General features: G+C 43.3%; 6 protein-coding genes and 1 gene segment (V, D, J or C); 5 read left to right on the top strand and 2 right to left on the bottom strand.

The window, feature by feature from the left end:
- The first annotated feature begins 28,143 nt into the window (after positions 1 to 28,143).
- On the top strand, positions 28,144 to 33,561 carry LOC139421555 (immunoglobulin heavy constant mu-like). The segment is given in 7 exon segments: positions 28,144 to 28,555; positions 29,890 to 30,192; positions 30,378 to 30,662; positions 30,791 to 31,108; positions 31,431 to 31,748; positions 32,622 to 32,776; positions 33,083 to 33,561. Coding segments are annotated over 7 exon segments (1,458 nt in total).
- A 20,086-nt stretch (positions 33,562 to 53,647) lies between these two features.
- Positions 53,648 to 60,252, top strand: LOC139421551 (aldehyde dehydrogenase 3 family, member B1). 2 transcript variants are annotated; one of them, XM_071172568.1, is made up of 10 exons: positions 53,648 to 53,786; positions 54,707 to 54,870; positions 55,279 to 55,392; positions 55,545 to 55,665; positions 55,888 to 55,973; positions 56,132 to 56,213; positions 56,411 to 56,803; positions 57,011 to 57,177; positions 57,353 to 57,452; positions 57,556 to 60,252. In XM_071172568.1, exons 2-10 carry the CDS (start codon positions 54,709 to 54,711, stop codon positions 57,753 to 57,755), a joined length of 1,425 nt encoding a protein of 474 aa, XP_071028669.1. In that variant the 5' UTR covers positions 53,648 to 53,786; positions 54,707 to 54,708; the 3' UTR covers positions 57,756 to 60,252. The 2 variants fall into 2 exon arrangements, with proteins under 2 accessions (XP_071028669.1, XP_071028670.1); XM_071172569.1 differs by having other exon boundaries at positions 53,760 to 53,887; positions 57,556 to 57,947.
- A 1,743-nt stretch (positions 60,253 to 61,995) lies between these two features.
- On the bottom strand, positions 61,996 to 66,810 carry LOC139421557 (ATP-dependent Clp protease proteolytic subunit, mitochondrial-like). Its single transcript, XM_071172574.1, has 7 exons — positions 66,632 to 66,810; positions 66,007 to 66,108; positions 65,732 to 65,803; positions 65,191 to 65,287; positions 64,443 to 64,630; positions 64,086 to 64,191; positions 61,996 to 62,941 (listed from the first exon to the last, which is right to left on the bottom strand). The coding sequence occupies exons 1-7, from the start codon at positions 66,641 to 66,643 to the stop codon at positions 62,667 to 62,669; spliced, it is 852 nt and encodes a 283-aa protein (XP_071028675.1). The 5' UTR covers positions 66,644 to 66,810; the 3' UTR covers positions 61,996 to 62,666.
- A 251-nt stretch (positions 66,811 to 67,061) lies between these two features.
- Positions 67,062 to 71,979, top strand: LOC139421558 (guanine nucleotide-binding protein G(I)/G(S)/G(O) subunit gamma-5-like). Its single transcript, XM_071172575.1, has 3 exons — positions 67,062 to 67,626; positions 69,709 to 69,835; positions 70,170 to 71,979. The coding sequence occupies exons 1-2, from the start codon at positions 67,534 to 67,536 to the stop codon at positions 69,832 to 69,834; spliced, it is 219 nt and encodes a 72-aa protein (XP_071028676.1). The 5' UTR covers positions 67,062 to 67,533; the 3' UTR covers position 69,835; positions 70,170 to 71,979.
- A 594-nt stretch (positions 71,980 to 72,573) lies between these two features.
- LOC139421550 (histone-arginine methyltransferase CARM1-like) lies at positions 72,574 to 90,102 on the top strand. 2 transcript variants are annotated; one of them, XM_071172565.1, is made up of 16 exons: positions 72,574 to 72,797; positions 75,191 to 75,316; positions 75,664 to 75,770; positions 75,928 to 76,032; positions 76,197 to 76,307; positions 77,296 to 77,473; positions 77,685 to 77,775; positions 79,638 to 79,719; positions 80,548 to 80,633; positions 81,216 to 81,305; positions 81,654 to 81,791; positions 86,180 to 86,269; positions 86,382 to 86,494; positions 86,944 to 87,021; positions 87,143 to 87,211; positions 87,452 to 90,102. In XM_071172565.1, exons 1-16 carry the CDS (start codon positions 72,656 to 72,658, stop codon positions 87,610 to 87,612), a joined length of 1,767 nt encoding a protein of 588 aa, XP_071028666.1. In that variant the 5' UTR covers positions 72,574 to 72,655; the 3' UTR covers positions 87,613 to 90,102. The 2 variants fall into 2 exon arrangements, with proteins under 2 accessions (XP_071028666.1, XP_071028668.1); XM_071172567.1 differs by having other exon boundaries at positions 72,601 to 72,797; positions 75,194 to 75,316.
- Positions 90,103 to 94,189: 4,087 nt separating this feature from the next.
- On the bottom strand, positions 94,190 to 97,227 carry LOC139421549 (protein YIPF1-like). Its single transcript, XM_071172564.1, has 9 exons — positions 96,942 to 97,227; positions 96,537 to 96,602; positions 96,236 to 96,384; positions 96,024 to 96,104; positions 95,783 to 95,870; positions 95,478 to 95,594; positions 95,131 to 95,297; positions 94,712 to 94,894; positions 94,190 to 94,429 (listed from the first exon to the last, which is right to left on the bottom strand). The coding sequence occupies exons 2-9, from the start codon at positions 96,565 to 96,567 to the stop codon at positions 94,340 to 94,342; spliced, it is 906 nt and encodes a 301-aa protein (XP_071028665.1). The 5' UTR covers positions 96,568 to 96,602; positions 96,942 to 97,227; the 3' UTR covers positions 94,190 to 94,339.
- A 19-nt stretch (positions 97,228 to 97,246) lies between these two features.
- On the top strand, positions 97,247 to 99,847 carry LOC139421548 (mitochondrial import inner membrane translocase subunit Tim29-like). Its single transcript, XM_071172563.1, has 3 exons — positions 97,247 to 97,316; positions 97,590 to 97,743; positions 98,237 to 99,847. The coding sequence occupies exons 2-3, from the start codon at positions 97,635 to 97,637 to the stop codon at positions 99,037 to 99,039; spliced, it is 912 nt and encodes a 303-aa protein (XP_071028664.1). The 5' UTR covers positions 97,247 to 97,316; positions 97,590 to 97,634; the 3' UTR covers positions 99,040 to 99,847.
- The last annotated feature ends 44,332 nt before the right edge of the window (positions 99,848 to 144,179 follow it).

The raw sequence follows: 144,179 nt of genomic DNA, 5'->3' as shown, positions 1-144,179 counted from the left end.
AGCGTCAAGAAGTCTGGACCATTTTTCAAAATTCTTTCGATTTTTGTGTCAATTACACATGTATAAGAACTGTATCAACATACTTTTGTCATATTTTATTAACATTTTTTTTTACTTGTCCAGAGGGCATATTTTTTGTCCATTTGCAACATGATTTCATAGGAAGTCAAAAGTCGAAGTCGATAGTCACTTTTTTTTGTTGCAAAATGTCATAATAAATGCCCAAATGCAATATGAAAGATTTTAAAGTGCCAAATCCGGATTTTATGTCCATTTACCATGTACAATCAATGGAAGTCGATTTACAAACCCAAAAGTCAGTGAACCATGTCCAAAAGGCATTTATACTGACAAAATTATATATAGCACTATGTTAAGCCATGAATCAACCTAGATGGTCTATTTGCCATATATGATGAGGTGAGAAGTGGGACTGTTGTTTTTTAACAATAAAAAAAAACGTCCAAAATGACAAGGGGCGCCCCTTATTATTGGATGGGCACTGGTGGGGGGTGCTCCCTACCCAACCGTGGACCCCTTGTTACCCCGTAATGGCATTAAAAACCATTTAAAAAATGTGCTCCTGGTAACCTGTTCCAATCACCAGGTGCACGGCTGTGCATTTGCAATTTGTTTCAATGGGCATTACCATCACGAATTTGACATGCTCAAAAATTCTGCAGAAATGCAAAATTGACTGGCCTGATGAACTCGGGATGGCCGGGCAGTGACAGTGGTTCCTTTCCATCGCTCGTTGTGATGATTTCATCATGTCCATTTGGTGATGTTTTTTCACTGTTGAATCATATTGCAAATGCACTGTGCATTTGCAACATGTTTCAATCGGCATTTACCATCACGAATTTGACATGCTCAAAAATCCTGCAGGAATGAGAAATTGACTGGCCCGATGAACTCGGGATGGCCGGACAGTGATTCTGGTTCCTCTCCATCGCTCATTGGGGATGATTTCAGACTGTCACTTTGGTGATGGTACCTCACTATTTAAACATATTGCAAATGGACAAAAGTCAGCCAGCAAGTCACTGTCCATCAGTCAATTAGATATCATTATGACACCAAACTGATACAAACTGGCACCACACCCACTTTTGCTAACTTGTTTAGAAGCCAACTATCACATATTTCAGAGCTGGGTCCGTCTCTATGGGCCGAGGAGGTTACAATGCACCTGGTTTTGCGACTCTGGGACATTTCTAAATGTCGTCATTTTCGTGATGTCAAAATGAAGTTATTGCAAATGTACGAGGCTGTTTCTCGGTCCGAGAACCTTCTATAGCCACATAACTCACCACGCACTATCAACTTGAGCTCTAGAACAGGTTTCTAAAGTTTCAGAACTCTAGGTCTGACGGTTCTTTAATAGTTTGAACAAAGGTAACTATTGCAGGCTCTGTCTGTCTCTACGCACCACAGTGTGTCCCTCCATCCAAGCTGTGTGTGTGTGAGTTTTTCTTGGAAATTTTATGGGAGACATGACTGATTTACAGTTCATGAGGGTTGCCTAATTGCACAAATTAAGTTTTGGAAAGATCTGACTTTTTTAACCCTTCGAAACAGCCCCTATGACACCAATTATGGCACTTCCCGTTGGTACAGGAAGCTAAAAGTAAACACATATCCTCAGTGGGGTATGCTTTTACAGAATCCTGAGTTTTAAGTCTATACGTTAAGAACTGACTGATTAACACAGGGTTGAATGCACTATTTCTATCAAACTGCAGGTTGGGTATGGCAAAACACTTTTAGGGTGATTTTAACCACTTCCGGTTGCTACTGAAAGCTTAGAATCAACACAGGTAGACCTCATAGTGGCTTGATGGATTGTCATCAAAGACAGGTTCATAAGACATTCATAACCCACATAGGCTTCAGGTTGAATTTAGGGGTGCAGGCAATGTATTCCTATGGGGAGAGAAGTCATTGAAAACTGTTTGATGTAAACACCTTCTTTTAACTGTTAAGGGTTAATGCCACATGGTCAATGTTAGGCTTGTACAGCTAGGGAGGACCTAAGGAATGTTCCTGAGGTTGAATTGTGCTTCTAACCCTAACTGTTCTCCCTCTTTCACCCAAAAGCACCTGCAATTTAGGGCCAGGCTTCATTATGAGCTCAGACCGGGCAAGCTACGGTCTAGCGGGGCATCTCTTTGAAGTCGGCACAGCCTAGAGATTATGGTAATGCCATTGCAGGCTCTGAGTGTCTTTAAGCACTGCACTTTGTCACTCCATCCTTGCGGTGTGTGTGTGTGTGTGTGTGTGTGTGTGTGTGTGTGTGTGTGTGTGTGTGTGTGTGTGTGTGTGTGTGTGTGTGTGTGTGTGTGTGTGTGTGTGTGTGTGTGTGTGTGTGTGTGTGTGTGTGCTTTTCTTTGACATCTGTTGGGAGAAATTACTGACTTACAGTTCATGAGTGTTGCCTAATCACACATGAAGTTTAGAAAATATCAGACCTTTTTAACCCTTTGAAACAGCACCTATGACACCATTTTAAGGCACTTCCGGTTGACACAGGAAGCTGAAAGTGAACATATATCCATCCTCCTTGGGGTAGGCACTTATAGAATTTTGAGTTTTAAGTCTTTATGTTAAGAACTGACTTACAGAGGGTTGAATGAGTGTGTGTTATTTCAGAAAAATCACAGAAATCTCGTAGAGCTCCAAAACACACTTCAAAAATGTTCGTCTGAATACACTACAACTGGATCTGTAACATGTACATTGTACGATTTCTCTTAAATTACGATAGATAAATGGCTGGTTCTTTTTTTCCTGACACCGTAGGTTCATTTACTTTGATGTGAAGCGGTCAAATTAGCGCTCTATTTTCATCTTTGACCTTTAAAACTTCTTGAATCTACTTGAGACGCATATGTCCCAAGTAGGCACCTGGAAATGCAAATGCGCTACGCTAAATGCTAAATGTACTCGTTAAAACTCAAACCTTGATCAAAATTCACAAGCAGGGTATTGAATTAAAGCTACACTCGTTGTGAACCTAGCCAGCAAGTCAGATTTTTAAAATGCTTTTCGGCGAAAGCATCAGAAGCTATTATCTGATAGCATGCACCCCCCAAAATGCCAGCTCGACACGTAAACAACAGATTTTGCGATAGCCGGCGCTACCCAAAACGCAGAAATAAAATATAAAACATTCATTACCTTAGACGAGCTTCTTTCTTGGCACTCCTATATGCCCCATAAACATCACTATTGGGTCTTTTTTTCGTTTAAATCGGTCCATATATACCCAAAATAGCTTTGTATAGAAGTAGTGTCATTCAGAAAAATTCATCGTTTTTAAACGCTGCGTAATTTTTTTATAATTAAAAAAGTCGACGATAAACTTTCACAAAACACTTCGAAATCCTTTTGTAATCCAACTTTAGGTATTAGTAAACGTTTATAATCTATCAAAACGATTACAGGGCGATGTCTCTTCAATAGGTCCTCACTTCAACAACAATGCAATCTGATCTCTCCCTAAACTGCATCCGGGTGAAGACTGGAGAACTTGGGGTCAGACAGATGGATTTTCCAACAATTAATTCGATTGAAAATTAGTACAATGGCGCCATCGTGCGGAATTTGTAGACGGTGCAGGCAAATTCCCATTAAATTCTGTTCTCCTTTAACAACTGGTGGAAGTGACTTATGGAAATTATTTTTTGCTTTCAGAGAGCAGTTTTTCTTGCGTTTTTCAATGAAACACACGCTCTGTTATAGTCACAGCCGTGATTTAACCAGTTTTATAAACTTCAGAGTGTTTTCTATCCACACATACTAATCATATGCATATACTATATTCCTGGCATGAGTAGCAGGACGCTGAAAAGTTGCGCGATTTTTAACAGAATTTTCAAAAAAGGTGGGGGTAGAAGTAAGAGGTTAATCCCAGAAAAATGGCCATAACTCAAAAACCGTTGAGGCCTCAGCGTCATCTTGTTCGGGGCCAACTGCCCATTATGCCAAACCTATGCTCACCAGGTTTAGTCTTCGAAGTCTTTTCCGTTTAGGAGAAAAGGCCACGTTGTGATTGGTGATGTTTTGTACATTTGCAATATGATTCCATTTGCCCTTTGGTGGGATTTACCGGGACAGCTGAAAAATGACCAAAATTGGAACATTTTATTAAACGGAAACCGAATATCCGAGAGACTTCGTTCGATGACTTCCCGGAAGATCTGGCCCCCGTGCACGGCCCGCCGCTGTCCGCGATTTTTAGAAATGTTCGCGGACGTCTAGTAAGGGACCTTACATTTGCAATATGGACTTTCTCACTAACCATATGGCAAATGTCAAAATGTTCCCTTCAGGTATGTAAGGGATCTGGGTATACCTTTAGTAGCTACAACACACATTGGGTAAGACAACCTGCAGGGAAAGCATTGGAGTGGATAGTTTACTCTGGATTAGGTCTAGGTAACCATGCTAAAAGCTTTGATGGACGTATGGAAACGACTAAAGACTCTGAAGCTGTCTGATCTGAGAGCAGAGGACTCTGCTGTGTATTACTGTACACGACAGACACAGTGGTGTGAGTGAGTGGAGGATCTGTACAAAAACCCCTCAGAGAATCTAACTGGCAGCAGAGTCAACAGAGGGCAGAAGAGCATCAGTACAACAGGGTCAACAGAGGGCAGTAGAGCATCAGTACAACAGGGTCAACAGAGGGCAGTAGAGCATCAGTACAACAGGGTCAACAGAGGGCAGTAGAGCATCAGTACAACAGAGTCAACAGAGGGCAGTAGAGCATCAGTACAACAGGGTCAACAGGGGGCAGTAGAGCATCAGTACAACAGAGTCAACAGAGGGCAGTAGAGCATCAGTACAACAGAGTCAACAGAGGGCAGTAGAGCATCAGTACAACAGAGTCAACAGAGGGCAGTAGAGCATCAGTACAACAGAGTCAACAGAGGGCAGTAGAGCATCAGTACAACAGAGTCAACAGAGGGCAGTAGAGCATCAGTACAACAGAGTCAACAGAGGGCAGTAGAGCATCAGTACAACAGAGTCAACAGAGGGCAGTAGAGCATCAGTACAACAGGGTCAACAGAGGGCAGTAGAGCATCATTACAACAGAGTAACATCTACTGAAGTATTATATTCCCCTGAGAGCCGAAACAGACAGTGTATTGTCAACAGAACTACTTGTACATCAATACAAAGTACACATTTCCCTGAGGAGAGGTGTAGTAAGGAGAGGGGAATCACATTAAGCTGTGTTTTAGATGTCTAAAATCTGCCATTTAAATCATGATTAATCATCCAAGATTTCCCACAGTTCCTCCAAATGTTGAGTGAGTCCATATGTTTGATGAATAGAACCTGTCCACCCCATGACAGACTCAGGACCCAGGTTTTAGAACAGTTTTTTGTATCGTGCTTTGTATTTCTATTTTGCATTTCATATTCATATTTTTGTATTTATTGGGCTCATTTGAAAATAAACCTTTATATCAACATGATTCCCTGTCAAAACTAAATGTTAAATAAAATCTTGGACCTACTGATGACTCATATATTTACCTCTGACCTCATTCAACAGCCCCTCCCCATGACATCATGATGTAAATCCAGGTCCCTCAGAGTTCATATATACTTATGTTCTGCTGATGTCTTGTTGTCTTGTGTGGAGCAGCTGAGTTCATATCTCCACCCTCAGTATGACTGACAAACTCTACCTTCTGCTGCTCTCTCTCTGTCTGCCATGTGAGTTATCCAGTACTTCATCAACTGTTCTTTGTTGAATGGCTGAACATGGACAATGTTTTTTGTAAACTCTTGCTTTCTTAAATTTTTCTGCTGCTTTTCTAACACATTCTCCATATTTCTTTCTCTCTCTCTATCAGGTTTAAATGGACAGAGTCTGGAATCCAGTCCCTCCAGTCCAGTCCTGAAAAATCTTGGAGAGACTATAAGTCTCTCCTGTAAGATATCTGGATTCATCTTTAACAGCCACAAAACACACTGGATACGACAGCCAGCAGGAAAATCCCTGGAGTGGATGGGTTATTCTGGATTAGGCCTAGGTAACCATGCTAAAACTTTTGAAGGACGCATGGAAACGACTAAAGATAATTCCAACAGCATGATGACTCTGAAGCTGTCGGGTCTGAAAGCAGAGGACTCTGCTGTGTATTACTGTGCAAGAGAGACACAGTGGTGTGAGTGAGTGGAGGATATGTACAAAAACCCCTCAGAGAATCTAACTGGCAGTAGAGCCAACAGAGGGCAGTAGAGCATCAGTACAACAGAGTAACATCTACTGAAGTATAATATTCCCTTTAGAGTCAAAACTACAGAAATACTTGTATGACAACACAAGATACATAACCAAAAGTATGTGGACACCTGCTTGTCAAATATCTCATTCCAAAATCATGGGCATTAATGTGGAGTTGGTCCCATGTTATAACAGCATGGCCAGAGTATTAACCCCAATGGAGAAGGATTACCATAAATATTTTGAAAATCATCCTCCAAGATTCCCTACAGTTTCACCAACCTCCTTGACCTGAGCAGGAAAAACTATTTGCCCTGGTTATGGCATGGGGACAAAATTTCCTGGCCCTACCAATGAGTCGTAGCTTGACCGCTAACCTCAGTGTCATCATCCCCTCTCCCATGACATCATGATATAAATACAGATCCCCCAGAGTTCATATGTTCTGCTGATGACTTGTCTTGTTTTCTTCTGTGAAGTAGCTGAGTTCATATCTCCACCCTCAGTATGACAGGAAAACTCTCCCTTCTGCTGCACTCTCTCTGTCTGCGCTGTGAGTTCTGCTTGGTTTTACACCTCATTACTGTTCATATGCTGAGCAAAGACTGAAGACAATTTTCTCCTTTGCTCCTTCATGCTTTCCCTCAATATTCCACCCTCTCTCCTTTCCCTCTGTGTATTCGCTCTCTCTTTCTCTCCATCAGGTTTAAATAGTCAGAGTATGGAGTCCATTCCCTCCAGATAATTAAACATTTTAAACTTTTATTTAACCATGCAAGTCAGTAAAGAAAAAAATATTAATTACAAAGACAGCCTACCCCAGCCAATTGTGCACCACCTGATGGGACTCCCAATCACAGCCAGATGTGAAACATTCTGGATTCAAACGAGGGACTGCAGTGACGCTTGTTTCACTGAGACACGGTGCCTTAGACCACTGCGCCACATGGGAGCCTTAGAGAAGTCCGGAGAAACTCTCAACCTCTCTTGCAGAGGAACTGGGTATCCCTTCATAACCTATGGTATGAACTGTATTCACCAACCTACAGGGAAACCACTAGAATGGATGGGCTGGATCAACACCAATACTGGAGCAGCAGACTATGCCAAATCCCTGGAGTGACAGATTGAACTGACCAAAGACAGCTCAGTGAGCATGACACATCTGAAACTGTCTGGTCTGAAGGCAGAGGACTCTGCTGTGTATTACTGGGCACGTTGGGTACAGTGAAGTGACACTGCTTAAGGGCCTTGACTGTGTTGTCAGATGTGTTTGTGTAAGGCTAGAGCAAAAGCCTGCACACCCAGCATATTACATGTTGAACTTGTTCACAATGCTTAAACAACAGCCTGTGAATTGTGAAAATGCATTTTATTTAATAACAAAGCAACATTTGGCCAACATACACAAAGTAGGTCGTTCTTGTTTTGGGTGATTGAAGAGAGGCGGCGAGGAGAAGGAACGTGGGCGAAAATGTGCTTGTATGAAATGAGACTCTCTCCACTTGTGCATCATCAGGCAAATTACTTTTACAGGGGTAGAATCCCAAAATAAATGTGTAAAGTGGTTTAGCTAGTTGTGCAAGATAATTTATAGATAAAGGAAAAAGTTGCATATAATTAAAAAAATGTTTGCATGCTTTTCTCCTTCTAGAAAACAGTAACTACTTCAAAGGGGTTGTGGCAGATAACAAAACTCTTCCGCAAAGGCCTCAGGTAGGATACACATTTTTGAAACCTTTATTTAACTAGGCAAGTCAGTTAAAAACAACTTCTTATTTTCAAGGTACAAAACGAGAGATTTGTACCTTGTCGGCTCAGGGATTTGATCTTGCAACCTTTCGGTTACTAGTCCAACACCCTAACCACTAGGCTATGCTGCCGCCCCAATGACTATCCTCGATTGAAGGTGGCTATCAAGGGGGGGAGAACACACTTCTGTTCGCCTTCTAACAAATTGACACTCTCCTCAACCACACATTTTGTATCTATCTGATTTCAATGTCACTAAAATTACAGCTTTAATGGTCATGTTTTACACATGGAAAACCAATGATATTTGCAGAAAGCATATGGTACGACACTTTGCAGTGTTGTATTACACAATGGCTATTGAATGCCCTAGAGTCTCATCCCTGATAGGACTAAAACTCTTCAACCTATAACAACGTGCCTAGGTGGATTGGGGCGTCATTGTACATACACAGTTCACCATGAAACCATCCTTCTGAGTGTCTTGTTATGTCATGATCAAATGTTGGTCATCTTACCTGACAAGAGCAGAGCATGACCATGCTATCTAGCCCAAGGAAGTTTCAGAACATGGTGTTGAACGGAGAGCAACAGAAGTAGTCTTTAATCTGGACTTTAATTTGGACTCCCATGTGTCGTAGTTTCTGCTGCTGTTGTGGATATCGGGGTCGTCTGAGCCGGCCTGAGCATCCACGATCTCCCTCCTCTTCCCCTTCTTCTCCCTCCTCTTCAACATCACCATACTGATCCATCTCTATGTCAGCTTCACCTAAATCTATTGGCACTTCAGTCATGTAAAATCTTCCCTCCATGATTGTCAAAATGGCATTAATGTTGAGCTGAACTAAAGGTCTCACCAGGTATCTCTCCTGTTACCTCTTCCTCTCATACACTGTATATTTTCCACAGCAGCAAATTGATGCATTATGAAGTAGAGAATGTATACCCCTCCTTCAACCACAGCACCCTCCTCTCTCCTTTAACACTACCTCTTGCTAACCTAGATTTGCAGAATGGTTAATGTTCCAAATATCTGTGGTGAATGACACACCGAGCTAACTACTATCTGACCCATAAAATCTGACAATGAACTCTATGGTAGTGCTGCTGTGGGGTAGGTGGTATTTTGATCTGCTATCTCCTGACGTACTAGATAGCTACTTTATAAATACTCTCTGTCTGTGGACCCCCTGGGGAAAATACTTCTAAACCCTCCATGATCACTGTAGAACAGGTTGTATCTGATGTTGATCACTTAGTTTCCGACTGTAAGCATTGTAAAGTTAGTGATGCTTGTATGGAAAACTGTACAGCATATGTATATTTTCTGGATCCTTGACCCTCAATATTGACTCTTCTCTAATATGGAAATAAGCTCCTCTGCTATGAACTGTGTCATGATGTTGGCCTGGGGATAAGTTTATGACAGTCATAAATACCTCTTCCCCCTTTTTTCCTCTCTCTACCCTACTGATGTTACATTTGCAAACTCCTTGGTTAACATAGAGATTCTGGGAGCATCAGAAGGTGGGGGGAAATGAATTATATTCTGGTAACCCGACCAATTGAACATATGTGGTGGTACTTAATGAATATGATGTCAGTTCGGTTGTCATCTGAGACATTCTCATCAATGATAAGATGACATAAACTCTACAGTGGGAAGTATACACATCAGAGTTATCGGATTCACATGGAATTGTTGTTCAATTTAAATGTTTAAATATGAAATTATTTGTGATGGGATGAAATGTGAGAATTGGGTTTTCATAAGGTTAGGGCTCTGCTCAATCAGTGGCCCACCCCTGTGAAGAGTCATGGGTTATAAAACTTTTCAGACACACCCTTCTCGCTCCACTATATAAAGCCTGGACAAAAATGTAACCTCCTGTTCCGAGGATGTGAGGGCGACGGTCTGATGTCAGAATGGTTCAGATAATAACTACAGAACAAAGCCAACATCAGCGTGAGCCTTGGTTGCGAATGGTATGAACTTTGAACTCTTATTCACTACAGAAGTGATACCTCCTAGCCGTTGAGTTAGCAACAGCAGCTGCAAACGAGGATTAGGAATGAACAGACAGAGCAGCCCATCTATCACACAACGACGTTACTACAACGTATCCAATTGACCACCAGAGACATTCTTCAAAGGACAAAGGACTCGGTTTGGCAACACGGCCTTCCATCTACCACCAACCGACTGAAGCGCAGCTCATGGTAAATATTTATTGCATTTTCCTTTTCCAAATGGGCGGTTATTTAGAATGCTTAAGATACTGTATTTACGATAGCACCACTTCTTCCTTTGTTACTCAGTCTTCCCACTCTTTCACTCAAACCCAGCCCCTTTTATTTTGTGTAACAAGCTGTCATATCTGTTCTGCCCGCTAGGGACGTTTTCCTTTATGACGTAATTTGTAATCAAGTTATGATGAATTATGTGTATGTGTAATTCTGTGTGATTAGGTAGGTATTTAGTAAATAAATAATTAAACCCAATTTTGTATTGCTGATTCAACTTGTTAGCCAGGGTTCGTGAAGATAACCAAGAATGTCCAACTTTCAGATGAGACTGAATTAAGGTGACAATTAATATTGACTGCTATTGATGTAAAATATTACTAGGTCTTTAAGAGTTTATTCGGAAGATACCAGCTCTATAAATATTATTTTGTGGTGCCCCGACTCTTTAGTTAATTACATTTACATGATTAGCTCAATTATTTTATAGAATAGCATGTCATATCACTTATTCCGGCATAGCCAAAGACCCGACATAATTGGTGCCCCCTGATAGGAATCTAAAATAGAATGACACTTTCATTTTGATTCAGCCTGTATAAAATTGAATAGTAGATTACATAATACACCAAGTTTATTGTACAAATTTTTGGAGTGATAGAGACAAGCATCATTGGGTGTGTGTGTGCTGAGGCTTCCCCGCCTCCGTGTTGTTCTCTGACTTAGTCAGTGGGTAACGTAAGCGAATACATTTCTGTATGAGAGCTGATAAAGCTACTTATAGAAATATGAGAAATAGAGCGTTTGGCCAAACGCAGGGCTATTTCTTCCTGGCACGTTTCAGACGCGGGTAGGCTCGGTCATTATGAATTTCTCGAGCGAGGACAAAGAGCCAGCCGATTGAAATTCAGGAGATATAAGCTTGACCAGCGATATATATCTCTGTCTTCCTCGCGAGTAGACCACGGTGAAGTTCGTTGTTTGCCGCGTGTTCCGGTTAAAACATCGTCAAAAAACGCCAAAAAGGTTTTGAACATAATACGTTATAAGTAAAACCTTTCCCTTGCCAAGGGAATCCTATGTGCTGCATTTTCAGGCACAAATTAGGGTTTAGCTTGCATGAGAGGCCTAAGCTAACAAGGGAAATAGCCATTTTCCTTTCCTTGTGCCACATTGAAATTCCTCCGCCTTGCGTAACGGAAGTCCCCCCGGGTAGTTCGGTTTGATTTCATTGTGTGAAATCATTGACCGCTGACGTATGCCCTACTATATTCGTTCATGAAGAATTATTCAGGTCACACTCAAGTCATTACTTATGATATCCAGACAGATAACAATGTCTTATCCATTTGAACTAATAAGTGTAAATCTGGCAATTTACATTCTGAAATAGATATTTTCAATAATATCCAAATTGATGAGTTTTCTAAATAAGACATTGTAAACTTTTTCCAAACTAACCTAGATGAAGCAACTTCTCAGGTTAATTCAAGTTTAATTCCCAAATAGCCTATACAGGTCTGATTTATCATTAAATTGATCAATCAGTAAAATTAGTTTTTTTGCAAAACCATTCAGTAATCCAGTACTTACAGAAGCCCCGCCCCAGCGGGAATCTCATGTGGCTTTAGGGAGAAGTGTACCACAGTGTTGAATGTTCCCAACATTTGATCTACTGTTTACACTTTTGATATCCAATCAATGGAGATTGTATGGATTATCGTCTCATTCAATTTAATACGTTTAATTGTTGAACATAACTTAATGTTCTTCCAATCAAATATGACACTTTTAAACTTCTCATATTACCCTAGATGAAGCAACTTCTCAGGTTAATTAAAGTTTAATACCCAGATAGCCTACCCAGGTAGGATTAATCATTGGCATTGATTCATTAATTCAATTTGCTTTTGCAAATTAATTCACGTCCAACTTCCACATTACTGGTACAGTACTGATAGTTCGTCAACATCTATAAATATATTAAACTTGTCTTTGCAGCTTACAATGAATTCCAAACACAAACTTTGAAAGAAATAGGAAAATATTTCCTCTAAATTTGTCTAATAATTAGCAAGCTATCAAAGGAGCTGGTCACCACTCCTCCATGAATGAATGAACCTCCACCCATAAAAGGATTGATCTCTGACCTCAGCAGCGATACCAACCCTAATTATGCCATTAGCGAAAAAACTGCAGAAATTGCGAATGCTCTCCAAAATCAACCATCAAACACAGGCTTTGTGAAGGTTCTCCCCACTTTTGCACTGATGTATCGCCATAAAAATTTGGGCATCGTCCAATACCACAGTGCACAGCTGAAGCACGTGCAAGACGTGGCTAACATGAGGGGACAGGTGGAGAGAACTGAGCAACTATTGACAAAAGCAGGAAATGCTAGTCGAGGAACTGCATTTTAAATCTGAACAATTAAAAGTAATTGCAAATACTTATGACGATGAACGAGCACAAACTCTTCAACTGTCACGTTCTGACCTCTATTTCCTTTGTTTTTGTATTTATTTAGTATGGTCAGGGCGTGAATTGGGTGGGCAGTCTATGTTTGTTTTTTCTATGTTTTGGGGCAGTTCTATGTTTTCGGCCTAGTATGGTTCTCAATCAGAGGCAGGTGTCATTAGTTGTCTCTGATTGAGAATCATACTTAGGTAGCCTGGGTTTCACTGTGTGTTTGTGGGTGATTGTTCCTGTCTTTGTGTTTGCACCAGATAGGGCTGTTTTGAGTTCTCACGTTTCTTGTTTTCGTTAGTTTGTTCATGTATAGTGTCTTCATTAAAATACAATGAACAACCACCACGCTGCGTTTTGGTCCGCCTCTACTTCACAACAAGAGAACCGTTACAGAATCACCCACCACAACAGGACCAAGCGGTGTGGTAATGGGCAACGGAAAAAGCAGCAGCAGGAGCAGCGCGAGGAGGTATGGACATGGGAGGAGGAATTAGACGGAAGAGGACCCTGGGCTCAGCCAGGAGAATATCGCCGTCCCAAAGAAGAACTGGAGGCGGCGAAAGCGGAGAGGCGCTGGTATGAGGAGGCAGCGCGGCGTCGTGGATGGAAGCCCGGGAGTCAGCCCCAAAAATTTCTTGGGGGGGGGCTAACAGGGAGTATGGCTACGCCAGGTAGGAGACCTGAGCCAACTTCCTGTGGTTACCGGGGGGCTAGAGAGACCGGGCAGGCACCGTGTTATGCTGTGGAGCGCACGGTGTCCCCAGTGCGGGTGCACAGCCCGGTGCGGTACATTCCAGCTCCGCGTATCGGCCGGGCTAGAGTGGGCATCGAGCCAAGTGCCATGAAGCCGGCTCTACGCATCTGGTCTCCAGTGCGTCTCCTTGGGCCGGCTTACATGGCACCAGCCTTGCGCACGGTGTCCCCGGTTCGCCTGCATAGCCCAGTGCGGTCTATTCCACCTCGCCGCACTGGCAGGGCGACCGGGACCATTCAACCGGGTAAGGTTGGGCAGGCTCGGTGCTCAAGAGCTCCAGTGCGCCTGCACGGCCCGGTCTATCCGTCACCACCTCCACGCACCAGTCCTCCGGTGGCAGCTCCCCATACCAGGCTGTCTCTCCGGCCCATCCTTGCAGGGGCTCCCTCCTCTCCAGCGCTGCCGGAGTCTCCCGCCTCTCCGGCGCTACCAGAGCCTTCCTCCTCTCCAGCGCTGCCGGAGTCTCCCGCCTCTCCGGCGCTACCAGAGCCTTCCTCCTCTCCAGCGCTGCCGGAGTCTCCCGCCTGTTCGGCGCTAGGAGAGCTACTCAGCCCAGCGTTGCCGGAGCTTCCCGTCTGCCCAGCGCCATCTGAGCTTCCCGTCTGCCCAACGCCGCCAGCGCCGCCCGTCTGCCCAGCGCCGCCAGCGCCGCCCGTCTGCCAAGCGTCGCCAGTGCCGCCCGTCTGCCCAGCGCCGCCAGTGCCGCCCGTCTGCCAGGAGCCGCCAGTGCCGCCCGTCTGCCAGGAGCCGCCAATGCCGCCCGTCAGCCAGGAGCCGCCAGTGCCGCCCGTCAGCCAGGGGCCGCCAGTGCCGCCAAACAGCCAGGGGCCGCCAGTGCCGCCAGTCAGCCAGGGGCCGCTAGAGCCCCTCCGCCCGGAGCAGCTGCCCCTCTGTCCCGAGCAGCTGTCCCTCTGTCCCGAGCAGCTGTCCCTCTGTCCCGAGCAGCTGTCCCTCTGTCCCGAGCAGCTGTCCCTCTGTCCCGAGCAGCTGCTTCACCTCTGTCCCGAGCTGCCCCTCTGTCCCAAGCAGCCCCTCTGTCCAGTGGGGTCATTGAGAGGGGTGGGCATGGTGAGTAAGCCACGGAGGCGGACAATAAGGCGGACTAAGACAATGGCGAAGTGGGGTCCGCGTCCCGCGCCAGAGCCGCCACCGCGGACAGACGCCCACCCAGACCCTCCCCTATAGGTCAAGGTTTTGCGGCCGGAGTCCGCACCTTTGGGGGGGGGGGTACTGTCACGTTCTGACCTCTATTTCCTTTGTTTTTGTATTTATTTAGTATGGTCAGGGCGTGAATTGGGTGGGCAGTCTATGTTTGTTTTTCTATGTTTTGGGGCAGTTCTATGTTTTCGGCCTAGTATGGTTCTCAATCAGAGGCAGGTGTCATTAGTTGTCTCTGATTGAGAATCATACTTAGGTAGCCTGGGTTTCACTGTGTGTTTGTGGGTGATTGTTCCTGTCTTTGTGTTTGCACCAGATAGGGCTGTTTTGAGTTCTCACGTTTCTTGTTTTCGTTAGTTTGTTCATGTATAGTGTCTTCATTAAAATACAATGAACAACCACCACGCTGCGTTTTGGTCCGCCTCTACTTCACAACAAGAGAACCGTTACATCAACCAAATCGTTGTTTCTGGGAACAACTCGATTTAGCCAAAACTAAATACGATGTAGTCCACTTCAAACTAGATAAATCTGTTGAGTTATCTACAAACAGGAGCGCGCAACTTGATAACATGCATGCAATTTTGTTGAACGTTACTCAGAGTAACCCGGTTCTACTCAAAATTCTGCACACCAAAGACAATCAATTAGTGAACACAATGACTAAGTTGGATGACAAATCAGCAGAACTCATTGAAGTCCAGATGAATGATGAGAGAACTCGGGTGATGAAGATGGGAATTCTGATTTCTAAGCAAGCGGAAGAAATCTCATCACTGAATCTCTCGCTCTGTACTCAAGACCCCTATCTGCAAACCATGACAGATAAGTTTGAGACCGAAAGGAGCAAGTGAGACACTCACGTGTCCAAAATCAGTACTCTAAGCGCTCAAGTGGACTCTGCAATACATCAGAATACCACAGAGAAAGAGAGAATTAGAGAGCGCATACTTAAATTCACACAGGACACCGGATAAGACAGGAGAAGTACTCCAGATATAACAAACTGACCCTAGCCCCCCGACACATAAACTACTGCAGCATAAATACTGGAGGCTGAGACAGGAGGGGTCAGGAGACACTGTGGCCCCATCCGATGATACTCCCGGACAGGGCCAAACTGGAAGGATATAACCACACCCACTTTGCCAAAGCACAGCCCCCACAGCACTAGAGGGATATCTTCAACCACCAACTTACCATCCTGAGACAAGGCAGAGTATAGCCCACAAAGATCTCCGCCACTGCAGAACCCAAAGGGGGGGGCGCCAACCCAGACAGGAAGATCACATCAGTGACTCAACCCACTCAAGTGATGCACCCCTCCTAGGGACGGCATGAAAGAGCACCAGTAAGCCAGTGACTCAGCCCCTGTAATAGGGTTAGAGGCAGAGAATCCCAGTGGAAAGAGAGGAACCGGTCAGGCCGAGACAGCAAGGGCGGTCCGTTGCTCCAGAGCCTTTCCGTTCACCTTCAAACTCCTGGGCCAGACTACACTCAATCATATGACCCACTGAAGAGATGAGTCTTCAGTAAAGACTTAAGTGATGACTATAACAATGGAAGTGATCATAATAATGATAATAATAACAACAATACTAATATACTGTAAAGAAATTAAGGATTTATTCAAACAATCTGAATGTTTCCACCTGTCAGGCCTATTATCATCAGTTGAAACACAGTAGTGAATGTCATGATGAACTCTTAGTAAGATGTGTCTCTGTTCCTCAGTCAAGTCAGTGTGTCTTTCATCCAGCCAAGTGTAATGGTTGTAAAGCCTGGAGAGTCTCTGAGCATCACCTGTAAGGTCTCTGGGTATTCTGTTAGTGATAGCAGCATAAGCTTTGCCACAGGTTGGGTTCAAAAGCCTGCAGGGAAAGCAATGGATTGGATTCCCATATATGGGATGATGGAGATATCTACAAAAATGATGCACTGAAAAACAAGTTCAGCATTTCAAGAGATGCCTCCAGCAACTCTGTGTCTTTACAAGGGCAGAGCCTGCAACCTGAAGACACAGCTGTGTATTACTGTGCTCGCTACCCTCCACAGTGATACAAACCAGCACCAGACCTGAACAAATACCCAGATACACATGTGAGAATGATGCAAGCACAACATAATATAAATGTATCTCCACACCAAGATATCAACATATTAAGACTAATGCCCAGTCTCAAAAATGTTCAAATTATAATTAAATAACTTAACCTTACCAAAAGCGTTAAAACCATACATCATTAAAAGCATTTCAGACACTTAAACTTCAAGTAAAAACGCAGAACTTTTGTCCCCGTGTTGCTGATCTTCAACACACAATACTTAAGCCATTATATATAGTCAACACATCATACTAAAGCCATTATATATAGTCAACACATCATACTAAAGCCATTATATATAGTCAACACATCATACTAAAGCCATTATATATAGTCAACACATCATACTAAAGCCATTATATATAGTCAACACATCATACTAAAGCCATTATATATAGTCAACACATCATACTAAAGCCATTATATATAGTCAACACATCATACTAAAGCCATTATATATAGTCAACACATCATACTAAAGCCATTATATGTAGTCAACACAAAGCCATTATATGTAGTCAACACAACATACTAAAGCCATTATAGTCAACACATCATACTAAAACCATTATAGTCAACACAACATACTAAAGCCATTATAGTCAACACATCATACTAAAGCCATTATATGTAGTCAACACATCACACTAAAACCATTATAGTCAACACATCATACTAAAGCCATTATAGTCAACACATCACACTAAAACCATTATAGTCAACACATCATACTAAAGCCATTATAGTCAACACGTCTCATAAGTAGAATCTGAACTACAGAGAGAAGAACAAAGGACAGAGAGGAGAGAGAATAAAGGAATAGAGCAGATCTCTCCCTGTCAGCATATTTATTTCTCTAGAGGGTGGTCTATGCAAAGTCTCCCTCCCGTTTATCCCTTTATAATCAGACACTCAGCCCTGGCTTTCTCATTATAGGCAGTGTGGATTGATTCGGTAGCAAGCACTGCATATAACCTGACTATCACTGAACAACGAGGACTGTCTGGAGTTTAGTACATGGTGGTGTTTGTAAAAAGTAAGTTACAATATTCTGTGTTCACTAGAATGAATGTTCCATCATTTTCAGTAATTTTTCAGAAGTAATTTGCTACAAATAGGTATATAGACATGTTTAAGACATCACTGTACAGGTGTATGAATGTTTGCATTCTAACATTTTAGAACATTTGAGGTATTTCCACAGGTGTTCATGGTCAGACACTGACTGAGTCTGGACCAATGGTTAGAAAGCCTGGAGAATCCCACAAACTGACCTGTACAGCCTCTGGGTTTACTTTCAGTGGCTAGGGGATGGGTTGGATCAGACAGTCTCCTGGGAAAGGACTGGAGTGGGTGTCCTATATTAGCAGTAGTGGTGACAGCATGTAATACTCCCAGTCTGTTCAGGGTCGGTTCACCATCTCTGTCACGTAGAGTAGGCCAGATGGCTAAACTGGATAACCTAACCTCTATAAAAATAAAAAGATGGCGGAACCGCAAAAGTTCTTCTGTGCAAAGGTGTTTATTTACAAGTGATTCCGGAACAAAAACAACAGTACTGCCATCAACGTCATCTTATGGGACAGCTTAAAAACAATGCTGCCCCATCCACAGCTCAATCCAAAAAATGCCCGCGGCCAGTGACGGACTTCTACGTCACATTACCTTCCTCCTCTCCTGAAGCGACCATGTTCGGGAGCCTTGATAGGTAGTCCGCAGTAACGTTCTCTTTTCCTGCCTTGTGACGGACACAGAACCTGAAGGGCTGGAGCTCCAGATACCACCTGGTCACACGAGAATTCCGGTCCTTCATGGTCTGGATCCAGGTCAGTGCTCTGTGGTCCGTGTGCAGGTCAAATTCCCTCCCAAGAAGGTAGTAACGGAGGCTATCTAGGGCCCACTTTATAGCCAGGCACTTCTTTTCGATTGTAGAATACCTGGTTTCCCTGGGCAACAGCTTCCGACTCAGGTACAGCACAGGAAGCTCTTCTCTTGGCTCCCCTTGGGCCAGTACAGCTCCAATTCCTACAGCCGAAGCGTCCACCTGCACGAGAAATCTCTTCTTAAAATCAGGGGTCTGGAGAACAGGGAATGAGCACAGTCGTTTTTTCAGTGTCATGAAGGCTTCTTCACACTCCTCAGTCCACTTCACAGGGTTGCTGGCCCCCTTCGAAGTGAGGTTGGTCAGAGGGACAGCGATGGTCGAAAACTGTGGAATGAATCTCCGGTACCACCCTGCCAGACCTAGGAAGGACTTCACCTGTGTCTTGGTTCTGGGTTGAGGGCTATTCCTGATGGACTCCACTTTCTCCACCTGAGGCCGAACTTCACCCTTACCCAGCTGGTAACCCAGGTACTTTGTCTCCTGTTTCGCCCACTCACACTTCAGGAGGTTAAGCGTGAGGCCTGCTTCATGGATCTTCCCCAGGACGCTGCTAAGATGCTGTATGTGCTCCTCCCAGGAGTGGCTGTAGATCACCACGTCGTCCAAGTAAGCAGCACAGTAATCGTCACAGTCCTGGAGGACCTTGTCCATCAGCCTCTGGAAAGTCGCAGGGGCCCCATGAAGGCCAAACGGCATGACCTTGAACTGGAACAGGCCCATTGGCGTCCGGAATGCAGTGTAGGCCTTGGATTGTTCATCCAGGGGCACCTGCCAGTACCCTTTGCAGAGATCCAATGTGGTGATGTAATGAGCTCTACCTATTCTCTCCAGTAAGTCGTCAATGCGGGGCATGGGATAGGCATCAAACTGGGAGATGGCATTCACCTTACGGAAGTCCATGCAGACGCGCAAAGAGCCATCCTTCTTTGGGACAATGACAATAGGGCTGCTCCATTCACTTGAAGATGGCTCGACAACATCCATCTCTATCATGGTGTGGACCTCTTCCTTGAGGGCTACCACCAGCCTCTCAGGCACACGGTAAGGATGCTGGCGGACAGGGTTCTGGCCAGGTTTCAAACGAATGACGTGTTCCAGGACTTTGGTTCTTCCTGGTCTCTGACTGAAGAGGGCCGGATACTTGCCAAACAGCTGCTTCAGCTCATCTTGCTTGTCTTCTTCCAGGTGAGCCAGTATGACTTCTGCTCGTTCTTTCCATGCCTCTGTGACCCCATCCGACTCATCCTCTTCTACTCTGCGGACCAGAAAGGACTTTCCTTTGGAGAGTTCCTCTTTCTCCTCCCAGGCCTTGAGAAGGTTCACATGGTAGGTTTGCTTCTTCTTACCCTTGTCCGGGTGCAGCACCTCGTAGGTCACTGGGCCCATCTTCCTCCCGATTAGGTACGGTCCTTGCCATTGCGCAAGGAGCTTGCTGGTAGACGAGGGAAGGAGGAGCAGGACTTTCTGTCCTGGCTCAAACTCTCTGTGGCGAGCGTGCTGGTCATAGCCTCTCTTCTGGGCCTTCTGGGCTTGCTGAAGGTTTGCTCTAGCTTCCTCTCGGTACCGTTCCAACCTGTCTCGCATCTGGAGGACATACTGGACAATCCCCTGTCCTGAGGTAGCTACTGGGGAACCTTCCCAGCACTTCTTCAGCAGGTCCAGTGGTCCTTGCACTGGCCATCCATAGAGGAGTTCGAATGGCGAGAAACCTGTCGATGCCTGAGGCACCTCCCTGTAAGCAAAAAGCAGAAAGGGTAACCACTTATCCCAGTCTTTACCGCGGTCGGGCTCCTAGTTTCTCATACTTGACCTCTTCTTCTCCAGACGATTCCATGGTATTCAACCACGGTTCAACTTCAGGTACCTTTTCTGACAGTTGCTGCTGTTGCTAAGAACGCAATCCTGTACGCATTCCTTTACCTCTCTTGTTGGAATTCACTGATTTGCGGTACGCCATCCCACCACTGCCACCATATGTCACGTAGAGTAGGCCAGATGGCTAAACTGGATAACCTAACCTCTATAAAAATAAAAAGATGGCGGAACCGCAAAAGTTCTTCTGTGCAAAGGTGTTTATTTACAAGTGATTCCGGAACAAAAACAACAGTACTGCCATCAACGTCATCTTATGGGACAGCTTAAAAACAATGCTGCCCCATCCACAGCTCAATCCAAAAAATGCCCGCGGCCAGTGACGGACTTCTACGTCACAATCTCCAGAGACAACAGCAAGCAGCAGGTGTATCTCCAGATGAACAGACTGAAGACTATGCTGTTTATTATTGTGCCAGAGACACAGTGACACAGGAGGCTGCAGGGCTTTACAACAACTGATCAAGCACTTCTCTCACTGTGAGTCTGAGATCATTCTGATCTCCATTAACTTATGCCCTCTGTTAATCAATCGTATGGCCCCTTAAACACTATAGGAAAGAATAGACACATCATACTCTAAAGTATAAAAAAAAATACTCGAAAAGCACAAAATATACCTGTCATCTTTTGTAAGATAACTAACTGTATGAATATCTTTACAGCCATTCAAAGGCAGATGACAACAGCAAATAACCCCAAAATATGCAGTCATTCAGTGAAATGTATAAAGTTTAAATAAATAAATAAGTACCAATCCATTATGTGGTCATTTACTGCAATGTGGTAGAACAGAAGGTAACAATGTGGATACAGTACAATAAATGTAATTCATGTAAAATAATCATGTAAAGTATAGATCCCTGTGGGGCTCAATAGATTTTCTCACTCTGTGCTGTTCCAAGAACCAATGCTGATAATACCAACTCTCAAAGATCTCAACCTCTCAGTCTGTATTTAAACCTCTAGAGGGCTGTCTATGCAAAGTCCCCCCCCCCCCCCCCTTCATCCATTTATAATCAGACACTCAGCTCTGGCCTTCTCATTATACGCAGCTTCGACTGACATTACAACATTACAAGTCCTGTACTAACTAATACTGAACAATGGAGCTTATGACTGTCTGGAGTTTAGTTGTCATGGTGATTTCCATACACAGTAAGTAAAGCATTACATGGTGACTGAAGAATGTCTGAGTATCATGGTTAACCTCAAAATGTATGTAAATACCAGATCATCAACTGAGTGTCAACATTTTTGTTTTGCAGGAGTTTTCTGTGATGAGATGGATCAGTCACCTTCTCAGGTGTTAAATTGTCATGTATTGGTGGTATTGGATTGGGGGTATTGACTCTGGTTCAACAGATGCTCCAGACTACTCATATCCCGTGAAAGGCCTGTTCACCCTGACTAAGGACGTCTCCACAAGCACACAGTTCTTAGAGGCCAAGAGTCTGTGATCAGAGGACTCTGCTGTTTATTATAGTGAGAGAGAGAGAGAGAGAGAGAGAGAGAGAGAGAGAGAGAGAGAGAGAGACAGAGAGAGAGAGAGACTGATTGAAGCTGTTGAAGATGCTGTACAAAAACCACCCTAAGAATAAGGCTGGCTGGTGTACTACTTCCTCTCTTTGTGTCACAGTAGAAAAATACTGAGTATCATTACTGTAAATAATACAACATCACAAAGCACTACACAATAAAATACTCTAACATTCAAACTACATAAAAATATGATATATTTTCCAGCCTGGTTGATCTTTCTTGTTGTGCCACATAAACAAGTATTTAACAAAGTATTCAGAAAATATGAACCTGTTCCCCATCTCTGAATTCTCTATTTAATCTCTGTGTGATCTTCCCAGCCTGTGAGGAGGAGTCAATGCAGTGAGTTCTTCCATCACTTCTTATCTCACTGCAGATTGGTGAAGAGGGACTGAAGCTCTGACTATTAGACTGAGTGATAGACACTGACCATAGTCTAACATGTTGAACAAAGATTACATAGTAGGGCTACTGCTACTGATCATATGACTGTCAGGTATCACTTTTTTATTTACTTTCAACATATGGTTGTGTCTACTTAAAAGCTTTTCTTCAAGTTTGAAATGCTCTCTTTATCAACAGTTGTTCAGGGTCAGAGGCTGATTGAGTCTGGACCAGTATTTAAAAAGCCTGAAGAACCAATCAAACTGACCTGTACAGCCTCTGGTTTAGATATAAATGGCTACAGGATGGCTTGGACCAGACAGGCTCCTGGGAAAGGACTGGAATGGATTGCAACTATTACCGATGACAGCAGAAGCACTTTCTACTCCCCGTCTGTTCAAGGCCAGTTCACCATCTCCGGAGACAATAGCATGAAACAGGTGTATCTCCAGATGAACAGTCTGAGTCCTGCTGTTTATTATTGTGCCAGAGACACAGTGACACAGGAGGCTACAGCGCTGTACAAAAACCGATCAAGTACTGTACTTTGCTCACTGGCAGTCAATGGGATGTAAGACAGACAATAAACTGAGGATCCAGCGTAAATTTTGTATTTATTTATTTTTATTTCACCTTTATTTAACCAGGTAGGCTAGTTGTGAACAAGTTCTCATTTACAACCGATAGACTATCCAGGGTGGTGATGCTAGTCGGGCGTGCGGGTGCAGGCAGCGTACGGTTGAAAAGCATGCATTTGGTTTTACTAGCGTTTAAGAGCAGTTGGAGGCCACGGAAGGAGTGTTGTATGGCGTTGAAGCTCGTTTGGAGGTTAGATAGCACAGTGTCCAAGGAAGGGCCGGAAGTATACAGAATGGTGTCGTCTGCGTAGAGGTGGATCAGGGAATCGCCCGCAGCAAGAGCAACATCATTCATATACAGTGCCTTGCGAAAGTATTCGGCCCCCTTGAACTTTGCGACCTTTTGCCACATTTCAGGCTTCAAACATAAAGATATAAAACTGTATTTTTTTGTGAAGAATCAACAACAAGTGGGACACAATCATGAAGTGGAACGACATTTATTGGATATTTCAAACTTTTTTAACAAATCAAAAACTGAAAAATTGGGCGTGCAAAATTATTCAGCCCCCTTAAGTTAATACTTTGTAGCGCCACCTTTTGCTGCGATTACAGCTGTAAGTCGCTTGAGGTATGTCTCTATCAGTTTTGCACATCGAGAGACTGACATTTTTTCCCATTCCTCCTTGCAAAACAGCTCAAGCTCAGTGAGGTTGGATGGAGAGCATTTGTGAACAGCAGTTTTCAGTTCTTTCCACAGATTCTCGATTGGATTCAGGTCTGGACTTTGACTTGGCCATTCTAACACCTGGATATGTTTATTTTTGAACCATTCCATTGTAAATTTTGCTTTATGTTTTGGATCATTGTCTTGTTGGAAGACAAATCTCCGTCCCAGTCTCAGGTCTTTTGCAGACTCCATCAGGTTTTCTTCCAGAATGGTCCTGTATTTGGCTCCATCCATCTTCCCACCAATTTTAACCATCTTCCCTGTCCCTGCTGAAGAAAAGCAGGCCCAAACCATGATGCTGCCACCACCATGTTTGACAGTGGGGATGGTGTGTTCAGGGTGATGAGCTGTGTTGCTTTTACGCCAAACATAACGTTTTGCATTGTTGCCAAAAAGTTCAATTTTGGTTTCATCTGACCAGAGCACCTTCTTCCACATGTTTGGTGTGTCTCCCAGGTGGCTTGTGGCAAACTTTAAACGACACTTTTTATGGATATCTTTAAGAAATGGCTTTCTTCTTGCCACTCTTCCATAAATGCCAGATTTGTGCAATATACGACTGATTGTTGTCCTATGGACAGTCTCCCACCTCAACTGTAGATCTCTGCAGTTCATCCAGAGTGATCATGGGCCTCTTGGCTGCATCTCTGATCAGTCTTCTCCTTGTATGAGCTGAAAGTTTAGAGGGACGGCCAGGTCTTGGTAGATTTGCAGTGGTCTGATACTCCTTCCATTTCAATATTATCGCTTGCACAGTGCTCCTTGGGATGTTTAAAGCTTGGGAAATCTTTTTGTATCCAAATCCGGCTTTAAACTTCTTCACAACAGTATCTCGGACCTGCCTGGTGTGTTCCTTGTTCTTCATGATGCTCTCTGCGCTTTTGACGGACCTCTGAGACTATCACAGTGCAGGTGCATTTATACGGAGACTTGATTACACACAGGTGGATTGCATTTATCATCATTAGTCATTTAGGTCAACATTGGATCATTCAGAGATCCTCACTGAACTTCTGGAGAGAGTTTGCTGCACTTTCAGTAAAGGGGCTGAATAATTTTGCACGCCCAATTTTTCAGTTTTTGATTTGTTAAAAAAGTTTGAAATATCCAATAAATGTTGTTCCACTTCATGATTGTGTCCCACTTGTTGTTGATTCTTCACAAAAAAATACAGTTTTATATCTTTATGTTTGAAGCCTGAAATGTGGCAAAAGGTCGCAAAGTTCAAGGGGGCCGAATACTTTCGCAAGGCACTGTATACAGAGAAAAGAGTCGGCCCGAGAATTGAACCCTGTGGCACCCCCATAGAGACTGCCAGAGGACCGGACAACATGCCCTCCGATTTGACACACTGAACTCTGTCTGCAAAGTAGTTGGTGAACCAGGCAAGGCAGTCATTAGAAAAACCGAGGCTACTGAGTCTGCCGATAAGAATATGGTGATTGACAGAGTCGAAAGCCTTGGCCAGGTCGATGAAGACGGCTGCACAGTACTGTCTTTTATCGATGGCGGTTATGATATCGTTTAGTACCTTGAGCGTGGCTGAGGTGCACCCGTGACCGGCTCGGAAACCAGATTGCACAGCGGAGAAGGTACGGTGGGATTCGAGATGGTCAGTGACCTGTTTGTTGACTTGGCTTTCGAAGACCCTAGATAGGCAGGGCAGGATGGATATAGGTATGTAACAGTTTGGGTCCAGGGTGTCTCCCCCTTTGAAGAGGGGGATGACTGCGGCAGTTTTCCAATCCTTGGGGATCTCAGACGATATGAAAGAGAGGTTGAACAGGCTGGTAATAGGGGTTGTGCTAATGGCGACGGATAGGTTCAGAAGTAGAGGGTCCAGATTGTCAAGCCCGGCTGATTTGTACGAGTCCAGGTTTTGCAGCTCTTTCAGAACATCTGCTATCTGGATTTGGGTAAAGGAGAACCTGGAGAGGCTTGGGCGAGTAGCTGCGGGGGGGGGGGGGGGGCTGTTGGCCGAGGTTGGAGTAGCCAGGAGGAAGGCATGGCCAGCCGTTGAGAAATGCTTGTTGAAGTTTTCGATAATCATGGATTTATAAGTGGTGACCGTGTTACCTAGCCTCAGTGCAGTGGGCAGCTGGGAGGAGGTGCTCTTGTTCTCCATGGACTTTACAGTGTCCCAATTCCTAGTCTATTCAAAGCATCCCATTCCTCATCAAGCTCAATGCAGCTTAAACCACTCCTCTGGCCTATCATATTGATCTTATTTACATTCACCTGTATATCAGCCTAATCCAATTAAGATGTTGAATAACTGGTAGGTATAAATGTATGTCCTTATTGAATTTAACAACATTTTAAAGAAACATTTTGATAGCAGACTTTTACTGTTAAATGAAAAGAGTAATAGGCCATGTATATTCTGTATCTTTGGGGGACACTAATAGTTAGATTTTCACCATCTGTGCCTTTTGTGTAGTTCTCCAAAGCATCAATGAACATGATTATAATAACATACAGTAAACAATGAACAGAACAGAACCATTCATAATGCGGAACAATGCATCCCATAACAGATAATCGTATTGTTATGATAAATAATATGTTCTACTCAACATGTCACTGTGGTACTAGAAATGTACTAACTATACTTCTGAATTTTTCCTAAATCTCAAACTGATGCAAATTAATTCTCCTCTTTGTATAATATGTAACAAGAGTCTCTCTTTCACTCAGTTGGAGTGAGTAAGTATTGTTCCCATCAGTTCAGCTTCCTCACAAACCACGTTCCCTACATCTCTGCTGCTGCTGGCAGCTGCCTCCTCTATATTTTTTTTATAAATACAGTATTACTTTACATAATCAAACTGTATCAATTTATCATGTGCCTAATGTTAAACCTTTTCAAATATCTAGATTTGCCCCCCATAGGTGTGCACGGTATTGTGGACCCAGAACTCAGCAGCCCAGCTCAATGGTTGTAAAGCCCAGAGAGTCTTGGAGCATCACCTGTATATTCACTGGGTATTCTATCTGTGATGAGAGCAATACCACAGACTGGATTAGACATCCTGTAGATAAAGCTATATAATGGTTCGGATGGAGACTCCAAGGATTCTTTGAAAAGCAGCATCTCCAAAGATTGTTCCAACAACATAGTCACTTCAGAAGGTCAAACTGAAGACACAGCTGTGTATTACTGTGTCAGATATAATGACACACAGTGGTGTGAAGCAAAGCATGACCTCTACAAAAACAACAAAGATGTCTGTCACATGAAACCATCGTTCCCTAAGGATTACCCAGTTCACATTGTCACAGTCAAAATAGACACTTCCTGGGAATGAGAGCGCTCTACGTAATTATAATCATGTATCTCTAATGATATTTTAACCATGAATAACAGACATGTGCATGGAAGTTCAACATTGTTTAATGTTTATAAACAGGTTATAAGCAGATACTACGTTTTTTCTTTGTTATTTTAGTGAATAAGACTATGAACGTCCAAAGGCAAAAAAAGGTTCTGGAGCACCTAACATTAAACAGAAAGGTTAAACCATTAATAATGATGCTGACTAAATAACAACTATTAAAGGTTAAACCATTAATGATGATGCTGACTAAATAACAACTATTAAAGGTCATTCAGATGGTTGTGGATAGGGATCATACACATATCTATTATTTCTTAGACTAGTTATGTTACCTAAATCCTGCAGGTACAATTCTTTATAACTGCTGTAAACATGTTTAGTTATAGTAGCAGTTATAAAGAATTGTACCTGCAGGATTTAGGTAACATGTTCTAATTCTAAATAATAAATACATTTTGTTATAACATATAATACTTTGTAAAACAGCTAACTGAAGGTAAAAAATAGTCTAATAAATAATAGATATGTGTATGATCACCTATCCACAACCATCTGAATGTGTTGCTGTCCTCATAGAGCATGTGTGTGGTGCTGGTGGGAGTTTTTTGTTATGGTGTGTATCACTGTGACTTTACAGGGGCCACAGTGATATTACATCGTACAAAACCCTTTGCTCCTGTATGGACACATCAAAACTGAACAGGTCAAATCATCACACCCCAGGACCATGGTATAAATGTAACCCAAATGAAACCTCTCCATCAACCTGATTTTGGCCATAGACATGATACTGGGTTTTGCACTGCAACTTAAATCCATAAATTTGCAAACAACTGTTACGAACTGACAATGGATACACCTTTAGTCAGAAACAGTAATACCAAACAATGAAGATTAATCCACCAAATCATAGATGAATATGATACTATAAGAGTCTTCAGTATTGTTGTATTATATTGTTTAATGCATGGTTTTATGTTTCTTATACCTCACTGAGAGCAGACAGTGTCATATGGAATCCCTATGGAGATGTGAAGGAGGTGTTTTTGTGCTGGGGTATATCACTGTGATATGGACTGGAGGGTCACAGTGAAATGAGGCTGTACAAAAACCTCAGAGACAAAACCTGCATTATATCTGCATGAGGATTGGGACAATGGGGAGAAACCATACAATATTCTTCAAATGATCGTCTCGTATTGATGTAACCTCATTATAAATTGCTTTACATTTTAAAAATTATGTTTTGATGGAGTGATGTCATGACATGGACCTGAGCATTAGTTTTTAAAAGGTATTCAAAACTGAATTCACAACAGAAATCAAGTGTATGATCATACTATGATATTGCATTATATTTCCATGCCTGTTGGATTCAGTATTATGACTTTAAAGCTGCCTATTTAGGTGCAGGGTTTTTGTACAGGCAGTGAATGGAGACAGAGCACTGTGACGCTTTTGACTACTGGGGTAAAGGGACACAAGTCACCGTCGCAACAGGTAAGCAAACTTACCTTTATTTTATCCATTAAATGTTGCATTTTTCTATTTTTTGTGTAGATAGAACATATTTTGTCTTTTGCATTTTTTCAGATGCAAAATGTAATTGAAAAGACCTGTTCGTAGCCTCAATTTGCTTATTTCCTTGAAAGTCAAATAGTTCCTCAATTTCTAGGTTCTGCTGTTGTATAACAATGCAGATGTTTGTTTCCTAAAGAAAACCATTTGTTCCTCAGATAAAAATTAAAGTCTAAGAGAAAAGGATCCATATTGTGGAAATATATTGTTGACCAAGTGTGACTATGCTAGAATGTAGTATCTATTTAGATGTCTGTTTTTTACAAACCAAATTACTTTGGTTTAGTGATGAAGTTATCAAGATCAGTTGAAACTGATTGTTGTAAAGAGGGTGGTTTTTTAATTGCTTGGCATATGCCCTTGTCACACTGTGTATGGATACTTTGACTATTGGGGGAAAGGAACAATGTTGTTTATGTATTCTGTATATATATTTTTTCATGCAATCGAATTGTTGTAGTTTGTAGATAAATCTTTTTTTTATGGAGAAAAGCAGTCATTATTACTTGGATAATGTTGTTAGTGTAGCACACCTAGAAAAAAACAGTATATGTTTGTTCATCTGTCCACATACGTCTTTCACTTTTTGTGATAGATGATTAATTATTTGATTATTTAGGCTTTGCTTTAGGTCAAAAATGACCATGTGAAAATGAAAATGGAGTCTAACACATAAACCGATTATAGGGTATAATAATAAGAGTTAATCTTAGTCTATATTGATTTGAGTATTAATTGTCATCACCTTAATCCATATAAATAATTAAATTAAAATGTTTATCAGTGGAACAGTATGTTTTATTTTACAGTTCTGTTTTCACTGGTAAATCTGTCTGCAATTTAATGTGTTAATATGTACTTAATTGTGCCTTCATCTATTATACATTTGCTAAAAATGTTTATTCTATTCTACTGAGCCAGTTACTTTATGTTCATATTCTTATATTGTATTATTTATTATTGTTGTTGCATTGTTGAGAAGGAACCTGTAAGTAAGCATTACGTTAGATGGTGTAAACCATGTGTATCCTGTACATATGACTAATATACTAGAAACATAGTGGTAGTTATACCTCAAAGAATACAAGACAGCCAACTACATGTAATTAAATGGTGCCATATAGTGTCAGATTAAATGGACAAGTAGTTCTCAGGTTATAACTGTGTAATGACCATTTTACCATGGTAATTCCTAGTAGTTACCTGGTCATTTCTGTACATTCAAATAAAATGTCACCTTTCTTTCTTTCTTGCAGCAACCACAGCCCCCTCTTCCCTATTCCCTCTTATGAACTGTGGAACCCCTACTAACGACATCTACAGCATTGGTTGTGTCGCTACCGGCTTTTCGCCTTCCTCAATCCCCTTCAAATGGACAGACGCCAGTGGGAGTGCGCTGACGGACTTTGTCCAGTACCCGTTGGTTCAGAGTGGGGGAGCCTACATCGGAGTCAGTCAGCTCCGCGTGTCTAAGAATGTCTGGGGAAAATCTCAGTCTTTCAGGTGTTCTGTGGAACATCCTGGAGGTAAAAAGACAACAGTCATCAATAAACAACCAGGTAAGATCTGGTCATTATATTGTTTTTTTCTATAGATTGCATTTTAATGTTTGTGGTGTAAACTATTTCTGTTTAGAAAAACTGAATATAAGGTTTTTACCATGGATGTCTTTGAAAATATCAGCATTATTTCAATAAGCGGTTAAACTAACATACAGACATTTTTTTAACCTCCCGCTACTCAGTCCCAAAGTCTCCAACAGTGTCTTTGCTGTCTGCGCCCATTGGCACCACCCAGTACCTGATGTGTATGATTGAAGATTTCACCTCCGAGACAGTCAAGGTCACCTGGAAGAAGAATGACATGGAGGTGGAGGGTCAGACCCCTACTGTAGGCAAACAGCCGTCAGGCCTCTACTCAGCCAGCAGTCTGCTGAAGGTCACCAACACTGACTGGAACAACAAGGTCAAGTACAGCTGTATGGTGGAGCACCAGGATCAAACCATCAGCAAGACGACCTCCAAAACAGGTCTGTATATAGGAGTAGACTGTACTACAATTGATGACATGCTCACATACAGGATCTCTATTATTTAGTGTAGTTCCTCATTAGTAACATGGCATGCTTTCTTTCCCATTGCTTCTCTCCCTTTTCAGAACCACTGACGGTGACTCTGAACCCACCGCGTGTGAGAGAGGTGTTCTTGGACAACCAAGCAGTGCTGGAATGTGTCATCACTGCTACAGACCAGGACACGGTGTCTGGTACCACTATCACCTGGCAGGTCAATGGACTGGATGAGGTGGATGGCATCGATCTGAAAGATATTGAATCAAAGGGCAACCTGAACAGCAGGGTCAGTACTCTGACCATAGACCAGACGGAGTGGACCAATGTCAACAAAGTCCAGTGTTCTGCCATGAAGAGTGGCGAAGACACACCGGTCATTCAGGACCTCAGCTTCACCAAAGGAAGTAGGTCACTGAAACATCTCAATGTGGTTGTGATAAGTGGTCACATACTCCAGGTTCTGGAGAGGGAGACACAGGATGTGCAGACTTTTGCTCCAGCCCAGCGCTAACACACCTGAGTCAGCAAATCAACTAATCACTAACTAATCATCACCTTTGCTTAGTTGAATCAGGTATGTTAGTGCTGGACTGGAACAGAAACCTGCACAGAACCAGGGTTAAGGACCACTAGGTTGATTTTAAACTGATATTCACATACTGGTTTTCATACGTACCTACACATACATGAGTTTAACATTTCTCCTTAAAATCAATCCTCTAGTAGGTCGAGCCCCTTCAGTGTCCGTTCACCTTCTCCCGGAGGAAGACACCAAGAAGGATGGGGATGTGACTCTGGTGTGCCTGGTGGTCAGCCCGTCTCTCTGTGACGTCTACATCATGTGGAAGGAGGACAGTGGCGAGTACCAGGAGGGGGTCACCAGCCCTCCTCAGAAAACCCAGAAAGGCAACTACTTCATCACCAGCGTCTTCACCACCACCAAGGATAAGTGGGACACAAATGTGCTTTTCACATGCGCCATCAAGCATGCTGGCTCGGACAACAGCACCTCACCTAAGGAGATGAGTGTGTCGAAGTCCATGGGTAAATCATGTGAAGACAAGTAATTTTAACCTGTGTGTGTTGTGTCGTTGTGTTTTCTTATTGACTCATCTGTAGGTGAGAATAGCCAATTACTAGGTTTGTGCTCTGCTGTCCTCAAAGATGTCATTCATTGTTGTCCTTGTTGAGTTAAAGTTAACATGTTAGTGTTGTCATTGTTTTGTTGACAGTAAACATATTGTCTAATGTGATATTGTCCAGTCTACTGTTTTGTAAAATGTCAGTGCTATTGCACAGTCTTATGTTGCCGTTGTTGTTCTTTGTCATTGTTCAATGTGTCTTCTTAATGTGGAGGCTGGCTAATAAACAATACAGCATATGAGATCACATGGTTTGGTGTTCGTATATCAATTACTTAAAGTATTAGAAAATATACTGGTCTACTGTACATCAAACATAATGAAGACAATTGTCATGAAAAGACAACAGTACTAAATAGCCTACATAGTAGTATTATGCTTCCAGTAAGGTGGTCATGGATGTACTATTTAGTGTATTGGTGTAGTTTGACATAATGTGAGTGGGTGTGCATGATAATATTAGGCCAAGATATGAGTCTGCACAGATCAGTTTTATGTGTTCTCTGTGGGTTGATGTGTGTGTCTGTGTGTGTACATATCATTTGAACTCAATTAGCTGTATTTGTTAGAATACGATAAAGACTAATACAATACAGGTTTACAATACACAGACACACATGAACACGCATGAACACATACAAACACACATGAACACACAGACACACACAGATACACACGCAAACACACACACGCAGACACAAGTATACGTCTGTTTCTCACCACCTGTCTCTCTCCCTGTCCGTTTCTCACCACCTGTCTCTCTCCCTGTTCTCAGAGAACATCCTACTAACTGAGCCTGAGGCGGGCTTTGCTCTGAGCTGCACGGACAACGTTGAGGATGAGTTCGGCAGCTTGTGGTCCACCACCTCCTCCTTCATCATCCTCTTCCTTCTCTCCCTCACCTACAGCACAGTACTCAGCCTGGTCAAGGTACTGACACCACTTATTTTACGTGATTGTAGACTTCTGATGAAGGTCATTGGCAGCTGAAACGTCACAATTTTAAATAAAATTATTATTTATGAAGTGTTTAATTGAATGTGAGCATTTCCCTACACTAGCAATAACATCTGCTAAATATGTGTATGTGACCAATAACATCTGATTTGATTTGATTGAGAGCGAGAGTTGCTCCTTACTGAGGAGAAACTCTTTGTGGGCCAAAGGTAACCCACGTTGTTCCACTTTGCTGTCTGTTTATTGTAATAACCTGTATCTGTCTCTGCCTCTTTGCAGATGAAGCAGTGAAGAACACACGATAGACTGCAGAGATAGATGTGTCTAAATTAGAAAGATGGTTATGGCACAGTGTTCTTCAGTAATAATATTATGTATATATCCAATACATTATTGATTATGATTGATTCGTTTTGTTGATCTCAATATTATGCAAGCATTGTGGTGATGTGTTATTTTTCCTTCTTTGACTTCTATTGTACACTATCTTTAAATCTAAGTGTATCCTCTGATGTCTCTGTGATCTTTTTCACTTTAATAAAGTCTAAGATTTAGCTAGTCATTGTCTTTTTACTGAGACATTCACTGGATACTAATCCTGGAAGATATCCAAAAACATTACTGATTTCTGCTGGGAGTGTTTCTGCTTGGCAGAGTTTTCTATGGAGACAATTTACAGCTGTATTCCCTCCCAGGACAGATTTAAACAACGTTGGGCTATATCTGTAATACTCAACTAAGACTTAAACATTCTGTTATCAGTTGATCTGAGGGGGTTTCTTGGTTCTCTAACTTGTCTAACAATAGTGTCATGCAAAAGCAGCTTCCTCTCTCTCTATCCCCTTGATACCACACCGGTGGCAATGAAAATGTCCAGCAACTGCCAGGGCTACAAATACACTTCCTTGAAAGAAGAGAAACACTGCATGTACGATAGCAACACACACACACACACACACACACACACACACACACACACACACACACACACACACACACACACACACACACACACACACACACACACACAACTTGGGCGTGCCGCTTTGTATATCAATTATTGGGCTACTACGCACACAATATATTTTTCCACTTCTTCCAATAGGTTGGAATTATCTTCTATGTTAAAAAAGTCATTCAATTCCTTCAAACGTAGCTTTATTTTCTAAGGTGTTGATTATTTGGTAACTTAGATCAGTGGTTCCCAATCGATGTGCCGCTGGTCTAGGAACTCTCAGGTATGCTTTGAAACTTTTCCTGATCTTGATTTTTAAAAATGGAACACTCAAAATATTTATGCACATGTAATTTTGACTTGGGACCACTCGTGGCAGTCAGATGATACATTAAATTAAATGGCACATGGTTACATGTGTAACATTGTTTCAAGTCCAGTGCCCTCAGGCTGTTGAGCAATCAACAAGGGCAAAGTCATTTGCATCATTATACTTTGTCTGTGAAAACTATAAAACCAATCATATAATCACATTTTATTTGTCACATACATGTGCATAGCAGATGTTATTGAGGGTGTAGCGAAATGCTTGTGTATCTAGCTCTAACAGTGCAGTAATATATAACAAGTAATATCTAACAATTTCACAACAACACAAACACATCTAAAGTAAAGGAATGGAATTAAGAATACATAAATATATTTTAAAAAATGTAAACATTTACAGGAAAGTACGATTAGGTTTAGCCAGATTCATTTATTTCTATATGGCTACAGCACAGCCTATGCCATACAAACAAATGGAGCATGGCTTTGTGTCAGCGGTTGTGCAGAAAACCGCTTGTCTCTAGCTCAAATCATTCAAAACTAAAGACCTATTTTACCGTGGATAAACCATTTAGGGGTGTGGGGTCATAACATAACATTTATCTATCTGATTTTGAATTTTTAGGACCCCTTTAGGTATCAACAAAAATATATCAACAAATTACAGTATTTGTTGTGCATATTACCTCAATTACCTCGACTAACCGGTGCCCACGCACATTGACACTGCGCCGCTACCATCTGTATATAGTCTCGCTAGTGTTATTTTTACTGCTGCTCTTTAATTACTTGTTACTTTTATTTCTATTCTTATTCACATTCATATGAATTTGATATGATAAAAAAACATAATTTGGCCTTCACTATTATAGAAATGCATTGAATAACACATGTAAAAATGGCAAAACAGACAAATATATCTAAAATAATGGTTTTGAAGTGTTTGCCCTATATCTAGGAGATAGGAGAAAGCTCGGGATTTTCATCCTTTTTTAAACCATTGCCGGTTTACGTTCATGACTCTTGTGGGGTTGGAGGACAAAACGGAGAACACCATTGTGTTTGTGAGAGTCTCATCTCGTTGGCCAGTACACTTAGACACCACAGATTTTCATGAGAAGACAGATTTTCATGAGAAGGCAGATTTTAGGGATGTCTCCTGGTCTGACAAACAGCACTGTGGCTCTGTCACTTTCCACTGCAGATGCCAAACCAAAAGGTAGCCCATAAAAAAATATTTATCTCTATCTTAAACTGAAAGAGTTAGATTTTGACAATTATTTTAGTTATGTTAACTCCGGACCAATCGACTCTTAAAGACAAATTAACGCTCATGAGTATGAAACAAAAAAAACTCTGAACATATTTCAAATAAACCCTATATCATTTATTGATTAATTATATTATTTAATATTTTCAGTCATTCACTGCTACTCACACATACTTTTATTGACAGACCATATTCATGGTTTGTGTTTGTAATAAATTTAACACACTTTTCAAGAATTGCATTGAACAATGAGCCCTTATCTAAAGTAATAAATTGCTCTATATGGTTTCTCCTATATGTCCCGGGCACCTCCCCCTAAGTACTTTAGTATGTATTGATTCTAATTATTTGTAGGGAAGAGAGTTTAATAATGTGTTTTATCAGGTGTATCTATCAAAATGAGTGTTGGGCGTAGTAGTTCAAACCTACTCAAGCATGACTTCTAACCCAGGATGCACCTGCACTCTGATAAAGCCATTTCCCTGATATAGCATCTTGATTAACCCTAAAAAATGACCAACATATAATTGTAAAAATGCAGTAAATTTTTATCACTGCACCTCCATAAGAATATCATATTCATGTTGCTGTCCAAATCAATTTTGTATTTATCTCAACTCGCACATTATTTCCCCTTGATTCCAGCATAACATTTAGTTTGGTATAACAAGGGTTAATTTAAGCTGTCTACCTATCAGCCATCGGATGACCCCCCCTGCAGAGTGAATGGTTGTGTTCCCCTGCTCAGACGTTGCATGCATCAACCAATGGTTTTGAGCCACGTCATTGACTGTGTCATAGAGATCCTATTAAATGACTAATTCCTAATTCTATGCAGATTGCTATAACATACAATGTGGTTAGCTGATAGGTAAAATACCTATCCAGGCGTGGTAAGATTTGGCAGGCTTCACCAAAGCACAGGCTATTGCGTCAGACCAAACAACGGCATTTATCTCCGACTGTGTTCAGGACATAACACGGCTTCTTGTGCCGTATAGCTTAATTACATAATATACACTGAGTGTACAAAACATTAAGAACACCACCCTAATTTTGAGTTGCACCCCTCCAATTGACCTCAGAACAGCCTCAATCCATTGGGGCATGGACTCTACAAGGTGTCTAAAGCTTTCCACAGAGATGCTGGCCCATGTTGACTCCAACGCTTCCCACAGTTGTGTCAAGTTGTCTGGATGTCCTTTGGGTGGTGGAACATTCTAGATAAACATGGAAAACTGTTGAGTGTGGAAAATCCCTACAGTGTTGCAGTTCTTGACACAAACCGGTGCTCCTGGCACCTACTACCATACCCCGTTCAAAGGAACAAATATTTGTCTTGCACATTCACACGCTGAATGGCACACATACAAAACCCATGTCTCAATTTTCTTAAGGCTTAAAAATCCTTCTCTAAGGTGGCTCCTCCCCTTCATCTATACTGATTGAAGTGGATTTAACAGGTGATATCAATAAGGGATAATATTTTTTCCTGGATTCACCTGCTTAGTCTATGTCATGGAAAGAGCAGTACAGGCATAGTGAGGTGTTGAATCTCATTAAGCTGTGTTCATTCATGATGAACAAGGATTCTCCTTGGCAAAATTATGTCCATTATCTACCATCTAATTGAACCCACAATTAAATGAAATCATGAAGGTTATCAATATTTAGAAAATCCTCATGTTCCCCACAGTTCCTCCAGTCCTTGAGTCAGTTATGTGTGTGGTGAGTAGGTCCTGGAGGTTTTTCTGACTGTGACTAGACCAGGAGAAACTCTGTTTTTTCCTGGTCAGGTCATGTGATCAAGGACAACACCTGACCCAACTGATGAGCCATAACTTGACCTCTGATCTTAGAGTCATCAGCTCCTCCTCCATGACATAATGTAAATCCAGATCCCTCAGAGTTCATATATACTTATGTTCTGCTGATGTCTTGTTGTCTTGTGTGGAGCAGCTGAGTTCATATCTCTACTCTCAGTATGACTGCAAAACTCTACCTTCTGCTGCTCTCTCTCTGTCTGCCATGTGAGTTCTGCTTGGATATACTCCTTATCAACTGTTGTTAGTGGAATGACTGAAAATTGAAAATATTTTTTGTAAACTCTGTTCTGATTTCCTTAAATGTTCTGCGTTCTTCCTTTTTCTCCAACACATTTTTCCTATGTCTTTCTCTCTCTCCATCAGGTTTAAATGGTCAGAGTCTGGAGTCCATTCCCTCCAGTCCAGTCCTGAAAAAGCCTGGAGAAACTCTCAGTCTGTCCTGTAAGATATCTGGATTCAACTTTAACAGCCACCACACACACTGGATACGACAGCCAGCTGGGAAATCTCTGGAGTGGATGGGTTATTCTGGATTAGGCCTAGGTAACCATGCTAAAACTTTTGAAGGACGTATGGAAACCACTAAAGATAACTCCAACAGCATGTTGACTCTGAAGCTGTCTGGTCTGAGAGCAGAGGACTCTGCAGCGTATTACTGTGCAAGAGAGACACAGTGATGTGAGTGAGTGGAGGATCTGTACAAAAACACCTCAGAGAATCTAACTGGCTACAGAGTCAACAGAGGGCATTAGAGCATCAGTACAGCAGAGTAACATCCAATGAAAGTCTCAGCCACAACATGCCCCTGAGAGCCTTAACAACCAGCATATTGTCAACACAACTACATGTACATGAACACAATGTACACCAGAGGAGGCTGGTGGGGTGAGCTATTGGAAGACAGGCTCATTGTAATGGATGGAATGGAATTTATTTAAATGGAACGATGTCAAGCACATCAATCAAACATCAGTTTTAAGGTCTCTGTACTGGCTGCCTGTGAGTTTTAGAATGAATTGTACAATTATTCTATTGGTTTTTAAATCAATCCACAATTGTACACCACAATACATTACAGATATGCTTTTAAGTTATGTACCCAATAGGTCCCTCAGGGTCTTCTGGAACTGGCTTTTTAACTATCCAAAGCCTAGGACCAAGAGGCATGGAGAGGTAGCCTTTAGTTACTATGCCCAAAGCCTGGAATAGCCTGCCAGAGAAGCTGAGGGGGTCCAAAACTGTGGACATATTTTAAAGGGATCTTAAAACACACCTTTTTAGCATTGCTTTTCCTTAGGGTTATTTTTAGTCATTCAGTTTTATTATTAGTATTTATTTTTTTCCTGTGAGGCAAATTGCATTGCATTCCATGTCTAAAATGTGCTGTATAAATAAAGCTTGATTTGATTTGATCATGTGGAAACCACATGTTTTACTCTGTTCCATTTACTCCATTCCATGAGATTTTCCTGACCTTGTGACCTTAGCAGGAAAACATTTATAGACTCAAACAAGGGGCTCAGAGTTATTTCTGCCCAGATCATGTTATCAGAGAACACTAACCCTGTATCATAGAGATGTATAGAGATCTCTACTTGGAAATAACCTGTTTTAGCATTGACATTTCCATTAAGGGATTCCACCATTTGAACTTCTTCAGGATCAGTGGGTCCCCTGCGGGACGTTTGAGCTAATGTAGGATAATTTGATTAGCATGAGGTTGTAAGTAACAAGAAAATTCTTTTTAATCTAACTGTACTGTCCAATTTACAGTGACTATTAAAGTGAAAGAATACCATGCTATTGTTTGAGGAGAGTGCACAGTTTTGAACATGAAAAGTTATTAATAAACAAATTAGGCACATTTGGGCAATCGATACAACATTTTGAGTGGAAATGCAATGATTCATTGATCAGTCTAAAACTTTGCACATGCACTGTTGCCATCTAGTGGCCAAAATCTAAATTGCACCTTGGCTGGAACAATACATTATGGCCTTTCTCTTGCATTTCAAAGATGATGGTACAAAAAAGTGCAAAAACACAGTTGGTTTTTTCTTTGTATTATCTTCTACCAGATCTAATGTGTTATATTCTCCTACATTCCTTTCACATTTCCACAAACTTCAAAGTGTTTCCTTTCAAATGGTACCAATGATATGCACATCTTTGCTTCAGGGCCTAAGCTACAGGCAGTTAGATGTGGGTACGTCATTTTAGGCGAACATTTTAAAAGGGGCGGATCCTTAAATGTAGTAAACTGGTTGAGGTTGGGAGCAATCAGCCAATGATCAGAGCATTGACTTCTTCTTCAAATTGGGCTGTATGGTTTGTAAATGGCTTTAAGCTATATCATTTCCATCTAGTGGCTACAGTAAATGAATGAAACGTAGGACTTGATTCAAGATTTCAGCACTGCAGATGGTGGTTAGTAACCAATATCCACTTAACACTTTTTTCAAACACAAAAGAAGAAGAAAATGGACTACTTTAATAGTTGTTATTTAGTCAGCATCATTATGAATGGTTTAAGCTTTAATAGTTGTTATTTAGTCAGCATTAGTATGAATGGTTTAACCTTTAATAGTTGTTATTTAGTCAGCATTAGTATGAATGGTTTAAGCTTTAATAGTTGTTATTTAGCATCATTATGAATGGTTTAACCTTTAATAGTTGTTATTTAGTCAGCATTAGTATGAATGGTTTAACCTTTAATAGTTGTTATTTAGTCAGCATCATTATGAATGGTTTAACCTTTAATAGTTGTTATTGCGTCAGAATTTATATGAATGGCTTAACTCTTGGCCTCTAAGAACTGTGTGCTTGTAGAGACGTCCTCAGTCAGGGAGAACTGGCCTTTCAGGGAGTCTGAGTAGTCTGGAGCATCTGTTGAATCAGAGTCAATAATCCCAATCCAATACCACCAATACATGACAATTTAACACCTGAGAAGGTGACTGATCCATCTCATCACAGCAAACTCCTGCAAAACAAAAATGTTGACACTCAGTTGATGATCTGGTATTTACATACATTTTGAGGTTAACCATGATACTCAGACATTCTTCAGTCACCATGTAATGCTTAACTTACTGTGTATGGAAATCACCATGACAACTAAACTCCAGACAGTCATAAGCTCCATTGTTCAGTGTTAGTTAGTACAAGACTTGTAATGTTGTAATGTCAGTCCAAGCTGTGTATAATGAGAAGGCCAGAGCTGAGTGTCTGATTATAAATGGATGAAGGGGGGGGGGATTTTGCATAGACCGCCCTCTAGAGGTTTAAATACAGACTGAGAGGTTGAGATTTTTGAGAGTTGGTATTATCAGCATTGGTTCTTGGAACAGCACAGAGTGAGAAAATCTATTGAGCCCCACAGGGATCTATACTTTACATTATTATTTTACATGAATTACATTTATTGTACTGTATCCACATTGTTACCTTCTGTTCTTAATTACATACATTTGAAATCTGATTTCAAGCAAATAAGACTCCCACATTGCAGTAAATGACTGCATAATGGATTGGTACTTATTTTTTTTATTTATTTAAACTTTAAACATTTCACTGAATGACTACATATGTTTGGGGTTATTTGCTGTTGTCATCTGCCTTTGAATGGCTGTAAAGATATTCATACAGTTAGTTAGTCTTACAAAAGATGACAGGTATATGTTGTTCTTTTCAAGTAATTATGTTTATACTTTAGAGTATGACGTGTCTATTCTTTCCTATAGTGTTTAAGGGGCCATAGGATTAACAGAGGCACCATAGGTTAATGGAGATCAGAATGATCTCACAGTGAGAGAAGTGCTTGATCAGTTTTTGTACAGTGCTGCAGCCTCCTGTGTCACTGTGTCTCTGGCACAATAATAAACAGCAGAGTCTTCAGTCTTCAGGCTGTTCATCTGGAGATACACCTGCTGCTTGCTGTTGTCTCTGGATATGGTGAAACGACTCTGAACAGACTGGGAGTAGTAAGTGCTGCCACCACTACTGCTAATATCGGACACCCACTCCAGTCCTTTCCCAGGAGACTGTCTGATCCAACCCATCCCATAGTTACGGAATGTGAAGCCAGGGGCTGTACAGGTCAGTTTGTGTAATTCTCTAGGCTTTTTAACTACTGGTCCAGACTCAGTCAGTGTCTGACCATGAACACCTGTGGAAATGAAGTACTCAAAACTTTAGAATACAAACATTCATACACATGAACAGTGATGTCTTAAAACATGTCTATATACCTATTTGTAGCAAATGCTTTCTGACAAATTACTGGAAATGATGGAACATTCATTCTAGTGAACACAGAATATTGTAACTTACTTTTTACAAACACCACCATGAGTACTAAACTCCAGACAGTCCTCATTGTTCAGTGATAGTCAGGTTATATGCAGTGCTTGCTATCAAATCAATCCACACTGCCTATAATGAGAAAGTCAGGGCTGAGTGTCTGATTATAAAGGGATAAACGGGAGGGAGACTTTGCATAGACCGCCCTCTAATTAAGGGTCAGAGCCGGCGTTCGGCAATCAAAGCTGTATCGGAGGCGGCAGAAGGCAGCAGTCAGTGGCTCTGGATGAAGAGGAAAGACCCCAGCTGGGCCCCGAAGTGAGAGGGCCAGGAGGTATGCGGTCAACAATGCTTGACTCAGGGAGGAGGATGCCCCTGCCATGCATAGTCCCATGGGATGTTGGCTATCAACAACAAGGCAACTCCTATGACTAATTGGGAATGTGACACAAGCGTAGGATTGATCACCCTGTCGCTGGCCGCCTTTGGGGAGGGTGTATAGAGTGAAAGGCCGAAACACCCTAGGAACCAAAGATACACTACTGACGATCCGCTCCCCAAATTTCACCAGGCTCACTGTTCATGAACTCTTGGAAGTGCTTGCACAAAGGATAGTAACATCTCATCCTGTGTTCTTGGAATCTAGAGGATTAAATATCCTGACAGGGAGAGATCTGCTCTATTCCTTTATTCTCTCTCCTCCCTGTCCTTTGTTCTTCTCTCTGTAGTTCAGATTCTACTTATGAGACGTGTTGACTATAATGGCTTTAGTATGATGTGTTGACTATAATGGCTTTAGTATGATGTGTTGACTATAATGGCTTTAGTATTGTGTGTTGAAGATCAGCAACACGGGGACAAAAGTTCACCATTTTTACTTGGAGTTTAAATGTCTGAAAATCGTTTAATGATGTATGGTTTTGACGCTTTTGGTAAGGTTAACTTATTAAATTATAATTTGACAGTTTTTGAGACTGAGCATTAGTCTTAATATCTTGTTATCTTGGTGTGGAGATACATTTATATTATGTTGTGTTTTCATCATTCTCACATGTGTATCCGGGTATTTGTTCAGGTCTGGTGCTGGTTTGTATCACAGTGGAGAGTATCGAACAGTAATACACAGCTGTGTCTTCAGGTTGCAGGCTCTGCCCTTGTAAAGACACAGAGTTGCTGGAGGCATCTCTTGAAATGCTGAACTTGTTTTTCAGTGCATAATTTTTGTATATATCTCCATTATCCCATATATGGGAATCCACTCCATTGCTTTCCCTGCAGGCTTTTGAACCCAACCTGTGGCAAAGCTTATGCTGCTATCACTAACAGAATACCCAGAGATCTTACAGGTGATGCTCAGAGACTCTCCAGGCTTTACAACCATTACACTTGGCTGGCTGAGTTCAAGACCACCACAGTACACATCTATGGGGAAAAACATAATTAGTCATATGCTATACAGGAAAGTATGACTGCTATTGTTAAAATAATATTACCTCAATATATTTTATTGAGCCTCAACCCATTCCTTCCCAACATCTTGAGAGACTCACAAGAGGCAGCTGCCAGAAGGAGAAGCAGCAGAGATGCAGAGAACATGGTTTGTGCTGAAGCTGAACTGGTGGGAGCTGCTCTTCTCTACTCTAACTGACTATGAGACAGACAGTCCATGTTTTATACAGAGAGGGGTGGTGTGTTAGGCTCCTTTGCATGTAGAGCTGGTATAAAACGATATACTGTTTTAAACTGGGTTGACCTGCATTATGAACAGTAAAAATTAAATACAAAATGTCAACTTTGGATTGTCATTTTCTTTACAGTACAGGGTATTATCACTAATATTGTTATAGTCGTCACTGAACAGCTCTGAATCTGAACATAATAATTACATTTGGGGGTTTCTCAAGGATCTATCTTTGGTCCATCACTGATTTTAGTTTACATTAAGGACTTTCATGTGACATCTAAAAGTACATTTGATGAGTTTCATTCCAAACTCTATATCCATTTTTCAGAAATGTTGGTCAATTAGACATCTCGACAGTTGGCATTTTCACAAAGACGTCTGTAGTGTCTGAATGGTTATGTCCACTCTATGGAAAGGGGAGACTCTCACAAACACGATGGTGTTCGTTTTGCTCTATGACCCCCACAAGTGTCATGGAACTCATCTGAAGGTAACCGCTACCGTTTTTTTAAATGTATGGAATTATGAAGGTAGTTTTGTAACTACCCCAAAAATATATATAGTGCATTCGGAAAGTATTCAGACCCCTACACCTTTTCCACATTTTGTTTATGTTACAGCCTTAATGTCTTCTGGCCTGGTCTGAAAAATGATGTTGTGTCTTACAGTAAATCCTTTGCCAGCGGATGGGTAAACCGAACGAAGCTGTGCTGATTAAACCTTTGCAACCTATTCCGGCTTTTGACGTACCTTTCAGCAGGGTTCTGATACACTGACATATGGACATGGTTTAAAATGGTCATGCTATAGATTATTTAGCTATTTGATTTAGAATTGTAGGACCCCTTTAGGTATAAAATAATATATAAAAAAATACGGTTTTGATAAAATATTTAATTTGGCCTTTACTACTATAGCCCAGAGAAACGCATTGAATAACACGTTATAAATTGATTTGCATTTTAATGAGGGAAATAAGTATTTGACCCCTCTGCAAAACATGACTTAGTACTTGGTGGCAAAACCCTTGTTGGCAATCACAGAGGTCAGACATTTCTTGTAGTTGGCCACCAGGTTTGCACACTAAATTGCAAAAATAGACAGTCAAACAATAAATCAAAATAAACAAGTTTTTAAATTTATAACATTTTTGACATGCGTTTTTCTGGATATTTTTGTTGTTATTCTGTTCAAATAAACCTACCATTAAAATGATAGACTGATAATTTCTTTGTCAGTGGGCAAACGTACAAAATCAGCAGGGGATCAAATACTTTTTCCCCTCAGTGTAGCACGTATAATGGCACACGCTGCGAACACTCTGGGGTACTTTTCTCAAAACCCATCAGGTTACTCTACTCTAGGTTCCTTACAAACGACAGGATTTTTCCTCCAGCCAAATCGTTTCCCAGAATGAATGAGACTCCCTTAACCAGTAGGCTAGGAGTCACTCCTGTAGTGTCTTAACTCTTATTACTTATTTGTATAATAAGAAAGACTCTGAATACAAGGAAATAAACTGGAGCTTCACATTTACTAAAACGAGTTAGTACCAGAACAACATAGAACAACACTACGCATGACCAAGGGTGCTCCATTCTTAAAGGGGACATCAGTAATTAACAGAACATAACATTCCTTCTCTTATACAATTAGAGTTACTTTTACCAAACCCCAACTGAAACATTTCCCAGAACGTGTTGTAGTTATTTTGCATCTTTTGATTTGTACTTGAACAGTTAGTTTTTGTGGGGTTTTTTTGTCCAGTCTGTCTGGTGGACGGTGCCTTTGTTCTGGGTAACGCCTTGGATTGTCTGTAGGCTCCTGAACATCCTCAGTGTGTTTGCTTTCTCCATTATAGCAGCACCTTCAACAACACGTCCCCTTCTTTCAGCCTGGGGTCTCTTTACTGCCCCCCCCGTCCTCTACAGTTCCCTGTGTGTCACTCTCAGGATCTCTCTGTGCCTGTTCTCTCTCGATTGTTGTGCTGTTTTCCGTGGAATGCATTTGGTTAATGTGACGCGGCCATATTATGTCTGGGCTCACTTGAACCTGGTAAGTTCTGGGTCACGTTTGTCCTTTTCCCTCCCCTTTTGTAGTCTCGCACCATTACTTCCTGTACTGTTTGGAGATGGCGCTCCCGCCTACCGGAAGGCATCTTGGCTTGTTTGTTCAGCACTTCATTACCCCTGTTTGGCTTCATGATGTCCAGCTGTGTGCGGAGAGGCTGCCCGAACATCAGTGCGGCTAGTTTTGCTGCACGGAGTCCTTGCTTTAGGGTTTGCAAAAAGCGTTCTGCCAGCCCATTGGTGGCAGGGGGGTACGGAGCTGAGGTTGAGTGTTTGATTCCATTTACTGGCATGAATCTTGTAAACTAGTCACTTACAAAAGCTTGCGCATTGTCACTTACCAGCTGCAGCGGCAATCAGAAGCTTGCAAACACTCTATCGTCTGAGCTGAGGTGGAGGAGTCAGTGCAAAACACCTCTGGCCATTTGGAATGGGCATCAACTATAACCAGAAACATGTGCTTTTCAAAAGTACCAGCGTAGTCCACATGAATTCTCTGCCATGGCTCTGTGGGCCATTCCCATGGGTGGACTGGGACAGGAGCAGGCATGTGAAGGGTTTCCAAACATCTGCTACAGTTATTCGCTGTAACGATTCTCGTTGGTGGAAGGAGAGGAGGACCTAGATGCAGCATGGTAAGTGTTCGTCAGTTTTAATTGAAAAACTGAACACTACACAAAATAACAACGAAGAGAAAACAAAACAGTTCTGCCAGGTGAACAGACACTAAACAGAAATTAAACACCCACAACAAAAATGGGAGAAACAGGCTACCTAAGTATGATTCTCAATCAGAGACAACGAACGACACCTGCCTCTGATTGAGAACCATACTAGGCCAAACACATAGAGATATAACAACATAGAAAAAAGAACATAGACTACCCACCCCAACTCACGCCCTGACCAACCTAACACAAAGCCAGAAAAAAGGAACTAAGGTCAGAACGTGACAGTACCCCCCCCCCCCCCCCCCCCCCCGCAAAACCTGAACCTATAGGGGAGGGTCTGGGTGGGCGTTTGTCCATGGTGGCGGCTCTGGGACGTGGACCCCACTCCACCATAGTCTTTGCCCGATTAAGTGGCGCCTTTGGAGCGGCTACCCTCGCAGCCGACCTCGGACTGGGGACCCTTGCAGCGGGCCCCAAATAGTTGGGAGACTCCGGTAGCGGCGGACAGGCGGGAGACTGCAGCAGCGCCGTAGTGAAGGGCGACTCCGGCAGCGCCGGAGTGACGGGCGGTTCCGGCAGCTCCTGACTGACGGGCGGCTCTGGCAGCTCCTGACTGACGGGCAGCTCTGGCAGCTCCTGACAGACGGACGGCTCTAGCAGCTCCTGACTGACGGCCGGCTCTGGCAGCTCCTGACTGACGGGCGGCTCTAGCAGCTCAGGACAGACGGGCGGCCTGCGCACCGGGGACACCGTGCGCCTCACGGCATAACACGGTGCCTGTCCGGTCCCTCTCTCTCCACGGTAAGCACGGGGAGTTGGCGCAGGTCTCCTACCTGACTTCGCCACACTCCCCGTGTGCCCGCCCCAATAAATTTTTGGGCCTGCCTCTCGGGCTTCCAACCGCACCTCCGTGCTGCCTCCTCATACCACCGCCTCTCGGCTTTCGCTGCCTCCAGCTTTGCCTTGGGGCGGCAATACTCTCCCGGCTGTACCCAGGGTCCCTTGCCATCCAGGATCTCCTCCCATGTCCAGGAGTCTGGAGATCGCTGCTGCTGCCCGTTACCACGCTGCTTGGTCCTTTGGTGGTGGGTGATTCTGTAACGTTCGTCGTTGGGAGAAAGAGAGGAGGACCAAGGTGCAGCGTGGTAAGTATTCATTATGCCTTTTAATGAAAACGAATACTCGAACAAAACAACAAACACGATAAACTAAACATTTCTGTAGGGTGAACATACACTACAGAAAATTATCACCCACAACTCAAAAGTGATACCAGGCTACCTAAGTATGGTTCTCAATCAGGGACAACGATTGACAGCTGCCTCTGATTGAGAACCATACCAGGCCAAACACAGAAATCCCAAATTATAGAAAAAGGAACATAGACTGCCCACCCCAACTCACGCCCTGACCATACTACGTGACAACCTCTACAATGCTTGCAGAGGAAACAGGGGGAGAGGAGAAAGGAGAGAGGGTGGAATATTGAGTGAAAACAATGAAAAATTGTCTTCAGTCTTTGTTCAGCATAAGAACAGTTGATAAGGAGTAAAACCAAGCAGAACTCACAGGGCAGACAGAGAGAGAGAAGCAGAAGGTAGAGTTTTCCCATCATCCTGAAGGTTGAAATATGAACTCAGCTGCTCCACAAGACAACAAGTCAGCAGCAGATCTGAGGGATCTGGATTTACATCATTATGTCATGGGGGAGGGACTGATAACTCTGAGGTCAGGGGTCAAGCTATGACTCATTGGTAGGGCCAGGAGTTTTCGTTGATAACATGACATGTCAAATGACACGAATAAATTCTGTCCCCATGCCATAATCAGGGCCTAGAGTTTTTCCTGATCTGGTCAAGGTGTTTGGTAAAACTGCAGGGAATCTTGGAGGATGGTTTCTGAGTATTTATAGAAATAATTCCCCATTGTGGTTAATTTACCATAAATGTCAGATTAGGGATCAATCTATCAAGGACAGTCACCTTTTTTTAACAGGAATAAACACAACTACAGTATGTAGGCCTGTATGTGATTCCTCTTTATGTTCTATCTCTCTCCTCAGGGAAATATGTACCTTGTGTTGATGTACAAGTAGTTCTGTTGTTTTGGCTCTTAGGGGAATATTATGCTTCAGTAGATGTTACTCTGTTGTTCTGATGCTCTACTGCCCTCTGTTGTTCTGATGCTCTACTGCCCTCTGTTGTACTGATGCTCTACTGCCCTCTGTTGACTCTGTTGTACTGATGCTCTACTGCCCTCTGTTGACTCTGTTGTACTGATGCTCTACTGCCCTCTGTTGACTCTGCTGCCAGTTAGATGGTCTGAGACATGTTGTACAGATACACCACACACTCACACCACTGTCTCTCTTACACAGTAATACACAGCAGAGTCCTCTGTTCTCAGACCAAACAGCTTCAGAATCATAATGCTGTTGGAATTATCGTTAGGCGTTTCCAGGCCTTATCCACACGTTGGATAAGACAACCTGCAGGGAAAGCATTGGAATGGATAGGTTACTCTGGATTAGGCCTAGGTAACCATTAACTTTTACCATTGTTACCTAGGCCTAATCCAGAGTAACCTATCCATTCCAATGCTTTCCCTGCAGGTTGTCTTATCCAACGTGTGTTGTAGCTACTAAAGGTATACCCAGATCCCTTACAGGAGAGACTGAGTTTCTCCAGGCTTTTTCTGGACTGAACTGGAAGGAAGCCTCCCGACTCTGGCCATTGAAAGAAACCAGATGGAGAGAGAGAGAAAGAAAATGAAGTGCTAGAGAAAAAAAGAAGGAAAACAGAAAATTGAAGGAAGGCAAGATAAGAGTGTTTAAAAAATCCATTGTCCATGTTCACGAATTTCACTAAGAGCAGCTGATTAAGTACAGTAGAACTCACAGGTCAGACAGAGAGAGAGAGCAGTAGAAGGGAGAGTTTTCTTGTCATACTGAGAGTAGAAATATGAACTCAGCTTCTCCACACAAGACATCAAGTCAGCAGCAGAACATAAGTATGACCTCTGAGGGATCTGGATTTACATCCTGATGTCATGGAGGAGGGACTGATGAATGAGGTCAGTGGTCAATTTAGGGCTCATAGGTAGGGCCAGGAGTTGTCCTTTATCACATGACCTCACCAGGAACAGAGATTTTCCTCATCAGGTCACTTAGTCAGAAGAACCTCCAGGGCCTACTCACCACACACATAACTGACTGAAGGAAAATGATGATTTTCTAAATATTGATAACCTTCATGATTTCATTTAATTGTGGGTTCATTTAAATGGTATATACTGTAGAGACATCCATTTGTCAAGGAAATAATGTATTATTAAGGTCATGGGTGACAAAAACATTATAGTAGTTTTCAAAGGACATGTTTCCAATGAGGCAGTTAAGAAAAATCAATAAACTAAACGAGGCCCTTTTACATGTCTACTTTCTGTCATGAATGAACACAGTTTAATGAGATTCAACACCTCACATAGCCTGTGTCAGGACTACGAACTAGGGTCTCCGGTGTGAGAAACAGTCACTTAGCAAACTGAGCCACTAATAGTCGGCAGAACCCAGAAGATGAGGCAGACCCCAGAAGATGAGGCAGACACAGCAGTACTTGAGACAGTGTTTTAATAAAGTAAAAAGGAAGGATTTTCAGGGAAAGATAAATCCACAACGTCAAAAGTAATTCCAAGAGAAAAAGGTAATCCTCTAAGTCAAAAGATAAATCCACAAGGTGGTAGGTACAGCAAGGAAAAAGCCTCAAAAGATAATCAAAAATAAATAAACGAGAACAAAAACAGAGTACCACGAGAGCCGAACTGGAGTAACAACTGTTCACAGCATCGCTGGGGCTGTGTGCTAACATTCAAACACAGAGCAAAGAACTGAGGGAAAACTAAGGGTTTAAATACATTCAAGGGAAACGAGGCACAGGTGCAAATAATAACTGGAAACAAGGGAAAACAAAGGGGTCAAAAAAGCACTATGGGGGCATCTAGTGGCCAAAACCGGAACAATCCTGGCCAAATCCTGACAGCCTGTCCTTGGTTTTGTTTTTGCATACATGTGTATAGATGATGTAATTAAGCAGTAAGGTACAAGAGGCCGTGTTATGTGCTGAATACAGTCACAGGTTACTGACGTTGTTCAGCACGAAGTGATGGCCCAGGCGTTGCTGACGCCTGTAGAATATTACAGAACCAGGATAGGTATTTTACCTATCAGCTAACCACATTGTATGTTATAGAAATCTATATAGAATTAGGAACTAGTCATTTAATAGGATCGCTAAGGAAATCTGTCTTCTGTACTGATGCTCTACTGCCCTCTGTTGACTGTGCTGTACTGACGCTCTACTGCCCTCTGTTGACTCTGCTGCCAGTTAGATTCTCTGAGGGCTTTTTGTACAGATCCTCCACTCACACCACTGTGTCTCTTGTGCACAGTAATACACAGCAGAGTCCTCTGTTCTCAGAACAGACAGCTTCAGATACACCATGCTGTTAGAATTCTCTCTGGTGACTTCTATCTGTCCTTCAACTCTTTTTGCATACGTAGTTCCACTAGCATCACTCCATATAATGCCTATCCATTCAAGTGCTCTTCCTACAGGTTGATGTATCCAGGCCATGTTGTAGCTACTAAAGGTAAAGCCAGATCCCTTACAGGAGAGACAGAGTTTCTGCAGGCTTTTTCAGGACTGGACCGGAGGGAATGGCCTCCAGACTCTGACCATATATCCCTAATAGAGAAAAGAGAATGAAGACAATAGATCACTAATATGTTAACTCAATGGATGTTATAATTCTCTATATGTAAAATACCTTGTTCCAATGAATTGCTAGATTATTGAGTACATACTGCAGAGGCCCAGCAAGACCAGGAGGAGGTGTAGTTTGCCTGTCATCTTTTCAGGATGGAAGACAATTCACACATGGTAGGAAACATCACAGAAGGACTTGGGAGACAGAACTAACATGACAACCATGGTTGGCCTGTCACATGCATTTAAAAGGGGTTTCAAGGAAATCAATTCTAAGACAAAGCCAGACATCAACGATCACTGTCAATCAGCAAACATTTTCTGTAATGTTTATACAGTAAAGTAAGTTGCTGCTCCAGCCACAACTGTTTTTTCACGTCTCTCATTCAAACGTTTCTTGATGTATTAAGAAGGGTAATTAAATCATTAATATTAAATCATATTACATTTTGATATTTCTCACAACAATAAGAAATTGTGGTATGCTGTCTCATACGTTTTAGGCATAGTTTTGAATCTGGCCTACTGCCCTTTGGCACAACCTCTATCTTTCATAACTGTCATCCTCTCTCTCTCTGTTCAATAAAGTCAGAAAACACCATACAAATTTATTTTTTTAAACACCACATAAAACAAGTTAATATAAAAAAATGAAGCATTCACATCCTGAAGTAATGTACCCTGAAATGTGTTCCCGTTGTTTCAATGTCCAATGATCAGCAACTGTCACCAAACCAATACATGGCTAAACGTCACTCAATGACTTTTTCAAATCATAATTTGACATTTTCTCCCACATCTGCAGTACATCACTGTTGTGTGTTGTTTTTAAACGTGTTACTGCACTTTCACAATGATATATTGGTCCTTTTTAGGATTAATCAAGATGCTATATCAGGGAAATGCCTTTACCAGAGTGCAGGTGCATCCTGGGTTAGAAGTCATGCTTGGGTAGCTTTGAATTACTGTGCCCAATGCTCAGTTGGATACGCCTGATAAAAACACATTCTTAAACTCTCTCCCCTATAAACAAGTTCAGTAAGCAAGACATACCAAAGTATTTAGGGGGAGGTGCCCGGAACAGCTATAAGAAACCACAAAGAGCAATTTGTTATTTTGGTTAAGAACTCATTGTTTTATGCAATTCTTGAAAAGTTTGTTATATATATTACCAACACAAACCATGATAATATGTGATGAGTGGCAGTGAATGACTGACAATATTAAATAATTGAAGTACTACTGCTGTGAACAAGGTCTATAATATAAATTAAATTGTGATTAAATTGTCTCATTATTTGATCATTCTCACCATTTAGTCAAATCAAATTAAAATTGTGTTCATGTGGTTGAAACATTGTATGGTTGGTTACCAGCCACCAGCTGGCTTATGCAAAAAAAGCAGTTTCTCCTCAGCTGAAACAAAGTAGTGAGAATTAGATCATGAAAGTGTATAGGGACAGTCCCTACAGTCCCTGGGCTACTTAACTGCTTTAACTGTCTATCTGAATCATCAGAGATGCTAAACTGGGACCCTGAAACACCCAGGTGACAGACTGGAGTTCACCAAGCGTGGTGCCACACAGCTGTGAGGGTCACAGAGGGGAAGAGAGATGGATGGGGTGTGAGAGAGAAACAGACACCTGAGAAAAGGAGAGCAGGACCGGTGTGTGTGTTTACTTCAAGATATTTACTACTGAACAAAAATATAAACTCAACATGTAAAGTGTTGGTCCCGTGTTTCATGAGCTGAAATAAAAGATCCCAAAAATGTTTGATACACACAACAAGCTTATTTCTCAAAATGTTTTGTTTCCATCCCTGTTAGTGAGCATTTCTCCATTGCCAAGATAATCCATCCAACTGACAGGTGTGGCATATCAAGAAGCTGATTGAACAGCATCATCATTACACAGGTGGACCTTGTGCTGGGGGCAATAAAAGACCACTCTAAAATGTACAGTTTTGTCACACAACACAATGTCACAGATCTCAAGTTGAGGGAGTGTGCAATTGGCATGCAGTGCAGGAATGTCCAACATAACTGTTGCCAGAGAATTGGACGTTAATTTCTCTACCATACAACACCTACAACGTCATTTTTGATAACTTATCAGAACATCCAACCGGCCTGACAACCGCAAACTTTGTGTAACCACGCCAGCCCATGAGCTCCACATCCGGCTTCTTCGCCTGCGGGATCATCTGAGGGGTAGAGGGGGTGCTGAGGAGTATAACTGTTTGCAATAATGCCCTTTTGTGGGGAAAAACTCATTCTGATTGGCTGGGCCTGGCTCCCCAGTGGGTCGGCCTGGCTCCCAAGTGGGTGGGCTTATGCCCTCCCAGGCCCACCCATGGCTGCACCCCTGCCCAGTCGTGTGAAATCCATAGATTAGGGTCTAATGAATTCATTTCGATTAAATTATTTCCTTCTATGAACTGTAACTCAGTAAAATCTTTGAAATTGTTGCATGTTACATTTATATATTTTCTTGAGTATACATCTACTATTCATGCAATTAAATAATGCTGCTTGCAAGATAATGGTCTAAACATAAATATTTGCAATGCATTATATTCAGTAGGCTAGTCTATGGCAACTAAAACAGTCTGCCCACTTGAACCTGAATTTGATTCCAGGGATTTGATTTGATACCAGGGATATTCAAATATTACCCAATGAGGTCTGGATTAGTTTACTGCTGTTTTTTGTTCTACCTGATAATTAATTTATCCCGCCTGGTGTCCCAGATCTTAATCATTCCCTGATTAGATGGGATATAATGAAAAACAAAGCAGCGGAACTGGCTTTTGGTCCAGAGTTTAATTTGAAGGGCCTTTAGTCTATGGATACCCATGTTTCTCGTCAGCCCCCAGACAGGTTTACAGGCTTGTTTTTCAAGTTCTACCAAAAGTCTATTCTGCTTTCCAGATTAACTAGCCGCGTTGGTAGGAAAACCACTAGCACCCGGAAATGCGCCACTTTCTTCGGGTTCCCATAAGAAGTCAAAGCCACCGGCAAATTGGAATGTGATTTATCTGAGTTCAGAGACAGGTCTAAGAGTGGCTCGACAGGGCAACATACGACCATTTAGGCTACCTTCGGGCAGAATCAGGTGCGTTTTAACTTTTTAATTTCCTCAAATTCCGACTAACTTTTTGTTAGGTTTCAGTTAATTTTTATTCATCAGCAGCATCTATTTACGGGAAAATTCAGGTAGGACTTCACAACTTCATCCATCCTGAAAAGAGTGCAGCTTGTACAGTATCCTAACAAAGAGGGTTTCCGACGTAAACTGTTTTAATGTGTAACAATTTGATACTCTAGTTTAAAATGTTAAAGTTGCATCATCCATGCCTGTCACTATTGACATCCCGCCCACGCGTTCACATAATTATTGAAGGTTTTACCGCGTTCATTCAAATGACCCGTAACACAGCTGTGCGCAACCAACCGTGAATAACTTGCAGCGAGGCCTAATTTCCACCTTTTTATAGCCCATATAACGGACCGTATATTTGGTCATCTTACCTTCTTAGCTTGCCTTTTTGCATTTTCGACACTTGGCCTGAGCCAGGTGGTTCTAGCGATGAAGCCGTGCCCTGGGTGTAGGCCTATTCATTGCACCTATTTTGCAACGAAAACGAGCATTTCAATTGGACACATTTTTCTAGGTCCGTTCCGTTCTTAAATGGTAAAAGGTTTCTGTTAAAATATAATGAATACACCCCTGGATTCATCATGGGTTCTCAATGCTCAACAAATGTATCTTGACTGAAAATATAAAACAGTACTCAAGGCTACTTCATGTGGGCGTTTTTAAAAGACCACTGAAGTTTAGTCCGACAATGGCCAAGACCAGCAGCCATTGATTTTCTGGAATTTACAACTCTATATTGCTATTGGCAAGGTGAATGTCCAATAGCCAGGCTCTTCTCTCATCACTGGTTATTTTGGTTGTGTGGTGTCTCAATCCTATTTTACCAGGTGACATTATCCGCTAACTCACTTTGTGTCTGTCTGTTGGGTGGACAGAGATGGCCAGCCAGAGCGAGGTGATTGACAGGTTGAGGGCTACGTTCCGGTCAGGTGTGACCTTTCCAGAGCAGTTCCGTATGACCCAGCTCCAGAACCTTCTCTCCCTGGTTGAAGAAAACGAGCAGCTGATACAAGATGCTCTACACAAGGACCTCCATAAGGTACTAGCATACACTCAGACACGCGCAGACTGCTGTACACTCAGACACGCGCAGACTGCTGTACACTCAGACACGCGCAGACTGCTGTACACTCAGACACGCGCAGACTGCTGTACACTCAGACACGCGCAGACTGCTGTACACTCAGACACGCGCAGACTGCTGTACACTCAGACACGCGCAGACTGCTGTACACTCAGACACGCGCAGACTGCTGTACACTCAGACACGCGCAGACTGCTGTACACTCAGACACGCGCAGACTGCTGTACACACTCTGCATGTCCTCTGCCTCTCTCTCCACCTCATCCTCTTTCCCTGTCCCTTTTTCTTACCTTAGATCTTTCGTTGTCCTGTTCCCTCTCTCCATCGATCATTTCACCTTCTCCCCTCTCTCTCCCCCTTCAGCCCAAGTTTGAGTCGGTCCTGTCAGAGATTCAGATAACCCTGAATGACCTGTACTTCGCCATGGAAAACCTCAGGACCTGGATGCAGCCGGAATACAACATTGGCAAGAATCTGGTACAGATTCCATCAACATTCACTGTCAACTGTTTGACTCTACCACCTTTTACTATGGCTCAACATGTAAACACACACAATTGGAATATTATTTTACTGACTTATGTAATAATTGTCCAACCATCTACTTTCCTCTCTCCATCTTGTTTTAGGCCACTAGGATGGATGACTGTTTCATACGCAGGGAACCCTTGGGGGTAGTTTTAATCATCGGGGCGTGGAACTACCCTCTACATCTTATTCTCTTACCTTTGGTTGCTGCAATTGCTGCAGGTACACATCTATCATGCCTTTGTATACCTAGAGGCTTTGTTAATAGTAAGGGATTGGATTTATAGCGTTTTAACAGTAGCTCAAAGCATTTTACATCCACCACCAATGTTGCCTTATCAGTAATGTATGTGTAAAGTGAATGCTGACTCTGTTGGCATTTCATTATTGATTAGGTTTGATTTTGTGACGATGACATATGTATTCCATGATGTCGTGAACCAGGAAACTGTGCCATTCTGAAGCCGTCAGAGATCTGTCAGGCCACCGAGCAACTCCTGGCAGAACTCATCCCCAAATACCTGTCTCAGGTAGTACACACACACACACCTATATGTGCTTTAATTTGCTTCTGTTACCTGTTGTGGATCATCAATGGAATGAAGGCCAACAGTGCCATATTTGCTCTATACCTGCCCACTTATTGTTTGTTTTTAATGTTTTGAGTTTTGCCATCTGACTATTGTAGGACTGCTATGCAGTACTATGTGGTGGAGCAGAGGACACCAAGTCATTGCTGAAGAATAAATTTGATCACATCTTCTACACAGGTAAACGCCTAACAGAGAGGACTCCTTAGACCAATAATATGTATTAGCTCAATCCCTCTTTTTTTTAGTATGTTTTTGTGTTTAAAAATGTTGGCCTTATGCCCCTTTTAACTCACCTTTGCCATATCACCTCTATCGCACACTCTTGCATACCCTTTCCTTCTCCTCTTCCTTTCTCTTCCCCATCTCCTCCCCAGGTTCCCAGGTGGTGGCCCGTTCCATCCTGCTAGCGGCGGCGCCTCACCTGACCCCCGTCACCCTGGAGCTGGGTGGCAAGAGCCCCTGCTTCATCTACGGCCATATCGACATCCAGAAGGCCGCCAAGCGCCTGTGCTGGTCCAAGTTCTTCAACACTGGCCAGAGCTGTGTGGCACCCGACTACGTCCTCTGCACAGCCCAGACCCGGGACGCCCTACTGCCCGCTCTCCGGGAGACCCTGCGGACCTTCTATGGGCCGGACCCCGGAGCGAGCCTGGACATGGGGCGCATAGTCACCCCACGCCACTGGAGACGCCTGATGGACATGCTAGAGAAGTCCAAGGGGAAGGTGGTGATCGGAGGGGAGAGCCGCGAGGAGGACAGGTATATTGGTGAGTTTTGGAGGTACAGGAAAGGACGATGAGATGCAGGCAGTGGTGTTGAGTTTGGTTTGTATACTGCTGCCACCTTGTGGGTGTGAATGCAAGTTGAAATATGTTGAGGTGGTAGCCTTGCTGTTAAAGTGGCTTTAATTTCAAGTATGAGTAACTAATCAGGCATATAGAAGCAAGTTCTTGCTGATCAAGTGGTGTTTCTAGCTCCCACAGTGTTGGTGGACGTGCAGGAGTCTGATGCTCTAATGCAGGAGGAGATCTTTGGCCCCATCCTGCCCATCCTAACCATAGAGTCTCTGGAGGAGGGCATAGACTACATCAACCGGCAAGAGAAACCCCTGGCCCTCTACGTCTTCTCTGACGAGACCTCGGTAAGACCATGACCTACATTACAGCACATAGATGTTTCTTCACATATCTATTTTCTTATGTTATAGTCATGGTGGTGTCCTCCACAGAGCTATAGTTTAAAATTATGTAGTTCTATGGCTGCCTGTGGCTCCACTCTTATGGAATAAATGCACATTCCTCCCCTCTCGCTGTCAGGTAGTGACCACAGTGTTAAACAACACCAGTAGTGGTGGTTTCTGCGGCAATGATGGTATAGTACACATGGCCTTGCCAGGCCTGCCCTTTGGAGGAGTAGGTAAGTGTGTGTCTGACAATGTAAATAAAGTAGTCATTATCAGAAGAAAAGCACTAGACATGGATCTGATCATGGTGCCCTGTCATCTTCCTCTACCCTCCAGGTGCCAGTGGGATGGGTAGCTACCACGGCCGCTGGGGCTTTGAGACATTCAGCCACAGGCGGGGCTGTATGAACCGGAGCTGGTTACTGGAGAGGGTCAACGTCCTGCGCTACCCGCCCTACAGCGACTACAACCTGGGCTGGTTGCGCTGGGCCACCACCTTCAAGAAGAACAGCTGGGGAGGCTGCTCAGTCATGTGAGAGTGGCACCCGGTGCGTGCCTGACTACTTCCAAAGCCGATGGGCTTTTCTTAAAGGTCCAATGCAGCCGTTTTTATCTCAATGTCAAATCAGTTTTGGGTAACAATTAAGTACCTTACTGTGATTGTTTTCAATTAAAATGGCCAACAAGGTACATCTTCTTAGCAAAGAGCAATTTCTCAGGCAAGAATTTGCTATGAGTGGTCTGAGCGGGGAGGGGAAAACTAGCTGTTGTTGGCAGAGAGGTTTGGATCTCTTATTGGTCTATTAACTCATTTACCGCCTGGAGTTGTCACCAGGCATTCCAAGAGTCCCTTCCCACCTAAATGGGCTGAAATTTCAGGCAGTCTTTATAAACTGCTCTTACACTAAAAGGGTATTATCATTTTTCACAGTATTATTCCAACATCATAGTGTGGAATGTATAAAACACAAAAATCTATTTTTTTTGACTGCACTGGGCCTTTAAAGTATATGTTCAGTGTTCCAGATTTCTATTAAATAATTTACCTAAAATTCAAAAAATATATAATTAAGGATGTTAAAAACCAGGTTTTCTCTGTTCCCTGCTTTGCCTGATTGGAAACAGTGGTTGGGTGTATACTGGTAGAAAAAAAAAAAAAGCTGACATGCCAGATCAGCCAATGAAATGCACAAACACTTGGATATTCAAATTAGCTACCAACTCCATGTGGGGCAGTTCTTTTTTGGGTGACCTTGGCTGTGTATAGGTTGCCTGCCCTGTCCACTAAGAATCCGGATCACGTTCTGCACATGTTATTTTACGCACACTACATAACTGCTGCTCACACTCCCCTTCCTTTACGTTTCTCTCTTTACTCACCCCTTCTGAACTATGATACTATGATGCCTATCTCTGCCTTGTTTCTGAACAGCTGAAATAAAAATAACTGCTGCAATTTGATTGAACATTCCCCAAAATATTGTTAATGCAACTCCCCACTTAGAGTTTTGCATAGGAACTCTCTGTGTCTTCCACACACAGGCCCTACTAACTGCTATTTCGCTTTTCAATGATCATGCAAGTACAGCATGAGTAGGGGTTCCACCTCTAGGCAGCCGAGCTTGTGAATCCGGACCGGTAACCTCAGTCTGACAATAGGCGAGTTAGTTCTGTGGCGCCCGTGCGCTATTGCCTCTTATATCGTTTGTCAACTACTGCCTACTATACTGAACAAAAATATAAATGCAACAATTTAAACGATTTTACTGATTTACAGTTTATATAAGGAAATCGGTCAACTGAAATAAATTCCTTAAACCTTAATCTAAGGATTTCACATGACTGGAGGGCATATGCCCACCCACTTGGGAGCCAGGCCCAGCCCATCAGAATGAGTATTTCCCCACAAAAGGCCTTTATTATTGACAAATACTCTGCAGTTTATCGGCTGTCCGGTCCTGGTTACACTGCGGTTGTGAGGCCGGTTGAATGTATTACCAAATTCTCTAAAATGACATTGGAGGCGGCTTATGGTAAATAGATTAACATTACATTTTCTGGCAACCGCTCTGGTGGACATCTTCCTTGTGTTTGATGCACTGTTACAACAGACCACAAGTTTGTACAAACATGTCGATCATGTTTCCTGTGTACAACATGATAGCTGCTGCATGTTAGCCTAACACCCTTCCTGAAAAAAAGAACATTCTAAACAGCCTGCAGGCCAACAAGATTTTGAAATGGAAGTGACTGAGTTGTTGTATAGGCTTACTCCTTTTTGCTAACACAACCTGTGGATTGCTTGTGTGCTGCAGTGTGCCCTCTCCATTAACTGTTTGTCACAAGTCAGTTTCAGTGGGCCTGTTTGGTTTGAGTACTTGAAAAGAAGGCTGTACTTGTATAGGGCCATTGAGTCAGCAGAAAAGAGCTGTGAGAAAAGGGGAAAGAGGTGCTACCTGTGGTTCTGGTTTAACCAGGTTATTCAAGGGAGGGACACCGGCTGCATCTCAAGTCTTGATTGGCTTCCTTCCCTTGTCTCCTCTCCTTTACCATGAAATGGAAAACTGAAGAAAGGTGAAAGTAATGTGGTAGATACCAATGGCTTTCACCTGTCCTGTTCTTTCAATCTTTGCAGCTGAAGGGAAGGAGAGCTGCTGCTATTGCAATCCACCCAGGGTGTGGTTTCAGTTCTGTGTGTTCACTGCTACATCACAATGGTCTAAACCTGCTTCTTCCACTCGTCTTGCTTTGACCCATCAGATCAGAATAGATGAGTGGAAGCCACTATATTGAAATGTTTCCCCAGATTTTGAAATGCACTGGCTACCAGGGTCTGCAGAGGTAAAGGGTTTTTAGCACTGTTGCACAAGACCCCCATTGTTCACCATGGGGTTAGTATAGTTCACAGAACGGTCTTATGTAACAATTTTACTGGGTTTTGTTAGACGCTGTGTGTCATATTAGGTGGTGGATGTTTTTTGATTTTAAAAGTTTTGTTCAGAAGACATTAACTAATAAAACCTTACTTTACATGAATATATTTGTTGGCTTATACTTTAAGTGTTAATTGTACTGTTATTGCCCCATTCTCCCTCATCCCAGCATGTTGCTTCTCTTTGCAAGTCATTGCATCAGTGCTTTACTCAATTACTTTTTGAATGTAAGGTGACAAACTTTTCAATATCATTGAGACAAAATCCCACTCTTTAAACATTTTCAATTTCCAACATGACTTGATTAAAACTCACTCTTAGACGGGCTTAATCTCCAAAATCCCCCATATCATAGAATCTGAACTGACAGAGTGAAGCACTCTAGGTTTACACAAGTCACATGTACAGTTGAAGTTGGAAGTTTACATAACTTGTTTTAATGACTCCAACCTAAGTCTTTCAGCCACTCCACAAATTTCTTGTTAACAAACTATAGTTTTGGCAAGTCTGTTAGGACATCTACTTTGCATGACAAGTCATTTTTCCAAAAAGTTGTTTATAGACAGATTATTTCACTTAATTCACTGTACCACAATTCCAGTGGGTCAGAAGTTTACATACACACTAAATTGACTGTGCCTTTAAACAGCTTGGATAATTCCAGAAAATCTCATGGATTTAGAAGCTTCTGATAGGCTAATTGACTTCATTTGAGTCAATGGGAGGTGGACCTGTGGATGTATTTCAAGGCCTACCTCCAAACTCAGTGCCTCTTTGACAGCATGGGAAAATCAAAAGAAATCAGCCAAAACCTCAAACAATTGTAGACTTCCACAAGTCTGGTTCATCCTTGGGGTCAATTTCCAAATGGCTGAAGGTACCACATTCATCTGTACAAACACCATGGGACCACGCAGCCGTCATACCGCTCAGGAAGGAGACGCGTTCTGTCTCCTAGAGATGAACGTACTTTGGTGCGAAAAGTGCAAATCAATCCCAGAACAGCAAAGGACCTTGTGAAGATGCTGGAGGAAACAGGTACAAATGTATATTCACATAACCTGAAAGACCACTCAGCAAGGAAGAAGCCACTGCTCCAAAACCGCCATAAAAAATGCCAGACTAAGGTTCACAACTGCACATGGGGACAGAGATTGTACTTTTTGGAGAAATGTCCTCTGGCCTGATATACAAAAATAGAACTGCAAAATTGATGGCGTCATGAGGAAGGAAAATGATGTGGATATATTGAAGCAACGTCAAGACATCAGTCAGGAAGTTAAAGCGTAGTCGCAAATTTGTCTTCCAAATGGACAATGACTCCAAGCATCTAAAGTTGTGGCAAAATGGCTTAAGGACAACAAAGTCAAGGTATTGGAGTGGCCATCACAAATCCCTGATGTCAATCCCATAGATTTGTGGGCAGCACTGAAAAACGTGTGTGAGCAAGGAGGCCTACAAACCTGACTCAGTTATACCAGCTCTGTCAGGAGGAATGGGCCAAAATTCACCCAACTTATTGTGGGAAGCTTGTGGAAGGCTACCCAAAACATTTAACCCAAGTTAAACAATTTAAAAGGCAATGCTACCAAATACTAATTGAGTATGTTCACTTCTGACCCACTGGGAATGTGATGAAAGAAATAAAAGCTGAAATAAATCACTATTCTGACATTTCACATTCTTAAAATAAAGTGATCCTAACAGACCTAAAACAGGGAATTTTTACTAGGATTTAATGCCAGGAATTGTGAAAAACTGAGTTTAAATGTATTGAGCTAAGGCCTATGTAAACTTCCGACTTCTGTATATTGCAAAAGAAAACGGCTCAGTTGATTTCATCCCCGAGGCAATCAAAACACTTTACTTGTTAGACTCGAAACACGCGTTGATACAATTATAATTTGTTTTTACATCACAGCCTGTATTCACAAAGCGTTAAGAGTAGGAGTGCTGATCTAGAATCCGTTTTGCCTTGTCTGTCACAATGAATAAGATTGCATGGACAGGAGGAACTGATCCTAGATCAACACTCCTACTCTTAGATGCTTTATGAGTACAGGCCCAGGTTGGGTGTGTGACTCAAAGAAAATGTATTTTATTCCAGTTCGTAAAAATCAACATCACAATTGTGTCATGGCTTGTACAAATGGGGGCTATATTGTTTCCTTCACTGTAGAGATCTGCAGTCTTTGTTTGTGGTAAATACAGTGTGTATATTATGGGGGACAGTACAAATCTGAGATTGCTCAAAAATGATAATTCTTAAATGTAAATATTCTAATACTGCTGCATTTTGCCTCTCCCAGAGGTTTCTCCAGCATAGAGGTATACAATGCATGTCCTCTGTTCCAAACCGGCCCCTATCCACCCAGAGCACATCTGTAAATTAAAGGATTGGACAGTTATAAGCAATATAGTAATAGCTCCACTTTGCCCTCTGGTAGGCTACGCTGTAACTTCTTGCATATTAGTATCCACTCCAATACATTTGCATATGCTTGTGCCTATAGGTCAGTAGAAGATAGAGGATGGCTTGTGATTGGGTGTGGGACTGCTTCCATGGTAGTCTGAGGTCAGGGTTCGGGTTTGTGTGAGGGGGGGGGGGTTGGTCCCGGGGGGGCTCTGCTCGGTGGCTGGCGAGGGGCAGATGGCGGTAGGGGGCTCCATCTGGACCAGCTCTGGGTCATCCTGGCCCGCCTGGGGAGGATGCACCAACACTCGGTCGATGATCCCAAAGTCCTGTGCCTCAATGGGGCTCATGTAACGATCTCTCTCCATCACACTCTCTGGGAGAAAGAAAACAGAAGAGAATAATTGTATGGTTACGAGTTTTGGTGAAAATGTGCGACACATTGGTGGTGGCTGAGGTGAGTTCACTCTTACAAAGTGCTTTGAGTGAGGAAGGACTCAATCATCAAATCACTTAACCTTGAAATAGTGCTTGGATTTAGTTAGGAGTCACTAATTCATATGTGACTCAGAGGCTATGGTACATTTTCCATCAGACAATATTAAGACATTTTGAAGTATTTTTTATTGGAATATTACTGTTGCATGTTGGGATGTGCTTGGAAATACACTTAAGTACTAGCACGTATTAGAAAACACAAAACAAGTATAATTTCATGCATTTGAACCCAGGTCTGTGTGGTCCTAGGGGTATTTGAAATAAGACTAAAAGATGTAATCAAACCGTCCCGTCCCTCTGGATGCCTTTTCCCCAGAGCTAAACAACCAAATCAAATTCTGTGCATATTGTGTTAGTCTCTGCCTCATCTTTATGAGCAGCTGATATAAAAACCCTGCAGCGACTTAAACTTGTTTTTTTATCTAATGTACTTAACTTCTTAAAGCATTTTTGGTTAAGAAAAAAAAGTGTTAGGCGTATGTGACAAACAAAAATAGATTTTGAGGCAGGATGCAGTCTACACATTGCATTGTGGGGCAAAACAACATTAGCTTCTCAATGATCATGCAACGCCACACGATTTGATACAGCACATGATTGAAATTAGCCAGAATTTCCTGTTCCACCTCTGTGCAGCTGAAAATTCTGCACATGCAGACAGTAACCAGAGTTTGACAATGGGCTTGTTTGTGAAGTAGAGAATCCCACACATTCCCAGAAGGTTCGGTTGTTTAGCTATCGAAAAGAGGCGTCCAGAGAATTCGGCTGCGCAGCCACTCCATTGATATAAGTATTTGACATTTGTTTTGGCTATTTATAGGAAGTCATAAGAAAATACTTTCAAATAGAAGTAGCTGACTTGGCCACATTATTTGAAAATACACAAAAGTATATTAATAACGAATAAATAATGACGCATGTATTTGAACCCAGGTCTGTCTTCATTGTTTGAACTTTTGTATGCTTACTCAAGGCTTTTCCCTCTGAGCCAGACTACTGAACTGGATGCCTTAGCTACTTACCTATATGTGCCAACAGCTGGCCAGTGTGTTTAGCGTAGAGTTGATTGATCTGTTTCTTTAGCTTCATGATCTCCTCAGCCTGAATGGCGATGTCTGTAGCCTGACCCTAATAACACACAGGAGAGAGAGAAGACAGATGTTATGTAAAGCAACTGACAACTGAGGTGTCAAAATACTGAACTCATATTTACATGCCCAATCACAGGTCTGGCTTTTGATGGCAACACAAGCTCAACCAACATCTGTACCAGGTTCTTTAACCCCCCCCCCCCTTATCCCCTTACCTGCCAGACTTCAACCTGTCCCCTCAGCTATTCCTGCTGCCTCCCTAGTCCCATTACCCCTTTCCATCCTTACCCTGGCTCCTCCGGAGGGCTGGTGCACCATGATGCGGGCGTTGGGCAGGGAGTGCCTCATGCCGGCCGTGCCCGAAGCCAGGAGAAGACTGCCCATGCTGGCCGCCTGGCCCACACACCACGTGGAGATTGGGTTGAGGATGTACTGCATGGTGTCGTAGATGGCTAGGCCTGCCGTCACAACACCGCCTGGGGTGGGGGAAATAGGAGAGGAACATCATAGTGAACCAGGATTAATGGTTTGTTGGATTTAGTTCATCGATGTTCCTCTTCTCCCAGACTTTTCTATCTCTCCTTAAAGCTGGAATCCATAGCGGTGAAACTGCCATGTCCATTTGCGATATTACAACAAAGACGTTACTTCAAACAAACACTTTTTTCCATCTGACATCATTGCACAATAGAACCAAGTATGTACGATTTTGTTTTTTACCACAATGCTGGATGCTCATTTCCTCAAAACAATAATAAATGCGCCTGGGGCTGTTGCGCCTATCTTGGATCTCAGCTTTAACGTTAACCTAATGAAGTTAATTTGAAGTCAAGGTAAAAAAGAGTTTCTGACTGCACCCTTTATCTCCCATTACTGTCATCTGATCCACCTGTCACTTGTGTTCTCTCGGTCTCTTTCCCCTCCAAGAAACATGCTTTTTAAAGTAACCATCCCTATTCCACCAACCATCCCCTGCACCACCATCTGTTCCTCTTTGTGGGAGGTCCCCCTCTATTCTCCTCCCCTATTCTCTTACCAGGACTGTTGATGTACATGTGGATGGGTTTGTTGTTGCTCTCTGACTGCAGAAAGAGTAGTTGAGCAATAACCAGACTGGCCACAGAGTCATCAATCTGAAAAAAAGGCAGGGGGAGAGGAGAGAGATTAACAAATGAATCTTAGCTGCAACAGCAGACTCAGAAATCCAGATGTTTTAATCGGTGTGGGCTTACTTCGAATATGACCTTGCGCCGATAAGCAGAGTAAGTTGTATATTTATTTATTTTCTTACCTTTTATTTAACTAGGCAAGTCTTAAGAACAAATTATTATTTACAATGACGGCCTAGGAACAGTGGGATAACTGCCTTGTTCAGGGGCAGAACAACAGATGTTTACCTTGTCAGCTCGGGGATTCCATCTAGCAACCTTTACTGCCATAATCAGTTTCATATCGAATTATTAGTGTGCATGTAAACATACCCAATGTCTCCTGGTGTAGGTTATGAATCCCAAACTACTACACACACAGACTTACTGGCCCTATTACACCGACAGTGACACCACAGCTAGACTTACTGGCCCCATTACACAGATTATCCTCTCCCTCAGAAGACGAGAGTAGATGTCATACGCACGCTCTCCTCGACCCTAGGAAAGAAGAGAAAGACAAGGAAAAGGAATGAGGGGAAGGAAGAGGAAGATCTTTGAACATTGGAAAGCAGCTAGAATAGCAAGGACCAGGAACTGACAGGTGAAAACCACTAACTAAACCGTTCCAAACTAAGAGTGAATCAAGTTGCATAGAAATGTTGCAGTCCTACATAGAACTCTGTTGGGGTTCCAATTCTTACCGTCTGCTCCACAACGATAGGTACGAGAGGACTCCTCCATTGAGCACTGTGGTGAATGGTCCTGCATGACTTTAAAGCTGTCACTCCACATTGTAACACCCTCTAAGAGAGGGGGATAGAGAGAAAGAGTTAACATTTGTCTGTAAGATCTCAACCTAAGTGTTGGGCAGGTTATTTCAATAATGATATGTTAAAGTTACATTCAGAGATAGCATGGTTATTTTTTTTTTCAACTCTGGCCCCTTTAAGTGTGTTCAAAACAAAGCTATCAAATGTATTATGATCTTACATCAACTCTGAACATTACACACACTTTAGAAAATGCTACAGTTACTCATGATTTCACATTAACAGTTATATAAATGTTGACAGTGGTTTCCTAAAAAATAGTACTTAAATTTAGCTAACTGGAGATGGGAATGAGTTAGGTTAGCTACACAATTTTGGTCAAGTTACACAAGTGTTGCTAGCCAGCTAGCTTTAATCGTTAATCATACAATTCATCTGAATCGAGAATGCACCGCTGAGACAGCTAATAAACATTTGCACATTGTAATCTATATAGTTTACAACACAAACGATGCATTTCCAAAATATGTTTTCACTCTTTAGCTCCAATACTTACTCGTATAAGCATTGTGATGTCTTGTAATGTGCAATCCCCTCTGTTTGACCCCAATTTAACCGGAAACAATTCTAATTTGAGCGTCGAACTGTTCCTAAAGTCGCTGAGCAATATTCCTCTGTCATGTGACGAGTTTGTGTTTACAGCCTCGAATATGTGGGCGCTAGATGGCAATGGTGCACAAGAAAAATCCACTAACATAATACTACAGTATTGCTTATCGTTCGTTGCCTTGATAGTTTTCAGATACCGACTATTTTTTAAATACAAAAGCACATTTGTTATATAAATAATTATACTATTGAATAATAACGTGACGATTAAAGCTTAAAAGTAAATGTTATTAAAATACAGAAATGTGTGTTGAAGAGACAAAACTCGTGACATTGTAGATGGGGGTCTCTATAAATAAACATTTTAAAAAAGGAGCACATGACAAGACTGTATTTCGCTAATGATATCCTCGTGGTTCTGGGGTTGTTTAGAAAACAGTATCTTTATACAAAGGAGCGCCAAGACCATTCTAATAAAATACGTTTCCTTTGATTTACTTCACCATAGCCTACTGTAGGCCTAGAAACCAGTGTATTATTGGCGACACAATATAAAACCCAAATGAACATTTAATTTTAAGAAAATAGCCCATTCATTTGTTTAACTGACAGGTCTATTATTATTATGTTGTTTTTTTTTTTTACATGTACACATAAGTGCCTCTACTGATAACCATCTTTAATTAGGGGCCATTCTGAAAGCAGTGGGGAGAACATTGCGCAAAAAAAGCGGTGCGTTTTTTCAGAGAGAGGGGGAGCACTTGAGTCGCAGCGGCCTCATCAGAAAATCTCGTTCTTTCAAGTGATAGTCGGACACTTTCACTTGGCCGTTGGACAGACCTCGCAGACATGTCGAATAACAGCGCAAACAGCAGCAACTTGGTTATCGCTCAGAAGGTGGTAAAACAACTTCGGCTAGAGGCGAGTGTTCGCAGGATCAAGGTAAAGACATTACATTCAGAAAGACTGATCAAAAACTGTTCTGCATTGGGTGTGACTGGCTGACTTGTCAACATGGCCCTTTGGTAACTATTGAAAAGCTATATATTATGTCAAGTTTGACTATTTTATGGGAAGCATCGCGATATTTGTTACAAAATGCTGTTCCACCACAACTATGCCATCTGTTTGCAGAATTGTAACTAACTGCAGCGCTGTCCCGTAGACTAACGGAGTAGCCCGTAAATTGACGTGCTCAATCGAGCGCCGCCTTTCACCTGTCATGTTACCGACAGAAAAACGTAAGATTATAATGTGGTTCTAGTATTGCTGTATGCATAGGTGTTATGGCAAGTCTAGGCTACTCATCAGCTCTTCAGTTAGTTTAACGCCGTTTTGAATGGATGTATTTATGATATATTTAGAAGTTAACGATTTGCTGTTAATTGTGCTCTAAGTTAATCATGTGAAATATGAAGATATCCTGCTGTAGGCTGTGTTGTCCGGAGAAAGCAAACAGCTCGTAGGCTAGTTTCCGCGAATATTGCAGCACAGTGGTGGCCTTTGTTGATTGTGGCTGTGACAGTAGTGCGATTGTTGGCCAAATTACTCCTTTTAGAGGAGAAAGCCAGATTAGTCCGCAGACCTTAAACCACCCTGTAGCACTCAAGCATACTGTGCTTTGAAGGGCATATGAGAATGCAGGGAAAATATAGGCTTTTATCTATAGCTTATGAAATACGTTTATACCATATTATCAACTAACTAGATAAATAATAAACGTAATCAATCAATCAATCAAATTTATTTTATATAGCCCTTCGTACATCAGCTGATATCTCAAAGTGCTGTACAGAAACCCAGCCTAAAACCCCAAACAGCAAGCAATGCAGGCGAAGAAGCACGGTGGCTAGGAAAAACTCCCTAGAAAGGCCAAAACCTAGGAAGAAACCTAGAGAGGAACCAGGCTATGTGGGGTGGCCAGTCCTCTTCTGGCTGTGCCGGGTGGAGATTATAACAAAACATGGTCAAGATGTTCAAATGTTCATAAATGACCAGCATGGTCGAATAATAATAAGGCAGAATAGTTGAAACTGGAGCAGCAGCACAGTCAGGTGGACTGGGGACAGCAAGGAGTCATCATGTCAGGTATTCCTGGGGCATGGTCCTAGGGCTCAGGTCCTCCGAGAGAGAGAAAGAAAGAGAGAATTAGAGAGAGCATATGTGGGATGGCCAGTCCTCTTCTGGCTGTGCCGGGTGGAGATTATAACAGAACATGGCCAAGATGTTCAAATGTTCATAAATGATCAGCATGGTCGAATAATAATAAGGCAGAACAGTTGAAACTGGAGCAGCAGCACAGCCAGGTGGACTGGGGACAGCAAGGAGTCATCATGTCAGGTAGTCCTGGGGCATGGTCCTAGGGCTCAGGTCCTCCGAGAGAGAGAAAGAGAGAAGGAGAGAATTAGAGAACGCACACTTAGATTCGAATAGGACAGGAGAAGTACTCCAGATATAACAAACTGACCCTAGCCCCCCGACACATAAATGCATAATCCATTTGTGACTTGGTCCTAAAGTGCCATCTTGTGTTAATGGGGACAATGTTATTACAATGTTATGACAACTGTTATAGACTTCACCCATGAAACAACCCTCTAGTAAAGTACCAGATCATTATGCTATTGCTGAGTCAAGTCCTAGGTAGGGACTTTAGGAAAATAGCTGATCATTGCTCAGTTTCTCTCACAGTGTGAGCTTGGAGCATATTACTTTAGGTTCATTAAACTGAGTATCAGTAGGAGTTTTGTGGCAGAGTGAAAGTGTTGGCCCCTCTATTTATTGATGCATGGACCAGGTCTCTCTTGAAAAGCTGAGTTAAAACAAGTAGAAAGTTAAGTAGAGCAGGATTGAGCTCAATTTATTTGGAACTTCTTTATAGAAAACGCTGTCACTGTCAATGATGACTCGTTCTCATGAATGCCTATGACATTGATATGTCATCTTTACTGCAGTCTTATGTAGCCTTTATGACACAGAATTAAAGTATAATGGAACTGACAGTGTCTCTGTTTCCACTCTCAGGTGTCCCAGGCAGCAGCGGACCTGAAGACCTTCTGCCTGCAGAACGCCCATAAAGACCCTCTCCTCATGGGGGTGCCCTCCAGCGACAACCCCTTCAGACCCCCCAAGTCCTGCGCCCTCTTCTGAGGTGAGATGACAGTCTGATGTGGTAGAGTAGGCTTCAACTAACTCCCTCTCTATCTCTCTCTTCTCTCTCTTCTGTCTATTTCTCTCACACACACACGTGCATGGACACACACACACACTCTCTCTCTCTCTCTCTCTCTCTCTGTCTCTTTCTGTCCTGCTTTCTTTCTCTACCTTCCCTCTACCTGTTCCTCACTCTCCTTTTCGCTCTCTGTTTGCTAACCTTTGACCCTTCTGGCTTTGATTGTTACAAAGAGAACGTAACCAATAGCAGCCATATCTCATCTAACTCCTGTGCCAGTGATCTGATCGGACTCTATGCTTTCTCACTGCAGGCGATGGTGATGATGGAGGATTGTAAAACATGTCTGAACATTCCCCAAGGATGGCTTTCAATTCCAAGCCCCTTGGCGTCTCCTACACCCTTCCCCACCACGTCCAGTCACTGAAGACCTCAAGGCCAGAACACAATCACAAGCATTAACCCTATGCTGAGTGAGTTTTGACATGTGTTCTGTTCTGTTCTACAGCTCAATAAGGATAACATTTGCAGTCCTTTGTGTGTTGAGATCATTAGAATGAAAGCACTCCTCAAAGTATAAATATGGCAGTCTCAACCCCAACTCTCCCTGTAGTCTCTACCTTTTGTTACTTTTATTTTACTCAAAGTGAAATTGAACTGTATTAGGTTTTACACATTGTTGTTGGTGAGTCTTTTAAAGTGGTTGACCCAGTGACATTACATGAGTATAGCCTACCGTATCATTGTTGTGAAGCTATGTTCAACACACTACAGGATATTACACCCGAGTTTGATCTCAGAGCTTGTTTTTCAAAATGGTGCTCAGTTGGTTGCACACAAACTCGCCTTAACACTGTCACTGTGATTTTTGTCAGATGAAATTGTGAAGCATTTCGATAAGTGTAATTTATGATTCTCTGCTAAAAGTGTGGTGACTCCATGAGCCTCTCAAGAGAATTGAGTCTTTTGACATAAAATGTGTGCGCATTCTCATGTGTTAAACACTCGACTACACTGTTAAGATCCAGTTAAACCACTGTGATGCAAAATGTAATTCAAAAGAAAATGATGTTACTATGTCTTGAAAAGAGTGACTCAGATGTTAGAGGTTTCTTATGGGTGTTGGCATATAGAGATCTCAAACTCAGGTCATGCAAAAGATCTGTTTCAATGCTGGTTTTGTGGTGTTGCTCAGTCAACATCAGAATAATGATATGAAGGATCATAACAAGAATATTAGGATTACTGTACTGACACTTTAAGTATAATTGCTGTGTATCATCATTATAAATAAGCCTGATCTCAGGACACTCAGTGGAAGGAGACTGCTACTCCATTGGTGCATCTACGTTAAAGTAAGGACACATTCTAAATGGTTTAAAGTCATTTTTCAGGTTCCCCACCCCTTTTACCTTTTACTCTTTGCGTACTGCTTCAAACTAATGTGCCTTAGTATGTGCCAAACCTCTGGTAATTTAACTGCCCCGGTTTTAACACGAGACCTGTTGAGGCCTAAATCTGCATTTACTTTCCCACTTGATTAATCAGAAACACTTAAAGAGGACCTGAAGAAGTTGAAAAACAACACCAGAGAATGAGTCATGTTTAGGAACCATACTGTGTTCTTATTACAACATGAAGTGTTGCTAAAAACTGGAGAACAACCCATCAACATGTTCCAATACCCAGAAATATGTCTTCAATAATGTCCTCAGACTTGACCACTGATAGGTGAAAGGACTAGGCCTACATAGATTTTCACAGTACTATTAGTCTTGCCTACCAAGTCCTTTCAAATCAGTGGCCATGCAGGAAAGGAGATGGAGGAACGCAAGCTCTTTTCACTATGGTGACAGAGACTGATCTCTCAATTCCTCTGACGTTATAATAAAGTGAACAGAGAACCTTTGAGGACTACAGTGTCCATAATGCATGGGGAAAGCAGAGCACCTCTTTTTACAAATATTAGTCACTGAAATGCTCTGGTGGATGGATTCATACATGTGGAAAACACTGTCATCCTGTTGTGCCTTAACGTTTATTTTGTGTGTATTTGTCTTTAGAATGGTACCGTGACATGTATTGACTGACTAATTTAATAAAATGTATAATTTCACCTTCAACATCTCTTTGGGTCTCATGTTTTATTAAAGAGTTTGTTAAGAGTGCCCCCCTTAAGCTGACTGGCCAGAACACACAAGAGTATCAGGGGTAGGCAACTCCTCTCCAGCTGGGACCTGAGTGTCTGCTGCTTTTCTCTTTCGCCTGGCACTTAATTCATCCACTGATGCCATACCTGGTTTATAAATCAGATGCTGATTTGGAGAGAACAAAAGACAACAGACATGCACTCAGGCCCCCGTGGACCAGACTTGCTCATCCCTGTCACATAGAATGCTGCTCAAGTAATACCAGTGCATATTTGCCACTGCCCAAAGTTGTAGGTTTTGGTACTTGCTGCATGACATGTTACACAGCAGAACCAATATTATTCACACAGATTTAACAGACCAGGATACGAAACGCAGCCTGGCTGACAGTCTGAAATTTTTATTTAATTCAAATGATTATTCAAGATCCCCTATTTCTCTCATTGTCCAACTAACTGTACTGTCTTTGCTGAAACAGTGTACAGCAGTGACAACAGAAGTCAGTGCAGTCTACTGTATTTGCACTAAGCAGTTTGCCTCTCGGCCACAGAGTGGCAGTAGAGCTGTGTGTATCCCGTTTCCTGTCGTGAGTGCACGTCCAACGCTGGATGTGAGGCCACAGTGAGCTGTCTCTTCCCACAGATCGAAGATGGCGGTGTCGGTGTTTCCCGGCGTGCGGCTCCTCTCTATCGGAGACGCAAACGGAGAAATACAGCGTCACTCCGAGCAGCAGCCTCTACGACTGGAGGTGAAAGCCACACAGGACGCGGCCCTGATCAACCTCTCCAACGGTGAGTGGACTTGAGACAGCTCTTCCATACACCGGTTCGGCCTGGGCTCCTTGTTAACTGACGTTACTCTGGCTAACTAGCCAGAGCTAAATGCTAAAAAGCTAGCTAGCCGATGCGAGTGCCTGGTCTTGCACGTGTGTGCGGGTGGGGGTTCCACTTCAAAACCGACTGGTTCCACCTATAGAATCCAACGTAATGGGGACTGTTTTCGCTTATCGCTATTAGCTAGCTACCATAACTTAGTTAGCTAACGTTACTTCTCCAGCACCACGACAGCGCACACTGTTGTTAGCTTAGCTAACTATAGGTGGTTAGCTTTAGCAAGCTTACTGCGCTCACTTCGTGGCTTGTGGACCACGTTTTTTCTTTCGTATCTATTTGTCTTGAGCAATATTCTTTAAAGTATTTATTTAATGCGAAGTAGTATGTTTTAGCTCACACGAGACGTTTCCTGGACAGCAAGCTAAGTGTGACCAAGCACATTAGATACCTATCTACCCCTGTTTACTAATATCAACTTGCTAACAATTTAGCGCCAGATTGCATTTCAATGATGTACTATCCTGTCCCGCAGCTGAGCATTTTATCCAGCTCGCTACACATTGACGCAGATAGCCAAAGCTAATTGACATGTTAACGTGCTCTTTCATTTTTGCCCCAATAAGCTATCAGCCATACTACGCAATGGTTTGCCCTTAATGCCACAGAGTTCTAACAGTTAAAACAAACTGCGTCATATGAGCATTGCCCTCTTTATTAGATAGTTATGAGAAAGCAAGATAACATTTGACCCTTTGAGATGGGTATCTTAAAAGTGTGTTTTGTTTTGGAACGTCGTCTTTGCGCACAGATCATACTAGTAGCGGTGCAAACAAGCAAGCTAACCCCGGTGGCTCGCGCGTACTACTTTATGGTAATCTAATCTACTGTAGATGCCTAGCTGAGTGAATAAATATCGATAAACGAAATATATATTTTTTAAACAGGCTAAATATGTGTCCTTATGTTTCGATAAGCTAAACCAGGCTCGTATTAGTTATTCATCTTTGTTCTCCCCTGAACAATAGCCAGTCCCCCACCTCCCTACTCCCCTGTCGATCACTTGTGCTGCTGAGCGCTTGCAGCTTTTGTTACACTGAGGCACAGATGGGATGTCCCTTTCAAGAAGCCGTGATGTCCTTATTTTTGATACAGTCAAGCTTGGGCTGTGGGGAAAGTAGAAATGTATGTGTGGCAGGATGTTTTTCAAGGTGTCCTATCAAAGTTTTATGATATGTGTGATTGCCTGGTCTGGTCCATAGGCCCAACAGCCGTTTCCTCTTCCAACATTCCCATGATGATGGAAGATAAACGTTTCCACACCAGGCAGGAATGAACTCCCGATTGAATTGCTACATAGAGCAGCACGACTGAGTCTAAAGTAATTCCACTTGGAAAAATAACCTCAGTGTCTTGCCACACAATCATTTTATTTCTGCTTTATTATAGACACAAAAGCACCTCAATCAAACACAGCACACTGGTAATGTCTGTCTATCATGCTGGAATAGGTGTATTTACATTGTCCATGAGGGGCAATGCCTTGGCCCAGCAAAAATAACACAATTTTGCTCTTCACTTTGACAAGTGTCTATTATGACCTGACATTATCCTGTTAGAACATTGACATGACTATCATCTGGTTGTTACATATCTGTAACAGGTCTATAGTGACAGTCCTTGTCCCCCTTCTGTCATTGTCATTTCCCACAATGTTCAGCTGTGGGCCTTGTAGACAGGCCAGGTCTAGTGGAGGGAGATGGTTGTAGCCTACATATTTTAAAGCATGCACTCTATCTCTCAGCCCTTGCATCGAACACACACTTGTTAAGCAACACACACACTCCCGCTCTCATATTTATCACAGGTTAATCCGGTGTCAGTCGCTAGTTTGGTCTGTTAATAAAACATGCTGCATCTGGCTAATCTAAGTAACAGCGCTAGTCTTAATCCCATCACAACTGCTGGATTAAACCACAGATTATCTCACTGCCATGCGGGCACAGCACTAGACCTACCTTGCCAATATATTGCTTTCACAAATCCAGTCTTTAAAACTGTCATCTTAATCATCCAGGAGTGTGTGTGAAATAGATTCAATAGAAGAAATTACTCACTTTCCCTCGGCTAAAGGAGGTTAAAAATAGCTCTTTGCTTGTTGCTATGCATGAGATGCTATAATGCTAATTGAGTCAATAAAGCGCTGTGTGTGATCAGGCCAGTTCTATTAGCATGTTGTTCTTCATGTTGTGTGACCTACGGTAAGCCACGTACTCCTGTGCCACACTTATTCCATGAATGACCTGTTGTGGGAGTGTTGCTTGGCCCTAACTATTGTATGACTCCTCTCACAGCAGAGGAGACATGTGTGTTCAAGTGTTCGGTTTCCAGGGACACAGAGTGCAGTCGCGTGGGGAAACAGTCGTTCATCATCACGCTGGGCTGCAACAGCGTCCTGCTACAGTTCACCTCACCTGCAGGTAGCTAACCCCCGGCAACCACCGCCACTCTGTCTCAGAGAATGCTGTCATTGCTGTCTTTTTTCTGTCTGTCTTTGACTGCCTGCCAGTAGGCTATATCTGTCTCTGTCATTGACCCTCTGTCTCCTGTGTGTCTTTGACTCCCTGTCCTAGTGCACATGTTCCTGTCCTCATAAAGAGATTCGTATTGTTTGTCATACTTGTCTTGCCTCTGTCATCCTTGTGAACTGTTATAATTGGTTATTATTATTGTTCGTTTGATTTCTCCCCATTATGACTGGCTTAAGACCGTTTATAACTTATGTCTGATTTGTCCTGCTTATAACCTGTTATGACGATCTCCTCAGAGTTCTCATCGTTCTATAATCTCCTGAAGAACTGCCGCGGCCACAGTGGAGAGCAGTCGGTCTTCAGCGACAGGACAGAGGAATCATCCGCAGTACAGTACTTCCAGGTGCACACACAGAATCTGCCATGCATTGAAATAAATCATTTATTCCAACCTTTATTAGCTCCGTGACAATATTAAAACACCTCATGAAAAATAAGCTGTTCTGTCACTTTATTTTCCTCTCACTCCCTTGTTCTCTCTCTCTCCTTCGCTCCTCCAGTTCTATGGCTACCTCTCCCAGCAGCAGAACATGATGCAGGACTACGTCAGGACAGGAACCTATCAGAGGGCCATCCTCCAGAACCACACTGACTTCAAGGACAAGGTGCTGATGCACTGTCCTGGCACTTAAATATAGCTTGTTCTGAATTGAGTCCTTTGCTGTATTTGAAACTAAACTGTTGTTTAGTTGGTTTGGGCAGTAGACACTGCTGGATTTCATTGATGTCTTTATCAGGGAAGAATTAGAGTCCATTCCTCTCTCTCTAGGTGGTGTTGGATGTGGGCTGTGGTTCAGGGATTCTGTCGTTCTTTGCTGCTCAGGCGGGGGCCAGGAAGGTCTACGCTGTGGAGGCCAGCACCATGGCCCAGCATGCAGAGGTAACAGACACACTAAACTATGCTGAAATTAAGTGACCTATATATTTTCAATTAACTGCACTTTTTCTGGCCCGCAAATTGATTTTGACAAACTAATCAAAGCCCTCGAGCTGAAAAGTTTGTCATCCCTGCTCTAACCCTATCCTCTTCTTGACATGCTATGTAGCCATACATCTGGCAGATGTATCAGTTTCACTCTAATACACACACACACCAACCCTCCACTAGGTCCGGGTGACCTCTAACCCTCTGGTGTCCCCTCCACTAGGTCCTGGTGAACACTAACCCTCTGGTGTCCCCTCCACTAGGTCCTGGTGAACACTAACCCTCTGGTGTCCCCTCCACTAGGTCCTGGTGAACACTAACCCTCTGGTGTCCCCTCCACTAGGTCCGGGTGACCTCTAACCCTCTGGTGTCACCTCCACTAGGTCCTGGTGAACACTAACCCTCTGGTGTCCCCTCCACTAGGTCCTGGTGAACACTAACCCTCTGGTGTCCCCTCCACTAGGTCCTGGTGAACACTAACCCTCTGGTGTCCCCTCCACTAGGTCCTGGTGAACACTAACCCTCTGGTGTCCCCTCCACTAGGTCCTGGTGAACTCTAACCCTCTGGTGTCCCCTCCACTAGGTCCTGGTGAACACTAACCCTCTGGTGTCCCATCCACTAGGTCCTGGTGAACACTAACCCTCTGGTGTCCCCTCCACTAGGTCCTGGTGAACTCTAACCCTCTGGTGTCCCCTCCACTGGGTCCTGGTGAACTCTAACCCTCTGGTGTCCCCTCCACTGGGTCCTGGTGAACTCTAACCCTCTGGTGTCCCCTCCACTAGGTCCTGGTGAACACTAACCCTCTGGTGTCCCCTCCACTAGGTCCTGGTGAACTCTAACCCTCTGGTGTCCCCTCCACTGGGTCCTGGTGAACTCTAACCCTCTGGTGTCCCCTCCACTGGGTCCTGGTGAACTCTAACCCTCTGGTGTCCCCTCCACTAGGTCCTGGTGAACACTAACCGTCTGGGGGACCGTGTGGTGGTGATCCCTGGTAAAGTAGAGGAGGTTACGCTACCTGAGCAGGTGGACATCATCATCTCAGAGCCCATGGGCTACATGCTCTTCAACGAGAGGATGTTGGAGAGCTACCTCCACGCCAAGAAGTTCCTCAAGCCTAGTGGTGAGACAGAGGGAAGGTTGGAGGAAGAGCATAGAAAGGGGTAGAGTAGGGGGGAAGGAGAAAGGGAGAAAATGTCAAAAGGTCTAAAGGTTATTTTAAAGCCCAAGCAGTATATAATATTAAAGTCTTCATTTTAAAAATGAGAGAAATATTCATCATGACTAGCCACTGGTGATTGTACCATCATTAACTGACTTCATGTGTGTCGCAGGTAAAATGTTCCCCACCATCGGTGACGTGCACCTGGCCCCTTTCACAGACGAACAGCTCTACATGGAGCAGTTCACCAAGGCCAACTTCTGGTGAGTAGGAGGGGAGGGAGGAGAGAAACGGGGAGTAGGAGGGGAGGGAGGAGAGAAACGGGGAGTAGGAGGGGAGGGAGGAGAGAAACCGGGAGTAGGAGGGGAGGGAGGAGAGAAACGGGGAGTAGGAGGGGAGGGAGGAGAGAAACGGGGAGTAGGAGGGGAGGGAGGAGAGAAACGGGGAGTAGGAGGGGAGGGAGGAGAGAAACGGGGAGTAGGAGGGGAGGGAGGAGAGAAACAGGGAGTAGGAGGGAGGATGGGGTTGGAGGGACAGGGGGAGTAGGAGGGGAGGGAGGAGAGAAACGGGGAGTAGGAGGGGAGGGAGGAGAGAAACGGGGAGTAGGAGGGGAGGGAGGAGAGAAACGGGGAGTAGGAGGGGAGGGAGGAGAGAAACAGGGAGTAGGAGGGAGGATGGGGTTGGAGGGACAGGGGAAGTAGGAGGGGAGGGAGGAGAGAAACGGGGAGTAGGAGGGGAGGGAGGAGAGAAACAGGGAGTAGGAGGGGAGGGAGGAGAGAAACAGGGAGTAGGAGGGAGGATGGGGTTGGAGGGACAGGGGGAGTAGGAGGGGAGGGAGGAGAGAAACAGGGAGTAGGAGGGGAGGGAGGAGAGAAACAGGGAGTAGGAGGGGAGGGAGGAGAGAAACGGGGAGTAGGAGGGGAGGGAGGAGAGAAACGGGGAGTAGGAGGGGAGGGAGGAGAGAAACAGGGAGTAGGAGGAAGGATGGGGTTGGAGGGACAGGGGGAGTAGGAGGGGAGGGAGGAGAGAAACAGGGAGTAGGAGGGGAGGGAGGAGAGAAACAGGGAGTAGGAGGGGAGGGAGGAGAGAAACAGGGAGTAGGAGGGGAGGGAGGAGAGAAACGGGGAGAAGGAGGGGAGGGAGGAGAGAAACGGGGAGTAGGAGGGGAGGGAGGAGAGAAACGGGGAGTAGGAGGGGAGGGAGGAGAGAAACAGGGAGTAGGAGGGGATGGGGGGGAGAAACAGGGAGTAGGAGGGAGGATGGGGTTGGAGGGACAGGGGGAGTAGGAGGGGAGGGAGGAGAGAAACAGGGAGTAGGAGGGGAGGGAGGAGAGAAACAGGGAGTAGGAGGGGAGGGAGGAGAGAAACAGGGAGTAGGAGGAAGGATGGGGTTGGAGGGACAGGGGGAGTAGGAGGGGAGGGAGGAGAGAAACAGGGAGTAGGAGGGGAGGGAGGAGAGAAACAGGGAGTAGGAGGAAGGATGGGGTTGGAGGGACAGGGGGAGTAGGAGGGGAGGGAGGAGAGAAACAGGGAGTAGGAGGGGAGGGAGGAGAGAAACAGGGAGTAGGAGGAAGGATGGGGTTGGAGGGACAGGGGCAGTAGGAGGAAGGATGGGGTTGGAGGGACAGGGGGAGTAGGAGGAAGGATGGGGTTGGAGGGACAGGGGCAGTAGGAGGAAGGATGGGGTTGGAGGGACAGGGGGAGTAGGAGGGGATGGGGTTGGAGGGACAGGGAGTAGGAGGGGAGGGAGGAGAGAAACAGGGAGTGGGAGGGAGGAGAGAAACAGGGAGTAGGAGGAAGGATGGGGTTGGAGGGACAGGGGGAGTAGGAGGAAGGATGGGGTTGGAGGGACAGGGGCAGTAGGAGGAAGGATGGGGTTGGAGGGACAGGGGGAGTAGGAGGAAGGATGGGGTTGGAGGGACAGGGGGAGTAGGAGGAAGGATGGGGTTGGAGGGACAGGGGGAGTAGGAGGAAGGATGGGATTGGAGGGACAGGGGGAAATGGCAAGAGAAGAAGCTCTGGGAGTAGAAGCAGTGAATGTACGGAGATATCAGTCACTTTTCATTGGGCTGCTGTAGTTGATGGGATTGAGTTGATGATGATGATTCTCTCACTCCCTCATTCAGGTACCAGCCTTCCTTCCATGGTGTGGACCTCTCAGCCCTGCGAGGAGCAGCGGTGGATGAGTACTTTCGCCAGCCCATTGTGGTACGTAGAATTCTCAGTTGTATGTCAGACTCTTGAACAGATCTTCTGACATTGCCTGCCCCGCCCACCATGTCAGTTAAAGCGATACCCCCCCACCCCCTCAAGAGGATTGGGGTGAATGGGGGCGGTTAACTAGGAAATGTATATGGGAGGGGTATTTAAGGCCTGAAATAGTCAGGGGGTTATGTGGGGACGAGCTGTTTGTGGAAAATTGGGTTGCATAGTACGGACTGGCCTGTGTGTTTGTTTATGTCTAAGGGTGGTACATGGGGTGTGTGTGTTTATGGGCAAACGCTGATGCAGGATAGGAGATTGACTGTATGGGAGTGTGTGTTTGTGGTAGAAGATACCACCGTCACACTGTGTGTGTTATGACGGCTGGGATAAATAAGTTAGATGCGGTCTGAGTTTAGGATCCCAATGTTTTCGCCCAGTCCAGCTCCCCCAGTCTTACACCACAGAACCAACAGTGAGGTTTCAACAGTACTGCTCATAATGGGTATTCATTGAATTCATCTCAACCCTTTTATCACACACAGCGACACACCGACACATACACATCATTTTCCAGCGGTAGTCAGCTGGATAGGCCTCCTCCGTGCCTACTCCTCTGTTACTCTGCTGGGCGAGCCGGGCCCGGCCGGAAGGCCTGGTTCTGGGTACAGCCTCTGTTCTAGATCATTAAATTAAGGCATAGACCGTCTCCGTACCCACTCTAGCCAATGCTGCCGTAAAACATTTCTACTTCACTGGGACTTACCTGGATACTCTTGCTTCCCTCTTCCCCGTCTCTCTCCTTCCTCCTTTTTCTTTCCCTCCCCCTCTCAGGACACATTTGATATCCGTATCTTGATGGCCAAGTCTGTCAAATACACAGTCAACTTCCTGGAGGCCAAAGAGGAGGATTTGTACAGGTCTGTGTGCCGTCTGTCTGTGTCTGTTATTCCCTCATATATTTATTATTGAATTGTTATTCATAGATTGAGTTGAGAATTGAGATGCGTAGATACATGTTACTGAATGTAGGGATGTCCTACTTCTCTAATATACTTCCGATGCTACATAATTCCTTCTAGTGTCTAAAAATAACCTTAAAGCAGCAATCAGAAGTTGAAACAATAACAAAGCAAATTCCCCGCCCTTTATGTAAAAAGCTGAGGGATGGGGCTGGAGAAATGTAACCACTCTCAAATTCATAGACTGGGCTATGGATGCAAGGACTGACCATCCATGATATCAACATTATAGTTTTAACCATGTTTTGACGATATATATTGTTTTACATTTACTTTGTTTACAAACATTGGAGTAAAACGAATGTATATTTTGGGTTCTGATGGGGGTACGGGAGTTGGGGTATAAGGGTATATATCATAAATGTATAAATCCAAAAAATGGATGTAGCAACAGCTGATTGCCCCTTTAACTAGACTAATGCTTATCCCACTCTTTTCTCTCTTCCCCTCTCTCTTCCCTTCTCTCGCTCTCTCTTTCAGGATAGAGATTCCCTTTAAGTTCCATATGATGCACTCAGGGCTGGTGCACGGCCTGGCCTTCTGGTTCGACGTAGCGTTCATGGGATCAATGTAAGTTGGCCTGAGCTGCCTTAACCGGGGCTGAAGTATGTGTGTGGTCAGGAGTAAAATCACTTGATCCAGGACTCCTGACCTACATGGATCCTGACTACAGCCACACCGTCACTTTCCTTTTTCTTTCATCACTTGTTTCTTCTCACAGACATTGTAATAAACACAAAGACAGAAAGCGGGTGCAACTTAAAAGCAATACAATACATTCACAATAGATACATTTCACAATAAGTTGTAAAGGGCTGTTCCTACTGAATATCTGACCATGCTTGTACAGTAGTAGGATAACGCTGATTGAACCTTAAAGTATACTGACCTCTAATCCCCCCCCCCCTCTCTCTGCAGGGTGACAGTGTGGCTCTCTACAGCCCCCACAGAGCCCCTGACCCACTGGTACCAGGTCCGCTGTCTGCTCCAGTCACCCCTCTTCACCAAGGCAGGAGACACACTTTCCGGCACAGCACTGCTTATCGCCAACAAGAGGTGAGAGACTGTAGAGGGATCTACTGGGAGTCTGTTGGGGAGGGGAGGCTTTGGTGTTAGTCTGTTGCCATTCACCTCTAGGCCCAGGCTTGTGTTATATTATGACAGTTATGAATTAATGTGTGTGTAGGTGATATACAGTGAGCTCCAAAAGTATTTGGACAGCGACAATTATAAAGAAAATTGCCTCATACAATGACTATGGGGATGAAGTGCAGACTGTCAGCTTTCATTTAATTTTCCTCCATATCAGGTGAACCATTTAGAAATAGGTTCCAATTATTTTGTGCCCAATTTAATTAATGGAAAATAATGAATTAGAATAGAATGTTTCTAAATACTGTGGATGCTACCATGATTACATATATTCCTGAATGAATCGTAAATAATGAGTGAGGAAGTTAGTGTAACCTCATGCTAACCTCTCACCACTACAATAACAGGGGAGGTTAGCATTTGGTGGGGTGGGGGGTCGTGGATGATATTTGTGCATCTGCAACCTCATGTAATCAAAACAACAAAATGTCTCACTGCCTCAATACTTTTGGAGCTACCCAGTGCCTTTGGAAGGTATTCAGATCCCTTGACTTTTTCTACATTTTGTGAGGTTATAGTCTTACTCTAAAATGTACTAAATAAATAAAATCCTCAGCAATTTACACACACCAGCCAATAACGACAAAGCGAAAACAAGTTTGTAGAAATGTTTGCAAATGTATTTAAAATACATAAACTTACCTTATTCACGTAAGTATTCAGACCCTTTGCTATGAGACTCGAAATTGAGCTCAGATGCATCCTGTTTCCATTGATCATCCTTGAGCTGTTACTACAACTTGATTGGAGTCCACCTGTGGTAAATTAGATTGATTGGACATGATTTGGAATGGCACACCTGTATATACGGTCCCACAGTTGACAGTGCATGTCAAAGCAAAAACCAAGCCATGAGGTCGAAGGAATTGTTGGGAAACTCCGAGACAGGATAGTGTCGAGGCACAGATCTGGAGAAGGGTGCCAAAACATTTCTGCACCATTGAAGGTCCCCAAAGAACACAGTGGCCTCCATCATTCTTAAATTGGAAGTTTGGAACCACCAAGACTCTTACTGGAGCTGCCCTCTCGGCCAAGCTGAGCAATCAGGGGAGAAGGACCTTGGTCAGGGAGGTGACCAAGAACCCGATGGTCACTCTGTCTGAGCTCCACAGTTCATCTGTAGAGATGGGAGAACCTTCCAGAAGGACAACCATCTCTGCAGCACTCCACCAATCAGGCCTTAATGGTTGTGGCCAGATGGAAGCCACTCCTCATTAAAATGCACATGACCGCCTGCTTGGAGTTTGCCAAAAGGCACCTAAAGGACTCTCAGACCATGAGAGAAACAATTCTCTGGTCTGATGAAACCAAGATTGAACTCTTTGACCCGATTGCCAAGTGTCACATCTGGTGGAAACCTGGAACCATCCCTACGTCCCTAGCATGGTGATGGCAGCATCATGCTGTGGGGATGTTTTTCAGAGGCAGGGACTGGGAGACTAGTCAGGATCGAGGCAAAATGAACAAAGCAAAGTTCAGAGAGATCCTTGATGAAAACCAGCTCTAGAGCACTCAGGCGAAGGTTCACCTTCCAACAGGACAACAACTCTAAGCACACCGCCAAGACAATGCAGATGTGGCATCGGGACAAGTCTTTGAATATCCTTGAGTGGCCAGCCAGAGTCCGGACTTTAACCCGATCAAACATGTTTGGAGAGACCAGAAAATCATATCAGATTGTATTTGTCACATGCGCCGAATTCAACAGGTGTAGTAGACCTTACTGTGAAATGCATACTTACAAGCTCTTAACCAACAATGCAGTTTTAAGAAAATACCAATAAAAAAAGTATGCCATAAGAATATCTAATAATAAAAGAACAGCAGTAAATAACAATGGCTATATACAGAGGGTACCGGTACAGAGTCAATGTGTGGGGGCACCTGTGTCAAGGTAATTGAGGTAATATGTACATGTAGGTAGAGCTATTAACCTTAGTTATTAACCCATCCCGGATCCGGTATATTTGTCATCAGCAACGCTGAATAGCATAGCGCAGTCAAAAAATATTTCAGCAACGCTGAATAGCATAGCGCAGAAAAAAAACAGTCAAAAAATATTACTTGAAAATATTCATATTCATGAAATCACAAGTGAAATATAGCGAAACACAGCTTAGCCTTTTGTTAATCACCCTGTCGTCTCAGATTTTGAAATTATGCTTTACAGCGAAAGCAATACAAGTGTTTGTGTAAGTTTATCGATAGCCTAGCATAGCATTATGTACACTTAGCATCAGGAAGCTTGGTCACAAATCAGAAAAGCAATCAAATTAATTGTTTACCTTTGATGAGCTTCCTTTTGTTCCATAAAGATATTTTTTATATCCAAATACCTCAGTTAGTTTGATGCGTTATGCAGAGGAATCCACCGGAAATAGCAGTCATGACAACGCAGACAAAAATTCCAAATGATATCCATAATATCGACAGAAACATGGCAAACGTTTTTTATAATCAATCCTCAAGGTGTTTTTCAAATATCTATTCGATAATATATCAACCGGGACAGTTGGCTTTTCACTAGGACCGGGAGGAAAAATGGCTACCTCTCTGTGTTGCGCAGATGGGGGGGGCAATACAAATAGTCTAGGTAGCCATTTGATTAGCTGTTCAGGAGTCTTATGGCTTGGGGGTAGAAGCTGTTTCGAAGCCTCTTGGACCTAGACTTGGCGCTTACCGCTTGCCGTGCGGTATCTGAGAGAACAGTCTGACTAGGGTGGCAGGAGTCTTTGACCATGTTTAGGGCCTTCCTCTGACACTGCCTGGTATAGAGATCCTGGATGGCAGGAAGCTTGGCACCAGTGATGTACTGGGCCGTACGTACTACCCTCTGTAGTGCCTTGTGGTCGGAGGCCAAGCAGTTGCCATACCAGGCAGTGATGCAACCTGTCAGGATGCTCTCGATGGTGCAGCTGGCAGCTTGTAGAACCTTTTGAGGATCTGAGGACCCATGACAAATCTTTTCAGCCTCCTGAGGGGGAATAGGTTTTGTCATGCCCTCTTCACGACTTCCTTGGTGGGCTTGGACCATGTTAGTTTGTTGGTGATGTGAATGCCAAGGAACTTGAAGCTCTCAACCTGCTCCACTACAGCCCCGTCGATGAGAATAGGGGCGTGCTCAGTCCTCCTTTTCCTGTAGTCCACAATCATCTCCTTTCTCTTGATCACATCGAGGGAGAGGTTGTTCTCCTTGCACCGCACGGTCAGGTCTCTGACCTCATTATAGGCTGTCTCAACGTTGTCGGTGATCAGGTCTACCGCTGTTGTCATCGGCAAACTTAATGATGGTGTTGGAGTCGTGCCTGGCCGTGCAGTCATGAGTGAACAGGGAGTACAGGAGGGGACTGAGCACGCACCCCTGAGGGGCCCCCATGTTGAGGATCAGCGTGGCGGATGTGTTGTTTCCTGCCCTTACCACCTGGGGGCGGCCCTTAAGGAAGTCCAGGATCCAGTTGCAGAGGGAGGTGTTTAGTCCCAGGGTCCTTAGCTTATTGATGAGCTTTGAGGACACTATGGTGTTGGACACTGAGCTGTAGTCAATGAATAACATTCTCACATAGGTGTTCCTTTTGTCCAGGTGGGAATGGGCAGTGTGGAGTGCAATAGAGATTGCATCATCTGTGGATCTTTTGGTGCGGTATGCAAATGGCATCGATGTGAGACATGACCAGCCTTTCATAGCATTTCATGGATACAGTCGTGAGTGCTACGGGTCGCTAGTCATTTAGGCAGGTTACCTTAGTGTTCTTGGGCACAGGGACTATGGTGCTCTGCTGTGCAGCAACGCTCCCCATCCAACCTGACAGAGCTTGAGAGGATCTGCAGAGAAGAATGGGAGAAACACCACAAATACAGGTGTGCCAAGCTTGTAGCGTCCAAGAAGACTAGGCTATAATTGCTGCCAAAGGTGCTTCAACAAAGTACTTAGTAAAGGAATTGAATACTTATGAAAATGTCATATTTCAGTTTTTTTTTATAATATAAATCAGGAAACTACAAACTTGTTTTTGCTTTGTCATTGTGAGGTATTGTGTTTAGGGATTTAAAACATAAAATAATAATACATGTTAAAAATGATGTAATAAAATGTGGAAAACGTCAAGGGGTCTGAATACCTTCCCGAAAGCACTGTATATATGTGTATTACAGATGTGTGCTTGCTGAATCTGTGCTTCTCTGTCTGTCTGTGTTGGTCTGTGTTAATCTATCCACCTCCATTCTCACCTCCTCCCATACCAACCCCCGGCTCTCCTCCCATACCAATCCCTGGCTCTCTTCCCTCCTCACAGACAAAGCTACGACATCAGTATTGTTGCCCAAGTGGACCAGACAGGCTCCAAGTCCAGCAACCTCCTGGACTTGAAGAACCCCTTTTTCAGGTGAGTTGGTCTGTTCCGCTGCCCTCGGCCTGCGCCATTCAGGATAACGAGGGGGGAAGGGGAGCTCCCTCTCATGGCGTGTATGTTGTTGTGTATGTGTGTGTTTTTGTAGGTACACAGGCAGCACCCCCACCCCCCCTCCTGGGTCGCACTACACCTCCCCCTCTGAGACCATGTGGAACACTGGGGGGGCCTACAGCATGAGCCAGGGCATGGCTGTGTCAGGTAAATACACACACATAGAGGACACTGGTAGAGGACACACACAGAGGACATACCCACACACACTGCACGGGGCAGAACCCACACACTGCATGAGGCAGAACACTGCTGTGTCAGGTAAACGCACAGACGATACACACAATCTGACCCATGATAGCATCATCAGGCAAAAGTATCCATACAACATCATGACTAAATGTCTTACTAAACTGTAGGGATATCACAGAATAGATCAGGCTAACAGAGCAGCTGATAGATGGGGGATGCATGCTCTCTCTGAGGGGAAAACGGTGTGTGAGAGAGAAAGGATGCTTATGTTTCTCCTGTGCTTTATTCCCATTTCGCTCCCTTTCTCTCCCCATCTCTCTTGTTCTCTCTCCTCCCCTTTTGTTCTCTCTCCTCCCCATCTCACTCTCTTCCCCGTCTCACCCTTTCATCTCTCTCTCTCTCAGGGATGCCTACAGCCTATGACCTCAGTACAGTCATGGGCAGCGGCTCGACGGTGTCCCACAACAACCTCATCCCCCTCGGTAGGATACTATGGACTGATGGGCTGACAGACAAGCACAGACCGTGTGACTGACTGTGTGTTTGCACGTTTGTGTGTGCGTTAATACACTGTCTCACTATTTCCTCTGTTCCCGCCCTCAGTGAACACAGGGATAGTGAATCACACCCACTCCAGGATGGGCTCCATCATGAGCACCGGAATCGTCCAGGGTACGTCTCTTTATACACTATACAAGGGTTTCCTAAACTGATTTAAATAACGAACTCCTCAAGTTTTGATTATTTGAATTAGCTGTGTAGTGCTAGGGAAAAAAACTAAACGTGCACCTGGGGGGGGCGGCACTAAACTACATCAAGTCAAGTTTCCTAAACGCCTGTGACATAGTTGGCCCACAACCAATCAAGGGAAGGTGATAACACTTTCCCCCTCTCTCCCCCCCATCTCTCCAGGAGCTTCTACTGGCCAATCAGGTCCTAGCAGCAGCAGCAGCTCTAACCAGCAGCAGCAGCAGCATTATCCCGTCACCAACCAGTTCACCATGGGGGGACCCGCCATCTCCATGGCCTCTCCCATGGCCATCCCTAGCAACACCATGCATTATGGGAGTTAGACCTCTTCACCCTTCACCTCCGAACCCCTGCATGACCTCTACTAGCCCCTCCCCCTGACCGACCACAGCAAGAACCAGAATACCAAAACCAGTGCTGTCGTGTTGTCCCTTCAGCACCTTCCTTCCTCCTTTACTGTCCATCTCTCTATCACTGGAGTTATTCTCATATCCGTCCCTCCCCGCCGCTCTCTCCGCTTTGAGAGCTGTTCCCCATCTCCCCCCTCTCATCATCGTGCAGCAGCTATGATATCACCAGTCCAGCCAGAGGGTGGCAGCACCTCTACGTTCAACTGACAGACTGATCAGCACAAAGAATTGGCAGTTTCTCTGGAGAGCGGAACTGAACTTTGTTTGACTGGACCGTTTTATGCTTTACAGACACATGTACACCTACACATACACATTGAACACAGAGACTTTTGTTGCAAAGAATAACTCATTGCACGACTGTACAGCAGGTATCATCTCCTTTATCCGGGTTCTCTCCCTTTTGGACATTTCGCCTCCCCTAGTGCCAGTGTGATGCCCCACCCTTCCCCCTCCTCCTCCACCAAACACACACCCAACCCCATCCACTACAGCCAGTCGCTATCCCCCCTCCCCTTATCACTGGATTGGATGTCCCCCACTACAGATCTGCACTGAAAGGACAGGGGGCTTTCCTGTACAGTAGAACACTATGAACACCCCTCACTGATGCCATTTTGTTTTCATATCGAGGCACTTCTCCACCTGCCTGTAGAGCCTCTCTCCTTAAACGGCCCCATTCCAGAGCGATAGCTAGCTCCCCCCAAGGTGTTTGTCTGGTCATCCATAGTGGTAGTCTTTAGCCCAGTAGACCTAGGCTATCTCAAAAGACACCCTATTCCATATACAGTGCTCTACTTTTGACTAGAGCCACATGGACAAATGAAGTGCACTGTATAGGGACTAGGGTGTCATTTGAGACGTAGCTTAGATGTCAGTGTGTAGGACGTGATCTTGAAGAACATCAACTCTGGAACTCTGTTAGAACATCACCTCCGATTGAGGTGTGTTGTCCGAGGACACCGCAGCAGACCCGGTCCCCCACTCCCCTTCATAGCCAATCAGGATTGCAGTGAGCCGATGGTATTGGTGGAAGCAGGATGAACCCACAGAAAGACAGACTGGCAGTATGGACCAAGGACACTGATGTCGGCCGTTGGAGCAGCTGTATCCTAGTTTACATTCTTCCCCGGTTTCCTTTCCTTCATTTTGAGACTGCGGTTCAGACTGAGGTGGGGAGTTGGGAATATAGGGAGTAGGGAGTCACCTCTTTCCCTCCTCACTACCTATGATATCCAGACTCTAACATATCTAAACCTCTCCGCCCTCCTTTCCCGGGCAAGTCGATTGCTCAACCTTCAGACAAAGACTTAATGGACATGTATGCGTTGCTTCCAGTCACAATTTGTGGACTGAGTTTAAATTTTGATTTAGCAAGTTTTATGAAGAGAAAATGTCTTGCTAGTTTGTAGGGTTAACTTTTCAGTTGTCTTTATTTGTTTCACAGAAAAGCAACAAACAAAAAACAAGTAAATTAAATGTTGGTGGAGAAGTCCCCCCAAAAATATTTGGATCGGGTCTTATAATTAACTTGAGATATTACAGTTAGAATTTTAACACCAATGTTGTGATAGTTGCTAGCTTAGCATTCGACCTCTATTGATGGAAAGTGCATCAGGAAGACTTTTGTGCTGCCTCCTGTTTGTATTGCCCCTGACAATTAGCCACAGATCTAGGATCATATTTTCCTAACCAAAACCAGCAGTTAGGGACGACTAATGAAATCTGATTTTATAACGTCACCTTGAGGGTAAGTCAAATCTTGTGCCTTACAATATGAGCCTACATGGTCGGCAGACATTGACGTGTCCAAGGAATATAGCTGTAAATGTATGTCCTCCAAGCACACACACAAAGCAACTACATCTGAAGTGCTCGGCTGTCCCATAAATCTCAGGGCCAAGCGTCAGGACAAACAAGAATCCATGTTTTCAACGTACAGTAAGCAGAGCACTGACAACTTGAGGGCTGGAACCAATGCAACTTCCTCATGAAATAGTAGATAAGATGGAAGGCTGTGAAATATCCACCATCTCCAGCCCCAAGTTGTGCAGGCCTTTGTCCCAGCCCAGTACCTACCAACTAATCTTAATTGAATCAGATGTGCTGGGCTGGAACAAAAGCCTGCCAAGACAGCACTCCAGGACCGGCGTTGGAGACCCCTGCCCTCGGGCTGTAGTCAACACCAAGACAGCACACCAGGACCGGCGTTAGAGACCCCTGCCCTAGGGCTGTAGTCAACACCAAGACAGCACACCAGGACCGGCGTTAGAGACCCCTGCCCTCGGGCTGTAGTCAACACCAAGAAGACGAGCAATTGACTGGAATGACAGTTTATTCACACAAACTCAGAAGTCTGAACAAAGAGGAAAGAATAATTAAATACACTGACAAACCCTTTAATTTACAAGTATCTACAAAAAGAAAAAGTTGTGTGGATACATTAGTCAGCACAGTACTACACGTTCCAGGTCATAGGAGTGGTTTGAGTTCTAGAACAACCCATTTCAATCTCAGAGGTGTACAACCTCACCCACAGAGGGCTGGCGTGGGTGTAGTAGGCCTTGGTTCCAGCCAAGCTGTAACATACCTGTTGATCCAACTCGTCTGATGGTAGAATTAGGTGTTTTTGCTTGGCTGGAACAAAAGCATGCACCTTTATGGATAAGGTTGGCCACCCCTGTATTACATTAAACATTCATACAGCATTTCCCTCATCTCAAGATCAGACTGCAGCTGAGGATTTCAAGTCTAAAGAATTCCTTTCCTTGGTCTCCATCCTTGGTCTCCATCTGCACTGACAAATGTTTGAACCAGGCCCTAATCATAATCTAAATGGGAATGTCTCAGGGGAAATGTTTCATGTCCAACACCCTACTTCAGTCTATGGCTAGCTATAAACCTCATAGTTCTTCGTGGTTAGAGCAGATCTCATATGCTTCCTCCTTTCTTACGTTTTTTAGTGCAGATAAGAGGAAGTCTGACTGTTGAGGTGCACCCAACTTCTCCATGATAAATATTGATTTATTACAATATACAAGTGCAGAATTTACAGTGGAATCATTTTTTTCTTTACCCCTTTTTCTCCCCAATTTCGTGGTATCCAATTGTTTTAGTAGCTACTATTTTGTCTCATCGCTACAACTCCCGTATGGGCTCGGGAGAGACGAAGGTTGAAAGTCATGCGTCCTCCAATACACAACGTGCGCATCCAACCCGGAAGCCAGCCACAGCAATGTGTCAGAGGAAACACCGTGCCCCTGGTAACCTTGGTTAGCACGCACTGCGCCCGGCCCGCCACAGGAGTCGCTGGTGCGCGATGAGACAAGGCCTACCGGCCAAGCCCCCCCCCCCTAACCCGGACGACGCTAGGCCAATTGTGCGTCGCCCCACGGACCTGCTGGTCGCGGCCGGTTACAACAGAGCCAGCGCCAGAGTCCGATGGCACAGCTGGCGCTGCAATACAGCGCCCTTACCCACTGCGCCACCCAGGAGGCTAGCGGAATCATTTCTGCAGCATAAGCAAGACATTTCCCCCCAATGCAATCCTCAACCCATAATTTGTTTACTCATAGACCTCTATCCTTGCCCCTTCTCTTTGTAACATATGTAGGCAATTACACAGTACTTTAATGGGCTGCTGATCCAGTTAAATCCATAATAGAGTAGGGCTCACACATCCAGAACCTCCAACACAACATTATGGATACCTTTCTGACCACTTGTCAGTCCTGAACTCTGTCTGCAAAGTAATTGGTGAACCAGGCAAGGCAGTCATCCGAAAAACCGAGGCTACTGAGTCTGCCAATAAGAATACGGTGATTGACAGAGTCGAAAGCCTTGGCAAGGTCTATGAAGACGGCTGCACAGTACTGTCTTTTATCGATGGCGGTTATGATATCGTTTAGCACCTTGAGCGTGGCTGAGGTACACCCGTGACCAGCTCGGAAACCAGATTGCACAGCGGAGAAGGTACGGTGGGATTCAAGATGGTCAGTGATCTGTTTGTTGACTTGGCTTTCGAAGACCTTAGATAGGCAGGGCAGGATGGATATTGGTCTGTAACAGTTTGGGTCCAGGGTGTCGCCCCCTTTGAAGAGGGGGATGACTGCGGCAGCTTTCCAATCCTTGGGGATCTCAGACGATATGAAAGAGAGGTTGAACAGGCTGGTAATAGGGGTTGCGACAATGGCGGCGGATAGTTTCAGGAATAGAGGGTCCAGATTGTCAAGCCCAGCTGATTTGTACGGGTCCAGGTTTTGCAGCTCTTTCAGAACATCTGCTATCTGGATGTGGGTAAAGGAGAACCTGGAGAGGCTTGGGCGAGTAGCTGCGGGGGGGGGGGAGCTGTTGGACGAGGTTGGAGTAGCCAGGCGGAAGGCATGGCCAGCCGTTGAGAAATGCTTGTTGAAGTTTTCGATAATCATGGATTTATCGGTGGTGACCGTGTTACCTAGCCTCAGTGCAGTGGGCAGCTGGGAGGAGGTGCTCTTGTTCTCCATGGACTTCACAGTGTCCCAGAACTTTTTGGAGTTGGAGCTACAGGATGCAAACTTCTGCCTGAAGAAGTTGGCTTTAGCTTTCCTGACTGACTGTGTGTATTGGTTCCTGACTTCCCTGAACAGTTGCATATCGCGGGGACTGTTCGATGTTAGTGCAGTCCGCCACAGGATGTTTTTGTGCTGGTCGAGGGCAGTCAGGTCTGGAGTGAACCAGGGGCTATATCTGTTCTTAGTTCTGCATTTTTTGAACGGAGCATGCTTATCTAAAATGGTGAGGAAGTTACTTTTAAAGAAAGACCAGGCATCCTCAACTGACGGGATGAGGTCAATGTCCTTCCAGGATACCCGGGCCAGGTCGATTAGAAAGGCCTGCTCACAGAAGTGTTTTAGGGAGCGTTTGACAGTGATGAGGGGTGGTCGTTTGACTGCGGCTCCGTAGCGGATACAGGCAATGAGGCAGTGATCGCTGAGATCCTGGTTGAAGACAGCGGAGGTGTATTTGGAGGGCCAGTTGGTCAGGATGACGTCAATGAGGGTGCCCTTGTTTACAGAGTTAGGGTTGTACCTGGTGGGTTCCTTGATGATTTGAGTGAGATTGAGGGCATCTAGCTTAGATTGTAGGACTGCCGGGGTGTTAAGCATATCCCAGTTTAGGTCACCTAACAGAACAAACTCTGAAGCTAGATGGGGGGCGATCAATTCACAAATGGTGTCCAGGGCACAGCTGGGAGCTGAGGGGGGTCGGTAGCAGGCGGCAACAGTGAGAGACTTATTTCTGGAGAGAGTAATTTTCAAAATTAGTAGTTCGAACTGTTTGGGTATGGACCTGGAAAGTATGACATTACTTTGCAGGCTCTCTCTGCAGTAGACTGCAACTCCTCCTCCTTTGGCAGTTCTGTCTTGACGGAAGATGTTATAGTTGGGTATGGAAATCTCAGAATTTTTGGTGGCCTTCCTGAGCCAGGATTCAGACACGGCAAGGACATCAGGGTTAGCAGAGTGTGCTAGAGCAGTGAGTAAGACAAACTTAGGGAGGAGGCTTCTGATGTTGACATGCATGAAACCAAGGCTTTTTCGATCACAGAAGTCAACAAATGAGGGTGCCTGGGGACATGCAGGGCCTGGGTTTACCTCCACATCACCCGCGGAACAGAGAAGGAGTAGTATGAGGGTGCGGCTGAAGGCTATCAAAACTGGTCGCCTAGGGCGTTGGGGACAGAGAATAAGAGGAGCAGGTTTCTGGGCATGGTAGAATATATTCAGGGCATAATGCACAAACAGGGGTATGGTGGGGTGCGGGTACAGCGGAGGTAAGCCCAGGCACTGGGTGATGATGAGAGAGGTTGTATCTCTGGACATGCTGGTTGTAATGGGTGAGGTCACCGCATGTGTGGGGGGTGGGACAAAGGAGGTAACAGGGGTATAAAGAGTGGAACTAGGGGCTCCATTGTAAACTAAAACAATGATAACTAACCTGCACAACAGTATACAAGGCATATTGACATATGAGAGAGACATACAGCGAGGCATACAGTAATCACAGGTGTTGAATTGGGAGAGCTAGCTAAAACAGTAGGTGAGACAACAGCTGATCAGCTAGCACAACAACAGCAGGTAGAATGGCGATTGATTAGGCAGAGAGGGTCGGAATTAACTACACACAGAGCCTAAGTGCGGCTGGGGCCGACAGATAAAACATAAACAAGCAGAATGGATTACCGTGATTAATGGACAGTCCAGCATGCATCAGCTATGTAGCCAAGTGATCAGTGTCCAAGGGGCAGCGGTGGATGGGGCAGGGAAGCTGGACTGGCGAGTGTTATCTGTATCCTTATTATTGGTTAGAGCATCGGAGTATACAGGCGCTACGTCCCCTTCTCTGATCTGAAAGGACTGGATAATGTGTGACCCACTGAGCTAAAAACATCCACACAGGTGTCAAACTGATTTCATCCAACGTTCCCTCTCGACTCAGTCCTCACGCGAAATCGCTATCATCCGTTTGGTGGTTAGCCAGCTAGCTACTTTTCCAATGCTCACAGAGTAGGTAACAAAAGCCTAAACCTTTTATCTAGTCCTTTCAGATTCCCCAGTGGTCTCAAACATTGACACATCTCCCTCCCTCTGGTTCCTCTTGGTCAGTGGGTCTTGTTGGTCAATATTGCTGCTGTGTGGTTGGGTGTGAGTGTAGGAACTGGTGTGTGAGTCGCTGTCTGGAAGAAATACATCTGAAAGATAGCATAGAGGAACAGGTATAAAGGGTTAGAAACTTAACGAAGAACTATGAGGTTTATAGCTAGCCATAGACTGAAGTAGGGTGTTGGAGATGAGACATTCCCATTTAGATTATGATTAGGGCCTGGCTCAAACATGGATAAGTGAAATGAGGACTACTTTATATTCATGTCAGACCATGATCACTGCCATTCATCTTCAAATGATTTGAACAGGGCCTAGGAGGATGGGGCTAGGTAACTATTACCCATAGCACTCTTATAGTGGGCTCTTACCTTGCAGCCAATTGATAGCAGTGCATGGAGAACAACGATTGTTGCCACGGTGGCAAAAGCAGTCACCTTGGTGTCATCGCGGACGACAGGCCAAAAGGTGAGCACCAGGACCGACCCAGAGATCACCATGGCGACCAGGATGAGGAGCCATCGGAGCCATTCGAATGGTAAGATCCACAACACCTGAGAGGGAGGTGATTGGTTTGTTACTTGAGAACAAAATGTTTGGATTGGGTCCCAATCAGATAGAAATATACTATAAAGGAAAGGGTCATATTCACTAGGCACAAAAACTATGAAACCGTAAAGTAGGTACCACCTGAACTTCATTTTCCATTGCAAAACATTTAGCTAGGGGATGAATATGTTTTGCTAGCTGAATACAACCCAAACATTCACTAGTGTGTCTGCTGACTCACTGAGGTGGGGATGTAGATGAAGAGGGAGTAGCCGTAGACACACACCGTCTCCAGGAAGGAGTAACCACTCTGCTGCCTCTCCTCCCTCTGCCTCCAGGTCAGGAAACCCCATACACCCAGTGGCACCAGCCAGGCATACAGGAAGATCACTACTGCAGCTATTGTCACTGAGGGAGTGAGAAAAAGCAATCAACACTGCTAATGCATGTAATATAACATGGTCTTGAAAAAGGCCTCTGTGCTGAAATGTAAAGAGAAAACAATCAACAATCCCCTTTATGTTTACATAGCAAATCTCACATGAAACCATTGATAAGGAGCCACGCTGTAACCCCCAGGTACCATACCTCTGTGGAACTGGGGTCTGTCGTGGTAATGGGGGCTCCCCAGAGAGTTCAGGAAGGTGGACAGGTTTCCACTCATGGCCAGAGAGAACACCAGCGTCACGCAGATCCAGAAGGGACCTGGACATACGGAGAACCAGGAGGTAAGGTTAGTCTGGGTAGAGGTGGTTCACATTACAACCTAAGATATGCAGAGTTTGGCAAACTGTCATCCAGTTTTACGGCAATAAAAGTTAACATTCTAATTCAGATCTAACTATCTAGGAACAATTGTATCTAAGCTATAGTGGTGAGTTGTGTCCCATTACCATACAAATCTGGACTCGACTGGAGGGTGTGTTTGATGAAGTTCCGTCCTGGTAAAGGCATCACCGACCCCTTGACCCTGTCCAGCACCTGCATCCCATGACAGGAAGTCAGTCAACCAATGGACATTGTACAGCAACTAACACCACTACATTTACGGTTTCTATATGGAAGATGTGAAACAGCAACATATAGGCCAGTCACATGAGTGCAGATTAAACTGTTATTTCAAGCATATTGTACCTGCATTGTATCCACATTGAAGAACGACTGGTAGTACTCAAAGGTCCAGAAACCGCTAGTTTGTTTCTCCCCTCTTAGGAGCTGTAAACAGTAATGTCAATCAGTTATCCCAATATTGCTTGGTTTTTGGCTGTTTGTGCAAACGTTATTACAAAGGCAAAATTTCAGATTATTAATGTAGCGATGTGATTGGACTCATTCATCGTCCTGACCTCTGAACTCTCCTCCTGTCCCTCATCATCGGACATGTCCAGTTTGATGTCCCCAGTGGCACCGGCCGGGGCCGTACTGCTGGAGCCAGACATACTGAGGGTGGAGGCCCCAGGGTCTGCTAACAATAGGTCAGTGGCCTCCTCAAACTCTAGAGGAGAGGAAGACAGAGGAGGTTAGAGTGAGGGAATGAGAGAGGAGGTGCAGGACAGTGGCAGTGACAGATGTAGAGACAAGGAGAGAAGGGAAGAGTGAAGATGAGGTGAAAGGGGATAAACAGAGAGAGGAGGATGGGAGCCTCACCTTGGAACTTCAGATCATCTGGACTCGCCATGGTAACTCTGGAAAGATGACCACCTCATGCAAGACCTGGAAGGAGATGAGAGTCTATGAGAACTGTTGAGTCTAACGTATGGCAACAGTCTGTGTTCTTCTCCCAGATAGGGTAGCCTGCTAGCTTTTGCTACATATGGACAATATGTTCTCTTTGTTGGCTGCCTTCTAAAGCATACGTAACAGCATCATGTGTAGGCATGCGACATCGAATATGCAGGTGCAATTTTTTAATCTGACAAATGACAGATTGTGTTGATCTGTTTGGCAGGCAAGCAGTCTGTGTGTCATGTTTATGCCTATAGTTTACTGTAACTCTAGCTAGCTAGCTTCAGATTTATAGTCATACGTTGGCCGTCGTGATCCGAGACTTACCTGTTTGTCGCAGGAGGTTATGTTGTGTTGTATCCGCAATGCGAGCCAGTCAGCTATGTTAGCAGTGCTGACACGACCACCTCGCTAGCCTGACAGCTGTCGAGCTAGCACTGTTTTCTCGCTTTATATCTCAATATCAACTCACCTAACAACAGCAGCACATAGTTAAATCTTTTTTTAAACGTGTACTGCGTTGGATGTCTGAATAAACTAGCTAGCTAATGGTGTTAATTTCAACTACGGTGCACTAAATTCTCATTGTCACTCGCCTGTTCCACGTCACCTTATGTACACAACGGATCCTGTGTTGGCTCAAGACGGATTATCATGTTCACGTGACCAGGTACAGGCGGAAGATAATGCGGTGCGCCAAATGTGAGTGTTTTCTTTGTAATATGGGTGTTATCCGAATGTAAAAAAAAAAACATTTGTACTTACATTATATTTATTACTTTATAATGATATTACAGGGATTTAATGGCATTATTTTTAAGCAGAACTGGATATTGGATATTTGTTTTTTTTACGGGAAAAATAATAATAATACAACTTTTCACTGACATGCCATTTTGTCTCAATAAATTAAAATGTTTCACATTGGAAATTAATGTATTTTCCGACCCGCTGTGTTTTTCCGGTCCGAGCCAGTCCGAATGTGAACTTCCGGGAACGATCGGCTTCTGTCTGACTGACATGGCTGCCTCGTGGCTGCTCAGGAGATGGTGCTCCACCTCTGTAGCAGAAGCAGGAGCAGTACCCGCCAATGCCACCCGATGGGAGAGGTTGAAAAATAGCAAATTGGGTAAGAAATCGACCTATCTCTTGGTTGCTGTGTTAGCCCACCACGCCTTTACGAACCTGAACGAACTCATGATCTTTCTTCCTTAACGGTCTTGCCAAAGTCATTCATGAGGTTATCAGATTATGTGACATTACCTTCAAACAAACTGTATCACGTTGTGGCTTTTACACAAGTTAGATTTGAAAATGTACTTCATGCACGTCTATGTAAAGGCATTGTTAGCTGTTGATCCTTCACAGTTGCCCCTGCTTGCAATCACAGGGTGGAGGAAGGTACTTGCTGTGACCTCTCTGAGACAATCCCCATCAGTTTGGAGATGCAATACAATACAGTGTTGGCACACAAAACATTATAATTGTGTGCATGCCTCACTACCATGTCTAGGGTTATGGTGTCAGTCTGTTTTGCCTTTGTTTTAGTAAACCATCTATCTATCTTATCTCGTGTGAATGCTGTCTGTCTTTTTCTCACAATTCTCTCCCCTCTCAATCAGGTGTGTGGTTTAGCGGCATGTCCAGAGACTACAAGGAGGCGTGTCGTGAGATTGTGGTGGGCGCGTGGGAGAGGCCAATCAAAGCTTCCATCTACCTGAGCCTTCTGGGTGGAGCTGGCACCTGCATCTACACAAACCCCGACGACGCCTCCTTCGAGACCACCGTCCTGGATACAGCCAATCAGCTCGGGCTCCTGACGCCATGGATACGCAGTGGAACATCGGATGGGCACGTGCAGAAGCTGGCGAAGCTTCGTAACGAGGGAAGGTTACGTCACCTCAGCCTGGGAGTGGTCTCACTCACCTACTTCGCCGATTACAACCCGGACGCCAGTCTTTACGAGGCCCAGTGCTCCAACCTCTCTATCCCCTGGAGGGAGCTCCACACGCGGGTACTGGACGTTGGTTTCGCAGGTCGCTGGTGGATCCTGGACCATAAGATGAAGGACTATGATGTGAACGACGAAGAGTTCAAGCAGCTGCCGCCTGCTATGGCCGCCACAGTGCCCCCTGGTGTCCTGGGGGTGGAGAATAACGAGAGGCTGCACAAAGAGTCATGGATGCCTCTGAAGACGGAGGAGAAGGAGGAGAAGGAGGAGAAGGAAAAGGCATCGGCAGCCGTAGAGGAGGAGGGGGGCATTGTAGAACAGATAAAGATGCATAGTTCAGATCTTGTAGAAACAATAAAAATAAAGACAGGCATTGTAGCTCAACCACAGGAGATAGCTGACCCAGAACCACAGGAGCTACCTGACCCAGAACCACAGGAGCTGACGCTGACAGAGACTGAGACACAGGAATAGCAGACACAAGCTCAAGCAAAGGCCTAATGGACTCACACATAATGAGATGGCTGAACAAGAATCTCTGAAAGGACATATTTATTGGATGTTGACAAGATGATATGTGTGTATAAGAGTACCTTCTGCACTGTTTAATGTGTTATATAGCGCCCAAGCCTATTAACACTCTGGACTATAGCTACACATGACATGATGTTAAATAAATTACTGTTAACAGTTTACTAATGATACTTATTTGGTATATAGTGCTCTATACTGAGATATGATAATTGATGCCATGGTCAGCAACATGTTAAAGAGATTCTCTAAACAGCCACTACAAAACTTGATATTCTCTGGCCCTTTTGAATTCGTTTTAGCCAGTAGTTCTGAAAGTAGCGCTCACAAGCTAAAAGTGGTCCCCGGAAATGGCGTACTACGTCACATGTGCACCATGTCATTGCTCTCGTTCTGCTGTGTGCATCTTGTTAGCTGCCGCTCAAATGGTAAGGGGCTGAAGCTCATTAGCTAGAATTGTTCGGGGGCTGGCCCAGGTGGGGGAAATGTAGGAAAATGGCGGAGCACAGCTTCCAGGAAAACAGTTGCTTTCAAACTAGGGATTTCGTGGTTAATTGAGGTGAAACAGTAATTCTGCTCATAGATTATGCCTGTATGAACTACACATTGACACATCCAGCCCAAAGCGGGAGGTTTAAAAAATATTTAGAAGTCGCCAAAGTTCCGGAGCACGTCTTTAACAATACAATAAACCTCCTCTAAATGGTCTGGATTTATTCATTATTGTCAAATTAAAGTACTATTGTAAGAATTTGAGTTTTGTGATGATCATTTACTCTGAATACTTCCCCATGATTTGATCTTAGACAAAGCAGAGGCACTATCCAGGGAAGAATATACCAAGATTTTACATTTAAGTGGAACATGTAGCAATTTTTTATTCCTCCAGTCCAGACTGTTTTTTAATACTTTCCTCCTCAGGACTATTATCACAGTAGCATTAATTCTCAGTGTGTGACTTCTTCCATAAGAAGTGAGTGTTTGTCTCCCTGAGGTAAGTCAATCAGTATTTTTGCCGCCGCCTCTTCCTGGGATTATAGAAGCTGTGTATTGCTGTGCTGCCCTTCAGGCAGATAGAATGGGCATCCTTTCTTCCTAACATTTGAGAGTAATTATTCCGTTAATCGTATTGCCTTTGACCAACCTCCCTTATCATTGTGGAGCTTAACTCATTTTGTGGAAAAATCCTCTCCAGATTAATCTCTCATACCCTTCTATCTCTCTTTCACTCCATCTCTCTTCTCTCTCTGTTCATGTCTGTTATTGATCCTGCTGTTGTCTTGACACTGATCCTGCTTTGGCTCCAGTTACTGATCGCCATCTGATCTTTAGGATAGGATCATTCATCGTGATCAGGGGCCATTCACATACGGACAGGGAGCTATTGAGGTCTGCAACACGAGTCAAGGTGGACTAATAGTCTCTCACACAAACAACTAGACTCTCAAACATGCTCAAACAGAACTAGACTCAAACATGCTCAAACAGAACTAGACTCTCAAACATGCGCAAACAGAACTAGACTCAAACGTACGCAAACATGTCTAGACATATATGCAGCCTACATCTCACTCAGCGCATGCCAGATGTGCATGATATCTCTGAGCAGCTCAGCAACATTATTGTATCTGGATGATGGCTACTTGCAAATACTCAGAGAAACATACACACTAACAAAGGCAGCAGTTATCAGAGTACGAGTTTCAAAAGGTGACTGAGGGCCTGCCCTGAAGTTGGCCCCCTCTTGGATCTCGACCCCTGAGGTCCAGATTCTTTGTAATCCAACCCCAGGATGGAACCAAAGACTAATCTGAAACGGACCTCATTTTGTATTTATTTAACTAGGCAAGTCTGTTAAGAACAAATTCTTATTTACAATGACGGCCTACCCCGGCCAAACCCAGATGACGCTGTGCCCATTGTGCGCCGCCCTATGGGACTCCCAGTCATGTCCGGATATGATCCAGCCTGGATTCAAACCAGGGACTGCAGTGCCGCCTCTAGCACTGAGATGCAGTGCCTTAGACCGCTGTGCCACTCCGGAGCCCAAAGGGGTCAAGAGGTGAAACAATTGTAATTTACAAACCACTGGTGAGGACGGTCGAATGTCACCTACGAGTGACAGGTGTTCTGGATCAGAACTGCCTTAGTAGAAGGATGAATATTTTATGGTTCAAAACCCCTTGTCAAACCTAATGCTCATGAATAATACAAATTATTAAAACCAAACAGTCTTGTTTTGGGATGGATGCAGGTACTCATACACTCTGTTTATGTGTGTCAAGTCCACAGAACTAGAATGAGATTCTATTTCTATGGTCAAGTAAATCCCGTTAGTGATAATACCAGTCTACAATCTCTTAGTACATTTCATGTTCTTACCCATTTATGTCTAAAACTGTTTTAATCAGTGTGGAATTCCTGTCATCCATCATCACTCTATTATCTTACATCCTTCCACCCGCCGTCTCTCAATCCCCTTTCCCCTCCTCTCATCCTTCCACCCAGCCGTCTCTCAATCCCCTTTCCCCTCCTCTCATCCTTCCACCCAGCCGTTTCTCAATCCCCTTTCCCCTCCTCTCATCCTTCCACCCAGCCGTCTCTCAATCCCCTTTCCCCTCCTCTCATCCTTCCACCCAGCCGTCTCTCAATCCCCTTTCCCCTCCTCTCATCCTTCCACCCAGCCGTCTCTCAATCCCCTTTCCCCTCCTCTCATCCTTCCACCCAGCCGTCTCAATCCCCTTTCCCCTCCTCTCATCCTTCCACACAGCTGTCTCTCAATCCCCTTTCCCCTCCTCTCATCCTTCCACCCAGCCGTCTCTCAATCCCCTTTCCCCTCCTCTCATCCTTCCCCGATGCCCCCTTTCGACCGTGACTCCCAACCCTATCCCTCTCTCCTCCATTGACTGCTGATGGTCATTCTCTCTACCAGAGGGGTCAGTGTTGTCATTGTCAGTTTGTGTGGTCTATCAGCAGATGACCACTGCTGGTCAATCAGGCTGGTCTCATAGACTGGAAACAACATATTAAAGGAACATCTGGGACACTCAAATTAGTATGATATGTTACGTTTGGTTTATTTATTTTAGTCACATGTCTGTGGAACTTGTTCAGTTTATGTCTCAGTTGGTGAATCTGTTATGTTCATACAAATATTTACACATGTTAAGTTTGCTGAAAATAAACGCAGTTGACAGTGAGAGGACATTTCTTCAAATCAAATCAAAGTTTATTTGTCAGGTGCGCTGACAAATTTTTCACCTTACAGTGAAAAGCTTACTTACAGGCTCTAACCAATAGTGCAAAAAAGCTATTAGGTGAACAATAGGTAGGTAAAGAAATAAAACAACAGTAAAAAGACAGGCCATATACAGTAGTGAGGCTATATACAGTAGCGAGGCTATAACAGTAGCGAGGCTACATACAGACACCGGTTAGTCAGGCTGATTGAAGTAGTATGTACATGTAGATATGGTTAAAGTGACTATGCATATATGATGAACAGAGAGTAGCAGTAGCGTAAAATAGGGGTTTGGCGGGTGGTGGGACACAATGCAGATAGCCCGGTTAGCCACTGTCTCGGAGCACTGGTTGGTCGGCCCAATTTAGGTAGTATGTACATGAGTGTATAGTTAAAGTGACTATTCATATATGATAAACAGAGTAGCAGCAGCGTAAAAAGAGGGGTGGGGGGGGCACACAATGCAAATAGTCCGGGTAGCCATTTGATTACCTGTTCAGGAGTCTTATGGCCTGGGGGTAAAAACTGTTGAGAAGCCTTTTTGTCCTAGACTTGGCACTCCGGTACCGCTTGCCATGCGGTAGTAGAGAGAACAGTCTATGGCTGGGGTCTTTAATAATTTTTAGGGCCTTCCTCTGACACCGCCTGGTGTAGAGGTCCTGGATGGCAGGCAGCTTAGCCCCAGGGATGTACTGCGCCGTACGCACTACCCTCTGTAGTGCCTTGCGGTCAGCGGCCGAGCAGTTGCCATACCAGGCAGTGATTCTCGATGTTGCAGCTGTAGAACCTTTTGAGGGTCTCAGGACCCATGCCAAATCTTTTTAGTTTCCTGAGGGGGAATAGGCTTTGTCGTGCCCTCTTCATGACTGTCTTGGTGTGTTTGGACCATTCTAGTTTGTTGTTGATCTGGACACCAAGGAACTTGAAGCTCTCAACCTATCCACTGCAGCCCCGTTGATGAGAATTGGGGCATGCTCGGTCCTCCTTTTCCTGTAGTCCACAATAATCTCCTTAGTCTTGGTTACATTGAGGGATAGGTTGTTATTCTGGCACCACCCGACCAGGTCTCTGACCTCCTCCCTTTTGGCTGTCTCGTCGTTGTCTGTGATCAGGCCTACCACTGTTGTGTCGTCTGCTAACTTAATGATGGTGTTGGAGTCATGCCTGGCCATGCAGTCATGAGTGAACAGGGAGTACAGGAGGGGACTGAGCACACACCCCTGGGGAGCTCCAGTGTTGAGGATCAGCGTGGCAGATGTGTTGCTACCTACCCTCACCACCTGGGGGTGGCCCGTCAGGAAGTCCAGGATCCAGTTGCAGATGGAGGTGTTTAGTCCCAGGATCCTTAACTTAGTGATGAGCTTTGAGGGTACTATGGTGTTGAACGCTGAGCTGGAGTCAATGAATAGCATTCTCAGTGTTCCTTTTGTCCAGGTGGGAAAGGGCAGTGTGGAGTGCAATAGAAATTGCATCATCTGTGGATCTGTTTGGGCGGTATGCAAATTGGAGTGGGTCGAGGGTTTCTGGGATAATGGTGTTGATGTGAGCAATTACCAACCTTTCAAAGCACTTCATGGCTACGGACGTGAGCGCTACGGATCTGTAGTCATTTAGGCAGGTTGCCTTTGTGTTCCTGGGCACAGGGAATATGGTGGTCTGCTTGAAACATGTTGGTATTATAGATTTAATCAGGGACATGTTGAAAATGTTAGTGAAGACACCTGCCAGTTGGTCAGCACATGCCCGGAGCACATGTCCTGGTAATCCGTCTGGCCCCGCAGCCTTGTGTATGTTGACCTGTTTAAAGGTCTTACTCACGTCGGCTACGGAGAGCGTGATCACACCTGGAACAGCTGATGCTCTCATGCATGCCTCAGTGTTGCTTGCCTCAAAGCTAGCATAGAAGTTGCTGAGTTAACCCCTCTACCAACCCCCCCCCCCCCCCCTTCAGAGGACAAATGTCTTTGTTTTTTTTACAGGTTTTTGGCTACATATACATACATGTTACATACACATTTTACATACATGGTACTTTTATATAAAGCAATCACATAACAATACAATAATTCCCTAACCAAACATAAGCTTTTTAATCCCAACCCTCAGCCACTCTCAGCCCATCCCACCTATCACCATAGACCTCGTTTGGTTTTCATGTGCCAAATATTTTTCAATTGTGCAGTGATGTTTTACAAAATGTTTGAACCTTTCTAATCATATTTTATCCACAGGTTGTGAGCTTAAGGTGAAAACCTTTCCTATGAGTATTATTATATTATTCATTGGCTGACTATGGCTCTCCGAATCGCCCAACGTTGCTATTTGTAAGGTTCATTTTAATTGCATGTTGTGATTTTTTTAACCATTCTTGAACCTGTGACCAGAAACAAGTCTGGATAGGATCAATACCAGAATAAATGAACTATTGATTCTGTCTCTTCGCAGAAAAATCTACAGAGCTGAGATTGTTGTATGCCTCATATATATAGCAATCTATTGGTGGCAATAATTTTATATAATAATTTAAATTGAAAAACTCTTTAAGTGTTGAATCAAGTGTAGTTTGTTGTACCAGTTCATAAACCATATGCCATGGAATTGGTACAAAAGTTCCTCCTATTTATGTTGCACCCTGTATGGCGCAACTGTCAACATTTTTATCCTCAGATGAAACTGGTATAGTGTTCTATTTATGCCAGTTCCTTTCAGCCAATTTGTATCTTTAATATATGGCAGGCAAACAAGTTCCCTACCTTCTCCGTTTTCCACTTGCCTCCTCCAGTTTTGTGGTAGTGCTGCAATCAATTGGTTGTAAATTTGGATTGAGCAGATATGCAGTTATTGAAAATATATGGGAATATGTGACAACTCCTCCGTTTCTATTCATAACATTAACAAATATAATACCATATTTAAACATTTTTTTCCATAACATTTTTTTTTTTATTAATCAGTATATTTGAATTTAATCATAACATTTGTTGTAATATTTGTTCTCACTTTTCTGGAGGATAAAACTGAAATTGTATGGCTTGTTTAAGAAAGGGCGATACTTTAAACAAAATGTAATTTTCAATTAGTAGGAAATGAGAAGTTGTAATCTGTATAAAGGCAAAAAGGCAATTTTTGAACAATAATAATCTACTGGAAAACCATTTTGGGTTTGTCATATTAATTTTAATTCATAACATATAATACAAATTGTCATTTGTAACATATCATACAAAATGGATGATGGACATTCACAAATGAATACATACCATACCTGTCACATTGGCATAAATGATTCGGGAGACAGACACAGGAATGCGTAATAAGGTTTTTTATTAACTTCTTGCTCCTACTTGAGACGCAGATGTCTCAAGTAGACACCTGGAAATGCAAATGCGCTACGCTAAATGCTAAATGTACTCGTTAAAACTCAAACGTTCATCAAAATGCACATGCAGGGTATTGAATTAAAGCTACACTCGTTGTGAACCTAGCCAACAAGTCAGATTTTTAAAATGCTTTTCGGCGAAAGCATGAGAAGCTATTATCTGATAGCATGCAACACCCCAAAATGCCTGAATGCGACGTAAACAAAGATTTAGCGTAGCCGGCGCTACACAAAACGCAGAAATAAAATATAAAACATTCATTACCTTTGACGAGCTTCTTTCTTGGCACTCCTATATGCCCCATAAACATCACTATTGGGTCTTTTTTTCGTTTAAATCGGTCCATATATACCCAAAATAGCTTTCTATGGAAGCTGTGTAATTCAGAAAAAAACATTGTTTTAAAACGCAGCGTAATTTTTTTTAATTAAAAAAGTCGACGATAAACTTTCACAAAACACTTCGAAATACTTTTGTAATCCAACTTTAGGTATTAGTAAACGTTTATAATCTATCAAAATGATTACAGGGCGATGTGTATTCAATAGCTCCTCGTCTTCAAATCAATGGCTGAAAATGTGCACTTCACAACATCCTGGCGGAGACCGGAAGAAATTGAATCCAGTTAGTTGGATTTACCAACAAAAAACTGCCTGGAAAATGACGACAATGGCGACATCGTGTGGAATCTGTAATCTGTATAATTAATTTTGTGCCCTTTTAACAACCCATGAAAGTGACGCATGGAAATTATTTTTAGCTTTCAGAGAGCAGTTTTTCTTGCGCTTTTCGATGAAACACACAATCTGTTATAGTCACAGCCGTGATTTAACCAGTTTTAGAAACTTCAGAGTGTTTTCTATCCACACATACTAATCATATGCATATACTATATTCCTGGCATGAGTAGCAGGACGCTGAAAAGTTGCACGATTTTTAACAGAATGTTCGAAAAAGGAGGGGGTAGGATGAAGATTAAGCCCCAAATTATGGCGTACCATGTAAAGGCACGGGGACGAAGACCAAACAAACACGTAACAAAAACACAGAGTTGAAACCCAAACAAAAGAGTGAGGAGTACCTCTAATAAATAACACACGTGCACAATAATTAACACACTGGACACGACCCGTAATCATCTGCGCAATCCACAATGGCATGAAGGCCAAAACACACAGCACCGGTACTCACACGCAACAACGGACATAGTAACAATAATGGACAGCCCAATGGAAACCAAAGGGCAAACTTATACAAGTACTAATCAGTGGGAATAGGGGACAGGTGTGCGTAATGAAAGTTCCGGAGGGATCCGTGACAATACCAAACATAACATATCATACTAATTTCAGTGGCCCGGATTTTCATTTACTATGTTACGCCGACCCCTCAGTCCAAGTTGCAGGTCTATAGGATAAGGACAGGACCAGACGTACAGGACATTCAGCCTCATATTCTATACATGGATCGGGAGAGGACGACCATGATGTCATAGACTAAAGCGATGTTCCTCTGCTGCTCTTTTGGTTTGCCAGATTGTTATCTTATACAGATTTAGTGAACTCTCAAGTGTTTGTTGCAATGTAAGTGGTCCACAAAGAAGGAACAGCAATATCATGTCCGGTCCCGCATGGCCCAAGGTTGAGAGACACTGGAACAAGGAAAAGCTCTTATCCAGTTCCACTCACCAGTACAGGAATAGTCTCCGGAGAATGTTGGCATTGTTGTCCCATGTCTTTTTCACATAATTCTTTAGGTGATTGTCTGGCCACCATGTTGGCCTCAATGACCACAGCAGCACCAGCCCCATACACACAAACTAATCAATATGTAACTAAGGAAGGAGAGCGGATGATGGAGAGAGCGCTAGAGAGCAGGAGGAAGAGTAGAGGAACAATGATATTGGAGAAGAGGTTTATCAATAACGCGGGGGAATTGTTCTGTTTTTAGGTTTATCCCACAAACAGCAAGCTTATTTTTTATTTGTGTTCGGCTTTGGTTAGTTTTATTTCATGCAAATTAGATTCATAAAATTTGAACCAATGCATCCATCCAAACTCTATGGAAGATACAAAACACAAGTAACAGTATTTTTTGTTTCACTTGCCCTTTTTTGGCACATGGCTGAATTTAGATTTGTTTTAGTTTCTTTATCAAAGTAGTACGACTACAAAAGGAAACATCATAGCTCCAAATATCTCCCAATAAATAATGACATGCCTGTGAGTCTATAGTCTTTCAGTTACAAAAGACTGGGAATAGAGCAGCATTTACATGATAGTATTATACAAAGGGGGTTAATAAATACAGTGTGTGTGTGTGTGTGTGCGTGTGTGCAAGAGAAAGAAAGAAAGAATAAAGATAGTGGAATGACAGGGATTAAGGGTGGCATGTGTATAAATATAAATGGAGTGTGAACAGTTTTGAAGGTGGGAGAGAGAGTATGCAAGCACACACGAGAGGGAGAGAGAGACAGGGTGGAGGAGGGGCAGAGAGGGGGGATAGGGAGAAGCAGAGCGTGCACAATATTCATTCAAACTGACACAGGCTGCATGTCCTGGTTTGCACTTCCCTCTCTCTCTCTCTCTCTCTCTCTCTCTCTCTCTCTCTCTCTCTCTCTCTCTCTCTCTCTCTCTCTCTCTCTCTCTCTCTCTCTCTCTCTCTCTCTCTCTCTCTCTCTCTCTCTCTCTCTCTCTCTCTCTCTCTCTCTCTCACACACACACACACAAACACACACACACACAGGCATGGAAACACCAGACAGTCTGCAGTTAAGTTTACAGCAGCAGGAAGAAGACATTGGAGAGGTGAAGAAGGAGAGAGAAAGAGAGTAATAGACCGGGGAGGGGAAGGAAGAAAATACAAAACAGGGAGAGGCACTGGGAGGGTGAAGGAGACGGATGAGTGAGAATAGAGAGAGAGAAAGGGGGATCAGAGTTTGCAAACTGGGAGAATAGAGGATGTAAAGGAGAGGGGGTAAAGGAAGGGATAGACAGAGATAGAGGAATGCGGGGCGAGGGAGAGAAACGGGGCTTGGCGTACGGAGGGGGCAGAGAGGAAGAGAGAGAGACAGAGTGTCTGGCTGCATGTGTCGGGACTGGACACAGGAGGACAGAGGGTAAGTGCATTCTACCTGCAATCTATCTTATATCATTACAGTCATTTACTATTTTTATATCCTGCTTATAATGTTGTATATAAAGTACATTTCCATGTTGTAAGGAAGGACATAGCACTTTCATAGATCTGGATATAACATCTGAGTGCATTGTCATCCTATGGAAGAGTTTCTTACAACCAGACATAAATATGATGTGACAAATGTGTCACAAGGTCTGTTTGTGTGCTTGGACATTAATGCATGATGCAGCTACTGGGGGCTATTTAACGGAGGCTTGCATGGCTAGTGTTTTAATATGCATCTATGTAGTCATGCATGGAGAACATTTTCACAATAGTATGAGTTCCAGCAAGTGAATTTATTTGTGGTGAGTGATTTCCATTCACACCTCAGAGTGTTATATGATAGTATGATAGTAGTAATTGAAACCATTCCACTGAATGTGTGTCTGTTTTAGAGTGTTAGGCATAATACATTAACGTGTGTGTTGTGAGGGTTATTGATGAAGATGTCAGAGGTAAGGGGAATGGTGATGGACCTTCCCCCTCGTCTGGGTGACTGAGTCTGTGTCTACCTGCCCCAGACTGGATCAATACTTTAATGCAATTGCCATTCACTTCAATTGGGACTGGTGCACGCACACACACACACACGCACGCACGCACACACGCACATGCACACGCACACACACTAACAAAAGTAAACGCAGACTTAGTGACTGTGTTGAAAATGACTGTGCAAGTATGTAACACACAGAACCTTCATGTGAAACACAGACACACACCCACACCCACACACAGTTCACAGTAATGGCGGTGGCTCCCTTGAACTCATTCACCATAGGGTCATGGGTTCAAGTCCCAGGTGGGAGGAGAAGTGGGGACGGGGGTTGGTCATGACCCTATCCTTCCTCTCAGACCCTCCCCCACTCTTCCTCACTTCACACTCCAGCCACCACAATGCTGAGACCTAGACCATCTTCAAGGGCTGTAATCTGTCTTCTCATTCACATATACACACACGCATCACACGCACACACACACACACACACACACACACACACACACACACACACACACACACACACACACACACACACACACACACACACACACACACACACCAATTCACTGACCCTGACATAGCAGTTCAGCAACATCAGACAGAGACCGAGTAAAACCCTGGCTTCCCCTTCGCTCTGTGTGTGTGTGGACTTTTATTTTGGTTGTTGTTAGCAGAGAGTTGTGCTAACAGTGGAGTGTTAAGTGTCCCCACTCCATCACTGTCTGTGTGGTGGCAATTAGCATGCTCCCCCTGTCTGCAATTTGTGTGGTTTGGTTTTCCTATCCTTGTGTGGACCAGAAGTCTGGGACCAGAAGCCTTCACAAGGATAGTTAAACAAGTACAATTCAGACATTTGGCCAGTCCCCACAAGAAAAATGCTTTTTTAGGCTTAGGGGTTAGGTTTAGGGCTAAGGTTAAGATTAGGGCTAGAAATAAGGGTTAGGGGTTAGGGGTTAGGTCTCGAGTTAGGGATTAGGGAAAATAGGATTTTGAATGGGAATCAATTGTTTGGTCCCTACAAGGATAACTGTGTGTGTTAGACGAGTGCCTAAAACATTTTACGTCCAGCACTGTATATATGTAGCCTATCAATATATGCATGTGTGTTTGTTTATATGTGCAAATTTTTTTTTTTTATTTTACCTTTATTTAACCAGGCAAGTCAGTTAAGAACAAATTCTTATTTTCAATGACGGCCTGGGAACAGTGGGTTAACTGCCTGTTCAGGGGCAGAACGACAGATTTGTACCTTGTCATGTGCAACCTTGTTACTAGTCCAACGCTCTAACCACTAGGCTACGCTGCCGCCCCAATATATATATATAATATATATAAATAGCCTAGATGTTTTGGATATATGTATATGTTTATGTCCGTGGGTAATTATACATGTATAACGTGGGTTTTAATAAGTGTATAGGATACAGCTGTGTGTGTAAGTGGGGGTGTGCATGGGTGTTAGTATCTATTTAGATGTTTGTTGCTGACGGTATGTCCATGTGATCTTGTTATGTGAGCAGCCAGCCCAGCCCCATGCAGGAGGAGTGAGGGAGTAGACAGACAAACACACGCATGGCCAAACCAGACAGACACACACAACCTCTCTTTCATAGGAAATGAGACCAGGTGACCTCTGACCATTCAGCCTGTCTGGAAACGCCAAGCCTGGAATCGATCAACACCCCCCTGCCCAGACAGCCTCCCTCCCGCTTTTTCCCTCCCTCCCTACCTCTACTCCTTCCAACCATTCCTCCTCTCCTTCCCCCCCACTTTCTCTCTACCCGGTGACCCCCCTCACCCTCAACTCGCTCTCCCCTCCCCCACAATCAGATGATCAACCCCACAGTGGCTATGCTATACCTCACTCAGCAGCACAGCAACCTCCAAACACTGAACAAGACCTACCGCTCCCTCTCTCTTCTTCTCCTCCTCTTGCTGTGTCTGAACCTCTGACCAAACACTGCACAGGACCCTGCTATGTTCCCAAAACATAAGGTAAGAGGAGGCAAGTCTTTATTTTTTTTACCTTTATCTAACTAGGCAAGTCAGTTAAGAACAAATTCTTATTTACAATGACGGCCTACACCGGCCAAACCCAGACAATTGTGCGCCGCCCTACGGGACTCCCAATCACGGGCCGGCTGTAATACAGCCTGGATTCGAACCAGGATGTCTGTAGTGACGCCTCAAGCACTGAGATGCAGTGCCTTAGACCGCTGCACCACTCGGGAGCATGTGTGTGAAATAGATGGCAATTTATGAGTTGTCATCTATACATGTCATTCTATATGCAAGTTAGATTTGGGATTTCCCACTGTACTTTGTTCAGTCAAATGTATATTATAAAGCCATTTTTACATCCGCAGTTGTCACAAAGTGCTATACAGATACCCATCCTAAATCCCCATAGAGCAAGCAATGTTTTTGATCACTGCTTATGTGTACAGGAGTATGTAATCCAGATTGTGTGTTATGATGTGTGTTATGTTACATTCTATATTGGGGTTTTATGTGTACAGGTGTATGTAATCCAGATTGTGTGTTATGATGTGTGTTATGTTACATTCTATATTGGGGTTTTATGTGTACAGGAGTATGTAATCCAGATTGTGTGTTATGTTACATTCTATATTGGGGTTTATTGTGTACAGGAGTATGTAATCCAGATTGTGTGTTATGTTACATTCTATATTGGGGTTTTATGTGTACAGGTGTATGTAATCCAGATTGTGTGTTATGATGTGTGTTATGTTACATTCTATGTTGGGGTTTTATGTGTACAGGTGTATGTAATCCAGATTGTGTGTTATGATGTGTGTTATGTTACATTCTATATTGGGGTTTTATGTGTACAGGAGTATGTAATCCAGATTGTGTGTTATGTTACATTCTATATTGGGGTTTTATGTGTACAGGAGTATGTAATCCAGATTGTGTGTTATGTTACATTCTATATTGGGGTTTTATGTGTACAGGAGTATGTAATCCAGATTGTGTGTTATGTTACATTCTATATTGGGGTTTTATGTGTACAGGAGTATGTAATCCAGATTGTGTGTTATGTTACATTCTATATTGGGGTTTTATGTGTACAGGTGTATGTAATCCAGATTGTGTGTTATGTTACATTCTATATTGGGGTTTTATGTGTACAGGAGTATGTAATCCAGATTGTGTGTTATGTTACATTCTATATTGGGGTTTTATGTGTACAGGAGTATGTAATCCAGATTGTGTGTTATGTTACATTCTATATTGGGGTTTTATGTGTACAGGAGTATGTAATCCAGATTGTGTGTTATGATGTGTGTTATGTTACATTCTATATTGGGGTTTTATGTGTACAGGTGTATGTAATCCAGATTGTGTGTTATGTTACATTCTATATGGGGGTTTTATGTGTACAGCTGTATGTAATCCAGATTGTGTGTTATGATGTGTGTTATGTTACATTCTATATTGGGGTTTTATGTGTACAAGTGTATGTAATCCAGATGGTGTGTTATGTTACATTCTATATTGGGGTTTTATGTGTACAAGTGTATGTAATCCAGATTGTGTGTTATGTTACATTCTATATGGGGGTTTTATGTGTACAAGTGTATGTAATCCAGATTGTGTGTTATGTTACATTCTATATTGGGGTTTTATGTGTACAGGTGTTTGTAATCCAGATTGTGTGTTATGTTACATTCTATATTGGGGTTTTATGTGTACAAGTGTATGTAATCCAGATTGTGTGTTATGTTACATTCTATATGGGGGTTTTATGTGTACAAGTGTATGTAATCCAGATTGTGTGTTATGTTACATTCTATATGGGGGTTTTATGTGTACAGGTGTATGTAATCCAGATTGTGTGTTATGTTACATTCTATATTGGGGTTTTATGTGTACAAGTGTATGTAATCCAGATTGTGTGTTATGTTACATTCTATATGGGGGTTTTATGTGTACAAGTGTATGTAATCCAGATTGTGTGTTATGTTACATTCTATATTGGGGTTTTATGTGTACAAGTGTATGTAATCCAGATTGTGTGTTATGTTACATTCTATATGGGGGTTTTATGTGTACAAGTGTATGTAATCCAGATTGTGTGTTATGTTACATTCTATATGGGGGTTTTATGTGTACAAGTGTATGTAATCCAGATTGTGTTTTATGTTACATTCTATATTGGGGTTTTATGTGTACAGGTGTTTGTAATCCAGATTGTGTGTTATGGTGTGTGTTATGTTACATTCTATATTGGGGTTTTATGTGTACAAGTGTATGTAATCCAGATGGTGTGTTATGTTACATTCTATATTGGGGTTTTATGTGTACAAGTGTATGTAATCCAGATTGTGTGTTATGTTACATTCTATATTGGGGTTTTATGTGTACAAGTGTATGTAATCCAGATTGTGTGTTATGTTACATTCTATATTGGGGTTTTATGTGTACAAGTGTATGTAATCCAGATTGTGTGTTATGATGTGTGTTATGTTACATTCTATATTGGGGTTTTATGTGTACAGGTGTATGTAATCCAGATTGTGTGTTATGATGTGTGTTATGTTACATTCTATATTGGGGTTTTATGTGTACAGGTGTATGTAATCCAGATTGTGTGTTATGATGTGTGTTATGTTACATTCTATATTGGGGTTTTATGTGTACAGGTGTATGTAATCCAGATTGTGTGTTATGTTACATTCTATATTGGGGTTTTATGTGTACAGGTGTATGTAATCCAGATTGTGTGTTATGTTACATTCTATATTGGGGTTTTATGTGTACAGGTGTATGTAATCCAGATTGTGTGTTATGATGTGTGTTATGTTACATTCTATATTGGGGTTTTATGTGTACAGGTGTATGTAATCCAGATTGTGTGTTATGTTACATTCTATATGGGGGTTTTATGTGTACAGGTGTATGTAATCCAGATTGTGTGTTATGTTACATTCTATATTGGGGTTTTATGTGTACAGGAGTATGTAATCCAGATTGTGTGTTATGATGTGTGTTATGTTACATTCTATATTGGGGTTTTATGTGTACAGGTGTATGTAATCCAGATTGTGTGTTATGTTACATTCTATATGGGGGTTTTATGTGTACAGCTGTATGTAATCCAGATTGTGTGTTATGATGTGTGTTATGTTACATTCTATATTGGGGTTTTATGTGTACAAGTGTATGTAATCCAGATGGTGTGTTATGTTACATTCTATATTGGGGTTTTATGTGTACAGGAGTATGTAATCCAGATTGTGTGTTATGTTACATTCTATATGGGGGTTTTATGTGTACAAGTGTATGTAATCCAGATTGTGTGTTATGTTACATTCTATATTGGGGTTTTATGTGTACAGGTGTTTGTAATCCAGATTGTGTGTTATGATGTGTGTTATGTTACATTCTATATTGGGGTTTTATGTGTACAAGTGTATGTAATCCAGATTGTGTGTTATGTTACATTCTATATGGGGGTTTTATGTGTACAAGTGTATGTAATCCAGATTGTGTGTTATGTTACATTCTATATGGGGGTTTTATGTGTACAGGTGTATGTAATCCAGATTGTGTGTTATGTTACATTCTATATGGGGGTTTTATGTGTACAAGTGTATGTAATCCAGATTGTGTGTTATGTTACATTCTATATTGGGGTTTTATGTGTACAGGTGTTTGTAATCCAGATTGTGTGTTATGGTGTGTGTTATGTTACATTCTATATTGGGGTTTTATGTGTACAAGTGTATGTAATCCAGATGGTGTGTTATGTTACATTCTATATTGGGGTTTTATGTGTACAAGTGTATGTAATCCAGATTGTGTGTTATGTTACATTCTATATTGGGGTTTTATGTGTACAAGTGTATGTAATCCAGATTGTGTGTTATGATGTGTGTTATGTTACATTCTATATTGGGGTTTTATGTGTACAGGAGTATGTAATCCAGATTGTGTGTTATGTTACATTCTATATTGGGGTTTTATGTGTACAGGTGTATGTAATCCAGATTGTGTGTTATGATGTGTGTTATGTTACATTCTATATTGGGGTTTTATGTGTACAGGTGTATGTAATCCAGATTGTGTGTTATGTTACATTCTATATTGGGGTTTTATGTGTACAGGAGTATGTAATCCAGATTGTGTGTTATGTTACATTCTATATGGGGGTTTTATGTGTACAGGTGTATGTAATCCAGATTGTGTGTTATGTTACATTCTATATTGGGGTTTTATGTGTACAGGAGTATGTAATCCAGATTGTGTGTTATGATGTGTGTTATGTTACATTCTATATTGGGGTTTTATGTGTACAGGTGTATGTAATCCAGATTGTGTGTTATGTTACATTCTATATTGGGGTTTTATGTGTACAGCTGTATGTAATCCAGATTGTGTGTTATGTTACATTCTATATGTGTTTTATGTGTACAGGAGTATGTAATATGTTACATTCTATATTGGTATGTAATCCAGATTGTGTGTTATGTTACATTCTATATGGGGGTTTTATGTGTACAAGTGTATGTAATCCAGATGGTGTGTTATGTTACATTCTATATTGGGGTTTTATGTGTACAAGTGTATGTAATCCAGATTGTGTGTTATGTTACATTCTATATGGGGGTTTTATGTGTACAAGTGTATGTAATCCAGATTGTGTGTTATGTTACATTCTATATTGGGGTTTTATGTGTACAGGTGTTTGTAATCCAGATTGTGTGTTATGATGTGTGTTATGTTACATTCTATATTGGGGTTTTATGTGTACAAGTGTATGTAATCCAGATTGTGTGTTATGTTACATTCTATATGGGGGTTTTATGTGTACAAGTGTATGTAATCCAGATTGTGTGTTATGTTACATTCTATATGGGGGTTTTATGTGTACAAGTGTATGTAATCCAGATTGTGTGTTATGATGTGTGTTATGTTACATTCTATATTGGGGTTTTATGTGTACAGGTGTATGTAATCCAGATTGTGTGTTATGATGTGTGTTATGTTACATTCTATATTGGGGTTTTATGTGTACAAGTGTATGTAATCCAGATTGTGTGTTATGTGTGTTATGTTACATTCTATATTGGGGTTTTATGTGTACAGGTGTATGTAATCCAGATTGTGTGTTATGATGTGTGTTATGTTACATTCTATATTGGGGTTTTATGTGTACAGGAGTATGTAATCCAGATTGTGTGTTATGTTACATTCTATATTGGGGTTTTATGTGTACAGGAGTATGTAATCCAGATTGTGTGTTATGTTACATTCTATATGGGGGTTTTATGTGTAAAGGTGTATGTAATCCAGATTGTGTGTTATGATGTGTGTTATGTTACATTCTATATTGGGGTTTTATGTGTACAAGTGTATGTAATCCAGATTGTGTGTTATGATGTGTGTTATGTTACATTCTATATTGGGGTTTTATGTGTACAGGTGTATGTAATCCAGATTGTGTGTTATGATGTGTGTTATGTTACATTCTATATTGGGGTTTTATGTGTACAGGAGTATGTAATCCAGATTGTGTGTTATGTTACATTCTATATGGGGGTTTTATGTGTACAGGTGTATGTAATCCAGATTGTGTGTTATGTTACATTCTATATTGGGGTTTTATGTGTACAGGAGTATGTAATCCAGATTGTGTGTTATGTTACATTCTATATTGGGGTTTTATGTGTACAGGAGTATGTAATCCAGATTGTGTGTTATGTTTCATTCTATATGGGGGTTTTATGTGTACAGGTGTATGTAATCCAGATTGTGTGTTATGTTACATTCTATATTGGGGTTTTATGTGTACAGGAGTATGTAATCCAGATTGTGTGTTATGATGTGTGTTATGTTACATTCTATATTGGGGTTTTATGTGTACAAGTGTATGTAATCCAGATGGTGTGTTATGTTACATTCTATATTGGGGTTTTATGTGTACAAGTGTATGTAATCCAGATTGTGTGTTATGTTACATTCTATATGGGGGTTTTATGTGTACAAGTGTATGTAATCCAGATTGTGTGTTATGTTACATTCTATATTGGGGTTTTATGTGTACAGGTGTTTGTAATCCAGATTGTGTGTTATGATGTGTGTTATGTTACATTCTATATTGGGGTTTTATGTGTACAAGTGTATGTAATCCAGATTGTGTGTTATGTTACATTCTATATGGGGGTTTTATGTGTACAAGTGTATGTAATCCAGATTGTGTGTTATGTTACATTCTATATGGGGGTTTTATGTGTACAGGTGTATGTAATCCAGATTGTGTGTTATGTTACATTCTATATGGGGGTTTTATGTGTACAAGTGTATGTAATCCAGATTGTGTGTTATGTTACATTCTATATTGGGGTTTTATGTGTACAGGTGTTTGTAATCCAGATTGTGTGTTATGGTGTGTGTTATGTTACATTCTATATTGGGGTTTTATGTGTACAAGTGTATGTAATCCAGATTGTGTGTTATGTTACATTCTATATTGGGGTTTTATGTGTACAGGTGTATGTAATCCAGATTGTGTGTTATGATGTGTGTTATGTTACATTCTATATTGGGGTTTTATGTGTACAAGTGTATGTAATCCAGATTGTGTGTTATGTTACATTCTATATGGGGGTTTTATGTGTACAGGTGTATGTAATCCAGATTGTGTGTTATGTTACATTCTATATTGGGGTTTTATGTGTACAGGTGTATGTAATCCAGATTGTGTGTTATGATGTGTGTTATGTTACATTCTATATGGGGGTTTTATGTGTACAGGAGTATGTAATCCAGATTGTGTGTTATGATGTGTGTTATGTTACATTCTATATTGGGGTTTTATGTGTACAGGAGTTTGTAATCCAGATTGTGTGTTATGTTACATTCTATATTGGGGTTTTATGTGTACAAGTGTATGTAATCCAGATTGTGTGTTATGTTACATTCTATATTGGGGTTTTATGTGTACAGGAGTATGTAATCCAGATTGTGTGTTATGATGTGTGTTATGTTACATTCTATATTGGGGTTTTATGTGTACAAGTGTATGTAATCCAGATTGTGTGTTATGTTACATTCTATATGGGGGTTGTATGTGTACAGGAGTATGTAATCCAGATTGTGTGTTATGTTACATTCTATATTGGGGTTTTATGTGTACAAGTGTATGTAATCCAGATTGTGTGTTATGTTACATTCTATATTGGGGTTTTATGTGTACAGGAGTATGTAATCCAGATTGTGTGTTATGGTGTGTGTTATGTTACATTCTATATGGGGGTTTTATGTGTACAGGTGTATGTATTCCAGATTGTGTGTTATGTTACATTCTATATTGGGGTTTTATGTGTACAGGTGTATGTAATCCAGATTGTGTGTTATGATGTGTGTTATGTTACATTCTATATTGGGGTTTTATGTGTACAGGTGTATGTAATCCAGATGGTGTGTTATGTTACATTCTATATTGGGGACTTTTTAAACATGTATTTTTCCATATTTACTAAGAAGCACCAGGTTACTGGTTTGCACCTATTACACACAGTAAAACATAGTAAAACAGGTTATGATACAGTAGGCTGTAGGCAGGTCTGGTAGTCAGTCTGTCTATAGCATTCATGTCCCAGTGAACATTCAACGCTGTCGGTGAGTTTGTGACTTAGAGAAACCATCACGTGTTGAGTGTACCCTGCCTCTTGAGTTCACATCTTTGCACACACACTCACACTAAAACACACACACACACACCTCATCTGGATTAGAGTACACACTGTAGCCCTTACCAAGATGGCTGCCAACGAGGTCCTTCAGTGAGCAGTGATGTTGCTATGAAAAGGCCTTATCTCTTCACCCACTATGATGTCATAAGGAAAAGGCCCTATCTCTTCACCCACTATGATGTCATAAGGAAAAGGCCCTATCTCTTCACCCACTATGATGTCATAAGGAAAAGACTCTATCTCTTCACCAACTCTCACAGAGCAGGGTCCCGGTTCACATTCATCGCTGTCGGTGGGTTTCAATGCTTTGACTCGCCCGATGATGAATGACAACTGTGGCCAAGCCTGACCTAATTTCCCCCTGATGAAACATCCTTTGTGTCTGCTGTCTGGATCTATCTGTCTGTCTTCCTGTCTGAAGGGATCAGTTATTACCTGTATAAAAATTGTGATTTTGTCAAAGAGGTAAGATTTACTTTTCAAATAAACACCCTAAAATGTATAACCTGAGAATTCTCATGTTGTATTTTATGAAATGTCATGATTTCACAGTATTCACACACAAAAAAGGCTGGGTAAGGACATCAATGCAACACCTGTTTTTTCATATAATGGTTACTCATAATTCATCCATGGAGTTTAAGTGAAGAGTCATTTTTACAGTACAGCCCTGTAAAACAGATAGAGATAAAGAGAAAAATAGATAAGAAGTTGACATAAAAAGGGTAGATAAAGAAAGGGAGAGTCTCCCTCAAATGAGATAAGAAGGAGAGAGGAGAAAGAGGGAGATTAGAGATGACAGAAAGAGGAGCCATGTTTTTTCCTCCAGACAGCTCCAGTATATATACACTATATACACACTCACTCAAACACACAACACTGTCACTCTTACAACAAAAAACACACATTCACATACACTACACTACACATGCACATAAACACATAACATACATAAGCATACCGATGCCACATAAACATACAGTACACACACACACACACACACACACACACACACACACACACACACACACACACACACACACACACACACACACACACACACACACACACACACACACACACACACACACACACACACACGTTTACACTCACATGCTGCTGCTACTCTGTTCTTTTCCTTATTCTTATTATTATCTATCCTGATGCCTAGTCACTTTACCCTGCCTTCATGTACATATCTAATAGCTAATATTTTTAGAAAATTGGATTGATTGATTGTCTATATGGCCTCCAGACAGCTCCAGTATGACTGCATGGCCTCCAGACAGCTCCAGTATGACTGCATGGCCTCCAGACAGCTCCAGTATGACTGTATGGCCTCCAGGCAGCTCCAGTATGACTGTATGGCCTCCAGGCAGCTCCAGTATGACTGTATGGCCTCCAGACAGCTCCAGTATGACTGCATGGCCTCCAGACAGCTCCAGTATGACTGCATGGCCTCCAGGCAGCTCCAGTATGACTGTATGGACCCCAGACAGCTCCAGTATGACTGCATGGCCTCCAGACAGCTCCAGTATGACTGCATGGCCTCCAGGCAGCTACAATATGACTGTATGGACTCCAGGCAGCTCCAGTATAAGTGCATGGCCTCCAGGCAACTCCAGTATGACATGCTGAGCACTTGTTGGCTGCTTTTCCTTCACTCTGCGGTCCAAATCATCCCAAACCATCTCAATTGGGTTGAGGTTGGATGATTGTGGTAGCCAGGTCATCTGATGCAGCACTCTACCACTCTCCTTCTTGGTCAAATAGCCCTTACAAAGCCTGGAGGTGTGTTGGGTCATTGTCCTGTTGAAAAACAAATGATAGTCCCACTAATTGCATGCCAGATGGCGTATTGCTGCAGAATGCTGTGGTAGCCATGCTGGTTAAGTGTGCCATGAATTCAAAATAAATCAATCACTGACAGTGTCACCAGCAAAGCACCCCACACCATCACATCTCCTCCTCCATGCTTCACGGTGGGAACCACACATGCGGAGATCATCTGTTCTCCTATTCTGCATCTCTCAAAGACACGGAACCAAAAATCTCAAATTTGGACTCAACAGACCATAGGACAGATTTCCACCAGTCCAATGTCCATTGACCGTGTTTCTTGGCCCAAGCAAGTCTCTTCTTATTATTGGAGTCCTCTAGTAGTGTTTATTTTGCAGCAATTCAACCATGAAAGCCTGATTTTGTGACGTGTTTGTTTGGTCTTTGTCCTCGTGCCTTTACATGGCACGCTGTAATTTTGGGTAAAGAAATTTAAAAAACTATTACACATTCCTGCGCCCGATCCTTCACACAACGTGACTCTTTCTGTCTTTAAGTAATGATGGACTTTCTTTTCTCTTTGCTTATTTGAGCTGTTCTTGCCACAATATGGACTTGGTCTTTTACCAAAGAGGGCTATCTTCTGTATACTACCTCTACCTTGTGACAACACAACTGATTGGGTCAAACGAATTAAGAAAGAAAGAAATTCGACAAAATAACAAGGCACACCTGTTAATTGAAATGCATTCCAGGTGACTACCTCATGACGCTGGTTGAGAGACTGCCAGAGTGTGCAAATCAAAATCAAATCAAATCTTATTAGTCACACGCACCGATACAACAGTAAGTGAAATGCTTACTTACGAGCCCCTAACCAACAATGCAGTTTAAAAAAAGAATACGGAAAAGAATAAGAGATAAAAGTAACAAGTAATTAAAGAGCAGCAGTAAATTAACAATAGAGAGACTATATACAGGGGGGTACCAATACAGAGTCAATTAATAGACTGACGAGTTTCAGAAGAAAGATCTTTGTTTCTGGCCATTTTGAGCCTGTAATTGAACCCCTTGTTGCTCCAGATATTCAACTAGTCTAAAGAAGGCCAGTTTTATTGCTTCTTTAATCAGAACAACAGTTTTCAGCTGTGCTAACATAATTGCAAAAGGGTTTTCTAATGATCAATTAGCGTTTTAAAATGATAAACTTGGATTAGCTAACACAACGTGCCATTGGAACACAGGAGTGATGATGGTTGCTGATAATGGGCCTCTGTACGCCTATGTAGATATTCCATTAAAAATCTGCTGTTTCCAGCTACAATAGTCATTTACAACATTAACAATGTCTACACTGTATTTCTGATCAACTTGATGTTGTTTTAATGGACAAAAAATGTGCTTTTCTTTAAAAAACAAGGACATTTCTAAGTGACCCCAAACTTCTGAACGGTAGTGTACATTGTACACAATAAAGAAAATAAATGACGGGTCAACAGCTGAATATTGCTCCTAGTGTTGATCAAAGCTCAGAACGCTTATATTCTTGATCTGAGGTCTAATCGCGCCTGCCTCTTTGCGAACAAGTGGAGTAATGAACAGTGATTTGTTCGCTATGTTCACCTGCATTCCCCGGATTTGCCTCCTGGATTTTCCTTTATAACAGCGCATTCAACACTCTTTCAAACGGCCAGCTCCGCCCTCTCACAGCACAGGCCAAGGTCCTGAGACATAAAACAAACTACCTTAGCTCGCAGTCAGCTCAAGTAGGTGAATAGAGACACTGCGGATGTGAGATGCCGGTCAAAAGGCAGACGTACTACAGACATCCCCCAAACAAACAAAAACCGACTCTCGGAGAATGACTGAACAAATAGTAGTTTATAGATATGTCAGTCAGTAAGGTGGCTAGCTGCTGGCAGAGACTTCTATTGCAGTAACATTGAAGGGTTCTGGCTAGTATTACTTAGCCAGCTAGAAGAATGAAGTATGAAGCTAACGTTAAACGGAGTCTACCTCAGCAGGAGCAAAAAATACGCTACTAGGTTCTCATAATAACCTTACTTTACAAAGAGTAGGATACTGAGACAGACAATGATGTGGTGCTGAGTGGTGAGGCTGAGCCAGGCTGCAATGCATGCAGGAGGAAGCACAGGAGACAGAGAGAGGAAGGAAGCAGTAAGAGAGGTTGGTTCAGTGGTTCCCAAACTAACAGTGGTTCCTAAACTAAACCCTGCTTATGGCCCTGAATAGGATGTCAAATGTAGTGCACTAGTACAGGTAAATGGCTGTCATCTCTGAGGCAGCACCTGTCAAAAGCTATACCACAAAACCCTGAGCTGTGGTGGTAAGTGGTGGGGGTGACAGTACTTCAGGTCCCAGGGTAGGTTGAAGTAACTGTGGTAATGTCACTTAAAATAGCTGTCATTTGCTTCGGTTACTCCATAGAAGCCTCTCCAAGCCAATGAAACAACAGAGGCAAACAGCCCCACCAATCACACTTGAGGGGGCTTTGGGTTCTATATGAGCTTCTCCTTCAAACCATAAGCAAAATAATGAGGCCTGAGGAGGCTTCAGTGAATGAAGTAACCTGGTCCAGGGCGTATCTCAATAGAATAGTCTGAAGTGGCTTCCTCTCCTTGTCCCCTCTCCTTAATCTGAATGGATCTAAAAGGAGAAGACATCTGAAAACATGATGGTTTAAGCCCACAAAACGGACCTTCTCCTTACAAGGTCAATGCATACAAAAGGAGAGAGAGCAACTTCGGACTATTGGCAAACACAGCATTTCCTGCAAAGCTGACTGCCTCCACACGCAGTCTAGTCCTCTTTGACCCCCATGACCTATGACCCCTGTTCATTATCTGAAGCATCTTCTGCCACGGTGGCTCAGGAGCAATTAGTGGAGCTGCAGTGATCATACATAACACTATAACTGACTTGGATTGGATCTGTACAGCCCTAAGAGAGAGAGAGAGAAATGTTATGCCAAGGATTGGATTGAGAGAGCGAGAGAGAGACAAAGAGAGAAATGTCATGCTAAGGATTGGATTGAGAGAAAGAGGCCCCAGACTCCACTGATAAGCAGACACGCTAGCTAATGTGAAAACAGCAGGTCTGTGCCTGTGTGTGTCTCTCTTTACAGTCCCTGCTGTTCAATAAGGTTTATTTGTATCTGTTTTTTAAATCTGATTCTACTGCTTGCATCAGTTACCTGATGTGGAATAGAGTTCCATGTAGCCATGACTCTATGTAGTACTGTGCGCCTACCATAGTCTATTCTTGACTTGGGGATTGTGAAGAAACCTCTGGTGGCATGTCATATGAGGTAAGCCTGGATGTCCGCGCTGTGTGCTAGTAGTTTAAACAGACGCCCGTTTGCATTCAGCATGTCAACACTTCTTACAAAAACAAGTAGTGATGAAGTCAATCTCTCCTCCACTTCGAGCCATGAGAGACTTACATGCATGTCATTAATGTTAGCTCTCCGTATACATTTAAGAGCCAGCCATGCTGGCGTTCTGAGCCAATGTTCCTTAGTCCCTCTTTGTGGCACCTGACTACACAACTGGACAGTAGTCCATGTGTGACAAAACTAGGGCCTGTAGGACCTGCCTTGTTGACAATGTTGTTAAGAAGGCAGAGCAGCGCTTTATTATGGACAGACTTCTCCCCATCTTAGCTACTCTTGCATTAACATGTTTTGACCATGACAGTTTACAATCCAGGGTTACTTCAAGCAGTTGTAACCTCAATTTGCTCAATTTCCACATTATTCATTACAAGATTGAGGTTAGTTGAGGTTTAATTAATTAATTAATTAATTATTTGACCCAAACACAATGCTTTTAGATTTTGAAATATTTAGGACTAACTTATTTATTGCCAACCATTCTGAAACTGACTGCAGATCTTTGTTAAGTATTGAAGTAATTTCACTTGATCTAGTAGCTGACGTGTGAAGTGTTGAGTCATCCACATACATAGACACACTGCCATGTCATTAGTAAAGATTGAAAAAAGTAAGGGACCTACACAGCTGCCCTGGGGAATTCCTGATTCTACCTGGATTATGCTGGAGAGGCTTCCATTAAATAACACCCTCTGTGTTCTGTTAGACAGATAACTCTTTATCAACCATACTGTAGCAGACTATGATCGATAATGTCAAAAGCCACACTGAATACTAACAAACATTATCATCAATTTCTCTCCGCTAATCATCAGTAATTTGTGTAAGTGCCGTGCATGTTGAATGTCCTTCCCTATAAGCGTGCTGAAAGTCTGTTGTCAATTTTTTTACTGTAAAATAGCATTGCATCTGGTCAAACAATTTTTTCACAAAGTTTACTAAGGGTTGGTAACAGGCTGATTGGCCTGCTATTTGAGCCAGTAAAGGGGACTTTACTATTCATGGATAGCGGATTGACTTTTGTTTCCCTTTAGGCCTGAGGGCGTACGCTTTCTTGTAGGCTTAGATTGAAGATATGGCAAATAGAAGTGGCAATATCGTCCACAATTATCCTCAGTAATTTTCCATCCAAGTTGTCAGACCCAGGTGGCTTTTCATTGTTGATGGACAACTAAAATTGTTTTACCTCTTCCACACTCACTTTTCGAGTGAATTAAAAATTACAATGCTTATCTTCCATAATTTGCTCAGTTATACTTGGATGTGTAGCGTCGGCATTTGTTGCTCACATGTCATGTCTAAGTTAGCAAATTTTGCCAATGAAAAATCATTAAGGTAGTTGGCAATATCAGTGGTTTCTGTGATGAATGAGCCATCTGATTCTATGAATGATGGAGCTGAGTTTGCCTTTTTAGCAAAAATTGAATTTAAGGTGCTCCAAAGCTTTATCATTATGGTTAGTGACAGAGACAGGGACTGGCTGGTTGAAAGCTGCTTTTTCATTAACTTTAAGGCGTGGGTCTGTGGAGTCTAGGGCCGCCTCTCTTTTCCCTCTCTCTCTCTCTTCCTTTTTCTCTCTCCCATGCACAGGCCTACTCCTGTCCCTCTGCAGTCAGTCGGGTGTAAATCACAGTGAACACATGCTCATAAACCAGCGATATGAGGCCACACCTCACCCTACTCCTCTACACCAACCCACAGCCTTCCTTCCTCTCTTTCTCTAATAACTCCTTCAATCTCTCTACCATCTCCTTTCTCTCTCTCTCCCTCGCTCTCTCACAACTCCTCATATCCTCTTCACCGTATGCTGTCTCAGTCTTGTTACACTTTTTCCACGCCTCACTCTCACATCTCCCTCACTCACAGCCTCTGTCACTCTTCTGCCTCACTCCATCCCTTTCACACAACTCTCTCTGTCCTTCTCACCCGCTCCTACTCTATCTCTCTATGTCTCCCCCATACCTATGTCTCTTTTGCTCCCTCCCCATTCTCCCTATCCCTCTCTGCCTCTCTCTCTCTCTCTCTCTCTCCCTGTCTGTCTCTCTCTTTCTCACTCCAACCAGCCTTCCCTTCCTTCCTCTCTCTCTCTTTCCTGCAGTTTTATGATCTTCAGTTGGGAGGTCAGTCACAGTACCAAGAGCACAAGGAGAGGGCAAACACGTCAAAGCCAGGATCAGCTGCTTTGGCTACTTCTAGATTTCCTAGTCTTTTAAAGGCGTCCTTTGTTAATAAAATAATAATGGAATGCTTGAGAATTCTGTAAATATGTGTGCATGTTGAGCATTGCATGACTGGTAGTGGTATCTTGTAACTGTGTTTTTTTAATAAATGTAGGCCTACAGTATGTGTGTGCTCTACACTAAGAGCAGGAGAGGACAACCCCACAGTCAACATCCATGTAAACACTCCTAAACAACACACACCATCAAAGCTGCCACCATCTCCCCTAAGCTGAAACACAAGCCATTCATACCCGACTGAGATGATGATTGACGGCCTGGGACTATACCTGTTGTTCCAGTGATCCCCTTAGGAACCAGTTCAATGGCTTCTAATTTGGAATCGGAAGGTTTGTCAATTCAATCTACTGATCTCCAACTGCCACCCAACATTGAGGGGGTGAAACTCTTGTGACCTGTTGTCACAAACACACAAAGTACACAGATACAGTGTACTCACAAGTGACAGTAATACAGCATTCCAAATTCAGTCTAAGAGTGTTCACTATGGCAGCAAAAAAGAAAATACTCCAAAAAGGAAAAACAATGGCAGCAGAAATGGGAAAGAGAGAGTGTGTATATCTGACGGTGAGAAAAAGAGAATGTGTGTGTGCAGTATAGACAAGGGCGTGTGTGTGAGAAAGAGAAACACAGGTCTGCAAGAGAGAGGAGCAGACAGGTGATAGAGAGAGAGAGAGAGAGAGAGAGAGAGAGAGAGAGAGAGAGAGAGAGAGAGAGGGGAGCAGACAGGTGAGAGAGAGAGAGAGAGAGAGAGAGAGAGAGAGAGAGAGGGGAGCAGACAGGTGATAGAGAGAGAGAGAGAGAGAGAGAGAGAGAGAGAGAGAGAGAGAGAGAGAGAGAGAGAGAGAGAGAGAGAGAGAGAGAAGGGAGCAGACAGGTGAGAGAGAGAAAGAAAGAGAGAAGCTGAGATTATGTAAAGTGCTTTGGTCATCCCCAGTCTGCACACGCACAGGGGACCTGCATCACAGAGCCAGGAGAGCAAAGTCATAGCTCATCTCACTACCGGTGTGCTGGGGGGGTTGTCTGGGAGGGAAACAATACATACTGTATGGATGCTGTGAGTCTGAGACTGGGATGTGACTCTCATACCAAATGTACGTTTTTAGCCTACAGTTAAATGGTCTATTATGAAAACCCTCTCTGTTATTCTGAGTGAAGAGATATCGATTCAAAGTCCACCACACCCCTGTTGTTGATACATGCTAGGCCACCACCACATATACAGTGACTTCAGAAGTATTCATTATCCTTGACTTATTCCACATTTTCTTGTGTAATCGCCTGAATTCACCCATCTAGAAACAATAACCATTAAAGACAAGATGAAAACATGTTTTTATTAATTTTTGCAAATTTATCGAAAAGGAAATACAGAAATATCTCATTTCCCTAAGTATTCACATGCCCATTCACATTCACAAGTCAATACTTAGTAGAAGCACCTTTAGCAGAAAGTACAGCTTTGAGTTGTCTTAGGTATGTCTATATCAGCTTTGAGTTGTCTTAGGTATGTCTATATCAGCTTTGTGTTGTCTTAGGTATGTCTATATCAGCTTTGTGTTGTCTTAGGTATGTCTATATCAGCTTTGAGTTGTCTTAGGTATGTCTATATCAGCTTTGAACATCTGGATTTGGGCATTTTTCCCCATTCTTCCTTGCATATTTTCTCAAGCTCCATTAAGTTAGATGGGGAGCAGCGGTGAACAGCAATCTTCAAGTTGTTCTACAGATTTTCAATGAGATTTAAGTCTGGGCTTTGGCTGGGCCATTTAAAGACTTTCACATTCCTGTTCTAAAGCCTTTTCAGCATTATTTTGGCTGTATACTCGGGGTCATTCGTCTGTTGGGACATAAATCTTCGCCCCAGTCTAAGGTCGTTTGCACTCTGAAGCAGGTTCTCATCAAGGATTTGCCTGTATTTGGCTCCATGCATTGTTCCCTTTATCCTCCTCTTATCCTTACCAGTATCCCAGTCCCTGCTGCTGAAAACCATCCCCACAGCATAATGCTGCCGCCACCATGTTTCATGGTAGGGATGATTTTTGACGGATGATGACCTGTGCCTGGTTTTCTCCAGACATAGTGCTTTGCATTCAGGCCAAAGAGTAAAAATATTGTCTCATCAGAGCACAGAATGTTTTGCCTTATTCTCTGAGTATTTCACGTGCCTTTTTGCAAGCTCCAGGTATGCTGTCATGTGCCTATTTCTCAGGAGTGGCTTCTGTCTGGCCACTCTCCCATAATACCCAGATTGGTGTTGTGCTGTAGAGACTGTTCTGGCAGTTTCTCAAATATCAGCCGAGGAACTCTGTAGTTCTGTCAGAGTAGTCATCGGGTTCTTGGTCACCTCCCTGACCAAGTTCCTTCATGCCCAGTTTCTCAGTGTGGTCAAATGGCCAGTTCTAAGCAGAGTCTGGGTAGTTTAATTTCCCAATGACAGAGACCACTGTTGTCTTGGGAACTTTCAACACTCTATAAATTGTTTTATACCCTTCCCCAGATATATGCCCCATCACAAATCTATTTCGTAGATCTACGGATAGTTCCCTGGACTTGATATAGTTTCTTCTCTGACATGCACTGTCAACTGTGGGACCTTATATAGAAAGGTGTGTTTCTTACTAAATCATGTCCAAACAATTGAATTGGCCACAGGTGCACTCCAATCAAGTTGTAGTGACATCTCAAGGATAATCAAAGGAAATTGGAGCTCCATTTGGAGTTTTATTCCAAAGGGGGGTGAATACTTATGTAAATAAGATATTTCTGTATTTTATTTTCAAAATATTTGCTAAAATTACAAAAAACATGTTTTCACTTTGTCATTATGGGGTATTGTGTGTAGATGGGTTAGACATTTTTTTATTTAATCCATTTTGAATCCAGGCTGTAACAAAAGAAAATGTGTAATAAGTCAAGGGGCGTTAATGCTTTCTGAAGGCACTGTATGTAGTTACATGGTTATAAACCGTTTTGCTTTTTGTTTCCATCGTTCATGTCATCATGGTGCAGGAACATAAGTGAAGGCTCTCTAGTCTGTGACAAGAGGTCTGGACCTTTATGGCACACATGAAGTAGTTCACTGGGCTGGGTAGATGCAGTGGCTGTTCCAGTCTATAGACTGTTCCTCTAAACATTAAACAGATGCTTTAATCCAGAGTTGACAGGCCAGGCCTGCATAGAGATTATAACGTATAGAGGCTATATAATAGCATACATTCGATTGTTAAAATATTAGGTTCAACTCACTTGCTGCAACCAATGTATATATAAATCATCGGCTGCGACCCGCAACATGCAGCAGAGAGACAAAAGGACGATGTTCACTTCAGAAGTCTCTATGATTGGTTGTGCGTGTTACCATTGGAAACAGTGAGAAGGAGGAAGTCATTTTCCAATTTTCCTTAACCTTTTCCCTCACCTCGACATGGTAATGTTATGATTTTTTACAGTCATGAGAATTTCACATCATTGTATTCGGTGCATACAGCTGACAAGAACAGACACATAATGAAGATATCCTAATATAACGTATTCATGGTGTGTTTGACAAAGGTGAACTACCTGATACAGTCTTACATGGCTAGGTGTGTTAAATTACACATCAAGTAGACTGGGGTTACACTAGCATGAGGCGTAATAGGTTTACCTTTATATAGTGGTCTATAGGGGCCATTTACAATGCAAAACATTTACAGTATGCTGTCTATGAAGGACTCATAAATTATCAGAAAGAGTCAGAGAGAGAGAGATAGTCATTTGTTTTCCAGAGAAAGTCAGGTTTTGAACAACTTTGGGCAGAAGTGTCTGGGAATGAGATTAGAAATAACCAAATATCTGACATCATGTTTTGTTTACAGGTACTGCACATTCTGATCTGACTCTGATTGGTCGACCATGAGTGACAGCATGGAGGACCCTCCTCCTCAGGCCACAGTGTCTCCTGACCCCTCCTGTCTCAGCCTCCAGTATTTATGCTGCAGTAGTTTATGTGTCGGGGGCTAGGGTCAGTTTGTTATATCTGGAGTACTTCTCCTGTCTTATCCAGTGTCCTGTGTGAATTTAAGTATGCTCTCTCTAATTCTCTCTTTCTCTCTCTCTCTCGGAGGACCTGAGCCCTAGGACCATGCCACCACTACCTGACATGATGACTCCTTGCTGTCCCCAGTCCACCTCCAGCTTCAACTGTTCTGCCTGTGATTATTATTATTGGACCATGCTGGTCATTTATGAACATTTGAACATCTTGGCCATGTTCTGTTATAATCTCCACCCGGCACAGCCAGAAGAGGACTGGCCACCCCACATAGCCTGGTTCCTCTCTAGGTTTCTTCCTAGGTTTTGGCCTTTCTAGGGAGTTTTTCCTAGCTTCTACACCTGCATTACTTGCTGTTTGGGGTTTTAGGCTGGGTTTCTGTAGAGCACTTTGAGATATCAGCTGATGTACGAAGGGCTATATAAATAAATTTGATTTGGAGGAGACAGAAAGGTAAGCTAGGCTAACATGAGTATGATGATGCTGATAGGCTAACATGAGTATGATGATGCTGATAGGCTAACATGAGTATGATGATGCTGATAGGCTAACATGAGTATGATGATGCTGATAGGCTAACATGAGTATGATGATGCTGATAGGCTAATATGAGTAGGATGATGCTGATATGCTAATATGAGTATGATGATGCTGATAGGCTAACATGAGTATGATGATGCTGATAGGCTAACATGAGTATGATGATGCTGATAGGCTAACATGAGTGGGATGATGCTGATAGGCTAACATGAGTATGATGATGCTGATAGGCTAACATGAGTAGGATGATGCTGATAGGCTAACATGAGTATGATGATGCTGATAGGCTAACATGAGTGGGATGATGATGATAGGCTAACATGAGTATGGTGATGCTGATAGGCTAACATGAGTATGATGATGCTGATAGGCTAACATGAGTGGGATGATGCTGATAGGCTAACATGAGTAGGATAATGCTGATGATGATGCTGATACTAATATGAGTATGATGATGCTGATAGTGAGTATGATGATGCTGATAGGCTAATATGAGTATGATGATGATGATGATAGGCTAACATGAGTATGATGATGCTGATAGGCTAATATGAGTATGATGATGCTGATAGGCTAATATGAGTATGATGATGCTATGAGTATGATGATGATGATGCATGATAGGCTAACATGCTGATAGGCTATGATGTATGATGATGCTGATAGGCTAACATGAGTATGATGATGCTGATAGGCTAATATGAGTATGATGATGCTGATAGGCTAATATGAGTATGATGATGATGATAGGCTAACATGAGTATGATGATGCTGATAGGCTAATATGAGTATGATGATGATGATGATAGGCTAACATGAGTATGATGATGCTGATAGGCTAATATGAGTATGATGATGATGATAGGCTAACATGAGTATGATGATGCTGATAGGCTAATATGAGTATGATGATGATGATGATAGGCTAACATGAGTATGATGATGCTGATAGGCTAATATGAGTATGATGATGCTGATAGGCTAATATGAGTATGATGATGCTGATAGGCTAATATGAGTATGATGATGATGATAGGCTAACATGAGTATGATGATGCTGATAGGCTAATATGAGTATGATGATGATGATGATAGGCTAACATGAGTATGATGATGCTGATAGGCTAATATGAGTATGATGATGATGATAGGCTAACATGAGTATAATGATGATGATAGGCTAACATGAGTATGATGATGCTGATAGGCTAACATGATTATGATGATGATGATAGGCTAACATGAGTATGATGATGCTGATAGGCTAACATGAGTGGGATGATGCTGATAAGATCAGTTTTGGTGAATTGATACTGGCTATAGTCTGTGTGAAATTAGTTATTAGTTACTGAGTAATAACGTGTAATTACCAAAGAGAGAGACAGTCTCAGCAGTTTGTTGCGTCACTCCCCTGGGACTCCGTCTGGTGACTAACACACCATTAATAGTGTATAGACCAATCAGCACACCTTTGTTAACAATGTCATCATAAGTGCAGTTTTCTACCCACCAAATCCAGCTCCTACATTTGTGTGTTACACCCCCTCGGATGCATTTACACCAGCTCACCCTATTACACAGCGGCCTCCAGTCTTGGTGTCTGACTACCTTTCTTAGAGGGGTCCCAAAATCCCAACCTTAACCCTTAGTGGATGAATGAGTAATATTGACCCTGTGATTATGGAACTTTCATGTACTCTAACCCAGCATGGACTCGGCTGTTTGCCCACGATAGGGCCTCTTTTAATGGGTATAATGAGGCAGCCTCCATCTGTCATTATGATGGAAATAAGACTGTGTGTAGAGCGAAGAGGCTCTTGTCCAACAGCCACCGCCAATAAGTTAGGAGCACTAATGAAAAATCTTTCATAGAATATTCAGTCCTCTGTATTATCACAAATGGGCAAAAGGCGTCTATCCCGTCTTCTCTCTTATCCTTCTCTCCATCCCTTTCTTCTCCAAAAGCATCACACCCTTCTCTTCTTCCCCATCCATCCTTTCTCCTCCTCCATCCATCTCTCAGCTTGACGTTCAGAGGGTGTAGCCTGTAGTCGATGTTGAGGTTCAGACAGCAGGTGAAAGAATGCTGAGGGTGAGGCAGGTGAGACCTAATGACCTAATACTGTTCACAGTATTGAAGAAGTGCTATGAGACTCTCAAATATCAAATCAGTCAATTGCAGGCCTGTGTGATCAAGAAAATGGCATTGAGTATCGGTGGTGTTTCCTCTCAACCTAGGTCTGTGGCTCAAAGTGCACTCTAAGGCCACCATTGTACGACAAGAGTACGAACAGGCCCTGTTGTATATGCAGGAGTCCAGTGAAGAGGAGGAGGAGGAAGGAGGAGAGGAACTGTGGGATCTAGAAGCAGACACAGAGCTTGTGGTAAGGAACTGTTACTAAGGGTCTGGTGAGACAACCTGGATCAAAAAGAGACACAGCCATAAACCCACTCAGACATGGATGGACAAGCAATGGCTAAACTAAACTTGAGATCTGTGCACATGACATGTTTTTTGTTCTTCATGCAAAGCGCCCATTGACATTAACATCACATTGCAATCATGTGTTCAATTTACCAGGCAGAGTTGAAGAAGATAATGGGGGAGTGGAGTACAGAACCATGCAAGTTTGACGACCAATCCAATGTGCTCTCATGGCCTCATGTCTCCTATTGACTCGTCTCCGTTGGAGCCCCTCCTCATTGAGATGATTGACATGTATCTTGACACCCTCATTGTTACCTTGGAGGATGGGTTAGGGCAGAGCAGTAGAGAACACAGGTTGTTACCTTGGAGGATGGGTTAGGGCAGAGCAGTAGAGAACACAGGTTGTTACCTTGGAGGATGGGTTAGGGCAGAGCAGTAGAGAACACAGGTTGTTACCTTGGAGGATGGGTCAGGGCAGAGCAGTAGAGAACACAGGTTGTTACCTTGGAGGATGGGTTAGGGTACAGCAATAGAGAACACGGATTGTTACCTTGGAGGATGGGTTAGGGCAGAGCAGTAGAGAACACAGGTTGTTACCTTGGAGGATGGGTTAGGGCAGAGCAGTAGAGAACACAGGTTGTTACCTTGGAGGATGGTTTAGGGCAGAGCAGTAGAGAACACAGGTTGGTTACCTTGGAGGATGGGTTAGGGCAGAGCAGTAGAGAACACAGGTTGTTACCTTGGAGGATGGGTTAGGGCAGAGCAGTAGAGAACACAGGTTGTTACCTTGGAGGATAGGTCAGGGCAGAGCAGTAGAGAACACAGGTTGTTACCTTGGAGGATGGGTTAGGGCAGAGCAGTAGAGAACACAGGTTGTAACCTTGGAGGATAGGTCAGGGCAGAGCAGTAGAGAACACAGGTTTTTACCTTGGAGGATGGGTTAGGGCAGAGCAGTAGAGAACACAGGTTGTTCCCTTGGAGGATGGGTTAGGGCAGAGCAGTAGAGAACACAGGTTGTTACCTTGGAGGATGGGTTAGGGCAGAGCAGTAGAGAACACAGGTTGTAACCTTGGAGGATAGGTCAGGGCAGAGCAGTAGAGAACACAGGTTGGTTACCTTGGAGGATGGGTTAGGGCAGAGCAGTAGAGAACACAGGTTGTAACCTTGGAGGATAGGTCAGGGCAGAGCAGTAGAGAACACAGGTTGTTACCTTGGAGGATGGGTTAGGGCAGAGCAGTAGAGAACACAGGTTGTAACCTTGGAGGATGGGTTAGGGCAGAGCAGTAGAGAACACAGGTTGTAACCTTGGAGGATGGGTTAGGGCAGAGCAGTAGAGAACACAGGTTGTTACCTTGGAGGATGGGTTAGGGCAGAGCAGTAGAGAACACAGGTTGTAACCTTGGAGGATGGGTTAGGGCAGAGCAGTAGAGAACACAGGTTGTAACCTTGGAGGATGGGTTAGGGCAGAGCAGTAGAGAACACAGGTTCATAAGAGCTGACCAGGTGAAGAGGGTGGAACGAATAGATAGATACTCAATATAGATCACAAATATGTATGCACGTTGTCATATACTGGCATTTTAAGTCGAGCCTTTCTGAGACAAATGCAAAGAATGCAATGGAATTCATATCAGAACTACACACATTACCGCTGAATGGTTGAATCTTGTGGTTTCTTTGTTGCATAATATTAAATTGTTTTACCAATAGATCAATAAAAACGAATTGTGTGATGTGAATTGAATGGCCATAAATCAACATAATCCATTTAACTGAATTAATATGTTTTTAATATTGTGAATGGTGCTCATTGACATTTTTCATTCATTCTTTATAGACCCTTCAATCTTTTATTGTCTTTTAGACCCTGCTGTTGGCCACCGTAAAATGGGACAAATGAATCAATAAGGAGGTAATCCCACCACATGTAGCCACAGGCCACAGCAACCCTGTCATTCAAGTCCCTGGTGAGGAGCAGGGTTATCACTCGCCTCCATCTACTACCTCAACCAATGACAATTCATTGCAGGGTGTTGAGCCAACCCCCTCCGACACACCCAGCCAACCAGAGCTCAGTCAATCATGTACACGGGTGCATATTGTCAACAAACTAAGTACTGTGTAGATGACAGACTGTGACTCGGAACAGACATGCACACACACACACACACGCACTCACCTAACTTTCTGACTCCCGCGCCAGAATTAGACACACACACACACACACACACACACACACACACACACACACACACACACACACACACACACACACACACACACACACACACACACACACACACACACGCACTCAACTAACTCTCTGACTCCCGCACCAGAATTAGACACACACACTTGGCACCAGCATCTCTCGGCTCCACCCAACCACAACCCAAGCCTGAGTTGTTACTGCATCTCCAAACCCGACAGTCAGTTCTTTATCATCAATCATATTAAACCGTGGCCTTCTCTTAATGAGATTTGTAGGCGTGGCTTTCACAACGCGATCTGCCCTCTCAGTCTGTTGTGATTGATCACTGTGTGTGGGTCCCCTTCGTCTCCACAGACTGAGAGTGAATTAGCTATTGATCCCGGGCTGGGCTCACTGTGTGTTATAGGACAGGACCCTGACTGTAAGTGTGGTTTGTGGGGTGTGAAGACACTCCTACTGCTTAAAGTCATGGAATGATAGTTTCCTCTTAGTGTTAATGAGGAGATGATGAATTATATAACAGAGGAAATATTGGAAGACACTGTATGTTGGTTGACTGTGGATCAGGGATGGATGCTCTTCCACTGGCTACTACAGTATACAGTGGTGGTGATATGGATGTGTGTGTTCATCCAGATCCTCAGGGCTTGGTCCTGAGCAGACAGAGAGTACAGAGTGGCAGCAGTCCAGGCCAAGCGGGCAGGAGACATGGAGCTAGCCAGACGTTACTATCGGACAGCAAAGGTACCACACACACCACTCATTCACTCTCACCTGACTAAGGCGAGTCACACACCACATGCCCAAACATGATACACAGCCAAGATGCCACCAGCGTGCTACCAACCAGCTACTTGGCAAACACTGCTCTGCCCAGTGGAGCCAAACCCAGATGGGCATCTTTACTGCCATCCTTCCCTGTGCCCACCAACCAACCAGGGATCTGGGTCACAGCCGTACAGTATATTCTCCCCGGTCATCGAGGGCAGACGTCTCTCATAACTCTCCTCAGGATAATGTGTGTGTGTGTGTGTGTGTGTATATGCCATTTAGCAGAAGCTTTTGTGTGTATGTGTGTGTGAGTACACAACAGTCAGTCTGATAGATGGCCTCAGCACCATGCAATATAATAGAGTCAATAATGAGGGTCATAAGTCAAGTTAATGGTTTGTTTGCTTGCTCGTGTGTATTTCTGTGTGCCTCTCGCTCTCTTCTACCCCCGCTCTTCCTTCCTCTTCCTCCTCCTCCCCCTCCTCCCCCCCCCCCTCTCTCTCCCTTCACCCCTCTCATTCATTCTCTCTCTCCATCCATCTCATCCCCCTCCCTTTCTTCTTCTCTCAGAAATTAGAGGTGATGGTTGAAGAGGCATCTGAGAGGAGTGAGTGGTCATCAGCTCTATACAGCCCCCTCCTGGTGAGTCCTTATCATTACACCACAATGGGAACTGGCAGTAGTGCTGGAGCTCAGACTACTACTCCATCGATTACTGCTCTCTCCCCAGTAACACCAATGTCATTATTTCAGTGCATAATACCCCCATATGTAGTTCATATATTCCATTGAAGCTTTAAGGGTAGCTAGTACAGACAGTGGTCTGGTAATTAATAACAGCTTTTTGAGAGAACTTCAAACAAAAAAGGACAGTCTCCCTCTCATTTAATTTTTCTGAGGGCTTGAGCTCTATAATGGGAGTAGGCTAATGAAGAGGGCTAATGAGGGAGAGAGAGGAAGTCGCTTACTAATTCTCTCTCTCCTGAGGCGGACTGGTTGTTTCCATCTCCTCCTCCCCCAGACGAACCACTCAAACAACAGACAGAGACAGACGCCAGCCTCAGTCACATGACTTGTCCTGCCAGTAAGAAGGAGCCTCCTGGCAGCACGATCATGGTATATATCCTCTCCTCTCTAGCCGCTTCAAGTCATCCTCTATGTTTTCACCTCCACCACTGTGTTGTCATTCTAGATGTCAAGAACAGAAGACAAGGTACAAGTCCACTCCCAGCCCCTCCCAGCCCCTCCTGGAGCCTCAGACCAGTACAACCAGCTGATAGAGGTCCTCACACAGCAACAACGGGTTACTATAACACTTCCTTTATTACACAATGAATTACACGGGTACCCTAACTGACTCTGTGCCTCTCCTCCCTCCATCAGAAGTGTCTGTGCCAGCAGTTCACCCACATGGGGGAGATCACTGAGACAACTAGGTCTGTGCTGGCCCTTTTCATTACCTCTTGTGCATTGATAAACGATATATACGTTATATAACGGATAGCAGACAGGTGGACATGTGCTGCCTTAGGACAGGTCAGACACGCAGAACGACACTGTTGATGTGAGAATGTGTATTGTTTAGACAGGTTGGAGGTGCTGTCAGAGGGGTGTAGGAGACACCTGGGGGTAGTGAAACAGGTACAGAGTAGGGGACACCTGTTACCCCCATACAGAGAGGAACGCACCTTCAACACATACAGGTACACTACCAACACACACACCTCACACAACACACCCAGTCACAAATGACACATAGAGGAACTCACCTTCTACACGTACAGGGGCTTGTTACAAGTGCATTAAGAGACCAGAGCTGTGGCCCTCTAGTGGTGGTGTTGTGATATAGCCATTCAGTCCAGTCCTGGGGTTAGTTTCTGCTAGTGCAAGGTGAGGTAAGTACAGCCAGACAACCCTATGGCTTTTTCCAGTTCCAGGCATTGAATAAGAATGATTTCCCTGAAACGTTTGTGTGTGCATGTGTGTGTCCACGGACGACAGATGGCTGCATTGACTGTCCCTGACAGAGACTGAGGCATAGAGACACTGGCCCAGTCTTTTCATCCACCCTCTTATTGATTAACTGATTTACTGATCCGTGCCAATGTCCAGAGGCTGATAGATACACAGGGCCGAGCAGCACACACACACCCTACATTTCCCCATTCCTTGTGTTTCTATCCAGTAAGATCACCCCCTCGCTAACAGGTAGTGACCATAGTGAAGGGCATCAAACTCCCGGTCCCTACAGGTATGAATAACTTAATCATACTGTAGGATTATGTCGCCCGTTCTCTCAGGAGGAAGCGCAGAGGGATCAAACCCGCTCTGTGAGAAGCACTACCTGTCCAGGTACCTGCTCTTTAACACTCCTCAAACACTACCTGTCCAGGTACCTGCTCTATAACACTCCTCAAACACTACGAGTCCAGGTACCTTCTCTATAACACTCCTCAAACACTACGAGTCCAGGTACCTGCTCTATAACACTCCTCAAACACTACCTGTCCAGGTACCTGCTCTATAACACTCCTCAAACACTACCTGTCCAAGTACCTGCTCTATAACACTCCTCAAACACTACCTGTCCAGGTACCTGCTCTATAACACTCCTCAAACACTACCTGTCCAGGTACCTGCTCTATAACACTCCTCAAACACTACCTGTCCAGGTACCTGCTCTATAACACTCCTCAAACACTACCTGTCCAGGTACCTGCTCTATAACACTCCTCAAACACTACCTGTCCAGGTACCTGCTCTATAACACTCCTCAAACACTACCTGTCCAGGTACCTGCTCTATAACACTCCTCAAACACTACCTGTCCAGGTACCTGCTCTATAACACTCCTCAAACACTACCTGTCCAGGTACCTGCTCTATAACACTCCTCAAACACTACCTGTCCAGGTACCTGCTCTATAACACTCCTCAAACACTACCTGTGCTCTATAACACTCCTCAAACACTACCTGTCCAGGTACCTCTTTAACACTCCTCAAACACTACCTGTCCAGGTACCTGCTCTATAACACTCCTCAAACACTACCTGTCCAGGTACCTGATCTATAACACTCCTCAAACACTACCTGTCCAGGTACCTGCTCTATAACACTCCTCAAACACTACCTGTCCAGGTACCTGCTCTATAACACTCCTCAAACACTACCTGTCCAGGTACCTGCTCTATAACACTCCTCAAACACTACCTGTCCAGGTACCTGCTCTATAACACTCCTCAAACACTACCTGTCCAGGTACCTGCTCTATAACACTCCTCAAACACTACCTGTCCAGGTACCTGCTCTATAACACTCCTCAAACACTACCTGTCCAGGTACCTGATCTATAACACTCCTCAAACACTACCTGTCCAGGTACCTGCTCTATAACACTCCTCAAACACTACCTGTCCAGGTACCTGCTCTATAACACTCCTCAAACACTACCTGTCCCGGTACCTGATCTATAACAGTCCTCAAACACTGTCCAGGTACCTGCTCTATAACACTCCTCAAACACTACCTGTCCAGGTACCTGATCTATAACACTCCTCAAACACTACCTGTCCAGGTACCTTCTCTATAACACTCCTCAAACACTACCTGTCCAGGTACCTGATCTATAACACTCCTCAAACACTACCTGTCCAGGTACCTGCTCTATAACACTCCTCAAACACTACCTGTCCAGGTACCTGCTCTATACCACTCCTCAAACACACCAACACACCCTTACGCGCATCGTTGTCCCAATGATGCTAGTCTCCATAAGACAGTTCTGTTTGAGGTTTTTGAATCCTTACTCTTCTATCCATCTGTCATTACTTCTTCCTCACTCATTCTCTCTCTATATCTCTATTTATTCTTATTTTATCCTATATTTTTCTCTATCCTCATCTGTCATTACCTCCTCATTTTGTTGTTTTGCCCCCCTCCACCCCTTCAACCCAGAGCTCAGTGAGGATTTTAAGCTGGACATCAAACGAACTCGCCGTAGATTTAAGAGTCATCCAGTCCAAAGGCATCAAGTTTAGGTTGTTCAAAAAGGGTGAGTGAGTTTATCTCTTTGTAACTCAATTGACATTCTAACTGGCGTCTGCCGTTTTGATTGTTGTTTCTCTGTGTCAGTAGCTGTCTTCTCTTTCTGTAATGCTTTCATATTTGTTGATCTTTGTCTGTCTCAGTTTTTTTGATTGTTTGTTTGTATCACTTTCCCTTTCTTCCTCTCTTATTCCATCTCGCTCACCCTCCCTCTCCAGTCTCTCTCTCTCTCTCTGCAGTGGGCTGTTTCAGACTGATAAAGGGATTGGCAGTGCTGGTATGAAGCTGGACTCTCTGGAAAGGCAGTGTGAGAGCAAACAGCTAATAAAGGTGAAATCACACACACACAGCAAAATAGCATTCCAAGCTAATGTTGAGGTGTGTGTGTATGGTTGTGTTTGTGCGGTATGTGTACACATGTCAGCCGGCTGACCATATCTGGCCTGCCGGCCGACAAATCCCATCTGGACGGCCGACTGGTACTATCTGGCCGGCTGAACAGACTGGTCCTTCCTGGCCGGCCGGCTGACTGGTACTATCTGGCCAGTCAAATGCTGGTCCCATCTGGCTGGCCGACTGGTTCAATCTGGCTGGCCGACTAGTTCTAGCTGGCCGGCCGACCTGTCCCATCTGGCCAACAAGCCGACTGGTCCTATTTGGCCGGCCGACTGGTCTTATCTGGCTGACCGGTCCCATCTGTCTGGCTGACCGGTCCCATCTGTCTGGCCAACCTGTCCAATCTGTCTGGCCAACCTGTCCCATCTGTCTGGCCGACCTGTCCCATGTGTCCGGCCGACCAGTCCCATGTGTCCGGCCGACCAGTCCCATGTGTCCGGCCGACCTGTCCCATGTGTCTGGCCGACCTGTCCCATGTGTCCGGCCAACCTGTCCCATGTGTCCGGCCAACCTGTCCCATGTGTCCGGCCGACCAGTCCTATCTGACCGGCTGGCCGACAGGTCCTATCTGACCGGCTGGCCGACAGGTCCCATCTATCTATTCTTTGTGTTTTGAGGGTGGACTGACTGTATTATTTGGCATTAATAGACTGGTTTTACACTCAAGTCCAGACCTGAATCCAATCGAGAATCTGTGGAAAGAACTGAAAACTGCTGTTCACAAATGCTCTCCATCCAACCTCACTGAGCTCGAGCTGTTTTGCAAGGAGGAATGGGAAAAAATTTCAGTCTCTCGATGTGCAAAACTGATAGAGGCATACCCCAAGCGACTTACAGCTGTAATCGCAGCAAAAGGTGGCGCTACAAAGTATTAACTTAAGGGGGCTGAATAATTTTGCACGCCCAATTTTTCAGTTTTTGATTTGTTAAAAAAGTTTGAAATATCCAATAAATGTCGTTCCACTTCATGATTGTGTACCACTTGTTGTTGATTCTTCACAAAAAAATACAGTTTTATGTTTCCACCATAATTTTCAAATAAATTCATAAAAAATCCTACAATGTGATTTTCTGGATTTTCTTTCTCATTTTGTCTGTCATAGTTGAAGTGTACCTATGATAAAAATTACAGTCCTCTCTCATCTTTTTAAGTGGGAGAACTTGCACAATTGGTGTCTGGCTAAATACTTTTTGCCCCACTGTAGGTGTTCCTTTTGGCCAGGTGTGAAAGGGCAGTGTGGACTGCAATAAAGATTGCATCATCTGTGAATCTGTTGGTGCGGTATGCAAATTGGAGTGGGTCTAGGGTTTCTGGGATAATGGTGTTGATGTAAGCCACGACCAGCCTTTCAAAGCATTTCATGTCTACAGACGTGAGTGCACAAGTCGGTAGTCATTTTGGCAGTTTACCTTTGTATTCTTGGGCACGGGGACTAGGGTGGTCTGCTTGAAACATATTGGTATTACTGACTCAGACAGGGAGAGGTTGAAAATGTCAAAGAAGACACTTTCCAGTTGGTCAGCACATGCTCGGAGTACACGTCCTGGTAATCCGTCTGGCCCTGCGGCCTTGTGAATGTTGACCTGTTTAAAGCTCTTATTCACACTGGCTGCGGAGAGTGTGATCACACAGTCGTCCGGAACAGCGGATGCTCTCATGCATGTTTCACTGTTACTTGCCTCAAAGCGAGCATAGAAGTTGTTTAGCTCGTCTGGTAGGCTCGTGTCACTGGGCAGCTCTCGGCTGTGCTTCCCTTTGTAGTCTGTAATAATTTATAGCCCGAGTCACTGGTGCTTCCTACTTTAATTATTGCTTGTAAGCAGGAATCAGGAGGAAAGAATTATGGTCAGATTTGCCAAATGGAGGGCGAGGGAGAGCTTTGTGCACGTCTCTGTGTGTGGAGTGAAGGTGGTCTAGAGTTTTTTTTCCCTCTGGCTGCACATTTAAGATGCTGTTTGAAATTAGGTGAAACGGATTGAATTTTCCCTGCATTAAAGTCCCCGGCCACTAGGAGTGCCGCCTCTGGATGAGCGTTTTCCTGTTTGCTTATGGCGGTAAACTGTTAATTGAGTGCGGTTTTAGTGCCAGCCTCGGTCTGTGGTGGTATGTAGGCAGCTACAAAAAATCTATGTAGATAGTGTGGTCTACAGGTTATCATGAGATATTCCACCCAAGGCGAGCAAAACTTTTAGACTTCCTTAGATATTGTGCACCAGCTGTTGTTTAGAAATATACATAGGCCACCGCCCCATGTCTTACCAGAGGCTGCTGTTCTATCCTGCCTGTCACAACTTCTGCCGAAGTCGATGCCTCTCCTTGTTTGGGTGGTGCTCGGCGGTCGACGTCACCGGTCTTCTAGCCATCGTTGATCAATTTTTCATTTTCCATTGGTTTTGTCTTGTCTTCCTACACACCTGGTTTCAATCCCATTCATTACCTGTTGTGTATTTTACCCTCTGTTTCCTCATCATGTCTTTGTCAGAGATTGTTTCTGGTTTCAGTTTCGTGTTGTTTGTATTTGGTGCGTGACGGTCCTCCTACCCAATTTGTTTCATTTGTATTTATGGTTTTGGAGTCATGTTTTGTTTTATTAAATTACTCCATTTATCAAGTTTATTCTCCTGCGCCTGACTTCCCTGCCACCCATACACACGTTTGTGACACTGCCGATAGAGTGTATAACCTGCCAGCTGTATGTTAATAATGTCGTCGTTCAGCCGCGACTCGTGAAACATAAGATATTACATATTTTAAATGTCCCGTTTATAGGATATACATACATTCAGTTCGTCTCATTTATTTTCCAGAGATTGAACGTTGGCTAACAGTACGGATGGCAAAGGCAGATTAGCCACTCGTTGCCTGCTCCTCACAACGCACCCCAATTTCTTTCCGCAAAATCTCAGTTTCTTTCTCCAACGAATGGCGGGGATGGGATGAGGGCTTGTTCAAGTGTTTGGAGTATATCCTTCCAGTCCGACTCATTAAAGAAAAAGTATTTGGCCAATTCAAGGTGAGTAATCGCTATTCTGATGTCCGGAAGCTCTTTTCAGTCATAAGAGAAGGTAGCAGCAACATTATGTACAAAGTAAGTTACAAACAATGCAAAAAAACTAACAAATTAGCACAGTTGGTTAAGAGCCAATAAAACAGCAGCCATCCTCTCCAGCGCCATCTCATCTCAGCTAGGGTTCT

This window comes from Oncorhynchus clarkii, chromosome 12 (assembly GCF_045791955.1).
Source record: "Oncorhynchus clarkii lewisi isolate Uvic-CL-2024 chromosome 12, UVic_Ocla_1.0, whole genome shotgun sequence".
Taxonomy (NCBI): domain Eukaryota; kingdom Metazoa; phylum Chordata; class Actinopteri; order Salmoniformes; family Salmonidae; genus Oncorhynchus; species Oncorhynchus clarkii.
Note: the sequence above shows the minus strand (reverse complement) of the source record. Positions and strands in the feature narration are given on the sequence as shown.

Coding starts and splice junctions, on each gene's coding strand:
- LOC139421551 (XM_071172568.1), top strand. CDS start 54,709: ATGGCCAGCCAGAGCGAGGTGATTGACAGGTTGAGGGCTACGTTCCGG. Junction 56,214..56,410: donor TGATCACATCTTCTACACAG/GTAAACGCCTAA, acceptor TCTCCTCCCCAG/GTTCCCAGGTGGTGGCCCGT. Junction 56,804..57,010: donor CGAGGAGGACAGGTATATTG/GTGAGTTTTGGA, acceptor TGGTGTTTCTAG/CTCCCACAGTGTTGGTGGAC.
- LOC139421557 (XM_071172574.1), bottom strand. Junction 64,631..65,190: donor CATGTACATCAACAGTCCTG/GTAAGAGAATAG, acceptor CCCCCACCCCAG/GCGGTGTTGTGACGGCAGGC. Junction 64,192..64,442: donor AGCCCTCCGGAGGAGCCAGG/GTAAGGATGGAA, acceptor GTGTGTTATTAG/GGTCAGGCTACAGACATCGC.
- LOC139421558 (XM_071172575.1), top strand. CDS start 67,534: ATGTCGAATAACAGCGCAAACAGCAGCAACTTGGTTATCGCTCAGAAG. Junction 67,627..69,708: donor CGAGTGTTCGCAGGATCAAG/GTAAAGACATTA, acceptor TTCCACTCTCAG/GTGTCCCAGGCAGCAGCGGA.
- LOC139421550 (XM_071172565.1), top strand. CDS start 72,656: ATGGCGGTGTCGGTGTTTCCCGGCGTGCGGCTCCTCTCTATCGGAGAC. Junction 75,771..75,927: donor CCGCAGTACAGTACTTCCAG/GTGCACACACAG, acceptor TCGCTCCTCCAG/TTCTATGGCTACCTCTCCCA. Junction 86,270..86,381: donor TTGAAGAACCCCTTTTTCAG/GTGAGTTGGTCT, acceptor GTGTTTTTGTAG/GTACACAGGCAGCACCCCCA.
- LOC139421549 (XM_071172564.1), bottom strand. CDS start 96,567: ATGGCGAGTCCAGATGATCTGAAGTTCCAAG. Junction 95,871..96,023: donor TCAATGTGGATACAATGCAG/GTACAATATGCT, acceptor CATGGGATGCAG/GTGCTGGACAGGGTCAAGGG. Junction 95,298..95,477: donor CAGACCCCAGTTCCACAGAG/GTATGGTACCTG, acceptor TCACTCCCTCAG/TGACAATAGCTGCAGTAGTG.
- LOC139421548 (XM_071172563.1), top strand. CDS start 97,635: ATGGCTGCCTCGTGGCTGCTCAGGAGATGGTGCTCCACCTCTGTAGCA. Junction 97,744..98,236: donor GTTGAAAAATAGCAAATTGG/GTAAGAAATCGA, acceptor CCTCTCAATCAG/GTGTGTGGTTTAGCGGCATG.